The 144,179-nt window shown below is 36.3% G+C and overlaps 7 protein-coding genes across 7 annotated transcripts; 5 read left to right on the forward strand and 2 right to left on the reverse strand.

Moving 5' to 3' along the window:
• Positions 1 to 43,334: 43,334 nt before the first annotated feature.
• Positions 43,335 to 45,650, forward strand: LOC149823364 (actin-depolymerizing factor 7-like). The gene is made up of 3 exons (XM_090018791.1): positions 43,335 to 43,573; positions 44,674 to 44,939; positions 45,099 to 45,650. The coding sequence occupies exons 1-3, from the start codon at positions 43,571 to 43,573 to the stop codon at positions 45,247 to 45,249; spliced, it is 420 nt and encodes a 139-aa protein (XP_089874917.1). The 5' UTR covers positions 43,335 to 43,570; the 3' UTR covers positions 45,250 to 45,650.
• Positions 45,651 to 50,576: 4,926 nt separating this feature from the next.
• On the reverse strand, positions 50,577 to 51,281 carry LOC149823365 (histone H2B-like). The gene has a single exon (XM_090020036.1). The coding sequence runs from the start codon at positions 51,190 to 51,192 to the stop codon at positions 50,731 to 50,733; it is 462 nt and encodes a 153-aa protein (XP_089876162.1). The 5' UTR covers positions 51,193 to 51,281; the 3' UTR covers positions 50,577 to 50,730.
• A 6,252-nt stretch (positions 51,282 to 57,533) lies between these two features.
• On the forward strand, positions 57,534 to 60,311 carry LOC149823366 (uncharacterized). Its single transcript, XM_090019931.1, has one exon. The coding sequence runs from the start codon at positions 57,534 to 57,536 to the stop codon at positions 60,309 to 60,311; it is 2,778 nt and encodes a 925-aa protein (XP_089876057.1).
• A 5,700-nt stretch (positions 60,312 to 66,011) lies between these two features.
• Positions 66,012 to 68,786, reverse strand: LOC149823367 (uncharacterized). Its single transcript, XM_090018792.1, has one exon. It carries the CDS (start codon positions 68,371 to 68,373, stop codon positions 66,058 to 66,060), a length of 2,316 nt encoding a protein of 771 aa, XP_089874918.1. The 5' UTR covers positions 68,374 to 68,786; the 3' UTR covers positions 66,012 to 66,057.
• Positions 68,787 to 77,617: 8,831 nt separating this feature from the next.
• On the forward strand, positions 77,618 to 94,272 carry LOC149823368 (large ribosomal subunit protein uL29-like). Its single transcript, XM_090018804.1, has 4 exons — positions 77,618 to 77,635; positions 77,785 to 77,920; positions 78,107 to 78,263; positions 94,198 to 94,272. Exons 1-4 carry the CDS (start codon positions 77,632 to 77,634, stop codon positions 94,270 to 94,272), a joined length of 372 nt encoding a protein of 123 aa, XP_089874930.1. The 5' UTR covers positions 77,618 to 77,631.
• Positions 94,273 to 113,992: 19,720 nt separating this feature from the next.
• Positions 113,993 to 117,382, forward strand: LOC149823369 (sugar transport protein MST4-like). The gene is made up of 4 exons (XM_090019932.1): positions 113,993 to 114,131; positions 114,241 to 114,560; positions 115,537 to 116,163; positions 116,927 to 117,382. Exons 1-4 carry the CDS (start codon positions 113,993 to 113,995, stop codon positions 117,380 to 117,382), a joined length of 1,542 nt encoding a protein of 513 aa, XP_089876058.1.
• Positions 117,383 to 138,568: 21,186 nt separating this feature from the next.
• On the forward strand, positions 138,569 to 141,956 carry LOC149823370 (sugar transport protein MST4-like). Its single transcript, XM_090019933.1, has 4 exons — positions 138,569 to 138,707; positions 138,817 to 139,136; positions 140,111 to 140,737; positions 141,501 to 141,956. Exons 1-4 carry the CDS (start codon positions 138,569 to 138,571, stop codon positions 141,954 to 141,956), a joined length of 1,542 nt encoding a protein of 513 aa, XP_089876059.1.
• Positions 141,957 to 144,179: the final 2,223 nt, after the last annotated feature.

Genomic DNA, 144,179 nt, shown 5'->3' on the forward strand with positions numbered 1-144,179 from the left:
TTATATTCAAAACTTCAAATTTCTAACTCAATTCAAAATTCAACTTCAAAGTTCAATTTAACTTTGAAGTTTCTAATTCATCTTCTGATTCAAAATCCAGTTTTTCTTCAAAGTTTAAATCAAAGTTGGTATTGACTTTGAATCTCAAAATCCAAACCTTCTCAAGTTCAATCTGGATTTTCAAAACCCAGATCATCTTTAAAGGTCCTATTTGGACTTTTTCCAAAGTCAAATCCTAGTCTCAACTTCGATCCAGATTTCCAAGTATAAACTCCATTCCACTTTGGATCTCCAATTACAGATCCAAATTCCATTTAGGGTCTAAGTCCTTATTCCACTTTGGATCTCCAATTACATATCCAAACTCCATCTAAGATCCAGATCCTCATTCCCCTTTTGGATCTCAGATTACAAGTCCAAATTCTATTTAGGATCCAAATCCTCATTCCATTTTGGATCTCCAATTACAGATCCAAATTCCATTTAGGATCCAGATCCTCATTCTACCTTTGGATCTCATATTCAGATCCAAATTCCAATTCTTAGGATCCAGAACTCAATTCACTTTGGATCTTAGACTTTAGATCCAAATCCGTCTTAGGATCCAGAATCCAATTCTACCTTGGATCTCAGACTTCAGATTTAATTCCATCTTAGGGTCCAGAGTTCAGCTCTATCTTGGATCTCAGATTTCAGGTCCAAAATTCCATCTTGGATCCCAAATCTTGGATCCAATTCCATTCAAAATTTCAGATCAAATCCATTCTAGGATCCAGAACCCAATTCTACATTTGGATCTCAGACTTCAGATCCACTCTATTTTAGGATCCAGAACCCAAGTCCATCTCGGATTCCAAATCTCGGATCCCTTTCTGTTTAGGATCCGGAATCAAATTCCAATTTTAGATTCTAAATCCATTTCTATTCTTAAATACCATTTGATTATCTCAGATCCATTCCAAATTTAAAAATCCAAATTCAATTCCATCTCAAGTATTCTAAATTCAAATCCAAATTTAAAGTCGATTTTGACTTTGAAACTTCATTTCCTTTCATTTCAAAGCTTCAAGTCATTCTTTCTCATTTATTCTTCCAAATCCTGATTTACTTCAAAAGCTTAGAACTTCTCTGATTTATCTCAAGCTCTAAGTTAAAATTCAATCATTTTTTCATTTCTTTACCAAGTTCATCTCAGAATACTTGGAAATTTTCAAAACATCTTTCAAAAGGAGCATACATTCTTGCATTGCACAAGCATGATTCTTTGTGCATTTAGAATTAGAATAAATTCTTAGATTATATTTAGGCAAAGCAAAAGGCATAGATTCGATCCTTGGTTCGATTACCTCTGGTAAAGGCGCCAGGAACGGTCGAACCTCGTACCGACGAGTGAATCCCGTCTCTCCATTTTCCCATAATATTTTTAAAAAAAATGGAGGCGAGTTAAATTTCTAAATGTTTTCAAATTAAGGTCAAGTGAGACCCGCAAAAGAATTCCTCTTCTCTCCTTTTTCTTCTTTTTTTCTTCTCTCTTTCTTTCTGTCTTTTATCTTTCTCCCTTCAAAAAGGAGGAAAATAAGAGGTTGGAAAGGAAAAGAGAAGGAAGAGAGAGAATATTACAGAGAGGAAAAATTTTGCGATGATCACAGGTTTGGCGACCGTGATGGGACTCGTCTCCGTCCGGTCGAATTTTATGCCTTTTCTTCTTTGCTTTGATATTATTTAAGTCTTTATTCTTCAAATGTCAGCTATATTTTCATGCAAACCTTAGGAAGCCTAGATTTTGTCCAAAACTGACATCATTGCATATAGGATTTAAGTATGGTTTGGTAGGACCATATTGAGGAGATTATTCCATATTCACATTAGACTTAGGTTTGAAATACAACTCTCCTCAATTCTAGGGATTGAATGCAAAACAATGTATGCAAGTGTATGCTTCTTTTCATTTTAAAACTATCTCTTTAGGACTTGCATTAGAGCCATCTGATTTCTTGCATGTTGAGCATATTTTGAAAACCTCCCTACCTATATTGTCCCGGTCTTCACGTTGCTGGGATGTCTCACTGAACCATAGTTCGGGAGAGAGCCTCACAACTGGACCACTTATTTGGGTTTGCGCCCCCCTACCACGTACCTAAGGGCCATAGTCCGAGGTATATCGGTAGGTGCTCAAGGATGTTGGGAAACCATTACCTTAGAACCGGATAAATATTTTTATGCCACGTACTTCGAGCTTCGGCTTGGGTATATCGGCGTATCTTGATTGGAATCAGATGATCTGAACCCTAGAGTTAGGATTAAGGTCCTACAAGCCATTACAAATATTGCATTTAGAGTCAACCTCTAGGGAGTGCTATTTGTGCATCCTTGTTTGTCTATTTGTAAATTGTGTAATGTTTTATATTTCCCCTATATATATTTTTCTAACCCTGGGTATATATTATTCAAAATTTCCTCTTTATTTTAAAACTCAGGTGTATTTTCCTTTTCTTCTCTTGATTTCTTCTAATTCTTTTTTTATTCTGCCTGCAATTCTTTTCTATATTCTATTCCCTACCTTCATTTACAATAAAACATCTTTTTGTCAGGATATGTCCTTTTCAAAATTTATCTTTATTCACATTTTACTTGTTTATCCTTTTCCAGAAAAACAATGCGGTTGTCGCAAATTTTGGTGACAACCCAATCCCTCGTAATGGGATGTTTTCATATTCAAATTATGATTTCCTCATTTATTAAAATTTCTTCCTAGATCTTTTCTAAAAAGGCCCGTTTATGCTCTACAGAGAGCATCAACGCTATCAGTTGAGTCAGGCAAAACTCAGGAGATTACACTGCTCTAACATCCCAGTTATAAGCGGAAAGAGTAAGGAATGGATTCTCAAAAGTTTGTCAAAAGAGGGGTTCAGGACAGCAAAAGTGAGATCGATCCCGCGATATACCAATTATTCAAAAAGATGATGGTTGAGATCTTGTCGGAACAAGCTGAAGCCAATTGCGGAAAAGTTCTCACAGAAGGAAAGGCGCCTGTCACCTTCCCAATGACTGAACACAGCCACATCCGCGCAGAAAGCTCTAAAGCCAACAGGGGTAGCAATCAAAGCAACTATGGCAATAACTTGGGAGAACATAAAGGCCAGATTGGGAAGCGTTGCAAAAACAATGATAAACGTCTTCAATACAGTCTTCAGCAAAAAGGCAAGAAGCAAGAAGAACCAAAGCGTAAGGATTGGAGCAAGGATCGAGATTTCACTCCTTTAAATGAACCGCTCGACAAAGTCCTCGAATACATGTTGTCTAGCGGATTACTCAGGCTCCCAAAAGCCGCCAGCCCTTCCACAATCATGGGAAAATATACAGACCAATTCTGTGGGTACCACCGAGCAATAGGGCATAACACTGAGCATTGCTTCATCTTCAAGAATATAGTTCAAGACTGCCTTGATAAGAATCTCTTTATCAAAATCGAAGAAGAAATGCGTTCAGATCTCCTAAACATGCAAGCTCAGTCCAGCTACCAGGTAGGGGTCAGCACTCGGCAGAAGTCAAACAAGCCGAAGAAAGCAAAGCATGAAGGTTGGGGTCATGATCGTCAGCTTACCCCTCTAGGTCGCCGATCAAAGAAGTTCTCCAATACCTGCTTGAAAAAGGCATGATCTAACTCCCAAGAAAGGTTGATCCTCCTGTCATTATGGGAAAATGGAAAGATTGCTTCTGCAAGTTTCATCGAGCAAGGGGGCATGACACAGAGCGCTGCTTCGTCCTCCAAAACTTTGTGCAAGACTACATTGATAAAGAGCTTCTGGTACCAGAAGAAGGAGAAGAGCAACCTGCAGTTTCAACTGGACCTTTTCCAGACCAATCAGAGAATTGAGAATGCCAAGAGTTTTCGCTTTCATTCCCTTTCTGTTAGTCGTTTTGTAGGGGCAAGTCAGCCCAGTTTTTGTGACTCTTTTAGTTATAATACTTGTAAATATTCGGCTTTGTTATCAACTTTTGCTTATCAATGAAATGTCGATTTTCTTTATATCTTTGATATTCAATACTTCCTTCTTCTTGCTATATTGGGGCATTAAATTCCTTTTTCTTTTTCAAAAATATGGGACAATCCTGACATCATTCATGAGAGAAATGATATTACCTATGAGGGTCTTCAAAAACCATGAAAATCTTAGTTCAAATATTTCATTACAACCTTTTTCAAAGATCAACCCTTGTGTTGATCATATTTTTCTACAAATTGATTTTGAATCATTGCATTTCAAAGATCAACCCTTGTGTTGATCATATTGATTTCGAATTATTGCATTTCAAAAATCGACCTTTGTGTTGATCATATTTTCTAAAAATTTGGTTTTCAAATCATTACATTCAAAGATCAATCCCTGGCGTTGATCATATTTTCCAAAAAATTGACTTCAAATCATTACATTCAAAGATCAATCCCTTGTGTTGATCTCATTTCCCAAAAATTTGATTTCATTACATTCAAAGATCAACCCTTGTGTTGATCTCATTTCCCAAAAATTTGATTTCATTACATTCAAAGATCAACCCTCGTGTTGATCATATTTTTCTACAAATCGATTTCGAATCATTGCATTTCAAAGATCAACCCTTGTGTTGATCTCATTTTCCAAAAATTGATTTCATTACATTCAAACATCAACTCTTGTGTTGATCATATTTGCTAAAAAAAAAAATGGATTTCGAATCATTGCATTCAAAGATCAATCCTGGTGTTGATTATGTTTTCTAAAAATTGACTTCAAATCATTGCATTCAAAGATCAACCCTTGCGTTGATCATATTTTCTAAAAAATTGATTTTGAATCATTGTATTCAAATATCAACCCTCGTGTTGATCATATTTTCTGCAAAATGATTTTCAAATCATTGCTTCAAAAAATTAACCCTCATGATGATCTCTCATGAATGATCCCCTTTCAAAGATTAGCTCTCGTGGTTAATCCTTCTTTTCAAAAATGATTTTCTCATCTTCTTCTCTCATTTTAAAGATCCCACATGCAGGCAGGATCAAACTCTTTTTCTCAACTTTTATCAACCTTTTGTTTATCCAACTTTATCAGTTTTATCAATTTTTATTTTTTTTTTATTCATCCATTTTTTCTTCTTGATTCTTATTTTCAAAGAATATCCCCATTCAGGATAAGGGATAATCCTGAAACTCCTCATAGGAGCAACAATGCTACCTGTGAGAATTATTTCCATAAAATTTCCTTGATTCTTCTCTTTTGTCAAATCTTCCATCAATTTCTATCTCTTCTCATCAGTTCTTTCTCAAGATTTTATTTCCTCTCCAGTTAAGATAAAGGAGCAATCATATATATGCAAATAAATTCAGTCCTCTAAATGGTCATTTTCAATCCCAGGTCTGGTCCTCGCACTGACAAATTTTCAAAAATTAATCCATTGATTAAAACTTTTTGTCAAAAAACCTGAGTTTCCACTCGGACTCTTCCCTTTATTCTTTCGTTTGAAGTTCCGAGTTCCGACTCGGACTTCCTTCTGAATCCAATCCTCGCATTGGAAAACCATCATTTCTTTATAAATTTGAGTTTTTCAAAACTCGGGTTTCTCTTTATCTTTTATCCGAGTTCCAGCTCGGGTTTTTCATTTATTATTTTTGTTTGAAGTTCTGAGTTCCGACTCGGACTTCCTTCTGAATCCAATCCTCGCATTGGAAAACAATCATTTTTTTTATAAATTCGAGTTTTTCAAAACTCGGGTTTCTCTTTATCTTTTATCTGAGTTCCAACTCAGGTTTTTTTCATTTATTATTTTCGTTTGAAGTTCCGAGTTCCGACTCAGACTTCCTTCTGAATCCAATCCTTGCATTGAAAATTAGTCATTTCTTTAGAAATTCGAGTTTTCAAAACTCGGGTTTCTCCTTATCTTTTAGCCGAGTTCCAGCTCGGGTTTTTTTTTCATTTATTATTTTCGTTTGAAGTTCCGAGTTCTGACTCGGACTTCCTTCTGAATCCAATCCTTGCATTGGAAATTAGTCATTTCTTTAGAAATTTGAGTTTTCAAAACTCGGGTTTCTCCTTATCTTTTATCCGAGTTCGAGCTTGGGTTTTTCCTCTATTATTTCCGTTTGAAGTTTCGAGTTTCGACTCGGACTTCCTTTTGAATCCAATCCTCGCATTGGAAAACAATCTTTAGAAATTCAAGTTTTTAAAACTCGGGTTTCTCTTTATCCTTTATTTTCTGAAAATTCGAGTCCCAACTCAAATTCTCTTCTTTTTCAAAAAAAAACCCAACTGCCAGGCGGGACCTTCTTCCAAAATCTAGCCTTTCGGCTAGTCCATTTCCAAAATTCAAAGATTCAGGTTTATTCTCTTTAAAAATCCTTCCCACCCTTTCAGGTTAAGGGATAAACCTGATGCCTCCTTTCAATGAAGTATTCTTTCTATTATTTCTCCCGTTCAGGATAAGGGGATAAATCCTGAATTATCTTCTAAAAACTCATTTTGAAAATCTAGCTCATCTTCAAAACCCAGTTCTCGCACTGGTTATTTCTCAAACTTTTCAATCATATATTGAGCTCATTTGAAAAACTCGGTCTTCACACCGGTAACCTTTTAAAATCAGTCTTCTGACCAAAGACCTTTTCTCCTTCTAAATTCAAGTTTTGACTTAAATCTCCCAAAACTTCATGTATTTCCAAAGGATCGAGCATCTCGCTGGTCATGTATTTCCAAAAGAGCCAGCGTCCCGTTGGTCATGTATTTCCAAAGGATCCAGCATCTCGCTGGTCATGTATTTCCAAAAGATCCAGCATCTCGCTGGTCATGTATTTCCAAAGGATCCAGCATCTCGCTGGTCATGTATTTCTAAAAGATCCAGCATCTCGCTGGTCATGTATTTCCAAAAGATCCAGCTCCAGCTGGTCATGTATTCCACAAGATCAAACCCTTAGGGTGCGACTTTTCAATCTTATCATTTCCAAAACCTTCAAGTTTCTCCAATCTCACAATTCTATCAGTTTCCCAACCTCTGGTTGTAATATCCTCAAAATCTTATCATTTTCTCAACCCTCGGGTTATAATCTCCCAAATTCAATCACTTTCAAATCATCAGATTAAATCCTTCATTTTCAAAATCCAGTTTTCATAACTGGTCGGGATTTAAAATCCAGTTTTTATAACTGGTTGGGATTTGAAATCCAGTATTTTTCACTGGTCGGGATTTGAAATTCAATTTTTATAACTGGTCAAGATTTGAAATCCAGTATTTTTCACTGGTCGGGATTTGAAATCCAGTTTTTATAACTGGTCGGGATTTGAAATCCAGTATTTTTCACTGGTCGGGATTTGAAATCCAGTATCTTTCACTGGTCAAGATTTGAAATCCAGTATTTTTCACTGGTCGAGATTTGAAATCCAGTATTTTTCACTGGTCGGGATTTGAAATCCAGTTTTTATAACTGGTCGGGATTTGAAATCCAGATGTCACAACTGGTTGGGATTTGAAATCCAGTATTTTTCATTGGTCGAGATTTGAAATCTAGTATCTTTCACTGGTCGGGATTTGAAATCCAGTATCTTTCACTGGTCGGGATTTGAAATCCAGTATTTTTCACTGGTCGGGATTTGAAATCCAGTATTTTTCACTGGTCGGGATTTGAAATCGAATATTTTTCACTGGTCGGGATTTGAAATCCAGTTGTCACAACTGGTCGGGATTTGAAATCCAGTATTTTTCACTGGTCGGGATTTGAAATCCAGTATTTTTCACTGGTCGGGATTTGAAATCCAGTATCTTTCACTGGTCGGGATTTGAAATCCAGTTATCACAACTGGTCGGGATTTGAGATCCAATATTTTTCACTGGTCGGGATTTGAAATCCAGTATTTTTCACTGGTCGGGATTTGAAATCCAGTATTTTTCACTGGTCGGGATTTGAAATCAAGTATTTTTCACTGGTTGGGATTTGAAATCCAGTGTTTATAACTGGTCGGGATTTGACATCCAGTTGTCATAACTGGTCAGGATTTGAAATCCAGTATTTTTCACTGGTCGGGATTTGAAATCCAGTATTTTTCACTGGTCGGGATTTGAAATCTAGTATTTTTCACTGGTCGGGATTTGAAATCCAGTATTTTTCACTGGTCAGGATTTGAAATCCAATACTTTTCACTGGTCAGGATTTGAAATCCAGTTGTCACAACTGGTCGGGATTTGAAATCCAGTATTTTTCACTGGTCGGGATTTGAAATCCAGTATCTTTCACTGGTCGGGATTTGAAATCCAGTTGTCACAACTAGTCGAGATTTGAAATCCAGTATTTTTCACTGGTCGGGATTTGAAATTCAGTATTTTTCACTGGTCGGGATTTGAAATCCAGTATTTTTCACTGGTCGGGATTTGAAATCGAGTATTTTTCACTGGTCGGGATTTGAAATCCAGTTTTTATAACTGGTCGGGATTTGAAATCCAGTTTTTATAACTGGTCGGGATTTGAAATCCAGTATTTTTCACTGGTCGGGATTTGAAATCTAGTATTTTTCACTAGTCGAGATTTGAAATCCAGTGTTTTCACTGGTCGGGATTATCAAAAATCCAGTTTTCATAACTGGTCGGGATTTGAAATCCAGTTGTCATAACTGGTCGGGATTTGAAATCCAGTATTTTTTTCACTGGTCGGGATTTGAAATCCAGTTGTCATAACTGGTCGGGATTTGAAATCCAGTATTTTTCACTAGTTGGGATTTAAAATCCAGTGTTTTCACTGGTCGAGATTATCAAAAATCCAGTTTTCATAACTGGTCGGGATTTGAAATCCAGTTTTCATAACTGGTGGGGATTTGAAATCCAGTTTTTATAACTGGTCGGGATTTGAAATCCAGTTGTCACAACTGGTCGGGATTTAAAATACAGTATTTTTCACTAGTCGGGATTTGAAATGCAGTGTTTTCACTAGTCGGGATTATCAAAAATCCAGTTTTCATAACTGGTCGGGATTTGAAATCCAGTTTTTATAACTGGTCGGGATTTGAAATCCATTTGTCACAACTGGTCGGGATTTGAAATCCAGTATTTTTCACTGGTCAGGATTTAAAATCCAGTGTTTTCACTGGTCGGGATTATCAAAAATCCAGTTTCTCATAAACTGGTCGGGATTTCCAAAACCTAATATATTTCATCAGTCCAGTTTTCTAAAGTCTGATTTCTTGCACCATTTCTTTAAATTACAGCTAAATGTCTCATCAAAATCTATATTGAGTGATTATTTCACAAGAAATTCGTGAAAACTTTGCCAATTTGCTAAAAGCATTAGTTGATTCTAAAAGTCTGACTGCACGAAAAGAATTTTCTCAGATTACCTCCTCTATTTCCTTTCAAAAAGGTGAAACTTTTTGCGAAAAGAGGTAAAATTCAAATCTTTCCCTGTTGATCAACCAAAAGGATGTAAGAAATGTCCTCGATATGATCAATAAAAGAAATCTTCAATGATGTTGAAAAGCCAGAAGAGAATTGATATTTATCTTGGCTATGGTGCGTATTTTAAAATGACTTTCTGACAATCAGGCAGTGGAAATATCTTGAGCTATAAAAAGAATCCACTTAACCCATATCTTCTCATTTCATTTAAAAGTTGCAATCAAATATCCGCAAAAGGGATCTCTCAATTGTCGTCAAGATGAAGGCGAATTAAGCGAGTGGACCCCCGGGGCCAAAGAAGATTGGAAACATCTCCAAGATGACGGAGTTTGTGACGGATTCTTCCAGGGAAAGTTCAGATCACCGTCAAGATGAAGGCGAGTGCGATGAACCTACCGACAAACCCTAAAAGATATTTGATTTCTGCTATCATCTAAAGACCTTTTGAGCCAATATCATATATAATCCCTGAGAGAAAGAAGGATCGAAGCATCTCCAAGATGAAGGAGCTTGTGACGTACCCTTCTCTGAAAAAGAGAGAAAAGTCAGGACATCCAAATGAAGGATGATGTGAAAACCCGAGAAAGCCTAATGACTCAAAAGAGTGCAAAAAGATCATCGTGGGAAAACACCCAGATATCAAACTGCCGAAGTTGCCAGAAGTCATCTTTTCTCATGCAAAATTCTTTTATCAATATCTCTTCATTTCCTGCTTTTATGAAATTAAGAATATTTCTTTTATTCTCATATCAGGGAAATGGATAGCTTCCTTGAAGAAAATCATCAGTGCTAAAATTTTGAATTTGACTCTTAGAACTGAGGAGTTAACCTCATTTGGGGAAAATACTCTAGGTAAAAGAAAGAATATCTTTTGCACATACGTGCACATTTCCAAGCGTTTGAATCTACTATGATTTTATCTTATTGGCAAAATTTTCTAGCTATTCCAAAAATAAAATAAACATTCAATATTCATTTTGATGCAACCTAGCGTTGTTTATATTTCCCAAAAAGAGTTGCTTCAGAGGAATTATCTCTTTCTGTCCCATTACGATTTTCTCACTTAAGAATTCCGTATGGACGACCCACTCAGGATAAGGGTCAAACCTGAACCATTTGCGAAAGATTCTTTGATTTCAAAAGCTATTTCAGTCCCAGCAACAAGACACCCCATTTTTTCCCCTTTTCGAAGCTTTAGGAACCCTATATTTCCTCCTTTCGCAAAAACCCCTTCTTGGATTTGTTCGTCCAAATTCCGAAGGTCCCATCATGCTTTCTCCATTTTTGAGAAACCCGTATGGTAGATTTTCTATCCAGATTAAGAGTTAACCTAGAACCTCGCTTCGCGAGGTATCTTCCTTGTAGGTTTGGGCTAAACCTGAGTCACATTCCAATGAGATTCCGCGATTTGACGAGATGTTTTCTTCCAGTCCCATCATGGTTCTTCCCATCAAGGAACCCATGCTTTGTATATCCATCCAGGATAGGATTCCACTTGAGCTTCATTTCACAAGACATTTTCCAAAAATGTCCCATCAAGACCCTCGTGTATTCCTTTCCTCATTTCAAATTCATCTCGATATATTTTCGTCCCATCCAAGTTAAGGGCTAAAACCTGAATCATTCCGATAAGAGTATCTTGTCTCACCCACGAGACCAGATCAAAATTCTCATTTCCCACCATTTCAGAATTTTCATCTGAAGTCCCATCACGATTTCCTCATCTTTTACTCAATCATATCATTTCGAGGATTTTGTCTCCCCAAAATCATTCAGGATAAGGTTCTAAGCCTCAAAAACCATATTTTCAAAATAATTCTTCCACACCCAGTTCAGACCTGCTGACTGGGGCATTTTCAAAATTTGGAGTGTTGTCTTTGCCACTAAGCTCGGCTCTCAACCGGCTTAGTAGCAAAGAGGGGCATCTGTGAACATCCCAAATTTTTCAAAGTTTTGTAAAAATAACCCTTTTTGCCCCTAACCCCATTTTCTAAGAAAATCAAGTCATTTCTTCAGATTTTCTGAATTAAAATCCATATTGATATATTCAAAATCAACTTCGGATCCGAATCCATCACTTTAAGTCCATATTTCCTCAAAATCCGGATCAAAACCCATTTCTGAAGAAATTTTCTCAAAATGGCTTTTAAAATTCTCAGAAAAATTCCCTTTTGTAAATATTTTTTGCAAAAATACAAAAAAAATGGTTTTAACCTTTGTTTTCTCACAAACTTTAGGATTTTATTCTAAAAATACAAAAAAAATGAAAAATAACACAAAAACCAAAAAAAAATGGAAAATTTCAAGAAAAATGAATAAGTTTAAGCTTTTTAAAATCAATTTTGCTAAAAAAATCAATTTAAAACCGTTTTATGAAAAATCTTTTCACACGGAGTCTCTTTTTGGAAAAACCAACAATTTTTACAAAAGAAACCTTCTTAGGGTTTCTCTTGGGGAAAACTTCGGAGAGAGGATGGCCGCGCTCTCTTCCTCGCCCCTCTCTCTTTCTCTCTCCTCCATCGCCCATCGCACCTCCTTCATCCTTCCATCACCAGTGGCCGTCACCTGAGCCCTTCATCCTCAACTACCTACCCTTCCCGAACCATCGTCCCCTCTCCTTAAGAAGGGGACGATGAGCAAACCCTATAGCCATCGCCTTCACCCCTCCACCCTTCTGGCTCTGCCTTCTTCCTCTCTTCTTTGATTCCCCTTTCTGACTAATCACATTTTTTTCATTTGCTCCCTTCTTTCCTTTTTCCTCCGATCTCCTTTATATCAATTTCTTTCCGCTGATTCCCTTCTCCGCCAATTGGAAGAAGCAACTTCTGCAGCAAGGCTACAGAGCGAACCTACTGGGAAGGGTCATCTGGCTCATGCAGTCCCCACAGAAGGAGAGACATATCATGGATCGGCCCTCATCAAGCGATGTCTGGGTTTGCTGAAAGGTCCTAACTTAGATTTGTAACTTCCTGCATAGCCATAACCCTCAGTACCAACTACATTGGTGTGAAGCCGCTGTGCAATAGAAATACCAGAAGAATCAAGAAAATCACCTTGTCTCTGTGCAAAACTCTGGTACTCACTCAGCACATGCTCCTCCTCCGTACCTGTTCATACCTCGCATTAATCAGAGAAGTAAATTGGATAATAGGTGTCACCATTCTCCAGTAAGGTATGTTTTTTTTTTCCAGCTATCATTGAATATTTTCATATTTATGCTAAATATTGCAGTGGCTATTTACTGTATTTTACATCCAAGCTTTGTATTTAAGCATTATTGTTTCCCTTTTAATCAAATTTCGTTATGCTCTTTTGAATTTCATTACTGTATTTTTCTTCTTTTTTTTTTTTAATACTATTGAGAATCTTAGAAAATAAGAACTGAGTGATCTAACTGAAATTTTCATCACTAATTTTCAGCAAATAGTTACTCTCCAACTAAATATTATTGATTGACTGGAGTTTTCATATTCACTTAATGTTAGTTTTTAGCACTCATAATATGTCATTGCATTATCGTGCAGTTCAAACCATCCTAAATCGGATTCCAGGTTGTAGTTACCTAGGCCTACTATATAATTTTCCCATTTTTAGTTAAGGTCCTGTCACATTTAAATGCTCATAGTGTAATCTCACTGTAAACTGTGAATTTGTCACGATTTTACAGTAAAACTCTACTGTAAATCATTGTTGTATGAAAGTCCGTTGGTTATATATCTAGAATTAGCAGGACTTGGATTATAGATATACTGTGCCTACACCGGTACCAACGTACTGGTGTGCTCCTTTTTTTTTTTGGTATCCACAGCAATGGCCCAATGTTGTTGTAACTCTCACAAATCCTCAACAAAATTTTGTTGTGACTTTATCTTGGCATCTACAGCAGGTGCCAGCACTGTGGTGGCTGACCATTTTCTCTATATATCACCTATTGTACAGCCCTTATTCCATTCTCCATTTGTCTCCTACATAATATAGTTCTCCAGTCATGATGGTCCTTCCTCCCGATGCCCACATGGTGCATCAGCATCCTTATTGATCACTTGTAATTAGTCTCACATAGGCTTGATTATGTATGGTTTTTTTTTAACACATGTATTAACTCATGTAGGCGTCCTCACGTGCATAACACATGGGTATATATATATAAATCCTCTCATCATTTATATTCACCATGATATTCTAAAAAAATTCCGTCCACAAAACTTCTTTTGTATTGTGCTAATTAAATGTTGCGGGAAATATATGGAAAGTGCAATTCTCTTCTTAGCTTAGAAATTCTTTATTTGATTCAATATTGTGATAGTTAGACCATAACGAGAATTCTATATTTCAAGTATTAGAATAGAATGAATGAGCATTGTAAATATCATTGAATTACTTGTTTTTCATGCATTTTGCCTTTACTTTTCAAAATTGTCACAAATGGGAACACGAATGGCACGTGCATCATTTCGTAAGAGATAATAAATACTAAGTTGATGATCCACATCAATGGCCATAGTCAGAGTGTGGACAAAACTTAGTATTTTTATCTTTTATAAAATAATACTGGATCCATACTGGATCCATTCTTTAAAATTCATCATATTTTTCTTAAATATTTTCTTCTTTTATCAGAATTTAACTTAAAATTAACTCAAAATATATGCCAATGGCATAGTCAGGGTATATTGAGAGTTAATTTCATTTTAAATTCTATAAAAGCACCAAAAATGTATTTTATTCTTCACTTGAATTTAAATGTGATTATTATATAATATATCCAATGACCATAGTCAGGATATATTATATATTCAATCTCATTCTTAATTCATTTAAAAAATGGAATATCTTTTCAAAATCCAATTTCAAACTCTTTAAATTCATTCATCATATAGGATAGAATTGCATCATATTTTCAAAATTTACTCTTCAAAATTCCAAATGATTCTTCTTATTCAAATCTAATTCTATCTCATTTCAAGAATCCAAAATTCAATTTCAAAGTCCAATTCGACTTTGAAATTCCAAAATCATTTTATATTCAAAACTTCAAATTTTTAACTCAATTCAAAATTCAACTTCAAAGTTCAATTTAACTTTGAAGTTTCTAATTCATCTTCTGATTCAAAATCCAGTTTTTCTTCAAAGTTTAAATCAAAGTTGGGATTGACTTTGAATCTCAAAATCCAAACCTTCTTAATTTCAATCTGGATTTTCAAAACCAAGATCATCTTTAAAGGTCCTATTTGGACTTTTTCCAAAGTCAAATCCTAGTCTCAACTTGGATCCAGATTTCCAAGTATAAACTCCATTCCACTTTGGATCTCCAATTACAGATCCAAATTCCATTTAGGGTCTAAGTCCTTATTCCACTTTGGATCTCCAATTACAGATCCAAACTCCATCTAAGATCCAGATCCTCATTCCCCTTTTGGATCTCAGATTACAGGTCCAAATTCTATTTAGGATCCAGATCCTTATTCCATTTTGGATCTCCAATTACAGATCCAAAATCCATTTAGGATCCAGATCCTCATTCTACCTTTGGATCTCAGATTCAGATCCAAATTCCAATTCTTAGGATCCAGAACCCAATTTACTTTGGATCTTAGACTTTAGATCCAAATCCGTCTTAGGATCCAGAATCCAAATCTACAATGGATCTCAGACTTCAGATCCAATTCCATCTTAGGGTCCAGAGTTCAGCTCTATCTTGGATCTCAGATTTCAGGTCCAAAATTCCATCTTGGATCCCAAATCTTGGATCCAATTCCATTCAAAATTTCAGATCAAATCCATTCTAGGATCCAGAACCCAATTCTACATTTGGATCTCAGACTTCAGATCCACTCCATTTTAGGATCAAGAACCCAAGTCCATCTCGGATTCCAAATCTCGGATCCCTTTCTGTTTAGGATTCAGAATCCAATTCCAATTTTAGATTCTAAATCCATTTTCGGACCTAATCTGAATCCCTTAAATCCATTTCTATTCTTAAATACCATTTGATTATCTCAGATCCATTCCAAATTTAAAAATCCAAATTCAATTCCATCTCAAGTATTCTAAATTCAAATCCAAATTCAAAGTCGATTTTGACTTTGAAACTTCATTTCCTTTCATTTCAAAGCTTCAAGTCATTCTTTCTCATTTATTCTTCCAAATCCTGATTTACTTCAAAAGCTTAGAACTTCTCTGATCTATCTCAAGCTCTAAGTTAAAATTCAATCATTTCTTCATTCCTTTACCAAGTTCATCTCAGAATACTTGGAAATTTTCAAAACATCTTTCAAAAGGACCATACATTCTTGCATTGCACAAGCATGATTCTTTGTGCATTTAGAGTTAGAATAAATTCTTAGATTATATTTAGGCAAAGCAAAAGGCATAGATTCGATCCTTGGTTCGATTACCCCTGGTAAAGGCGCTAGGAACGGTCGAACCTCGTACCGACGAACGAATCCCGTCTCTCCATTTTCCCGCAATATTTTCAAAAAAAACGGAGGCGAGTTAAAGTTCTAAATGTTTTCAAATTAAGGTCAAGTGAGACCCGCAAAAGAATTCCTCTTCTCTCCTTTTTCTTCTTTTTTCTCTTCTCTCTTTCTTTCTGTCTTTTATCTTTCTCCTTTCAAAAAGGAGGAAAATAAGAGGTTGGAAAGGAAAAGAGAAGGAAGAGAGAAAATATTACAGAGAGGAAAAATTTTGCGATGATCACAAAAATGAATCTATATCGGACATGGTAACTAGAATGACCGATATAACTAACACTTTGAAATCCCTTGGAAAAGAATATTCACAAGTGGATTTAGTCAGAAAGATTTTAAGGTGTTTAACTCCTGAATGGGAGAGAAAAACCACTGCTATTGAAGAAGCAAATGATTTCAATACTCTCACTCTTGAAGACTTAGTTGGTAACCTAATGACATATGAGGTCCAACTTCAAGACAGACAAGAAGAAGAGCCTAAGAAGAAATCTCTTGCTTTTAAGGCTACTTCTGACTCATAAAATTCAGAAGAAGATGAAGATATTGCCCTCATCACAAGGCAATTCAGAAGATTCATCAAAAAGGGAAGATTTCAAAGAAAGGTAAAGAAAGCAGATTCTTCCATTCCCAATGAAGTCAAGTGCTTTAACTGCAAAAAAGGCAGGACATATCAAGAAAGATTGTCCTCTTCTCAAAATCAAGCCAAAGGACCAATTCAAGAAGAAAAAGGCATTTCAAGCATGTTGGGATGATAGTGACTCCTCTTCCAATGAAGAATCAAATGAAGAAGTTGCCAACATGTGTTTTGTAGCACAAGAAGATTCGGTAAGTCAATTTGACTATGATGAGTTATTTGAAGCATTTAATGATTTATATGCTAAATTTAAGAGTCTTAGTTCTAAAAATAAAGAGTTAAAAACTGAAAATTTAACTCTTGACTCTCAAAATAAAGTGTTACTTCAAGAAATAGAAGATCTCAAGAAGAAAAATTCTTGCCAAGCACTTGAGATAAAAGAAATTGGAGTTAGAACCAATCTCTTACAAAAATAAATATCTAGTCTTAAAGAAAAGTCAAATGATCTTCTTTCTATAGTGACCAAATTCACAAATGGTCAAGAGAATCTAGAAAAACTTCTTGGTTCTCAAAGATGCTTGGTTAATAAAACTGGATTGGTATATAGCTTCTTTGATACTCAAAATAGACCAAACTATGTGGTGAAAAATCAAAGACATTATTCTCAACCTTTTGTTCATAAAACTAAACTTTCTAGTTCTAATAGAAATGCATCTAGATATGATTATTCTAGACATGTTTATTCTAAATCTTTTTATAGAAAGAATATTTATTATCAAAGGAAACCAAAATCCAAATGGATATGGGTTCCTAAGACTAACTCTCATGGACCCGAAAATAGAAAGGGGTCAAATGCTCTGTTTTCTGATTTTGTTGTAGGTACACAACATAAGGAGCAAATGAATATTGGACAGCGGCTGTTCCAAACATATGACTGGAAGGCCGGAGTTATTTTCCACCCTCCAAAATAAGGATGGAGGAACCGTCACCTTTGGTAACAATAACAAGGGAAAAGTGATAGGTATTGGTAATATTGGTAATCCAAAATTTCCCTTGATAGAAAATGTTCTTTTAGTAGATGGTTTAGTGCATAATTTAATATCTATTAGTCAATTATGTGATAAAGGTTTTCATGTGTCTTTTGAAAATGATTTATGCTTAATTTCTGATTTTCAATCTAAAAAGATCATTTTTGAAGGTAAAAGAAGAAACAATGTGTATGAACTATATCTAGATGAATTACCCTCTTTTAATGAAAAATGTCTTATTGTTTCAAATGAAATTCAATGGTTATGGCACAAGAGACTTGGACATGTTAACTTTAAAATTATTTCAAAGTTATCCAAGAATGATCTTGTAAGAGGCCTACCTAGAATACCATATAAAAAGGATCACTTATGTGATGCTTGTCAAAGGGGTAAACAAATCAAGAGTTCTTTTAAAGCAAAAGATATAGTTTCAACAAAACGTCCTCTTGAACTTTTATATTTAGATCTATTTGGACCATCTACAATTCAAAGTTTGAATGGTAGCAAGTATGCTTTTGTTATAGTTGATGATTATTCTCGGTTTACATGAGTGATTTTTCTAAAAAGCAAAAATGATGCTTTTTCAGAATTTTCTAAACTTTGTAGAAGAATTACAAATGAAAAATCTACATCTATTATTAAAATTCGTAGTGATCATGGTGGTGAATTTCAAAATGAATCTTTTCTAAAGTTTTGTGATTTACATGGTATATCTCACAACTTTGCTTTTCCTAGAGCGGCTCCACAAAATGGAGTTGTTGAAAGAAAGAATAGAACTTTGCAAGAATGTGCCAGAACCATGCTTCAAGATAAAAATTTACCAAAATACTTTTGGGCTGAAGCAATTAATACAGCATGTTATGTCTTAAATCGTGTTCTTATTCGACCAATTTTACATAAAACATGTTTTGAATTGTATTATGATCGTATACCAAAGATCTCATATTTCAAAATTTTTGGTAGTAAATGTTTCTTGTTAAATACCAAAGATAATCTTGATAAGTTTGATTCAAAATCAGATGAATCAATATTTCTTGGATATTCTTCTAGAAGTAAAGCATATCGTATTTTCAATAAAAGAACATCTTGTATTGAAGAATCTTTACATGTTGCATTTGATGAGAATTGTGAGCAGGTTATACCTCTAAGCGAAGGAGAAGAAGTAATACTTCAAGAAGAACCCCTGATAGAGAGTACTTCTCAAGAAAATATTCCTCTATAACCGGTTTGGAAAGAAGTTCTTAATCATCCACATGAACAAGTTATTGGTGAAATAAAGAGTGGTGTCCAAACTAGAAGGCAGTTAGAAAAATATATTGCAAATGTTGCTTTCATATCTAAATTAGAACCAAAGAATATCAATGAGGCTTGTGTTGATGAATTTTGGCTTTTGGTCATGTCTGAAGAACTTAACCAATTTACTAGGAATGATGTTTGGGATCTAGTTGATAGACCAAAGGATCATCCGGTAATTGGAAAAAGATGGGTCTTCCGAAATAAGCTGAATGAAAATGGTGAAGTCATTCGTAACAAAGCAAGGCTAGTGGCACAAGGCTATAATTAAGAAGAAGGCATAGATTTTGATGAAACCTATGCACCAGTGGCTCGATTAGAGTCAATTCGAATGATGCTTGCTTTTGCTAGTTACATGAACTTCAAGTTATATCAAATTGATGTTAAGAGTGCATTCTTAAATGGACACATCAATGAAGAAGTTTATGTAGAGCAACCTCCAGGCTTTGAAAATGAGAAATATCCAGAAAAAATCTACAAATTGAAAAGAGCTTTGTATGGACTCAAACAAGCACCAAGAGCGTGGTATGAAAGACTACGAAATTTTCTAGAACAATCTGGTTTTTCCATTGGTCGGGTAGACTCCACTTTATTTATTAAAAATCTAAATTCAGATATTCTTATTATGCAAATTTATGTTGATGACATAATATTTGGTTCTACTAATGATTCTCTCAGTAAAGAATTTGCTAAAGCTATGCAGGAAGAGTTTGAAATGAGCTTGATGGGCGAATTAAACTACTTCCTTGGACTTCAAATAAAGCAAACTGAAGAAGGAATCTTCATCAATCAGGCTAAGTATACAAAAGAACTTCTCAAGAGATTTGGGATGGACTCATCGAAATCAAGAAGGAATCCTATGAGTACAACTACTTCTCTTGATAAAGATGAAAATGGTAAAAGTGTAGATACTAAGCTCTACAGATGTATGATCGGATCTCTATTATACTTAACTGCTAGTCGACCTGATATTATGTTTAGTGTTTGTATGTGTGCAAGATTTCAAGCTAATCCAAAGGAATCTCATTTAACTACAGTAAAACAAATTCTTCGTTATTTGAAAGATACTTCAGATTTCGGTTTGTTTTACCCAAAATCATCTTCCTTTGATTTGGTTTCATATAGTGATGCAGATTTTGCAGGAAGTAAATCTGATCGCAAGAGTACTAGTGGAACTTGTCATTTCTTAGGAAATTCCTTAGTCTCTTGGTTTAGTAAAAAGCAAAATTCAGTATCACTCTCAACTATTGAAGCAGAATATATAGCGGCTAGTTTAGCATGTTCACAAGTACTATGGATGAAACAAACCTTAAAAGATTTCGGTTTGAATTACTCCACAATAACTATTTATTGTGATAACACTAGTGCTATAAATCTTTCGAAAAATCCTATTCAGCACTCAAGAACTAAGCATATTGAAGTGAGACATCATTTTTTAAGAGATCATGTGTTAAAAGGAGATATTTCGTTAAATTTTATTTCCACTAAAGAACAACATGTTGATATCTTCACTAAACCTCTTAAAAATGAAGATTTTGTGAAGATTAGAAGAGAACTAGGTATTTGCTCATTTTTGGATTTATAAAAATACTGATTTTTGAACAAAATCTCAAAATCGCACTATATTAGTCGGCCGATAAAATTCTAGTCGACTGGTGTTTTAAATTTTGGAATGTATCGCACCATATTAGTCGGCCGATATATTTCTAGTCGACTGATGATATTTTTAGAATGAGACACACATTCTTAGTCGACCGATAAAGATTTAGTCGACTAAAATTTTAAAAAAAAATTAAATGAAGGGACCCGATACCCCTTGGATTTTTAAAACACCCGTTCTTTTTAAAATAAGCATCGTTTCACTTCATTTTCGTATCTTTTCATTTTTCTTAAAACGGAACCCTTAAAAATGAAAACCCTCTTTCTCTTTTGCCTCTCTTTCTTCCGAAAAACCCTCGGAGTGTCGTTCGATCCCATTTTCGCTGGGATTTTCTTACCATAACAAGGAGACGCCAGAATCTTCTGGTCGTGATCTTGAAACGCCAGAATCCTCTTGTAGTAACTGGCGCATCTTCAAAACACGTCGGAACCCTCTTGTGTGACAGTGCATTGCCGGAATCCCCTTGTGGCCGACTTCTCACTCGTCGTCAGCCATTGTATCCTCCTCTGGTTCTGTTTCACATCGCCGGACAGCATTCTACTTCTGCCGGAAATCATTTGGAAGCCGTCATTGTTTTTGGTAACTCTTTTTTTTTACCATGCCTCGTACGAAGTCTGCATCTGCAAAAGGTTTAGGTTCTCCTCCTCCTACACCTACTTCAAGACATGGTTTTTCACTAAGATTACTTCGCAATCCTCTTCTCTATGATACTTTTGGATCAATTTCTGCACTACCTATTTTACCAGGCCGAAATGTTCTATTTCACTTATTTTCTCGTTACAATATAAGAGAATTATTTCCTGGTATTTCACATCTTTTTAATGCTTGTGCAGATACCCTTCACTATCCTTTTCTTATTCACTTGTTTTACACGAATTTACAAATGGATCATGAAACTGGAGTTTTGTCCTCTCTTGTTCGTCATGTTGAAATCGAGTTTGATTCGAAATTACTTAGAGAAATTCTTGAAATTCCACCTTCAGACACTCTTTTCAATACTATTGAATTGAATGATGAAAGAGTTTTTGAACAAATTCTTCTTCCAGGAGCACCTCACTGCCCTCCTTTCAAAAATACTGATCTTCAAACTCGTGCACGCATTGCTGGATGAATCCTTGCCCATAATGTTCTACCCAAAATTGGTTCTTTTGATTATTATTCCACAGATCTATCTACGGCTCTTTATGTTTTATTTGGAAATATTTCGGTCAACTGGGCCAATGTGTATTTTACAAACTTGTGGAAACAAAAACCATTTCTTCCTTATGGTTGTCTTTTAACCCGTATTTTTAGACATTTCAAAGTTCCTTTAACAAATGAAAAATACATTAAGCAAAAAGAGTTCTTTGATCAAACAATTTTTAAAAGAATGAAAATTAAATATCTGTCTCCTTTAAATGTTGATCAAACTGAAGCATTTGATCCTAATGAACCATCAATTTCTGAACCTTCACCTTCTGCGACACCTTCATCTCATGCAAAAAGAAAGAAATTTTCGACAAGTCAAGACCATGATGAAGTTATGCAGAGACTGTAAGCTTTAGAGCTGCATCAACATACTTTTCGTGAAAATGTGACTCAACAACTATCTTCGATTTAGAAAGAGATTACTTCAATCAAGGATTTGCTCAACTCACTTTTCTAATCTTTGTTGTTTGAACTTTCATACTTTATGGGTTCTAATATTTTAAACTTGTATCTCTATTTTGCTTATGCTATTTCTGCCCTTACTCTTTTTTATTCTGACAAAGGGGGAGAAAAAGATGATAGCAATTACATTGCAGGAGATCTTGCATGAGAAATGCAAAATTAAGAGAAAAAAAAAGCTTTGAATGAATGTATTTCTAAATGCATGAAGAAATGATGAATGGAAATGCAAACCAATCAATATGTGATATATGTGCTTAATGATGAATGGAAATGCAAACCAATCAATATGTGATATATGTGCTTTAAATGTGCTAACTTTTAATGTTTTGCAGCATATTGATAAGGGGAGTAAAATCTCCATCTATGCATCTAAATGCTTCATCTTTGATTAAGTTTGTCATCATCAAAAAAGGGGAGATTGTTACGACAATGAAGCCATACATGATACTTCAAGTACAAGTTTTTGATGATGAGCAAGTGGAATCAACTGTATTTTAGCTAAGGCTATGAAGAAATTGAAGAATTCAGTGAAGAATCTTTGAAGACTAGTGTGCAAATGTTTAATTCATTAAAAGTCTTAGATTCTTGTAAGAGCCTTACTTAGAGTGCATATTTAGGTTGCATTTCACCTTAAAAGTCTTTAGAAAAACTTTTCTAAAAAGAACCCTCATGAAAATCTTTTTAGAAAACTCTTTTCTTACATTTTCATGTTTATTAGTCGACCAATAGACTTACCAGTCGACTAATCCTTTCGCACCATATTTTCTAAAAAGTTATTTTTGTCAAATTAGTCGACCGAAGGTTTTATCAGTCGACTTGACAGAATGTCTGTTTTCTGGAAAATTAGCAGCAGTCGACTAATGGTTTTATCAGTCGACTGAACAGAACATGTGTTTTTCTGAAAATTTAGCAACAGTCGACTAATGCTTTTTATCAGTCGACCGAACAAAATGTTTATTTTTCAGAAGATTTTAGCAGCTGTCGACTAAAAAGTTTTTCAGTCTACTGATGATATTATCAGTCGACTAACTTTTCTCAAGTCGACTAAGTTTCAAAAGTTCAGATTTTCAAACGGCTCGATTAACAGATCAGTCGACCGACGATAACGGTCAGTCTACTAATAACTAACTATTAGTTGACTAACTGATGTTTCAGTCGACTAATTTTGTCGTTTTCCTGAAACTTCAAAAAGGCGTGTCTTTTCATTTTTCAAACATTTTGATCGTTCGAAATGAACAGTTTTGATACCCTTTCATACCCTCAACGTATGAAAAACTTTAACTATAAATATGAGTGCATTGTACACTAAAAAACAACAAGAATTCAATCGATTTGAATCATTTACTTATTGCTTTTCACTCCTATTCATTCAAGTATTTGTTTTCTCACTCACGTGATATTTTTACTTCAGTTTTTCACTCAAATCACTTTGAGAGATAGTGAATTCGTGAGTAGAGTATTTCAACAACCTCAAAAGCCAATAGCATCTCATTTGCATTCAAAAGGAAGGCTCATAGGTTGTTTTGTAAGTTGTTACTTATTTTCTGTAAAAAGAAGGACTCATTGGTGTAAAAAAGTTGTTTGCTTTCAGTAGGGTTGTTACTGAAAGTGGGACCAGTTATGGTCTGTGTAATCTTATAGTTTACAAGGTTGATAGTGGAAATCTCAAGCGGGTTTTGCTTGGGGACTGGATGTAGGTCGGGTTAGACCGAACCAGGATAAAATCTTGTGTTCTTTGTGTGTTTGCTTTGAGATTTGCAAAATCATTAAATATTTCGCAGACAATTTTTTAAAAGCACTATTCACCCCCCTTCTAGTGCTCGTTGCCTAGATCCTAGTGCACTTTCACAAAAGTCTTTCAGAGAATACGAAAAAGCCCTCGCTTATGACTCCTTGCGTACCAGACTTAATAGTTACAAACGTCTTTCGTTGCTTGATTTGTCTTTGGTGGGCTATATATTTGTTCTACCAACATTTTCATTAGGAAAATTCTGTTATTGCTAATTTGTATTAAGAAACAAAACAAATATTAATAGAAATGACAATAATAAATTTTTAATTAAAATAAAGAAATACTAGATTAATATTTACATGTGGCCTCGATAGATGGCTTTGAAGCTGTTGTGGCCTGTGATGTGTGGGGGTCACCTCTTCCTCGTTTGAAGTATCACTCACCTGTAATATGAAGTTGATCCCATATAGGTGGTCACCTTGGCTAGCGGGTGGTGAACCGATCATGAAGAAGGAAGAACGTTGACATACCCTCACAATGAATATGTCGATATCTATAGCAAATAATATTAGATCAGACTACACTATACAAAATTGAATTATACAAGAATATTCATTATCATACAAGAACAACGTTAAATTTGATATATTAAGATAACACACAATTATGAAATATAAATAAGGGCTATATACATTTTTGAATTCGTTTTCATGAAAAAAAAAGAACACAAAGGCAGAAAATAGAGTAATAATACATGCACTTACATTATAGTTTTTTTATGACCCTAGGTGATTGTCAACTCTTCAATAGGTAGATGTTCAATAGCACTTATATCAATTTCTAGGTCCAGTCATGAGTCCTCAAATAAATTAAGACTCTCTGGCAACACAATGTCTTCCTTCTCCACTTATGATGGAGACATGATGCAGTATTTATGAAACCTAAAACAACACACTTGACCTACTAAGGCCCACATATCAAAAGATCAACTAGATTTATGACCAAAATCATGATTTCATAGAAGTCTATATGGATAATATCTTGGTCAAGTCTAGGATTAGGGTAGATCACTTGGATTCATTGAGAAGAGTTTTTGAAAGCCTAAGAAAATATAAACCCAGAATGAAACCCCAAAAGTATCTTCAATGTTGACTTGGGTAAACTTTTTGGCTTCATTGTTAGCAAACGTGACATTGAAATAGATCCTATCAAGATTAAGGTTATCATGGACATGCCTCCACCCACCAATCTAAAGCAATTGAGGGGCCTCCAAGAAAAATCTAGACTATTAGGAAATTCATCTTTAACCTGGCCATTGAGTTATAGTATGGAAAATTTTTCTGCTCACACACTCACTTAGTTATGGATATCTTGGATATCTAGGACCATTATGATTATAGTTTGGAGATCATGTTGAGCATGATTTGAATGCATGAGGATAAAAGTGATCTTATTTTTTTAGTTCATATATCATGCAAGTCATGATTGTAGTTGGTGGCATATGGATTGTGTTTGTTGCAGATACATGTTTTGAATATGCATTGTGTGAAATGTATGTGCATAAATTGATCTGTTTGACATGATCATATTAAATGCTTGTGTAAATTAATAACTAAGTGAAGCATATTATGTATGTGAAAAATGTATCATGAGTGCATATCTTAAAATGAATGTATCAGGGGTGTGAATATGAATACATGTTAGGGCATATCCTATTTGTGTGCTAATTATGATGTGACATGTATTATGCATAAAAAATTGAATCATCTATGACATGTTCATGCATAGTAACACATGTGGAAGAATCATGCATAAGGCGTATTAAAAATGAATCATATATGAAAGCATGTTAGAAATGAATCATGCAAGAGAATATGTATAGAATAAATCATGACATAATAGGATCATGCATGAAAGTGAATATGATTATGTCATGTACATACATGAGGGCATGTGAGATTAAGTCGTGGATATGGCATGGAATATTTTAGTTATGTGAGAGGGCATGAATTATTGGTATCATGCATGAGGGCATGAGAGGGTTATCCTGTGAGATAATGATACTTGGCTATGATCTATGACTTAATAATAAAAATAACCCTTGACCATGGGTCCATTTGAGGCATCGGTGAAGCCGATCTCTCTGAGATAGTTGGGTTCGTTCCTATCTCTTATCCTCGCAGGAGAGAGAAGGGTGGTACAAGTCTCATGGGATATATTGAGTTTTCGAGGTCTGAAGGCGCCTCTTATCCCCATTCCACAGAGGTTAGGGTCAAGTCTATTAATGAATCTTAGGTTGTAGTACCACAACTCTGTAGAGTTAGGGATGCATGCCTAATTTTTTGCCAGCGATTTTGGTTTGGCGTAGGTCAAGACCTGGGACCATTGGTCCATTCTTACAACTGCCGCATTGCAGGGTTGAATCACTCAGGAAAGAACCAATTAAGCCATAAGAGGGTAATTAAAATACATACAATAATAAATACCCCTATGGTTGTTTTTAGATGCCTATCACGTCTTTTATACTAAATAAGTCTAAATAAATAAGAGAAACAATGAATTAGATTTTTTAGAATCATTGTTATTATATGCATAAACATATAGATATGAACATATAGAGACTACTAAGGTTTTTATAGTTACTACATATGAATTGTTATATATAAATGAAAAAGACATGTTTATGTTGGTCATGTGATTAACTTGTGGATGCAAGTCATAAGCTCAGTTATTGCACGTCAAGTGCTTGTGTGTGTGACACATGGGAAAGGTCAAATTAGGGCTTATTTTGTATGTATATATATATATACATGCAAAGGTATATAAAGGAAGTGAGTATACTCTTTTAAAGGTATATATAATTTAGATAATACATATCATAGTCATGAGTGGACATGAGTATACTCTTTTAAAGATAAAGGAAGTGAAAGTGTACATTTTCATGAACTGTTGTATTTTACTTCACTTCGAAGCATGTTATGAATTGTGAATTCTCGTTCATTTATGCGAACACATGTCATGGATATAAATGAATATGATATTTAATATCATAAATAAGAATCAATGTGAGTTTGAGTTTCATGCTTACAATTTACGCAATTATAAATGCTATGAAATAGATAATTATAATTGTGGTTGAATGTTAAGTGCATGTATTGTTGTGAATTCCCTTGACTCTCATTTTTAAAATGATGGGAATCATACTTTAATGGTATCATTACAACTTGATTTGTATTCTTCAAGTTTAGTTTTGGATTTCCTGCGGGCAAGTGGTTGATGTCCTACAATATTACATATAACCTCATGTATGACTGAAGCGAAGTGCAGGTTGCTACACGGCTGAAGACTTTACTCTTACTTATTACAATTCCTGGAGGACCCAAGCAAATTTTGATGGTTATAAACTTGTAATAATTTATTTTTTTGTCTGGATCTTTACGTTTTAAGAATTATAATATTTTGGAATGAGAAGATCTCTTAATTTTGTCCTTTCATTTCTGCAATGGTTATGCTTATGGTTTCAGAATTTTAAATATTTACGTAACTCTTTAATTGTCTTAAACCTTAAATAAATTTCAACTTTCGTATTTTTTTACGTGTGAGAATTTTTAAAGTAATGACCTCAATCGAGTTGTGTTTATGGATGATTTCGTACTGAATCTGATACTAGTAGACTAATATACACGTGTGCTTGCGCTCAGGTGGGTTGTATAGTATTTGAAACGATTGAAATGTGGTCATAGACGAACTTGTTGGCATATTACTTTATGGAATCATGCACTTTTTATATTAAGTAAAAAGTTTTAAATTTTTCTCAAAGTTTTGGGTTTGAAAAAGTTTTTAAAAGGTTGGATTTTTTAGTAACGCTACACAATTGTAGCCATTGGTTGGACAACCAGGATTGAATGTAGGATGAAACTCGTCATATGTTAAATCCAACAAACCACGCCCACCGTGGGGAATAGAGTGTATCAATGGGTCAGGTTTGACACATACCAACCCATATCAAACTCTATAGGGGCAATATTTGGTGATAAAGAATGAGGTCCAATTAAATTTCAGGTTGGACCTTAAGGGTGAGATTAGTATATGGAGTTGGGTATGGTTTGTGAAATTTCATATCAAACCCAGACTTGACCCAAGTTTTGATAAGGACCCATGATTTTTCAGTTTAAAAGGATAAAAAATAATATTTTACAGTGCATAGACCAAGTTTGGTTCATGTAATTCTTATAGGGTCCAAGTATGGTTTTTCATATGGTAGACCCAATAGAATATGATTTCAGACCCAATACCTGCACTTTTAGTCGGATCTAGGCTTGAACCCATCTAAGTCCGAACCAAATCTGACTCGTTGACACTTCTACTGGAGGCCCATTTTCTTGATGAAGAAAAGTAAGATGATATTGGTGCCTTTTAAAGCAAATATAGTTTTTTTTCTCTCTTTCACGTAACCAATAGATCACTTGCTTGACACTAGACATCCCACTTTGGCAATCCACTGCTTTGAGCCTTTGATTGATTGATTCACCTCTACTAGTCTCTATTTGGAAGATCAAGATGGGATGTGTGATCGTATTTAATTAGGGTTTAGTTAATACCACCTACCCTCACAAGTGTTTGGGAACGCTGTTTTGGGAGATGAGAATGGTGTTGAGAGTGGAGATGAGTCATTTTTAAGTGCATGCCGATAATGATGTAGTTCACAACTCCAACCTCATCTCTCATTTTCATCTTGACTCCTCTCCTTTCCAACACTTGCTCTGGCCTCAATGTCTTTTTTATTGAAATTTAAAAAAAAAAAAGAATTCGCTTATTTAAAAAAGGATAAACAACAAAAACCCACCCAAATGATTAGATATGTTCAAAAAGCGATCTAACTTTTTGTTTATTACATTCAACCACCTACTCTATCTAAATGCATTTTAGATCATGCCTAAAATATAAATGGTGACCAACTAATGTTGTTTTGTTAAACAAATCAATATTGAGACGTTTCACTCATTCTATTTATTAGTTAACTAATCAAAGGTCAACTAAATGATTTTAGGCCCAACTGCATCTTTGAAATAGGTGACTAAATGCAATATCAAAAAGTTCAACGACTAGTTACAAATATCTTATGAGTTGGAGTAATGTAGTGAACTACCATCTGGAGAATCTAACAAATCATTTATACACGTTTGGTAGATTTCACTTTCACATATGAAAGAAAATCATATATGAAAATGAATCACACCATTTGAAATCCTATGTATTAGTTGCTTATGGTTGTTTTGATCTATATAAATTAATATACAACCAAAAAAACCTCTCACTTCAGTGGATTCCACACCTTTATGAATGTGAGTTTCAAAGCACCTACACAGTTCTAAATGCAGTCATATAAGCTTTTCTCATGCCAGCCAGAAACAAGACCTGTAGGATGTAATTGAAGTCGAGGTTCGAAAGCCAAAAAGCAAATAGGGTGTATGAAGCCTTTTAACTGGTTCCAGTCCAGTTTTCATGTACTAGTCCAAATGCTTTCTCGGAACAAACTATTGGGAAGAATTAAAAAAAAGAATAGCTAGTGGGAAGGCAAAATAACTAATCCACCTCGAGAAATAGCAATAGAGCTTTTGATGATATAATTCGTAGTCTAATCATACATCCTGTTTTTAACATAGCGCTTGCTAAAAGTCAAATTCGGAAAAAAAATTAGCCACATCTGCTATTAGGTAGGGGGTGAGTGGGAAAGACATCAAGGAGCATCCTATGTTGCTAAAATAGAGCACCTACTTTGCATAGATTAGGCATACAAGTGTTCCAACCTTTTCTTAATAGTGGAAGAACATTTTATTTATTTACATCCATTGGTTTGTAAGGGATTCATTGCAGACTTTGATGGAGATCAAATGACTTTTCATGTACCTTTCTCTTTAGAAGCTCAAGCAAAAGCTCGTTTACTTATGTTTTCTCATATGAATCTCTTGTCTCTAGCCATTAGGGGTCTCATTTCCATACCAACTCAAGATATGCTCATAGGGCTCTATATATTAAGAATGGGAAATCATAGAGGTATTTGTGCAAATAGGTATAATCCATGTAACCCAAAAACTACCAAAATGTATAAGACCAAAGGAAACTTACTTCATTCAAGTTCTTTCTTGCCTTTAGGTTTGCTTGCCTCACTCACTTAACTAAGTTGGGACGGGAGCTAGAGTTCCTTAAATGAAGACTTGTAAACACCCCAAATTTTTCTCATCCATTCTCAGACACTCCCTCTCTTGTAGATGCCAACCCTGGTAGGTCAGCATAGGAGTCCAACCCCAAGTTTGTCTCAGTGTATGCGTCATTTTACCCATCTTCACTAGGAAAATTATTATTTTAACCCTAGGTCATCCTAGATCCTAGTCAGTCAGAGTCGACCAAGCTCATTCTTAAAGCTCAGAATAGTTAGAATGTCAATCATTTCTAGCTCATCTGAGCTCACAATGAGCAGACCATGTTCATTTCTGATCATTCCTGCCAGAATGGGTTCATTTCCTTAGAAATGAGCTCATTTTTCACTCGAATCCAAGCCAATTGTCTTTGAGTCAGTCATTCCTAGTCAATCCCATTTCTCTGAGTCTAGCTTGAGCTCACCAGAAGTTCAAGTGCTATAGTTTCAGTTCAAATCAATTTCTCATTGTTTAGGAGCTCATTTCAGTTCATTTTAACTGAAATTGAGCTAAGTCTAGTCAGTTGAGTTAGTGTTTGAGCTTCAGTTTTAGTTCATTTCAGTATTACTGATCTTTGTTTCAGCTCAAACCCAGCTCTTGTCTGTAACTCACTTCACTCCAGTGGTCATTTCTCACCATTTCTCTGAAAACAACATCATTTCTTGACAATTCAGTTTAGGAGATTAGTTGAGTCAGTGTCTTGTCAGTTCATTTGAGTTCTGAAATCCTAGAACTCAGTTTAAACCAGTTAAAACCCTAATTTTCAGTGTCACTCTTGGTTCGGTAGAGACCAGAAACCATTTCTTGAACCATTTTACCCATTTTTGTCAAAATTATCACTTTTTAAAACTTGTACAACTGTCGATCAGGGTCCAATACCTAAAATTCTTCATCCAAGGTTTGCATTTTACATGACATTTCATGACATTTCTCACCATTTTCCATCATTTCATTACATTTCATCTCATTTTTGAGATCCAGAACTCCAATTTTGAAAAATCCAATCCAGATTCGAATTTTAAAGCTTTTCGAAATCAATTTCAAACCCTGGGTTTTCAATATTGACATTTTTTCCCCCAAGACTCTAAATTTTAAAACATTTTCTCGAGAAAACAATTTGGATTACTTGTAAAACTTGATTTCCAAATTTTCAAACTGGATTTACTCTGCAAAGAAGATGGAATTTCAAATTCTGAATTTTATTTCAAAAATGCAAAAACTTTTCTGAAAAACCATGTGGGTCCCACCCCAAGGTGGCGCCACACATTCCTTTTTATCACTTTATTATTTTCAAAATAATGTGTGGGCTCATCCCAAGGTGGCGCCCCACTCAAAAATTTTCAAAAAAATTCTTTTAAAAAGAATTTCTTTTCTTTTCCTTTTTTTATTATTTATTTACCTAGCCTAGCTAGGAGAAGTGGGGCCCACAAGGGGTCGACCCCCTCTCTCTTTCCTTCCTTTCCTTTCTTCCCCCTTTTCTCTTTCTTTCCTTTCTTTCATTGTCCCTCTCTTTTTCTCTTCCTTTTCTCTTTCTCCTTTCTTTCCTTCTTCCATTTCTTCTTACCTTATTCTTCTTCTTTCTTTCCTTCTTCTTTTTCCCCCCTTTCCTTCTCCCTTCTCCCTTTTTTCTTGCCACCAGCCTCTTCTCCTTCTTTTCTTCCCTTCCTCTTCTTTCTTTCCTTTCTTCTTCCTCCTTTTCTTTCCTTCTTTCTTTCCCTTCTTCCTTCCTTTCCCTCCTTGGTCCAACCCACCTTATAACTCCCCCTCTCCTTTCCAATTCCTAAGTAACACATCACACAGCTGGGCACTTGGCCCTCTCTCACATTCACGCCTAGGCCTCTCTTTTCTCTTCCACTCCCTCATTCCCTCTCTATCTTCCCTCCAGCTCTCCTTCTCTCTCATGCTCAAGCAACCCCACGACTGCTACCTCTCCCTTTAGCCATTGCAGCAACTTCCTTGGTGACGCCCAGCCTTCCTCCAGCCACAACAAGCTCCACCTTCAGCTTCCCTTCAACTGGTGTATCAAACCTCTAAGGTAGCCTCCTTCAGCAGCTGCAACCTCCTCCATCACGACTCCTTCAACCTTCAATTGTTGCAGCCACAATAGCCGTCCTCCATTGCAGCCGTTCTAGCCATCTACAAATGTCAGTCCAAGGTAAAATCCCTTACCCTCTAGGGCGCTTTTCCTTTTCCCTGTGTTGTTGTCATGGATCTAACGTGAATCCACATGTTGTGGTATTTTCTTATTTGATAGGTCTATCATATTAGTGCTATACGAGTAAGGTGATCCATCTGATAGATGGATCGGGTCCCCTATCACCAATAGCCAATATCAAATATAGTCGTACCCCTGATCATTTTTTTTTAGTTGCATCATTAGATTCATGTAGATTTCATGTTTTGAATATTGCATTTAGTTTTACGTCATCGTTTTATACTTATTTCATTTATTTAGTTTAGCACATTGAGATCTCATTAATTGTTCTAGGTTTTGATTTTATAAGCATAGTCTAGTCGTTATTTTATGCAGAAAATTTTATTAAAAAAATTTGAAAATTTTATCGTGAATACCTTTGCTTGTTCCTGATTCCCTACAAAAAACCCAAACCCTTTTGAGATTTGCAGCCCTTGTAAAAAGATAAAACACCGAACCAGGATTCCAATCCTGTGAAAACAATGAATATACCTGTAGCAGAGTCGTTAATCTGAGATCTCCCTCATGGGAGATCTGATTTGCGATCTGTAAAATATAGTAGATTCACAGAGAAATCTAGTAATTTACTAAATTTTATTGGATTTTATTTATAAACATTGTTAGCTTTCAAAAATTGGTTTTCATGAACCATTCTGTAACACCTGTTACAGGTTTGTTAGGGTCTAGATCGACTTAAATCGATCGTGGCTCTCTGACCTGTAAGTCGGATGATTTGTCTATCCAAATAGGACTTGTTCCTCATGATATCCTCTGTCATTTCCCAGAATTTCAAGATTTTAGGATTTAAAATTCTATTTTTCCTAGATTTTAAAAGTTCACCTGCGATTTCCTATTTTTTCAATTTCAATAGATCTAGGGGTCTAATAACCTAGTTTGTCCTCTACAACCATAGGTCCAATGTCAAAACTGTAAAAAGAGGATACGCTCCTCTGTTTGTCTGCAACATTCTCTTGAAATTTCATAGACTTTGGTTGCTTTTTACTATTTTCCCCTATTTTTTATGAAAGCCTGTCAGTTTGCCTGGGATTTCAAGGTTGTCGGATTCCGACCTAGGTTGTCAGAGTTGTAGCTCTCTGACCATAGGTTGAATCCCAATTCTGCTAAAAATAAAAATCATTGTCTATCTGTCCACTACCACTCTGCAAAATTTGGTGAGTTTCCATGGTAAGTCAGTACCCGAAATTAGATTGTCATTAGGATAGGTGTGGGCTAAAAGGCAAAAATCATGCATTTTAGGACTTTTCATTAATTTTCATATCAAATAATGCCAAAAAATTGATTTTCGTATTCCATTGCATTTCTAGAATTAACATAGGTGTCCATGCCAAATTTGGTTTGATTCTGAGTTCAATTGATGTATGTTTTAGTCAAACTGTCAAAAGAAATGTGAAATTCATGCAAAATTCAAGCGAAATTCGATATTTTGGAGATATCTTTGCTTTTTTAAGGTTTTAGCATGCATATAATCATATCATATCATCTTATGTTTGATTTTTTCTTCATTTGCATTCATTTGAATTTCAAAACTCTCATTTTTATAAAATTTCTTTCTGAAAACCTTGATTTCAAGGCCATAGTCTTGTTATCAGGGGCATTTTGGTCATTTTCTCCACAATTTCGAATATTCAAACTTTTATTTTAGATTTTTTATGTGTTGGCATAATTTATTTCTCATGTTTACATCAGGGATGTATGAATTGGGTTTATATCTGGATAAAATTTGATGATTTCTTGATATTTTTGGATAAATCTAGAAAAACCTACATATTTGTGCTAACTCATTTTCTAGTTTTGCAGGGATATTCAAAATAAAGATTTTATTTATTTTTCTTTTATTTCATTGATGTAAAAGCAAATGTAATATTGGAATAAGAGTTACATTTTTGCATAGAATAGGGTGCATTGCATATAATTTGCTTTCGTAAATTCTGATATCTGATGTATGACAATTTATTACAAATTTTTCAAATCCACTATGGTTGACACGAATGGTACATGCATAAGCTTTTAGGGAGTTGACAAACTTGGTGGAATTCGTATTTATGGCCATAGTCAGAATACGAACGAGACTCAGATTTGTCATCTTCGTATAAGTCACATTCAGCCTACACTCTTAGGCTATTTTAAAATCCACTGCAATTCTCAAATTTCTCAGAAAATATTCTTTGAAGTGACATTCATTCATTTCACATTGGCAAATTCGCATCATGAAATCATTTTAAAGGACCAAATCCTCTTTTATTGAATTGTTTCAATAAGAAATCAATTTTCTCAAAAAGGATATTCAAATTATTTCAGAAATCGATTTTCTCAAACTTTCAATTGTCCTGAGAATCAATTTTCCATTCCAAAAGATAGTCTTTAATGTGATCTATTATTTCCAAGAATCTCATTTCCAAGTATTTCCAAAATATCAGAAGCAAACATCATCTTTTTAAAATGTGCATTTTTCAAGAATTTCTAGCACATGCCTGATTCTCTGCGCATTTAGGAAATAGAGTATAATTTAGATATTTGAGCCTAGCTAAGAACACTTTTGATCCTTGATTCAATTACTTCTGGTAAAGGCGCCAGGAACGGTTGAACCTCGTACCGACAGGCGAGTCTCATTCTACGAAATTTTTCTGCAAATTTCAAAAATGGAGGCGAGTAATTTTCAAAAACAATTTTCAAAACTTTGGTCGAGTTTGACTCGCAGAATCGTTTTTCTATCTCTCGCAGAGGGAGGAAATTTTTTTGCGATGATAACAAGACTGACTAACTCGATAACAGACTACCTGCTCACTCACTCGCCCTAAGGCAGGAGTTCACTTTGTCATGTTTGATTTATGCCTTAATAAATTGGTCCAACAATTCAAAATATGCATTTAATGCTTAAAATATATAGTAGCCAATAAATGCCAGACTTATCATGAAAAAAGACAGATTCAGTCAATTTTCAAAACAATTGGTGGACTTATTAGACTTTGAATCGACTCATGCAATTTTATTCTGACAGTGTTTCTCCAAATCACAATTTTAGGAGTTTTCTCACAAAAAAAACCATAAAATATTATGACAAGGCTTTTTGATGAAAATGGTTGACTCTATAAGAACAGTGAAGGTTTTTTATTAAAATAACTCATTCCACCCTAGGTCACTCAAGTGGCAGTGGGCCTGGGAAAAGGGTGATGACCCCTTTGTCCCAAGTTTGAGTGTGTGTGCAGGTGCCTTTAACTGGCGAGCTCCGTAATGGCTTGAGTGTCGATGACACCACTCGAGGTTTACCTTGCAGAGGGGCGGCCAATTATACGACCTAGCTTTCAGTGAAGGTTCTCATAAAAAAAGATTTTTTCCACCCTTATTCAATAAAAAATCGTGAAGAAAATAATGCCAAGAGGCTACTCAGCCCCAAACTGGGAGATTGTACAAAACTGGATGTCCTTGTAAAGGTAAAAGTGATCCATTGCCTTTTTTTATCAGCAAGTTGGGGAGAAGTGTTCTATTGATTGGATGAAAGGAGACGAATATATGTTTGCTAAGGGGGAACCATCTTTGGGCCACTAAAATAGGAGTACTGAGGTTGATGCCCTTGTTTGACTCAAAGGAGGAGATATCAGGTGTGATCACATTACTACTTTGTTGCTAGCACGTGTTTGATTTAGAGTGCGAGATCCAAAAACATTAAGGCTATAGCCTTGCAATGGGATGGAAACATGATTTCAGTGTGTTGCCAAAATATGACAGTATGGCAGGAACCACAACATAACTGCCTATTCAAGGCTCCCAAACATAGCCGGTGTTGGAAGCAGAGATGAGGATTCCTAAGATCCTCGCCTTGGCTTCACTAATTATTTTAGAGTAGTTGAGAAGGGAGAGGATTTTGGAGTGTGTTGGGAACTCATTGTTCTTGGCAAAGTTCAACAATATCCTTTTGAGGACGTGAACTCTGCTCACTTCCATCTCTGCTCCCATCTCCATTCTCGTCTCCATCTCAATTTTGGCTCCCAAACAGAGCCTAAGGGCATGTTTGAAAGAAAGAAACTCTCATAAGAAAAGAAAGTTTTGCCTATGAGAGTTTTTGATATGAGAAGTTTTAAAAAAAAATGGTTTTCGCTTGTTTGTGTAGCATGAAAAAAATAGAGTGGGAATGTAAAACCTGACCAAGTTGGTCGAGTGGGCATGAGCCCACCCTGCCCAGCTAGGTCAGAAAAAGGGATGCCACATTTTTTTATGGAGGGAAGTGGGAAGGCCCCAATTTAATGGGTTTAAGGGAGCCTCTCCCTCTTTCCCCACATGCAAGAAGTGGTGGCAAGGTGGAGAGGCCCCCTCATCAATGGAGGGGATGGGGGGTTATGAGGCAACCTCTATAAAGAGGCACACAAGCCCTCCTTTCCCCTCCATTTTTATGTGAAAAAGAAAAAATAGAGGGAGAGGATGAATATGGACTGGCAAAGGTAATTTGTCTCCTCCCATCTACAATTTGTTTTTAAAAAAAAATTGTGTCGCGAGCAATCACTGGGTTGCCAGCATCACGCGATAGGGAAAGGAAAAGGGCAGGTGGAAAGAGAAGATGACATTTTGTTCCCGCCGCCCACCATGAATGGAAAAAAGGGCGGAGACAAGGCGTTCTTGTCTCTGCATGACCTGAACCGCCGGCAACCTGGTGGTTTCCAGTGACATATAGGCAAGAGAAAGGGATAAGGTATCGACTCGATTTGGGCGATCTCAGACCGAGTCTGGTCAAAATATGGGGTCTCAACCATAATAAAAGACCAACTCGATCTGAGCATGCCCAAACCAAGTCAAGTCGAAAAGGGAGCGAGATAGAGAGAGACTCAATCTGGGCACGCCAAACTGATTTAGGTTAGAAAGCAGAAGAGATAGCGAGTTTCACTCTCAGTCTCGGCTAGGAAACAAACCTAATCCGGTTTGGGATCACTCGGACTGAGTTAGGTCAAAGAAAAATAAGTGGTTAGAAATAAGACAAACTTGGTTTGGGCACCCAGACCGAGTCAGGTTTAAAGACGAGCAAGACAAACAATTTTTTGGCTCTATGTCTTGGCTTAATAGCAAACTGACTCAGTCTAGGTTCACCCACATCGAGTCGGGTCATGTAGAGTGGTGAAACAGAGAGTTTTTGGCCCTTTGTCTTGGCCCATTAATAGACTGACTCAGTCTGGGTTCATCAGACCAAGCCGGGTCACATGAAAGCGACAAAACACAGAGCCAAGCTCTCTATCTCTGAGCTGCTGAGAAGACAAACTTGATCTGGTCTATAAATGGGGTAAGACAAAGAGCAGTGCTTTTTGTCTCAGTTTATATGAAGACCTGAACCAACTTGGTTTGGGTTTAAACTGAACCGAGTAGGCCAAGACCTAGGTTTGGGTGCAACCCAAACTGAGTCGGGTGGGTTTGCACCCAGACCAGTTCGGTTTGGGTGAGACTCAAACCTAGTATGGGTTAAAATAAATATATATATATCGAAAAATCGAGATGGTGGTTGTCTCGGTTTTCTATCATGAATCGGATATGGGTTTGGGTTTAGTTGGACCAAATCTAGAATGGATCAAGTACTGAATTCAGTTGGACCAAACCCAGAATAGAGCAGGCTTGGGCCTAGTTTGAACCTAACCTAAATTGGATCAGGTTTGGGTCCAATTGGTACCATACCTGATATGAACCGGGTCTGAATCAATCATACCAGATCTGGATCAAGTATGAGACAAAGATTGGATGTCTGTTCAGTTTGGAATCCAAACTAGAAAAGATTGGATCTGGATCTAGTATTGGAAATAGAGAATGAATCTCTGTTTCAGGACTAGTATGGACCCAAACAAGACCAAACTGGATCTAGATCTAGTCTACCTAATCTGAGAGAAACTTAACCCATTTAGGTTCAGTAGGGATTGAACCCATATCATGTTACATTTGATGTGAGGTTAATGGGAATGTTTATAAAAGAGTGAGGGTTAGGATTTGAATCTGCAACCTCTCATAAGAAGGGAACTACCCTGAACCAGTAGGTCAACCAAGTTTAGTTGGATAGAAGTAGCAAACTTATTGTATATATACTTTGATCTCGATATATGTATAGGATTCATATCTGGGTTGGATCTGATCCAGAATTGAGAATCAGACTTAGAAGATCGGTTGGATCCATCGCAAGTGTTGTTATCTAGATTCAAGCCCACCTAAGAGGTTAAATAACTATTTTGCCCTTGTTCTACCTGTATCGGTAAAACAAGAACAACCTTTCATTCCGAACTCAAAATCGGATGAGGTTTAGTGCATTAGAATTGGGACTCAAAAAAGAATATTCTTGTTATGTTCTCATGGTCAAACACATAGCATGAGAAATGAGGTCTGAGAGACTATCTTCGAAAAAGGTAGTTTGGTAATTTTGCAAATTTAAAGGAAATGTTGATATGTTAAATGAGTCTTTATATAATAAAGAGATCTGACGACTGTGAGATAATTGACTACTTGGTGAAGTAACCATTCTTGCTTTTGAGGTAAGGGGATATTCATAAATAACTCTCTAGATAATAAAATATAATTTTTTTGTGTAAATGCATCTTGTTACAGATTGATGTTATGATTTTTTGTACTCTTGTAATGTGTATACGGATTATTTTATGCATGTAAATAGATTTATTGAATGCATGTTAAGAAATCTATATGTGAGGCTTTTGGAAAGATGCATGTGAACTATGGTACATATTACATGTTTATCTTAGCACTTTATCATTTTGTAAAAATGTTGGTATATGGCATGGTAAATGTCATGAAGGTGCTTGGTCATGGAAAACTAGGTAAATGGTTTGGTATATGTAATATAGAAAAAAAAAGAATGTTGGGCATTGAGGTTATATGGTAGAGTTTTAAATTTCTAAGAACAAATATTGTTATGGGAATGACGTGCTTGTACCTTGGGAGGGGTCATCATGTTGTGTCATGAATTATCATGATGTGTCTTTGTGATGGATTGTTATCTCTAGAATTGTTATTGTATCCATGTGATTATATGGTAAACAATAGTTAGTATATGTACATTTAAAAATTATATAATATACTAACACTAAAAAAAAATTATTAATAATGCACCTAAGGTAACAACGCAGAGAGCCAATTAGGAACTCTACCAAGAAGGACATGGTTAAGGATTGTGTTAGAGGTATGTGTATCTCACTAGTACCTGAGATCTTGAAAAATCATTAGGTAACCCGGATGGATTAAGGCACAGTCTATTAGATACATGTAAGAAGTAGCATGAACCACAAACATTGGGGGCAGGTATAGCCTTCAAGGTTCTTCGGCTAACTACTGATGTGTATATTGCGCTCTCCAGCTTGCAATCGGTGAGCAAAGCTGCAGTGATTGGAAGTCTATAATCTGGACCGATTTAGATTATGTAATGTATGAGTAGTTCATATATATTCAATATTGTAGAATCTAAAGTTGTCTACATGGGTTGCCACACTCTATGAGACTATTTTCGAAATAGTCACTTAGTGTAGAGGATGATATTGGAAAATGTCTACTCTTAAGATAATGAATGGTTTCTGGAAGGGTAATAAATCAAAAAAATAGAGATAAAATATGTAAACAACATGCTTAGTTAGAGAATTAAATTAAGAATATGAGTTTAGAGCTCACTATAATTATAAGTCATGTTGTGAATGAAATTTTACTGAGTTTTAAACTCACCCTTACTTGGTTACAATTGTAAGATTAGAAAGCTTAGCGAAAAAGAGGACTTGACTCTTGGACATGAACTTGACTACTAGTGATTTGAAGTATTGTGGAGTATTTTACTTTCTAGTTTTGATTCAGATTATTTAATATGAACCTTCTGTTTTATTGATAATGGATTATTAGTATTAGTTTTAAATGGGTGAGACCATATTATGACAGGTGTATAAAAAAATGGCTTGATTTTTTAGATTGTTTTAACGTCCACAAACCCAGGTTTGAGACATCTCGGTTTGGTTCGTTACAAGAAAAATATGAAAAAATGAGAGAGAAGACGGGGGTAATGGTGAGTGGTGAGATGGATGGCGGTGGTGATTGTGAGATATTGGTGGTGGGGGTGTAAAAATAAATTTTCTTTGTAAGAAACATTCTTTCACCCATGCTCCATGAAGGAATGTTTTCTATCAAAACTTGCACTTTTTAGAAAAAACTCTCTCAACGAAAAAAAAGTCTCTCTTGTTTGGAATGGTCAAAAAATTCTAACAAATTTTCTATTTTACATCACTTTTCATATATCTTTCTCACTTCCAAACCTGCCCTAAGTGATTTTAATATGTAGGAACTCAAAACAAGTATAGTGATTTCATTTTTGGGTGTGGTATGATTGAGCCTGATGTTGAGGGAACTTGAAGAGCAAGTTTGAGTGATGGGCTCTTTAACACTTTGGGCGCAACCACTCATAAGGGTGCATTCATGGGGGGTTTCTTACGCACAACTTAATGAGAGCAATAGGCTTTTGTTGGTATCAAAATAAGCAACCAAATATAATAAAAAATCTTAATTCTCTCTTTCTCTCTCTATATATATCGGTTTCTCTTGTTAGTCTTAGGCACGCTACATGCTACATTATGAGTAATAATGAATTGTCCCCCACACCTCATTAATCCCTATTCAATAACAGACGCCATGCTACTATGAATGTACTTTTCTTAAGAAAGTGTGCCCTATCTCATCATCTATCGTACAATACTAGAAGCCCATAAATACCTTTATTTTGGATTATTTTATTTTATTTTATTATAATAAAAAAATCTGCCCCACCACCACCACACATTTGATGTGGGACATGGGGCCCACCAAGCATTCATCCCGGCAGGGACAAGTGTATCCCGCCATACAATCACAACAACAATAGTGAACCATGCTGTCGATGGGTGGATCATGTACCAGATCCAACAGGTCCTAAGGTAAGTTTGACTTTGAGGTGCTGGTACTGGGTCTTGGTCAAGGTCTGATGGAACCTAGATTAGGCAGAACCAGCTCAAGTTTTGATACAAATAGCATAAACCAAACCCCATAAAATATCTCTCTTTTTTCATAAACAAGTAAAATCTCTTTTTATTTATAGAATCTTAATTAAAACTTAAGACAGACTCAAGTCTTATTTAAAATTTTATAAACCAAATCTGGGTCAATATATTGCTAAGATCATATCATAAGAACCCACTAGGTAGTTAGATGATATCATTAAGCCCAAACGTACCAACTAGGGTAGTGTTTGTGAGACTTGACCATTGATTAGCCCTCTACTTATGTCTATAAATTTTCCTCTAAGTTTTCTCAATATCTTAAAAAAAAAACACTTATCAAAAGAAGGGTTAACATTTGGTGCTATTGAAGGGACAAAACTATTGAGTATAAATCACTTTTTTTAACATTTTTTAATTGATTTTTAGATCGAACCTTATGGATGGATGTGATCTAAAAGTTTTGTTTAGTAGAAAAAGAGTCTCGAATCTTGTGATTGTGACATATAAAGAGGTTCGTGATTATAGTGGCGTGTTTGGTTGGACACAGTTGACAATCATTCTATTCTAATAAAATGGCAACATGTACTCTTGTGTCGTCTTAAAGGTGTGTTTGATAGTGTGCCTAGTTGCCATCAAACAAGATAGGGGTTAAAAAAATATATTGGACAGGGTGAGGGTAATTAATACCTTGATTTGAAAGGAAGGGCAAGGGTGTGGGATTCATTTTTCTTGCATATTTGTGTTTGGATTTAGGGCTATCATGTATGACCAGGTTCGTTTATAAATGAATGAATGTATGTATGAGTTATTTACAGTGTAAAAAAAAATTTTGAATATAAGAAACACAAATTTTTGTCTAATCAAAACAAACGATGGATGAAGTATAATTATTATAGAATAGACATAACATGTGTTCTGTCTATTTTGTTTACTGTTCCGTCCAATCTTGGACAAGCAGTCAAACACGCTAAGAAGTAACAACAAGTCCGAATGCAATATATATATATATATATATTTTAAGATGGATGTTTAGAGTTACCAAAAAAGAAAAAGAATAGAAATTAACATATCAAAAACCATTTAAAACTTCTGTTAATAAATAAAAAAGATTTTGATAATTCCATTTAAAATGGTTCGAGCACTTTGTACAAATACCTTTGTAACACCAGTGAAAAAGTTGGCACAAATGCAAATGAAAGGAATTAGGAAAAGAAGAAAACCATTGAAAACTTAAAAGGAGGCATTGTGAGGTAATGTGAAGGATCGTAAGGTAATTAAATTTGTAACTCTAGATAAAATAATAATAAAATAAAATAAAAATTGTAAAAATCACAAAATAAGGTAACAGGTTGCAATCCAAGATTCAATGGAACTGGATCTGCTTGTAACTAGGGTTGATGAACAAGTTGAATGCAAGCAGAACACTTGGACTATTTATTTTCTACTATAATATGTCTTACAAACTATACTTGTAATTTATCTATCATTACTTAATGAGTCTATATGAGCCTAATCAAGCCAAACACTTTTTTTTCATTTTCCACTTGCCGAACAAACACTGACACGTATAAATAATATTTTATTTTTATTTTATTTTTACTGTTTTAAAATTTTATTTCAATAAAAAGCATACTTTTAACAATAAAATATCAAAAAAATGTTTTTTATTGATTCAAAATTTAAAAAAAATTGCGTCCCCGTGCCATAGTGACATGTTTTTATCCGCAAAATCTTGTTTTTCAAAAACTCGCAAGAAATTGAAAATTTTTCATAAATCTTGCATTTTTTGGCAAAATCTCAGCAATAAGAAAATAATTTAATTTTTATAAGAAAATATTATTAAAAATTATTTAAAAATAAAAATACATGGGTTTTTTTTCGATAAAGAGCCATTTAAAATGTAAATATCAGGTTTAAATCGCGGTATTTATGTTTTTTTCATAAATCTTGCGATATTTTGAAATTCTCACAAGAAATTGCCGTTTTAAACTCTCAGGCAATTTCTCGCGATATTTCATAAAAAATCGAACCTGCATCACGCGTACTAGTGTCGACGTATCTCTGTGACAAATGTTTTTTAATTAAGAACCCCAGTCTATGCCGTGGCAGTTTCTCAGTATTAAGGGGATGAACTGGGCCGCATCGTAAAGTCAGGTGAGAGAGAGAGTGTCTGCGGGAACGAGCGTCCCTCCGAGCCCTAGATTTTCTAGGGTTTGCTGGCTCGGTGGTGATATTAATCCCGTCTTCCGAGCCCTAGATTTTCTGCGGGAACGCGCGGCCCTCCTATTTAATCTCCTCCGGAAGACCCCCGATCTTTCTTCCCTTGTGACCATCTGAAGGAGTGACAGCAGAGATGGTGAGACTTCCACACTGTCGGACTCTTCTAGTGCTCCGATTTCGTTTCTGCCATCGGATTTCTCTCTCCCTTCTTTTGTTCCCCCGTTTCGTGTGTCTCTCTGTGTGGTTCTTCGATCTGTGAACAGTTTCGTTTATGAGCTCGGGGAGATCGGATCCGTACGATCTATCTATCGTGTAGCTTTCCTTGCTGTGCGGTTATATTTCAATCTGATGCGAACGTGTTGTTTCTGCTGTGATGTTTGGGGTTTATCTTGAGAGTCTTTCGCTTTTTTGTTTTGTTGGTGTTTTTTATTGGTTCTTCATGTTTGAGATCGACTCATGCCTTGATGTTTTAGGATCGATCATCGAATTTGGGGTTTCTCGCTCGTGAACTGTTTTCTAGGGCTAGGATGGTGCGATAATGAAGGATTTATTTTCGTTGTTTGTTATATCGATCGTGATTGAAGGATTGGGTTGCTTTTCCCCGATCTAGTTGTCCCGGATCTTGTTTTGTTGAAATTGAGATGGTTTTGTTTTCTCTTTGCATGTTCGGTTGATCTGATTCTTGGTTCTCGATTATTTGGAGGGTATTTGTTTAGGATGCTCTTTAGTTTTTTCCGATGATGTTGCAAATTTATTTCTTTTGCTGTTTCTATCCGTGTTGTGTGTGTGACCCATAATTGGCCGTGTTGTGTATGTGAGCAATAATTGGATCAAATTGTTATTCATGGTCATATGGGAAGGTAGGGAAATCTCGCTGCCGTGTAAAAGTTCAATGATTATGAGTTGGTTTTGTTATTAGTTGATAGTCTAGTAGTTTCAATTAATTGTGGTAACTCATGGTATATCAACATCCTGCGAAAGTTTGTTGATGCGCCATATGTGCCCATCGGATGACTCAGGCTGTGTCGTGGTGCCACCCCAAGGTTGAACAGCAGATTCCCATGTGTAATTTGTAGAAGAGTGTGGTTGTTTGTCCTTGTGGACGCTTTTGTATGTGTGTGCATGGGGTGTGCGTGCATGCATGTGCTTGTGTGTGTGTGTGTGTTTTAATTTGGCAATTTTTCTTCCTGTAAACATCATTTATCTTAATGTTGAATATATATTTTCACATTTTAGGCCAATGCAGCGTCGGGAATGGCAGTCAATGACGACTGCAAACTGAAATTCTTGGAGTTGAAGGCCAAAAGAACCTACCGTTTCATTGTTTTCAAGATTGAGGAGAAGCAAAAGCAGGTTATTGTTGAAAAGCTTGGAGCGCCAGGTGAAAGCTATGAGGATTTTGCCGCAAGCCTCCCAACAAATGAATGCCGATATGCTGTTTATGATTATGACTTTGTAACTGAAGAGAATTGCCAGAAGAGCAAGATTTTCTTCATCGCGTGGTAATGATATGCACTTTTCTGCCAATTCAAGTGCAATGTGATTAGCTATTATCATTTTTATATTGAATAATTTGGTCATCATAGTTAGTATGTTGTATGCTGAACATTGAATGTTATGATTTGTTGATTTGTCACATGGTTTACCTGTTCCTTTCGCAGGTCTCCTGATACATCAAGAGTAAGGAGTAAGATGCTTTATGCTAGCTCAAAGGACAGATTCAAGAGAGAACTAGATGGCTTCCAAGTTGAATTGCAGGCAACAGATCCTACTGAGATGGGCCTTGATGTTTTGAGAGGCCGTGCCAATTAGAGCTTTTCACTGCGGCTTCTGAGTATGTACTGTAGGCCATGCAGTGAAGATTCCATTCATGCAGTTTGGATGCTTTCGGTGTAGTGTTAATAGTTTTGTGGGACATGGTTCGATCAATATTCTATTTTCTTGTTGATTCGGATTTGCAGTACAGGACTTGTGTATGTTTTTAAACTACACTTTTCATACATTTTATGATCTCAATATTTGTGGAACGTACATGAAAGTGGGCCTCCCTTGTGGGTTGCTGCTTGTGCTTGATTGTGGCACACTGGCAATTTGATAGGCTGTAGCTGCTTGTGGACTTGGACACACCTATAGATTGTTTTGATGGTGCTAAAAATGATGTTTTATCAATTTATTCTTCTTTTATTTGAAATGTGGATTGGGAGATCAGATATGTTGATGCATATAGATTGTCTGGATTGCCCCAATGATGGATCCTGATTTAGTTTGTGGTTCCTCTAAGACACATCTCTTCTACCTTATAGTTAACTCCTGCATAAAAACTACCGTGATGTAGGATTTCTACATACCATATACTTTGCACAGCGGGAATGGAAAAATCTTCTCTTTGTAGTGTTTCTTAGTTTGGTGTGATTTGATCCACTGGATTTTTGAGCTGTCTAAGTGAAATATATCCTTGTAGAGATTCTTGACATTGGATCAATGATGCCCTCTTTTTCTCTCTTTTTGTGTACATTTCCTGCTAAATTGGTTGATAGATTTATTTCTCACTATGATTTGAACAACGCATGAAACATCGTCAGCCAGTCATGACATGGCCGATTAATTCAACATCTATCTGTATGAAGCTTTCATGTAAACAATATAAAGACAAGAACTGACTACAATCATTGATGGAGTGACGATTTCTTCACCTCTCACCTGGGATCATGTAGCTTTTGTTTTTTGAAAACCCAAGCTCTGGTTTGGTTTGGTTTGATCTGTTCAAGTCACTGCATTTTTCACAGTTTCCACATTACTTGTTCTCAGTCTCAATTGATTGAGCCCCAACTGTACCTATGAACTTTGGTATAGCTAATTGATCAAGCCACCCATGAAACCTAGAAAAGCTAATCAGTCTCAATTGATTGAGCCCTCCATGATGCCTACAAAATTATCTTGGGTCTCCGGTGGTGGGTGGTCTGCCCCCTACCCAACCTTTTCTCGTCTTCCCCCTTTTTTGTGCTTTGCAAAATATTTCAATAATGTCAAGAATTCGAAATATGCAGAATTTCATAGTTGTCTTATAGTCAAGGTATATCACATTCTGGAAACAATCAAAATGATCAAGCAGACCTAGGGATGCTTCAACATTCAAGTGGAGGTTGAAATAATCACTTTAAATCATTTTGTGCATGTGCCTTTACAATGAAAAGCTTGTTAACATGTGAGATATAGAGTGTGGTTCAGGTGCATCATCCTAGCTTGCATTTGTAATGGACCTAACAAAGCTCTTGTGAATACCTTTGGTGTTTTATACACCTTCATGTTTCTATACTGTTGATTTTGCAATCGTTTTGCTCTTGTGGTGTACTTGTTTGTATGTTGTGGAGTATTCTTTCACATATGTAGGAATTTGAATAGGGTTCTTTTTGCATCAATTTCAAAAAAATTGCATTTTTGTCCATTAGGTTCTCTTGTCACTGTGTCTTCATATTTGCAACTGCATCCTGATCTATATCCGGGCACTCCTCGGAGTAGCTGTCCACCTTCAATTAAGGTATTGTCATCCCGGATGATACTAGTGAAAAAGGGAAATTTTACACTTTAGAGAACTACTCTATGGCTTGAGCAGCACTCCTCTAGCTGGCCATCTGATAAGCTATGCCAGTGCAAGCATCTGATTACTAGCCGAGGCTCCTATTTCCATCTCAAGTTCATATTCTCTTTTATGAGCCCCATAGTTGCTCCATAACACAGGTGACTTGGCTTATGTAGACCTAACGGGAGAGAAACCAACTGCTTTCTTAGAGCTTGGTAAGCTTTTGAATGGTGACATGCAGGACTTTTAGCTGTAGGGTTCCCTATTCTTTTCATATTTGTTCAGATGATTTCTATGAACACGAGACTATAGTCGTAGGAGTGGATGATGTTTGGACCAATACATGTCTGAATTGAAGTTTTCTCCATTTTCCAAAATCAGATGACTGCCGTTGAGTTTATACAAATAGCTTATGAATTCTTAGTGTGGACCTTCTGCAGGTTGTCTTCATAAGATGAACTCCACAGATTGATCTGAATGAAATAGTTGCACAAATTTAATGACCATGGGAGTGTAAACTATTTTGGCCGGGCACCTAATTGAATCTTTTTTGTAAAATGTAACTAGTTGGTGAAACAACATTTTTGTAAAATGTAGCATAGTTGTGTGTGCGTGCATGCACCCATACCAACGCGACATAGCTTTCTGTTGGTTTGGATTCTTAGTTTCACATTCCCATAAGGACTTTTTAGCAGGCTGGAGGCTTTGTTCTCTGTCAATCATAGATATAATTAAATTTGTTGTTTTTTTCAAGCCTAGACCGGATATTTTTACTTCACTGTGATAACAATTTTTAGGTCCTTAGCATATATGTCCTCGGAGCATCTACCCATACTAGATATAGGGGTGTTATCCGGTCGATCTTGGTCTAATTGGATTCACCATAAGAGAAATCATACCTGGACCCAATACGAACTACATGAACCAGACCCAGGTCATACCCAGTAAGATATTATTTTATTATTATTTTTACATTGAAAATTTATGGGTCTTAATCGGAACTCAGGTCAGGCCCGGGCCTGATATAAAATTTGATAAACTATACCCGGATACATGTATTAATCGGACCTGGGCCTTAATCCTGTCCTTTTATTTATCACCATACCCTGACCCTATAGAGTTTGGTATGGTCGGGTCTGGGTAAACCCGACCCGTTGACACCCCTAACTAGATATAGCAGAGAGATGCTTGTTCAGAATGGGTGGTTTGCCATTTGTGCATGTGGATAAGATATGTGGGTTTTGGCAGCAAATAGCCTTCAATGCTCTCAAAGTGCTAAATCTTTGGGTTTTCTTTGGTGGGGAGAGGTGAGGTTGGAGGTGTTGTCATGTTGCAACTATTCGATAGTACAAGCAGGCATGTTGCAGTATCCATCTTCAAGCTGAACTTGATCACAGTAGTGAAAACCATGGAACTGGGTTTTTTTGTAGAAACAGCATTTAAAATTTGGTTTCAGTCTCGAGTGGAATGCTGTTGATTTCTGAATGAGTTTGATAATAGGCTCAGTGGGTCTTTTTTAAATTTACATCTTACATAAAACCAAGGTCAGAGGTTTTTTTAGGCTAGTCAGATTGGTTTTGCCCACTGATATGGATGTAGCTGGAGGCTAATCTTGGCTTCCTCATGCAATCTTTTTTTGTAATGAGGTGATGGTTTTAGCTCATTACTGTTTGGAGGAATTTGTATAGCATGCTTCAAACATTCCGTCACTCTAATTGTTGGTTAACACTCCATAGTTAATAGAGGTCTAGACACGTTTACCCTTTACTTTTTTTTTCAAATTTTATAAGCTACCACATCTCTTGCTTATCAAGTTCGGATAGGGTGCAATCACATGGCACAAAATTTGTGCATTAAGCACATGATCGTCCTACATCAAGCCTTGGGGCCTCACAACTGACAGGCCCTGTCCTCAAGATGGATGGAGGGTTTGTGCAGTCATATTGCACCTGATCTTTTCAATCTTTCATCGAGGACTATGCTGTTTGAGTAAACAAGGGTCGCGACAAACTCATCAGCATCCTTGAAATCACTGGCAACATAGCACCTCTCTTGGAGCTGTGCAGCTTTATGCACAATCGCTGGATTCCATCAAATGCTGCCAATACATCAACCACAAGTCCTCTGTAGAAGAAGATACTCTATTCCAACAACCAAATCTCTCTAGGGCATTTCATCAAACAGTTGGCCCTTATCCTCCACACGCAATTCATGCAGTCAGTTTTATGAATTATTTTTTAATTTTTGCATATCGAGAACTATAACTTTGATCACTTTATAATCCTTCATACCGCTTCTGGCTGCCTCTTTCCAAATCTTTAATGATCTCTCTTTTTCTAATTTTCCAAGCAATTATGTCCAAACTATCTTAAACAACACTAAGCAACAAAGTATCAAACTAATCCAGACTTCATAACCAGGAGGATGCCGTGCATTTCTCCACAGAGATGGCGAGTGGATCTCACCAAATTTACCAAATCCGAAGATAAGTTTGGAACGTCAACAAAGGTGGTGCCTTGATCATGTAGGCAAGGCATTGATTGAACTGTGAGATGGATATGAATGAGTCAATGTTGTAGATCGAAGTTGAGCTTTTGGAAAAAGACTGAAGGTGGAACAGAATGTGTAAGTATCAGCAATGGTGGTTATGGCTGAAATTGTATTTTTGCAATCCCCTTGGCGATTTCTGGTCGAAATCTAGCGGGCAGTTTGAGGAATTTTACCGAGGGTCTAGAAGCCATGTTAAAATTTTGAATTATCAGGTGGGATATTGTAAATTCTATATAGGGATGTAAACAGCTCAGATTTCTCAAATTTTATATGATTAATATTCATCAAAAAAAAAAAAGTAATTTAGAGGTTGTATTTTACATATAAAATTTTACACGGATGTAGTGACAGATACAACAGAAGATGTCCAACTGAATCCCAAGCCTAAATTCAAAAAGAACAAGACCATATCAGCATATCAATGGATCTAACAAATTGCCTTTTTTTGTCATTACAACAAATATGTTTAGTTTACCATCAAAATCATCATCATCATCATCAAGCTTTATCCGAATTATATGAGGTTGCCCTCACTTGATAGTATGCATAATTGTTGAGAGAAATATATTGTTGTTGAACCAGGAATTTTGAGTTCACACCAACAAGATTAAAGTCAATGGGAAATTATCCATGTTGGGTGGAGGGGCATGCTTGTGAAGTTTCACATTGCAGACACTGAAACAAGACTAGATCAAAGAGGTACCTCTCAATTCTTTCCTTAAGTTAAACAATGCATTCAATCACGAATGACAACTAAACAAAATCAAGATTTTCTAACGAATACATCAAATCACTCCACCCGTCTCGCAACAAATCTTGCTTCTAATTAATAGCACACAGGCGAGTCTCCACTACATATTAAAATCGAGGAAACAGTTTGATGTTTGAACAGAGCCAAAAACCATATATTTTCCAATTAAAAACCACCCGACTCGAGATAGAGACAAGCAAAGAAACGAGATCAAGAAAAACAGGGGCATTCAACACAAGAACATCAATTCAGAACGGAAAAAAACAAAAGGCAGAGTTCCTTTACATTCCAGAAGGTCAGAAAACAAGGAGAAAGCAAAAAAGATGGAAAAAAGAAAAAAAAAACATCAGATTTTCAAACCAACTACGGGTCTGATTCAAAAACATATAAAACCATAATATCTAAAAAAAACCTAAGAACTCGTGAACTTGGTAACCGCCTTGGTCCCTTCAGATACAGCGTGCTTGGCAAGCTCACCAGGGAGGACGAGCCGGACGGAAGTCTGGATCTCCCGGGAGGTGATTGTGGGCTTCTTGTTGTAGCGGGCAAGCCGGGATGCCTCCTGGGCAAGCTTCTCGAATATGTCGTTGATGAAGGAATTCATGATGCCCATGGCCTTGCTCGAGATCCCGATGTCGGGGTGCACTTGCTTCAGCACCTTGAATATGTAGATCTTGTACGTCTCAATGCTCTTCTTCTTCATCTTCTTCTTCTTCTTGTCACCAGCGCCGGCACCGCCTTCTTTCGGCAGCCGCTTCTCCGCCTTCGGCTTCTTCTCCGCAGGGGCCTTCTCCGCCACCGTCTTCTTCTCCTCCGCCGGCTTGTCCGCCGCCGGCTTCTTCTCTGCCGGCTTCTTCTCGCCCTTTGGTGCCATCGCTACGGTAGGATCAAAGAGATAGAGGAACAAATGGAGTAAACAGAAACCCTAGATAGGGGAAGAAAGAGCGAAAGATAAAGAGTATTTGGTGGGTTGGGGAAGGAGTTCTGAAATGTATAAATAGAGGTGAGGGAACGGATCTTATTGGCGAATTGGAGTTTGGCGCGGATGGATGACGTGGTGTCACGGTGGCGGTTGATTAAGGCAGAGATAAGTAATGATATCGACGGTTGCGGATTCTGCCAACGTCATGGATCCGCGGGCAGGACGCAGAAAAGATCAAACTTGGTAAACTGAGAAACTACGGAACTGCTATTGGGGATATTACGGTGTTGCCACTGTGAAATGGGTCGGATTCGAGCTGATCTCAGATCCCGGATATGAGCCATTGTTTTAGGAAGGTAGAACCTGGATTGGTTCTGAGATTCGGATCCGAATATAACTTATATATATATATATATATATATATATATATCAAGGTTGTTAAATGCGATGAGGGGAAGCCAGGAGTTGAGCCTGCCTCTCACAACATGAGACTCTCAAGTATCCGTGGTATATCTAAAATATCGTAAAAATATGTGGCATTTTTGTATATATATATATATATATATGGTATGGCTTATTGTGCTTGGGCTCAGGTTCTAGACAATATTTTTATGTTGGATTTGTATTCAGATCCAAATTAAATCCAATTTATTTGTATATCGTGCATGATGGGCCTTAAAGTAGATCCAAGTATCGCGGCCCGATGCAGTCTGTTGAGGAGATGGACTTGACCGGACCAACTTGGCCCATCGATAAGCGGGTCAGCCCATCTGAAAAACAACTCCAAGTTGGGTCATGTTGGTTTGTTGTTACGTTGTCCCTGTCTGATGCATGAGATCCAAGCTGTCTAGGACTCAAGCCGCCTAGGCATATAGGGTCGAGCCCAACTCTTAGGGGTTTGAAAATGTCATTTGTGGAGCTTGACCATGGATCCATTCTTGGGTTGCAAATCCATGCACTTAAACTAGTCAATTTTAAATGCCCCAATGGGGGTTGGCGTATTGGGGTGGGCCTTAGCTACTAGACGAGCAGTCAAGGTTTGATTTTCATGGGTGTCGTCCCTTTGAGTTTTACTATACCGGCATGACAACCGTAGGTATGGTAGTCTTAGACAACGCGACCAGGTCTTCGTGTCTGGTGCAGTTTCTTCGAGTTATAAATTCAAAAACAAAAATGCACCAAATGTTATCGAATTTATAAACATGGTTTTGCATCGAAAAAGCAGGATCCAAGGGTTGACCCAACTAAATCAACTATGTTGAATGCATATTCAAGGTGAGATTGAGTCAAAACGATGTGCATTGTAGGTGCAATCAATTGTAGCAAACATATATCTTCTGTCTATACCAAAAATGACCTAATTGGGATTATAACGATCAATTGTAGCAAAATGTTATCATACCCAAATTAAGACTCAATGTAGAAGACCCCTCAATTTCTACCTATCCAAATTGAGATTGGTCTCTACCTTTGATGCATCATTTGTTTTATCAAATAAAGTATGGAGCTACCCAATCTAACTAAAATTTAGCAGTTTGGATGTTTATTTGGACTCAATCTAATTAATTTGAACTCTAAATTAAATTAAGAATGAGTAACATGTAGTAAGTATATATAGGCACCTGAAATTTGTTATATAAAAACTAATTCGTTGACCAAATTCATTGGCATAAATTTTCATGCCACCCTTAGCCATTAGGGAATATACCCAGCTTCAAGCTCACTTGAGGAACCAGACCTGGCCCCAATCTTAGGGTTTGGTATCAGGTCTGGACCTGGGTCTAATCGGATCCACCATAAGAAAAAGCATACTCGGAAAGAATTATATGAACCAGGCCCAGGCCATACCCAGTTAAATAATGCTTTTAATCGGAACTTGGGTCAGGCCCAGGTCTGGTATAAAATTTCACAAAGTATACCCAACTCTATGTATTAATCAAACATTTGGGTCCAAACCCTGGTCTTAATGGGGTCATCTTATTTATCACCATACCCAAACCCTATAAGGTTTGGTAAGGGTCAGGTCCAGGTAAACCCAAACGGTTGACACCCCTACTTCAAACAACACACTCTCATGAGTTTCAAACACATAATGTTATATTAAAAAAATACATGTGAAATTCATGAGTCGCTTCTACCAAATGACCAAATCCCTCTTGGGGATAAAACGGTAGGTTTAGTAAGAGTATTGTTAGTGGGATTAGTGTTCCATGATGACCTACAAATGGTGGGCTTTACAATAAATTATTACACACCTAATTAGGGATGGCAGTGGGGCGGGGGACAAGGTCTCCACCCCAGCCCCGCCTCAAGATTTTATCCTCCACCCCCGCCTCCATCCCCCGCGGGGAATAGATTTTATCCTCCATCCCCGCCTTCATCCTTGTTTCATGTCCTCCATCCCTGGTTCAAACGGGGATGAGGCGGGGTGGGGCGGGGATATTGCGGGGAAAAGTGGTCGGGGCGGGGATGAGGTGGGGACAGGGCGGGGCGGGAAAAAGTGCACGTCCATCTCTGCCTCCACCCCTGGACGGGGATGGATTTTAACCTTCGTCCCCGCCTCCATCCCCGGTCCAAACGGGGCGAGGCGGGCCCCGCTTTCCCCGGTACACTGCCATCCCTACACCTAATTGATTTTTGTTTTTGGATAGACCAAGTGAAAAAAAAAACTCATCACTGAATGCACATTTACTGGCCTCAAGTTGGTAAAACCCTAGACTGAGGAGTATACCCATCTTTGACCTTGCGGCAAGGGACACTACTTTCGAACTTGGGACGTTCGCATTCACAAGTCACCCCTACCACATGAGCAGAGCCCATGTGGGCAAAATAAATTTTTTATATGATTATAAAAAGGCAATTTATTGTATATAGTGTTAGACAACAAATATTATAAGAGAATAATATATGTACAAAAAGCCCTGTTTGCTGCAATTGATTTATCCAACACCATTTTTTTAATTGAACCTTATAAATGTGATCTAGATGCTCTTTTTAGCATGAACTGGTTTTTGGATCGTTTGGATCTAACTTGTGTACGTACTTTTCCAGTAATGAAAAAACAATGAGGTCTACGATTTTTTGGAGTCACTCTAACCTTTTTCTATACAACAAGATTAGTGATGTTTCTTAAAATAATTTAGTGCCTCTCGACACTAATAAAACCACATTCATAATGATATGATTCTAACTGTGGCATCATTTAAGCTTTAACTGGTTTCAACAATAGGTATACGTACATCAAAGGCTAATGTTTCCCATTTTACCTACAATCAACTTGCCCAAACCCTTTTTTCAAATTTTACACTAAATTGAACTTCATAGATGTGATATACATGTTCCTTTTAGTAAAGGTCATTTTTCGGATATACAAAATCCAATATGTGCATAGGTTTTTCTAGCAATACCAAAAATGACAACATTACAACAACAACTACGCCTTTATCCCAAAACAATTGGGGTCGGCGATATGAACCAAAAAAATAAAAATCATTTTGGGTCTTCCACATGAATCCTTCTCCTCCAATCATTTCTATCCAATGTCATGTCCTCAGTGAGGTTCAAAACATTCATATTCTTTTCTATCATCTTCATTCAAGTCTTCTTAGGCCTACCCCGACCTCTTTTAACTAATATATTTTTTCATTTCTCCATCCTTCTAACTGAAGCATCATTAGGCCTTCACCGAATATGTCCAAACCACCGTAAACGATTCTCTCTCATCTTATTTTCAATGGATGCAACGCCTACCTTCTTACGTATCTTTTCGTTTTGAATCTTATCTTTTATCATGTTTTCATACATTCATCTAAGCATACGCATCTCCGCTATACTCATTTTTTGAATATGATGTCTCTTGTCAACCCGACATTTCGTACCATATAGTAAAGCGGGCCTAATTGTCGTCCTATAAAACTTTCTCTTCAATCACAATGACATTCTACGATCGCACACCACTCCAATTGCACTTTTTCATTTCATCCACCCAACCTTTATCCTATGATTTACATATCCATCAATTTCTTCATACTTTTGAATGATAGATCCTAAATATTTGAAACAGTCATCCATCGGTATTTCTTGCTCACCAAGCTTCACTACACTCACATCACTACTTCATTGCTTACTAAACCAACATTTCATATATTCTATCTTACTCTTACTCAACTTAAAATATTTTGCTTCCAATGCATGTCTCCATAATTCTAACTTAGCATTAACCACATCTCTAGACTCATCGATCAAAATAATATCATCAGCAAACAACATACACCACAATACATTTTCTTGAATTGATCTCGTAAGCTCATCCATCGCTATAGCAAATAGGAAAAGGCTTAATGCAAATCCTTGATGTAACCCAACCGTTATAGGAAAATTAGTTGTCACCCCTCCACAAGTGCAGACATTGGTTACTACTCCTTCGTACATATCTTTAATTATAGTAATATGCTTGAGAGAAACACCTTTCTTCATCATTGTCCACCAGAGAACATCCCTAGGTACTCTATTGTATGTCTTCTCAAAATCAATAAAAATCATATACAAATATTTGTTCCTCTCTTTATATCTCTCAATAAGTTGTCTAAAAAGCTGTATAGCAAATGACAACATTAAATACATTAATTTTGTTTTATAGTACATTCATTTTTGTTGTATAATACTGTTATTTTTTAAATTTGAAAATGATGGAATTAATAACATGCCATTTTATTGGACTTGGTCTACTTGTGAAAAAGAAGGTTATTGGGTGGTATTTTGAGTTTCCTCTTGCACATGTATTCCATTATATGGAAAGTAGTGATGGGTATTCTATTTTTTGTGGGGTTCATGGGGTTATGTCATTTGCTTGATCCTTCTTTCTCCTTGGGCTATCTCTTTCTAGCTCATTGGTTCTACCTTCTTTGAGCTTGGGATTAGCCCATTAGGGTTCTTCCTCGGTGAGAATTCCCCTTCTCTCTTTTATTTCTCTCATCTCTACAATTCTCTTCCACCCAACCCATCTTCCCCGTGATCAATGTAACAAGTCACTGTTAGAATTTGTTGGGTAAGATGAAATCTTGTCATAAATCAAAATAATTTTTAAAGAATAATCTTCACAAAATATTGGCCTATACAAACAAATACATGTACAAAAATGTCAAAGAATTGTGACACAATTCAATCAACTCTGATAATCTGACTCATACTAGATTATGACAAAATGTGACCTTTTTTTTTTCTGAACCTCGGATTTGGATGTATATTAGGGGTGTCAATGGGTCGGGTTTTCCCAGTCCCTACTTGAACCAAACTCTACAGGGTCCAGGTATGGTAACAAATAATAAGACCTGATTAAGACTCGGGTCTGGACCCGAAGGTCCGATAAATCCATAAACCTGAGTATAGTTTGTGAAATTTTATACTAGACCCAGACCCGACCCAAGTTCTGATTAAAACCCGCAAATTTTAGATGAAAAAATGATAAAAAATATGGTTTTACTGGGTCTGGTTTATGTAGTTCTTATTGGATCTGAGTATAGTTTTTTTATAGTGAGCCCAATTAGACCCGAAACTGGACCCAATACCATACCCAAAAACTGGGTCCAAGTCTGCTTCCACCTGGATCCAATCCAAACCGACCAGTTGACACCCCTAATGTATAGCACCCGGATCCAATAATATGTATTGATCAATTTCTTATCGGGTTGGAGCCCGACTGATTTGCACCCTGCATCTGCCTCATCATATTCAAATGTGAACATTGTTCAAAACCCTCCCGCCCCGACTCAAAATTGTTTTTAATTTTCTATTGTGTGTGACAAATATTGCTAGATTTCTAAAAAAAACATTGCAAAATATATCATAATATTTTGTCACCCATCTCAAATGATCAAAATATTCTTTGAAAATAACGCATGGGCTATGTCTTGCAGCCATAGTGACAAAAGTTAAAAATGGCAAAATATCGGCAGCCAAAAGCTCGTGAGAAGTTTTTTTTTAAATCTCGCATTTTTTGGGCAAAATCTTGACAATAAAAAATAAATTTAAAATTATTTTTTATAAGGAAATATAAACAATATTTTAAAATAAAATTCACAGTGTTTTCACAATAAATATAAAATTCGATATTTATGTTTTTGATGGAAAAACTCACGAGAAATTGAAAATATAATGAGAAATTACCGTTTTAACTTTCGGGTGATAGAGAGAGTAGAGAAGGCGAAGGGATGGAGATAACCCGCCGCACTCCACCCACAGTCGCCGGACTCCGGCGAGGAGGACCCCATCAAAAAAGATAACCTCGCCGTCCAATGCCGACGGATTTCCGGCTTCTGCGTTTCCCGACGACCTCGATCGGCGTTCTCCTCGGGGCTGAGATCCTTTCCGCGAGAAGGATCGGCCGGGACCATCCCTTCCTCGCCGGCCGGAGGCGTCTCTGCTCCTCGGCGGCCGAAGAGGAGAGGGAGCGAGGGTTACTCTCCGTCCTCCGAGCCATCGTCCGAGGTGACCGGCGGAACTGGGCCCTCTCGCTCGACAACCCCTTCGTCTCGCAGAATCTGAAGCCGCACCACGTCGAGGACGTGCTCGTCGAAACCATAGACGACGCGAAGCTATCCCTAGGGTTCTTCAATTTCCTGGCGCTTCACCGGAAGTTCGATCACTCGACGCTCTCGTTCTGCATCCTGATCGTTTCCCTGCTCGATTCCGACCTCTTCTGGCCGGCGTCCACGGTTCTTCAGGCGCTGCTCCTCCGATCGTTGCCGTCGACGGAGGTTTGCGAGTCGCTGATGGCCGCGAGGAAAAGATGCGGTCTTTCGTCGAGTTCCGGCTTCGATCTGTTGATTTGGGCGTACGTCCAGAACCGGAGGGTTTTGCGCGCGGTTAGGGTTTTAGGGTTTATGAGGAGCCTTGGATTGTTGCCCAGCGTTCGTGCGTTCTGCGAGGTTGTGAACGGTTTGGTGAGAATTAGGCGATTCGATCTGGCGGAGAAGGTATACGGAGAGCTCGTCGAAGCCGGTCTCTGCCCGGATGGTTTCGTGTATACTGTGATGGTTCGGTGTTTTTGCGAGAGAAGGGAGGTTGATAGAGCTAGGATTTTGGTGGCTGAAGCAGAGGAGAAGGGTGTGAATTGCAGCATTGTTATGTACAATATGTTGATCCATGGGTTGTGCAAGATGGGGAGAGTTGCAGAGGCCATCGAGATCAAGAGATCGCTGGTGACGAAGGGATTGAATGCTGATGTTGTTACTTATTGCACCATTGTTCTTGGCCTGTGTAAGGTTGAGAATGTTGATGGCGCGGCGGAATTGATCGAGGAGATGGTTGGAATCGGAATTCTTCCCAGCGAAGCCTCTTGCTCTCGCGTTATCGATGGATTGAGAATCAAAGGGGAGACCGAGAAAGCATTTGAAATTGTTGGTGTTCTTGGGAAACATGGGATCATACCCAATCTGTTTGCATACAATGCGTTGCTTAATTCGTTATGTAAGATAGGGAAGTTGAATAATGCAGAGGATCTTTTCCATCAGATGGAGAAGAAAGGTCTAATGGCTAATGATATTACGTACTCGATTCTGATTGATTCTTACTGCAAGAATGGGAGATTGGATGACGGGCTTCTTCTCTTCGATCAGATGGTGAGGAAAGGGATTAAAATGACAGTTTATCCCTACAATTCTCTGATTCATGCACACTGTAAGTTAGGCAAGATGAATGAGGCGGAGCGCCTGTTCATGGAGATGATCGATACCGGACTGTCACCAAGTGTAGTTACTTACACATCGATGTTAAGCGGATACTGTGCAGTGGGGGATTTTGAGAATGCACTTAAGCTCCGGTATGAAATGCCTGATCATGGTGTACTACCGAATACTTACACTTTCACTGCACTAATTAGCGGTCTTTGCCGAGCAAATATGATGGTCGAAGCTCACAAACTGTTTGATGAAATGTTGGAACTGAAAATGAAGCCAAATGAGATTACCTACAATGTTCTGATAGATGGATATTGTAGAGGAGGGGACACCATAAGAGCTTTCAAGCTGTTAGAGGAAATGGTACAGAAGGGTCTTCAACCTGACTCATATACTTACCGGCCTCTAATTAGTGCTCTGTGTATGTCTGGCAGAGTTTCAGAGGCAAAACAATTCGTTGATGATATCTATACAGAAAATTATAAAGGACTAAATGCAGTGTGTTATAGTGCTCTCCTCCATGGATATTGTGGGGAAGGAAGAGTAAAGGATGCCTATACTATCTGTAAAGAGATGGAAGACAGAGGAGTTCAACTGGACCTAGTCTGCTATGGTGTGCTTGTTTCTGGATTTTGCAAGAATAATGAAATGCAAGAATTGTCTAAGGTTTTAAAAGACATGGAGAAAAGAGGAATGATACCTGATGAGACAATCTATACAATGATCATTGATGCTTACTGCAAACAGGGAAGCATCATGGAAGCTTTTAAGGTGTGGGAGAAGATGGTCATCCATGGATGCGTGCCCAATGTGATAACTTATACTGTTATGATACATGGCTTGTGTAAGGCAGGGTATGTGAATAAAGCAGAGCTACTCTGCAAGGAGATGTTGGTCACAGGTTACCGTCCAAATAAGGTGACTTTTGGATGTTTTCTTGATCTATATGCTAGGGAAGGAAAAATGACAGATGCCCTGAATCTGCACAAAAGAATGTGTCATGCATACCAAGCAAATACAGTCACCTATAATATATTAGTAATGGGATTCTGCAGATCAGGTAGAATTAAAGAAGCAGTTGGGCTTCTTGCAGAGATGATGGAAAATGGAGTGCCCTCTGATTGCATTACATATTCAATTCTTATTCATGAGTATTGCAAGATGGGTGACTTGCAGGAGGCTTTTAGGTTGTGGAAAGAAATGATTGATAAAGGTTTGAATCCTGATACAGTGGCATATAATATTTTGATACATGGGTGCTGTGCAAATGGGTATCTGCGAAACGCCTTTGAGCTGCAGGATGATATGATGAGAAGGGGCCTTATGCCAAACAGAGTTACATATAACACTCTTGTTCAAGGAATCTGCAAGATTGGGAATATAGAGAATGGTTAAACTGTATAGCGATTTGAATTGGCTACTTTTTCATGCATCCGCTCCTCTATTCTATTCGTGTCAACTACGTGATTCCCATACTTCTTTGAGAAATGCGTACCTGATATACTCCGATGAAGTGATAGAGGCTGGAGCTAACTTGCTGTACCATGGGAAGCCAGGTCCTGAGAGAATTTTAACAAATTGCCCAAGGGTCCACTTGAGGCAGTGTCCTGGCAAGCAGCCAAGAAGTGGGCCATGTGTTCATGAGGTGTGGAATATGCACATGTTTATGGGAAGGGGTTTCTCTTCTGATGAACAAGTTAGAAATGGATTGCCACCGAAAAATGAGCTCCCTTTATTATCATTGTGATCAACAGCATCTGGCTGCTGAGATTTTTTTTAATTATCAGCTCCTGTGCCGAGAGTTGTTCCTCGGTGTAGAGAAATGATTGGCACAAAGATGCCTTATTCTTTTACTAGTTTTGAAGGTCTTTTCTGAGGCCATTGAAGTGAGCCAAATTTTTGGGGGCAAAATTTGTGTTGTAGATTTTGGATGTGCAAGGAGTTGCATTGTCAAAGTCGCACTCCACACAAGGTTTCATTGGAGGCATCCAATTGTTGTAACACATCCATTGTATCATATATTCATTCATTTATTCTGAAGTGGAAAAACATCACATGCTGATTTTACTGATTTTCCTGTTTTCGTTGAAGTAGCAAGCAGTGTAACTTTTGAAACCACCGAACAATGTAATCCTGCTCGAAGAAGTAAATCAGTAATTCAATGGTGCAGCTGGCTTTCAAGTTTCTTGGTGCTCAACTGCAGCCATAGTTGCAAGTATCAGTGAGAAATTGAACTTCTTGCGATTGAATAGTGATAAATTCACAGAAAATTTGTTTAAAAATGCGAACTTGACTTGTTAACAGGAACAAGCAAAATCACAGCATTTATTTCAAGTCTCTTTTCTTGGTGCTCAACTGCAGCCATAGTTGCAAGTACCAGTGAGAAATTGAACTTCTTGCGATTGAATAGTGATAAATTCACAGAAAAATCGTTTGAAAATGCGAACTTGACTTGTTAACAGGAACAAGCAAAACCACAACATTTATTCGAAGTCTCTTTACTGTCCCTGCAATTCATGGGTTCTGCAACACTCAAATTTTGATTTTTCAGTAGCATTATCTAAAGAACAGCGTTAGGGTGTCCCTCAAAAGAATCTAAAAATCAACTCAGCATCATGGTGCTGTTATGAGTGCAAAGAGAGGGATACTAAAGTGATTAACAGAAGATTTGACATTTCATAAAAAGAGATTTCCATATTCACTAGTGGCAGTAGTTATAGGGGCAATTTTTCTTTCTAGACGACTTTCAATCATGTAATCGTTAGCTCAAACTTGAAATCTAATACACTAGCATAGGTGACAGTAATGCACACATGTTTTAGCAGTGTGCAAGATCACCGAGAGGCCTGATTTCTCATAATTCCTAGCATTTAAGCTAAAAATTGGGAAATTTGATCAGGTCGTATGTCAGGCATCTAAGATGCTTAATCATGATATCAAAATATCATTTTGGAGGTTAGGAAACCTCCATTTGGAAGACTAGCCTGAGCCTAGACGATATTTAGTTTTTTTAATGCACTCATTCGATAGAGATACTGATAGACTTACACAGGAAATATTACTCCAGAGCAAATATTAGACATAAACAGATATCCTGTAGGCTGTCCATATGAAGAATTTCAAGAAATCAGAAACATTTATGTTATATGTACCAGTTCACAAATTCCAAATCATGAAGAGCTTAAAGTACCTAATTGAAGGATGTCCATGAAGAAGAAAAGAAAGCCTTTATATCAGGCACTCACTGTGATGCTTGCTTGCAGAATGCAACTGGATGTCCGTGTGAACACTTTCTGAAAACTGAACACTGACCTAAAAATCATACGGAAACCATCACATGGTACATCCTTAGAATCCACAAATTGCTTTTCCATGAATGCAGATTGATTTGCAAGAATACTGAGGTAGTGATCACAAGTGGTTGCATGTTTGTCTTTTGGGTCTTTGCACTTCAGAGCTTGCTTGTTGACCACCATTTTTCCACTGTTCTGAAGATGCAGTCCTAAAATATCGTAGCTTGCATCAACAGCAAACTTAACAGTCTTGGATGCTCAATTCTGCCTCCATGAGAGAAACTAATCTGTTGATTATAGAAGAATCATCATCAAATCATAAAGAATAGAAAAAGTAGGTCAGTCCCAAAAGCATTTATCATTGGATGGATCGGTTTTCTTTGGCAACAAGTAATAGATGCTCCCAGTCCCTGCTTCAACTAGCATGTGGATTTGGTTCAGATGAAGGGAGAGCAAATATAAAGCAAAATGCACCAAGAAAAAAGGTAGAGGATTATGAACATAGGAAAAGAGGGTAGCTTTTAAGATTTTAATGATGGAGAAAGTTTATTTGATCATTCTTTTTGGTGAAGGCCACAGATTTCTGAAGGCCGACAAATCAAATCTCAATTTTTAGTGTCAATAAGAAGGCTGTACTATGGGACTTAAATATAAAGCTTCAGCCTATAATAACATATTTCAAGGACTAACATCCACTGATAGACAGAAGAAATTGCATATTAGCTACTTGAGCCGTGGCACATCTGGAGACTGCGTATTCATCATCCGTATATTGGATTCTGGTTGATTATAAACGTGTCCTGCCTATGTGTAGTGTGTCCGCAAGTAGGTCCTTCCATTTGAGCCACACCAATATTCACGGTAAGAATGAAGTGGACAAACTTGATCTTCAAGCTTGAACTACATTGGTTAGAGCATTAACATTTGAGCTGTCGACAAAGCTCAACAGGAATTTCAAATTTGAAAAATGACAAAAGTGAGAAAGAAACTATGCAGACTGGTCACTGTTTGCCTTCTTTTCTTGCTTTTGTTTTATGAAGAAAAGGGAGGGAGACCCAAACGCCTTTCTCACAGACACACTAATGAACAGGTATAAGAATCATTGGAGCCACAGAGTAGACTGGATCTCTTGAAAAAGGAGAAAATATTGACTCTTCAGAAGGGTGTTTTGGCTAGAGTAAGAATTCTTTCATGCAAGAACAAATATAACTACCTATGACAGAATTGATGCCTTACAAGCTAAAGCAAAGTAACTAGATCATGTGAGGCAGGAGGATAATAAGTCAGAGGGTTCACCTTGTAAAAGATACCTCTGCAATGAACTTATGGGGCTTGTCAGAGGAATAAAGCAAGTTGATAAACTAGAAAAAGCTACCATCTTAATGAAGATTGAAGACCCTACTGATGAAGGTTTTTCCTATTTTTAAAACAAGATAATACCTGGGAACCAGATAGATTTTGGTAGGATTCTTGGTTGTATATTGATTCTTGGTGGAGAGAAAGATATGCCACTAAGGGTTGTCTTCCGTGATTAAGCTCTACATTTTGAAATGCATTTCCAAAGTATCATCCATCAAGCACACAGGAAGTTTTTTCCAGTAAATTTATTTAAATGTAGTCTACAATTTGTGGAGGAAGATCATGCTTATTCAGTGAAGAAAATAATATTAGGGAACGTCTCCCTAACCACCCATCTTCTTGGAAGGTCATGCACTACAGGAAGACCTATGATTAATGGGTTTGGTACCACAACACTAAGGAAGAACAGACGAGAACTGATTTCCAGCAATGACGGATTCAAAGCTATGCCATTATTTATGCACCTATGACATGGGAACTGGCCAAGTTAGAAGTATCTTGAGCTTGGTCAAAGATTATCTTTAAATCTTAGGTTATATGATGAGAAAAATATGATCAGCAGCAGAAGGATGCCCTGCAGCTCTCAGCTATTTACATATCTATTCATCTTGCTAATGATATTACGAATATCAGTGGCGAAGGACTCTGCTTATGTGGGGATTGGACCTTCTAAATGGCTACATAATGGTAGCTTTAAGTGTGGAAGAAAAAGAAAAATCAAAAGCAGCAGTTCTGCATTTCATGAAGATGCCTTATTCTTTTACCAGCTTTGTGGAACCGATGCATCTCTGTGAATCTTAGGGTGTGTTTGAATGCCTTGGTATTCAGTCAGAACTAGTCTTCCTTGACACCCATGGTCTGAGATTCGCGTATCTCTGGCTTGACCCTGCATGTCGGGGCCAGAAAATCGGGATTTGCTATGGTAATGGGGATTTCAGATCAGGGATTTGAGGTCCTCTGTTTGAGTGAAAGTCAGAACTGGTGTGGGCCTCACACCAGATCTGTCATTCAAACACACCCTTATGTAATCCAAATCTCATTTGCAGCCATAAGATTTAATATACGAGCAACTAAAATAATTTAAAGATGCAAGAAAATCAGTGTTCTTTCCATAAACACCAGTCAGTTGTATCAAGATGAACATAAATGAACCAATAAAGAAGATTCATCAGATCTGGTGGCTTTGGCATGTTTCCCACTTGGCTAGGCCATGATGAAGCAGAATGAATATTTCCTACTGCCTTCAGGGTTTCAGACCGGGGATGCATCTTTAGAGACCATATGCACCAGATGCTAGGTGAGTTTGTCAGCAAGTTGTGGATGCATTCAAGTTTTACTTCAAAGTGTAAGATGTTAGTGCTCGACATGGCTTTTCTGTGTTGATCTAGCAATGACTAATAATAGAATGAGTTGAAATGGACTTTGTCACTTGAATTTTGCACAAATCCAACAGGTAAACATCTTAGAAAAAATTGTAATTAGCATATATACAGGAACAAGAAATTGACAACTGATGCACTAACAAAACTGGGATCATCCATGGAGACAGACGTATTCTCAATTGTTCATCCAATCCAGAGGAAGTGCAGATTGTGTTAGTCTTAATTCTTTTTGTAGATCTTTGATATGCATGTCACAAAGGCTCCCTTTGATAAATTGCTGCAACATTTTCTCAGTTTCATCATCCCCCAATTCCCATGACAACCATTTCAAGTAAGAAAAAGGAAATAATAATTAGGCAAGGATGGTTGGGGCATTGTGAATTTCTTTCCTCATTTTGCTCTTTGAGAGTTTTAGTGGTGATATTCCTTGAGGAGGCACGTGTTCTCAAGGATAAACAACTAACATTTTTTCCTATAATATTTACTCAAAGAATGCTTCAGGATACAAATTACTAGTGATTGAAGCATGACTATGAGCATGGACATGAAACCATGATACTTGTACATTTTGCTATTAATTATGTGATTGGGGCATCAATGTGAGTATGGGCATGAAACTACAATACTCGTGTGCATTTTGCTAAGTATTTTGTGATGTGACAACCTTTATAAATTTAATGGCAATTGATATATATTTTCATGTGAATCAAATCAATACAGGAACACCCGAGTTTTTCAACAGCAAAGATCATTTTGCAAGATTTCAATGATAACAGCATTAAGCCTGGAGGTATTGGGAATGTTTACCTCTGAAACTGATGATAATTTCATCCAATGAGGCAAATAAATCCCCATATCTTCTCTCCAGTTGCAGCAGAAAGTGGAAGAATACTTGGAAAAGGATAAAAAACTTCTCTAGAATATGATACATAATAGCACATTCGTTTCAGCTGGTTTCTTCCCATTGATGCTCTTTGGGTTGTTGTTCCCACACAAAAATAAGAAGTTTAATCTACTCAATGCAGAAGGATAAAAAAAAAAGGAAAAGCGAAGCTTCGTCTGAATAAGCGAGCTAGCTACCAAAAATTCTTCCTGATACACTTACTGTTATGATCTTTCTCTAGTTTTATGGCTCTTCAAGACACGACCTACAGCTGCCATTGCATCATGCAGCTTACAAATCTTAAGGAAACCCCTTACAATAGAAATATCACTAGTAGAGAAATTAGCCTTTTCCATAACCAGATCAATGAGCTCATACAGTGTGTCCTCCATTGATAGAGCACAGAGGCCTTCAGCTAGCATGGAAAATGCAGAATATTCTGGTAAAAAACCTTTGTCCATCATCTCCTTAAGAAAATCAACAGCTTCACCAATGGGCCCTCCTCCACAACATATACCTCGAAACACAATCTTGTATGTGATAGCATTGGGAGGTCCAGCCTTCTCCACCATCTCTTTAAAGAGTCTCATGGCTTCTCTTGTCTTTTGTTGCTTATACAGTGATTGAATTACTGGGTTGTAAGTCTGTGGAGTTGGAACCATCCCCTTCATCATAATTGTTCTCAGTAGCTTGTTAGCAAGCTGTACTCTTCCTCCCTTACACAGACCACCAATTAGGGTTCCGTAAGTTACAGTATCTGGTTCACAACCATTTGAAGTCATTGTTTGAACAATGTCAGTTGCCTTTTTTATATTTCCAGCTCTGCAGAAGAATGAGAGTAATGAATTATATGTAAACTTGTCTGGCTTCAATCCTTCCATTATCATCTGATCCATTAGCTCGGCAGCTTCTTCAACTCTTCCACTCTTGCAGAGACCATCAATTAGACTGTTGTAAGTCACGACATTCTTTGAAATTCCTTGAAGCTCCATCTGATCAAATATTTCCTCTGCTTCTTCAACTCTCTGGTTCTTACATAGCCCATCAATCAAGGTATTGTATGTAACCACACTTCGGGCACAATCTTTGGACTCCATTTCTCTCAACAATGCAAGGGCTTGCTCAAGTTTTCCTTTAGAACAGAGGGTGCTGATCAACATATTGTAAGTAAATCCATCTGGTGGGCACCCACTCTCCTGCATCTCCTGAAACAGGTCCATGGAAATCCCGAGCTTGCCGACTTTACAGAGGCCATGAATCAGAGAATTGAATGTGCAAACATCCGGTAAAAGGCCTTTGGCTGATAAACCGCGTGCAAGTTCAGTAGCTTCTTCGATCCTATCCTCCTTACACATAGCACTTATCAGAGTGTTATATGTCACCACGTTAGGAAAACAATTGTGCGACACCATCTCCTTCAGGACATCCATGGCCTCTTGGATATGCCCAGATTTACAAAGCCCGGATATCAACGTGTTATACGTGAAAATATCAGGTTCAAACCCTTCTTGAAGCATTGCATCCAATATTTCAAGACCATGTTTAACATGCCCAGCTCTACACAGCCCATTCACAAGAGTGTTGAAAGTGAACTTGTCAGGATAGAATCCATCCCTGGTCATTTCCTCTATAAAATTGAGAGATTCATCTACTCTCCCTTGTTTGCAGAACCCGTGAAGCAAGACGTTAACGGTAACGTTGGTAAGTTTACATCCAGATTTTGTCATTCTTTCCTTGATTTCCATTGCACCATCTAGATTTCCCTCTTCAATATATCCCTGCATGAGGGTGGTGAAGGTTTTCTCATCTGGAACCAAACCATAGTCGGACATTTCCTCCACCATAGAAATTGCAGTCTTAATTTGATGGGCCTTACACAATCCTTTGATCAAAATGTTAAAAGTAGAAACATCTGGGTCAATCCCTCTCCTACCCATATCAGAATACACAGACTCAACCATCTTTAGCTGGTTTTCATCAACAAGAAAATTCAATAGGTTGTTGTAAATGAAGATATCGGGTTCGATCCCGAATTGTTCCATTTCACTAAGCACGCCAACCGCTTCATCTATCAGATGCAGTTTCTCATAACTTTCTACGAAGATCAAGAACATACCTGGGGTGATATTGCACCCGGATAGATTCAACTCGTTCAAAAGACCCTTCATTCGATCAAAAGACGCCTCGTTTCCCAGTTGTCGCAAAGTTGCCTCGACTAGCGAAGCTTCGGGCACATAATCTGGCTGCGTCAATGCCCAATTGAAGACGTCGATGGCGGTTCCACCATCATTGAGCCTGTGGATGATGCTGATAAGGTCTTTGGAGGTGAAATTTGGAGGAATTTGGTGAATTGCAGAGGGGAGAGTACTAGATGGATTTGTGTTGGAGGATGGGGGTATGGTAAGCTCTGCCTGTTGTGGGGTGGATGAAAAAAAGATGGGTTTGGAGTGGTTTTTAGTGTAAAACCACGGTGGTTTGCGGGTGGACAAGTTATGAGGAAGATAGAGTGTGGGAGGTTGTAGAACTGGAGAGACATACATTTTGGGCCAAAGTCAGAGGAAATGCAAACTCTGAATGTTTCTTGTTGCAGTGGAAGGAAGTGTGTTGGTAAAGGAATTTGCCGGAGGCATGAGAGAGAGAGAGAGAGAGAGAGAGAGAGAGAGAGAGAGAGAGAGAGAGAGAGAGATTGCAGTCTTATGATTGGGGTGTTAGAAAGAAGCTAGAGAGAGAAGATTTTGTTGGTCGTGGTTGTTGATACTCAAGCTTGGATGTGGAAATTGATTAGAAAATAGAAAGTGGGATTATCTAAGAGTGGTGCCAACAGCTAAGGATAAGGAAAACATGATGATTTTAGAGGGTATCTGAAGGATTAGCAGTCTAGCAGTGCACGTTTCAGCTTATACCAGAGAGAGAGAGAGAGAGAGAGCAGGGGGGATATTTTTATCTGTGAGGTTCGTCCGTCTGGATAAATGGTCGAGAAGCATTTCAGAAACCGGATCGGACTTTCAAGACGAACAGTGAACCCACTAATCCGATCCAGTTTAATTTTATTTTTATTTTTTATTTTGTCAACACACCAATGGTATTTCCATCTCAATACAAGCCTTCCAAACATGTCCTGTTTTTTTGTTATGTTCAATTCCCTCCATGTATCACTTAAATGAACTTTAACTACAACATTATTGTGAACAAAGGTTGTAATTGGAAAATGATAAATAAAATTTATGAAAAATATAGGGGTTTTTTATATAGAAAATGTGCATGCATCACTTAAATGAACTTTAACTACAACATTATTGTGAACGAAAGGTTGTAATTGGGAAATGATAAATAAAAATTATGAAAAATATAGGGGTCTTTTATATAGAAAATGTGCACCTGGGCCCATGAGGTAAAACTGGGTTCAAGCCTGGGTTTAGGTAGGTTGGTTGAGTTGGAAATAGAGTTTGGTCCTATTGGTTTCTGATAGGGTTCAGGAAAAAATTAAGAACTCTTAATTTACAATAGATAAAATGCTGAAATTTTATGGGGAGGTTTCAGATACCTAGGGCTAACTCGGGTTAAAATCTCAGGGTTGTAGGGTTTGTATTATAAAAGATACAGTCCGGTCAAATTGTGGGTTTTCTACTTGCAGGGTTGGAGACTGAATTTTGTCACACCTTGAGATAAATATTACTTCTCTTAAAATACTATACAAAAAATTATGAGAATTTTGTACAAGTCTCACCACAGGTAGAAGAATGCTTTTGTAAAATTTGAAGGTCTGACTCATCAGTGTTTGAGAGATAAAAATATGAGGACAGAAAAAATGAGTTTGGGTTTGGGTATGAGATTTGACAATAACCGGTCTGGGTATCAGGTTTATTTTTTCTTATTGGGATTAAGGAAAAAACTGATTTTTTGGTGGGTTAGTTAAGGAGAGTGAGTTGACTTAGGGTTAAATTTGAACTAGGTCTGGTTGGAGAGAGATGATTAGGGCAAGTTGGGTCAAATTCTGCACTTACATACCTTGTCGAGTGGGTAAGGTAGGTGTGAGCTCTCATTGTTACTTATGATTAATCATTGTATTGGATCATTTGTTAGTTTAATGCGACTTATGATATGCCAGTCCTAGTAGTCTCTTTTCAATATTTAAAGTAATATATTTATTCATTGATGAAAATTCCTAATGTAACTTGGATCTATCCTCTAAATTCAAATAAAGTTTTATGAAAGATTTATGGTTTTCACATAATGGTTCAAATATAAATTGAAAAGAAAATCAATATGCTCCAAATAGATGAAAGCAATGAATTTAATAGTAAGACGCTTGCATAATACATAAAGAATAGTGGTATTCAACAATTTAAAGCATGTCTAAAGCATAATCATAAATCTCATTACTGTGAGTTTTCTCAACAAAGGAAAATCTTACAATAAATTAAACAAATTCTTGGGAAGAACTTAGAAAAAATACAGTACATTTAAATTTAAAAAATATATAGGAACATATATACAAATATCAACATATAAAATCAGAAAAAAATGCTCTAATATATGGAACAATGCAAATCATGTCTATTGAAGCCCCTTTTTTTAGAGTTCCATATGTCTTCGGCTTTGATTTGTTATGCTCAACAGCTCCAACAAACACTAAAGTTTCTTGCCACTGAAAATTCTTTCAAGATAGTGTTGCTTCAGTTTAGTCCAGTTGAAAGAGGATCGATATTGACTGGGCAAGCTGTGTGAAACCCAAAGATACTTGAATAGGAGGTTTGGAGCAAGCAACAAACAATTAAAACTATAAGGACTTAGCAAGTCCCAAACCTATATTTGGTGAAGGTTTACCGAATAATAGAGAATGTGCTCGAAGGTGGAGTTGAACCTCCAACCTTGTGAAGCCACACACTCTAACTGATTGAGCAATTCTAGTTCATCTCTAAGTGTGGGTTTTTCACAATCCTCAGAAAGATTGCTCTTTATCCTTTCCTGCCATGTCCATGGCTTTATATAGGCAACCATGGAGGATTTGATTAATCACCATGTATGTTATATATGTAGCTATTAAAATAAGATTATTATTTACGTTAATCTTACTTAATAGGCCTAATTATAATCCTTAATGAGTCACCATCCATGTAGCTCTTGGGGTTCTATCTGTGAGACCCTATGGTCACATTGAATATGGTACTTGGATCCAACATCTCCCACTTGGCCATATGGGGTAAGCTTTAGCATTATAAGGATTTCTCATACATCAAGTGAATTATTTATTCATGTTTATTTATACTTAATCCTATTTGACTTATATGTCTTGCAAAGACATCTTCACAAACTACCTTTATCAATGGATCAAAAGGTAAATAATCAAATATAATTTATCCTTAGCATACATAGCTAAACATCAACCAAATAAACTTGCACATTTCTAAAAGTTATATCATATTTTTAGTCATGAGAATTTTCACACATGTTATAGATAATTTATTACATAATTATGTAGATTGTTCTATCATACTAGAACCCATCATTTCATGCGTGAAACAAAATGATCATAACATCTTAAGAATGTTGTATTAATCAAGATTTATAAATTTATCAAGTTACCATGCATATATGATGTGACCATGAGATTTATTCACATATACTATGCTTTATTCATGACATCGTGAGGTATATTGCGTGCAATCTTACTCATGATTTATATCACAAAACTATCTTCCATATCGATATAAATTATTCATCATGCCAAGATTTCATTCATAACCCTTAATGTGCAATTTCATATGCATACTTTCAATTCACATTTACTACAATAATAATTATACAGTCTATAGTTCTAGAGCAAACAAATATGTATCACGATGATAAATTATTTTGCATATGTATCGTTTAGGTTGCCTTACTTACAACTCATTGTAACATATAAGTCTCATATTCTTAGTTAGTCATGGGGTCTCTTATAACCCTTCCATGATTATAGGACATCATTGCCAATTATTTTGCACATAGTCCATATTCACACTAATGGGGTAACATGAATTTTCATCAACTCTTGAATCCATAAACAATTCTGATTTGTCAAACTTGACAAGTACTCTCACATTTGAGTTTTCATCATAGATTGTACTTTCACTAATCATGTACATTATACTCAACATCTCATGCAACATGCTTTAGTTTTATCAGGTTAACTACCACCTGATCATGTTTTGGTCGATATTATTCCGATCTAAACAATCATAAAAAAATGAATACAATCATGCTGCATACCATGCATAAAAATTATAAAGCATGAAAATATCCCTTTATGCATTCATACAAGAAAACCATACAATGTATAATTTATGATGATTTATTTATCATTATATGCAAACAAATATTCACACATGTGTAAAATTATAATACAACTAATTTAGCCCCCACTTTTATAATGCATTGCATTATGCAATATGTGCTCACTATAAGCAATATGTACTAGGATTAAAGTTTAAGTCCTTAAATTCACTAGATCCACATCTAATAAGAGTTGTTTATTCTTTCTCATTGCCATTTTGATGTGTCAAACATTATAAGCTCATTCATAAGCAATTAAACCATAAGCCTATGTACATATGTGTTTAGATCCATCATTGGATCCAATCAAGAGACCATATCCAAATTCATTAGAGTTCATATCCAAAACTTGACTTGAGATGTTATCATCAAATTCAACATGATCCGAAGTGAAAAATATATCTTCATGCAAGTTTAAATAGCTTATAACAACAAACATTGATCACATAGGGTTTGACTATAGTCAAAACCTGTCATTAGGTTCCAAATTCAAAGGGATCATTACCACTTATTCAATATTATATTTTTTTGGATCCAACAAATGATTCATTAAATAAGGAGACCCAATAAGAAGCTATCCAAACCATGTATGCATCAAACATGTATTGTCTCACACAACCAAGTTAAATAAACTTGAATGTCATTATTCTAATTTGGAACCACAATAGATCCATATAATTAGGACTAAATAAGGAGTAACTATAAGCACATGCAATAAAGTAATATGACAAACATTCTTAGATCTCATAGTGCTAATATGGATCCAACTCTCTCGTATCACGAACATATTTCATTCATGTTTAAGCAGATCCAATATAGTTTTATTGGATCCCACCAAGTCTATTAGAATTTGGCTTATTCCAAGCATCATATCCAATAGTATATGATCCAATCCAACTTCGTTCATCATAAAGTTGGACTAATACAAGGTCATCCCGAATCCATATATTAATAAAAACTGAATATGAACAAAATACAAAGCATATAAAAACAATATGTGATACACAAAGCATTTCAAGATCCAATATAGATTCGTGCATGTTTAGATTGCTCAAACAAAACTATGGGTTATATAGGATTTGACTATAGTCAAAATCCATTAGATTCATTGATCCATAATATTTCACTATATAGACCCATCAACTAAGAAAGGACATTGGATTCATAACATTAACCATTTACAAAGCATATCCAACAAGATACTCTAGGATCTCATGGTGTTGTTATTAAATAAAATAACAAAATTAAAACATTCAAAATAAACCCAATTGCAAGTACAAAATTTATATCATGAGCCTATTATTTATTTGGATTGATGTAATATTACATGTTTAAACTAATTATTTATCAAGTTTATTCTCATGTACATTCATGGGTCACTTGGACTTGACTATAGTCCAAATCCACACTCTTAGGATCCAAAGTTTAATGAATCTATACATCATAGAATTAGATATGAACATATCAAGTATTATGTTGTCCGAACAGAGAATTAAAACTAGACCAATACCAGGTCTATACCGTAAAGGCATCCAATTGGAACACCCATTAAGATATTTATAGTCACCCAAACTAAATAATCTTGGATCCACATAATGCTAATTTGAATCAAAACACACTTAAAACATGTGATGATCCAATTCAAACTATAACTGAATTCAAAGTATATGTAGAGTTTTGTGTCAATAAATCTAAAGTTGGATCTTAATATTTAGATATGTTATTGGGTTATCAAACCCCAAAACAACACACAAAACTCATAAGTTTGACCCATTCACATATGATAATTAACCTAAACCCAAATCATCAAATAAATAAAGGTTGATGACTTACCGATATATCATGCAAGCATTAGTCCATTATATCTGTCCATAGACCCCATATTTGGTAATTGGTCCCGATTTAGTTTTGGTTTCACTGGAACAACCGATTTTAAATAGGTCCAATTTTTTTTATTGAATCCCATCAAGTTCAATTGCATGCTTATTTACTAGCACTTGGATCTGATATGATATGACCGGGTCCAAACATATTCAAGTGGATCTATTTAGGTATTTAGGTCATAATCAAGTGGACCTAAATTGCATAAAGTCAATCCAAAAGCTCAACCCACTCTAATTATGTTTGATCTATATCAATGGGTCCGATCCATTATAATCTAAACTAGACCAACCTACTCCATTTAAGTTTTATAGATCCATACTACAGATCCATTATGGTTTGTGTAAATAGATATGATTCAAAACAATCTTGGTCCATACGACCAATTTGAAGAGCATGCCCAATTGGGTCTTTTTTTTTAATCTTTTCCTTTTTACACTGTTTTTTCCCAAAGAAGGGGAGCCCGATTAAGGTTTTCCCCATTTTTACGCAAAAACGAAGCTTGAGGAAGAAGAAGGGAGCGAGTGCGCTACCGCCGCTGATGGACGGGACTCCTCTGTCTGCCGCTGACCAGTTGGCTTCAACCACCAGCGGACATCGACTTCTTGGCTCGCCGGAGCGAGTACACTCACTGTCACTGGCCGATGGGCCTCCTTTGCCTACCGCTAACCAGCGGGCTTCAACGCCAACAACCGTCGACTGCTCGGCTCATCGGTGATCGACAAACCCCACCCTCTGCATTGTCTTTACCTGAACGTAGAAGGAGAAGAGGAACCCAACAGAGCCTGAGCTGTGCCCACCGCCCTAATGCTTGACCAACCACAATGGCATATCCAACATCGAGCATGGTCATTTGTTGGGCTGATCGGCAGACAAATCCTCTACCGCCTCTTTCCTCTTTCTTCTGACCTCCACCACCTTGATCAAAACTGGGATATCGCTTGTGTTGCCGCTACCAGGGAAACACTTTCCAATGGCCATAACCCCTACACCGTCGTCACATAATACATGGCCCTGCGTTCCCTTGCGTTAGATTGAGAGGCTGGATAACCCCATCATGTCCGAACGCTGCCTCAACGCCATCTTTGGTAGGTGAGCCTAAGGATTGTGCACATTGTATTCTTCTTTATTGTGACCCTCCTTGTCCAAAGCTCTCAGGCGAGGGCTCCAACCTCCCCTGTGCTTATGATATGGTCCTTGTTCCCGTCGTAGAGCAAGAGGTTCCCGAGAGCCGTGATGCCGACAATGATCCCCCTAGGACGATCAAGATCGACATAGATCATTTCTCTCTCTCATCTTGGGGTTAACCATTTTTTCTCGATCGACCACAATCTTGTGCAGGGTCAGATCTTAAATCAGTGGATCTGTGTCTATGCTAACAGATCTGTCCTCATGCATGGACGAATTGTGTATATGTCAGACTGATTCTCATGGCCCTCTTCTCATTCAGAGGAGGAGTTTTCATAATAGAAGTCATTTTTTTTACGTCCATGAACCAAATCTGACCTCTGTTTTGTAGATCAAAGGCTGGCCAGATCTGTCTTCTTTTTGACATATTAGTGTATATACTGGTTGAATCTGCCCTCTGTTAGACAGATCCGACCCTTTGTTGCATTTCTGCCACCTTCTGGAAAGCATTGTGTGCTGCAGTGTGATTCAATTTCATTCTGACTTTTCTGAGCAGGGCAACTAGTGTTATCCTCTACAACCTTGTGTGTCTGAATACATGAATGGCCTCGACCCCTAGCCTGAGTCCCTCGTAGTTGGGAGTGTACCCAAGGGTGCACATCTAAAACTCCATTGTTCGGGTCCGCTCTCACCATCACGGCAACTGCATCCTCTAGAACACTAGTCTAATGCTTCACCACATTTCCCTCCACCACACATGCCCTAAACCGACCTCATTCCATGGCTTTGATACTATTCCAGCGCTTTGATACCAATGTAAGAACTTAACCTGGCTTTGATACCATTCCATCGCTTTGATACCAATGTAAGAACTTAACCGGTCCCAAACTTAAATTTGGTAAAGGTTCATCGGATAATAGGGTAAGATGAATGAGAATCCTAAGAAGGTAGGCGTTGCATACATTGAAAATAAGATGAGTGAGAATCGTTTACGATGATTTGAGCATATTCGGCGAAGGCTTAAGGATGCTCCAATTAGAAGGATGGAGAAATAAGAAAATATATTAGCTAAAAGAAATCGGGGTAGGCTTAAGAAGACTTGGATGGAGATGATAAGAAAGGATATGAATGCTTTGAACCTCACCGAAGACGAACATTGGATAGAAATGATTGGAGGAGAAGAATTCATGTGAAGGACCCAAAATGATTTTCTTTTTGGTTTATATCGCCGACCCCAATTCTTTGGAATGAAGGCGTTGTTGTTGCTGTTCATTGGATAATAGGAGTTCAACTCACACGCTCTTCTACCTGATTGAGCTATTTTAGCTCATCTATAAGTGTTGGTTTGTCACAATCCTCAAAAAGAGGTGAAAGATTGCTCTCTATCGGTCTTATTTATGACAACCATGGAGGATTGGTTTAATATCACCATTAACTTAGAGATAATGCTCCATTATTCACAATAACCCTCTCCATAATCATCATGTAGGTTATATATGTAGTCATTAAACTATGATCAATATTTACATTAATCCTACTTAATAGTTTTAATTACAACCTTTAATATGTGGCTCTTGGGGTTCCATCTGTTAGACCCTATGGCCATAATGAATCCCTTACTAGGATCCAACATCAAGATATTTTGAAAGCATATTTGGGAGTTTTGAAAAATAGCCCACCAAACTATCTCTGAACTCAAACTCAACAAATGCTATTTCAAGCCCTAAAAAAAAATGGCCATTTCATGAACATCTACAACAATTCTGGCCATGAAATCACTTGAAAGTTATTTCACAAGCTACCAGAATGCTTATGGCTTACAATTTTCGATTGTAGGCATTTTTCTTATGTTCAAAATTATGCTAAAAACAAGACCAAACCTAGTTCATTTCCTAATGTGTTTTTTTGAATGGCTATTATTTTAATATCTTAAACATTTAATAAAAAGTATTATTAAATATTAAAAGCTAAACATAAAACAATAGTTTATTATTGATTAAAAAGTTCCAAATCCCAGGTCTTCATTTATGTTTTTTTGAAAAAAAAAGAGATTTTTTTTTTGAGGATCTAGTTGGGGGAATAAGGCCTCCCACTCCTTTCCACTAGACAAGCCCAAATGGTGGCTATACAACCAGGCAGTTATTCAACCATCCAATACCAGTGTGGTTGGAGCTTGCAACGTCCCATCACATGGTCACTTGCACAAACTGCTATACCAAAATCCGATTTTTTTGTTTTTAATATTGGCATATAATCCCAAATAGGGTTCGGATCCGCTTCTTCAAGAGCTCAATCCGCATCCCTGTCATGCATGATCCGGATCCAGATCCAACCCACTTGCATTACGTTGTAAATAATTCATAGTTTGAAGGGTATAAGAGTAAATGATCTTAAAAAAAACCCTAACGTACAAAATTTAACCCGACTCTTCCTCACTCGCCTTCCTCCTCTGCCCTCCGTCGTTGTCACTAACCATGGGTGAGAATCGGCGTCTTTCCATGGAATCAAAATCCCAGATTTCTGTTTCCCGCCTCTTCCCCCCTCATTTCCTTGTTTGTTTCACCTCATTTTCTCCGCATTTCTCACCTAAGATTTTTCCCGGTGTTTCTTTTCCCTTTTCCCTGTAGCGAGAATCATGGTTCACGAGCTCAGGACGAAGACGAAGATGGAGCTTCTGAACCAACTGAAGGATCTGAAGGCCGAGCTCGCTCTGCTCCGCGTCGCCAAGGTCACCGGCGGCGCCCCGAACAAGCTCTCCAAGATATAATTCCACTTTATTTTTCGTCATGCTTCTTTTCTAGTGTTTATTTTTCCGTCTTCGGCTACATTTGCCATGCCGATCCCGCCGTTTGCTGCTCAATTTCGGGTTTCCGGTTTGCTTTGGTTCCGTTCGCGATCTGCCTGAGTTTTTGAGAGAGAGTTTGAGGGTTTTCTTGTTCGAATACGCGGAAAGGTGGTGAGGTTATCGATCGCGCAGGTGCTGACAGTCATCTCGCAGAAGCAGAAGGCCGCTCTGAGGGAGGCGTGCAAGAAGAAGAGTTATCTACCGCTCGATCTGAGGCCCAAGAAGACCCGTGCCATCCGCCGGTCCGTCACCAAGCATCAGGTACGACTCTGTGTTGTGGCGATGTAAATACACTACAATTAGTGACATTTGTGGTCCTTTTTTTCGTTTTTCTTTTTCAATGTGCGATTCTTCGCGGATTTTGGTTATCTTAGGGCGTGGTTGTTTTGAAGCAATAGGAATGCAGAAGAGCGCTGGTTTATGTTGAAAGAACTCTTTTCATTTTGAAACACTTTTAAGGGGATGCTTGTTTTTATCGGATGAGAATCATTCTCACCCCAAATGAAAGAACGATTCTCGTTGGCTCCATTCCCTCACATCAAAGCAAACGTGATAGAATGACTCTCACGTGCAGTGGAAAATGAGAGTTGTTTTCTCGTTTGTGCGTGATTTGGAATTACAGGGTGCCCCTTGCGATTCCAAATCTCATTTGACTTCGAATTGTCTCTGGTGGGGCAAAGCCAAACGCCCCCTAAACATGCTGCACTTTAGGGTCTGTTGGTATATTAGTGCGATGAAATGATCTAAATGAAGCTGTTTATCTAGCCGTAGTTATGATAATGTGGTGCATGTGTTCTCGAAATTGTTATAGATTTTCAGTCATCTCCTTTTAGATAAGGAGTAAGATGCGAGGGTAGTTTGGGCTTGTGTAGAAGCTGCAATTGCTGCTGGAGAAATTGCCACAATTAGTTTCAGATTGGTATGAATGGTGTTGTCATCAGATATTAAACAGTTTAGTAGGAAAGTTAACTGAAAACATGTTGGAAAAATATGCTAAAGTTAACTAAAAAGCCTAGGCGGTGGCCCTGATTGTAGCCCGCCTAGGTAGAGCCTAGGCACAACTTTTGACAACTAAGCTTACAAGAGGCAATCTCACAAGAAAATTTTTAGAAGACATTGTGGAAAATGAGGTTAAAACCTATAAGAAAAATTATCCATAATGGAAACCCAACAACCTAATATGGTTTGAACCAAGTCCAATGGTTCAATGAGAAGAACAACTTATTGAGTGATTGGATGAAATATAAAAAATTAACTTAAATACAAAAAAAAAAGACCAAAAAGATACTTGCAGTCAATCATGTATTTCAGGGTGAAGATAGGAGAGAATAAGTGAGAAGAGGGGAGAAGAGATGCTCTGATGAAAGGGAAGAATTTTATTCACAATAATTGAGGCAAATAATTAAAAGAAAAGGCGATAAAGCATAAAGCATAAAGCATAAAGCATAAAGCATAAAGCATAAAGCATAAAGCATAAAGCATAAAGCATAAAGCATAAAGCATAAAGCAAAAAGCAAAAAGCAAAAAGCAAAAAGCAAAAAGCAAAAAGCAAAAAGCAAAAAGCAAAAAGCAAAAAGCAAAAAGCAAAAGTATAATAATTACATCTAAACAAAAGTACTTTAATAAAGTAAACGATAAAAAAGGAATCTAGGACACGTCAGGTGCGGCATGTGGGCCCCATCGACACATTTTTTGTCCTTATTACTTTTTACTTTATAAAAGTAGTTTCATTTGTTGTTTTGTCAATAATTATATATTTCTATTAGATTGATTTTTTATGGTTTTCTGCCATCATGCTGGTGAAAGCCGTGATGTCAAGTGATTTTAATGACAGACTGATGTCATGTTGGTGCCATTTTTTAAGATCGCAAATGCACATAATTTTTGTTGATATATTGATGAGGAACTTCATATATTGATGACCTATAATGCCCAATATAAGAACTTCATATATTGATGAGGAAGTTCGCATATGTCTATTGCATATGTTTTTTATCTTCACAAATATGATATTTGCGAGCCTTCAGTTCTTCTTGAGGATTTCAATCATAGAGTCCCAAAGATCCGTGGCTGTGGATTTGACTTTCACATCACTGTCAGGGTTCTAGGATTCTCCTGCAAGGGCTATATAGCAATTTTCGCTACATTATCCATCAGAGTCTGATTTTGATTTTTGTTGTTTCTTATATTAAATTCCATATGGAATTTGATTTTTTTCTTAATTTTATTTCTTTTATTATTTCTGATTCATCTAATTGAGACGTAGATGCTCTAGATGTTAGTGTTTGATTTGTATCTCTGTAAGACTGCAAAGATCTATGTGAACTAGTCCTAAATATGCTAGGTAGTTTAATACTCCTTGTAGACTCAAATCTGATTTCTACACCACCTTCTGCCATTTTCACTATTTGATCTATGTTACCATGAACTATAGGTTTTGGAGGAATTTCCCTTGACAAATCCCATGTATTAGGAAATTTAACTTCAATAAGTAATAGTGATAATAATAATTATGAAGATGAGTTAATAAAAAATGCTCAACTTATTGAGTTTCCAAAATACTTAGAATCTTTAAACAAATCTCTATATAGCCCTTGCACGAGAATCCCAGAACCACGATAATGATGTGGAAGTCAACCCCACATTCACAAATCTTTGAGACTCTATTATTGAAATCCAAGGACTGAAGGCTCACCAATATCATATTTGCGAAGGTCAAAAACATATTCAATATGAATATGTGAACTTTATCATCAATATGCGAAGTTTCTGTAGATATCAATAAAAATCTGTATATTTGCGATCTTCAAAAATGGCGCCAGCATGACATCATTCAACCATCAAAATCACATTACGACAAGACTTTCGTCAGCATGACTACAAAAAACCATTAAAATTCAATTTAATGAAAAAGTGAATTATTGACAAAACGACAAAGGAATCTACTTTTATAAAGTAAAAAGTAATAAGGACAAAAGACACGTGTTGATGAGGCCCACATGTTGCACCCGAACTGTCCTAGATTCCTTTTTTATAGTTTGCTTTATTAAAGTACTTTTGTCGAGATATAATTATTGTACTTTTTGTTTTTTGCTTTTTTCTTTTACTTTGTCGTCCACCACCTTTCCTTTTAACTATTCGCCTCAATTATTGTACTTCAGACTTCAAAAATATTTTGAAATTCGTTAACTTGTAACTCTATATAAGGAAGCTTGAGTTTATTTGCAACTCATATCTTCCTCAATTGAATAAAATCCTTCCCTTCTTACGAAACGTCTCTCCTCCTCTCTTCCCACTTATTGTCTTCTATCTTCTGCCTGAAATACCAGACTGACTGTAAGTAGCCTTTCGATCTTTTTTACTTGTGTTGAAGTTAATTTTTGGTATTAGAGCACTTGCAAAATATAAAGATAGGGAGTAGTATTATTATCACCTAAGTCACACGGAATCGGCTAAAAGGTCGACGCACTAGTGTCGATACGCCTCGACACACGTGCGGACACGGGGCAGACACAGTCAACTAAGCGTCGGACTCGTTCAACGCACCGAGGCCGAGTCCATCCACATTTTGGACTCGACCAACTTTGGCTGAGTCTATTTTTGTCCATTTATTAAAATTAATTTTGGACTCAGTCAACTTTTACTGAGTCTATTTTTGTCCATTTATGATTGTTATATATATATATATTTATTGTTATATATATATTTTGTCAACTTTGATCGGTCAACTTATTGCTTTAAAATTTACAATCTTATTATTGTTATATATATATATATATATATATATATATATATATATATATATATATATATATATATATATATATATATATATATATATATATATATATATATATAGCCGTGTCCCCGTGTCCAAAATTTTTGAAATTGCTCAACACCCGTGTCGTACCCGCGGGTGCGGCCGCACCCACGGCCGCACCCATGTGACATAGATTATCACGTTCCTCTTGTCAAATGCTCAAAACCCATGAGTTAAAAGGTTGAGTTAATTGAACTTTTAATGAGATTAGTTCCTATGACTAAGGTGTTCAAACATGTTTATTACCTTTGATGGAGACTTAGGCTTACTTTAGAGCACTAATGAATTTGGATGCTGCACATGGCCCTTAATATATATCTTTTAGAGATGAGTATGTACCAAAGTTACTGGAAGCTTCTTAGGTAGGTGGGAAGCTCACTTCCCGAAAACTCGCTTTGGAAGCGCGATACTCCTCGCTTTCGAAACTTCATGGGAAGCTCGATTCCCCCATGCTTTTTCTATGCTTCTCATGCACATGGTCTATGCATACTATATGTTTTTCTCACGTTTCTTTTCATATTTTTCATGTATTTTCTCTCATGCTTTCACTCACTTTCCATGTACTTTCTTTAAATTGGTAACCATCATTGTTAGATTTTAACAAAAATTTAACTCTTTTATAGAAAAATCATGAAATATAAGAATAATCAATTTTATTTTAGTTTTTATTTATTTCTTGTTTGATTCCATATTGCTTCATTTTTTATTCAAATTTCGCTTTTAAATTGAAACCTCGCTTCCCGCTTCATATAAAATTTAAAATGCCTCACTTCTTGCTTCCGCTTCCCGTGTCGTTTCCCGCTTTCGCTTCCTAGTTTGACAACCCTGGTATGTACACTACAATCATCTGAAGTGAAATTATGTTATTGTGTTTGAAAAGTTAATTAAATATTTTAGTTCAAAGCCTAGCTATAGAGATCCTTAACTTATGACCAAGTACACATGATCATATTTCTCTCTCCTTTTCATCGTGCTAATACTAATACTAATATAAAGGTTCAAACCCAAAAAGTGCCTTCTTTTATATATTGGATTTTCATGAATAACTTTATGTTCTTCCTTCTTTGTCATAATTTTGATCCACATGGGAGAATGTCTCTGTCTTGTTTTATATTTATAAAATGCTTCATATTCACCTTTTTAACCTAAGTTTTAGAAATTTAGCTTTTCACGAGGAAGCATCACCTTCTTAAAAATTCTTTAATCACATATTGCTCATAGAGTATGACCTCTATAAGGGTTTATATTGTCTAAGTCACCTTAGAGGGCAAGGCCTTTTGAAAGTTTATCAATTGAACTTTGGACATTCACATTGTCTTCAATGTACATGAGCTCTTCATCATCTACCTCCAGCGCTCCTTCCACGTTGATCCATTGAATGTCCTCTTCATTCAAAATGTTTTTTTCTTTTTGAACCCATGCATCCAATACATCAAAAATTTCTAAACTAATGAGATCAAATTGCTCTATGTGCCTCCTTGATGATAACTTTTCTAGTTGCTTCAAAAGTAAAAAGATGACATGAAAAAATTAAAATTAGTTGGGTTTTCTATGATATAAAAAAGCTTTAAATAAACACATGAAAATAACAAAAACATTTTATAAATCTATATACCTTTGCCTCAACCATAAGTTGTAGTGATCGTAGACGAGGTCATTGAGCCTTTTGTGCTCCAATTTATTTCTTCGTTTTGTATGTATTTGCTCAAAGTCACTTCAGTTTCTTTTTCATCTACTTGCACTAAACGTTTGACTAAGAATGCCAAAATTTCTCAAATTTGGAACTTCACTTTCAAACCCAGTCCACCACATATTTGAAAAAAAGAACAAAACGCGAAATCAATAAAACAATAATATATACAATCATACAAAACATCATAATTAAATAACAATACAAAATTTCACACTGCACACTGAAATAGACAAAATAAATTACATGGACGTATCTTGGCACAGTTTCACACTGCTGCAGGTCTCATATCATACAATGTATTATCATAAATTTTTATTTCTTTATGAATTTGTTGCTAGGTCGTCGCTCACACCGGCGCCCGGGTGTGGTGTCAAATAGGCAAGGGTTCCCTCACTTTGTTGGACGGGTGGGGGTAAAGAAGTTAGTCCAAGACCATAAAATTAGGTTAGCCACTTGGAACATAGGGTCTTTAACTGGTGAGTTGGTAGAGTTAGTAGATGTTATGTGTAGGAGAAAGATTGATATTTTATGTCTTCAAGAGACCAAATGGGTAGGTGAGAAAGCAAAAGTGATAGAACCTTGGGGATATAAGATTTGGTATACAGGAATAAATAGGAATAGGAATGGAGTAGGGATTGTTATGAGTCGTCAGTTTATAGATTATGTAGTTGAGGTCCGTAGGAAGGGTGATAGAATTTTACTTATTAAATTAGTATTAGGTACGAATATTATTAATATTATTAGTGTTTATGCACCTCAAGTAGGTTTAGATGATTCCATTAAGCATCAATTTTGGGAAGATTTAGATGGAGTAGTACAAGGGATATCTTATGGAGAAAAGCTTTTCATCGGCGGTGACCTTAATGGACATGTAGGCATTAGTAAGGATGGATTTGAGAGTATCCATGGAGGCTATGGTATAGGAGAAAGAAATGAAAGTGGAGAAAGGATTTTAGATTTTTGTTTGTCCTATGATATGATCTTAGCAAACACTTGGTTTAGGAAGAGGGAGTCTCACCTAGTAACATTTAAAAGTGGGGTTAATACGAGTCAGATAGATTTTTTCCTACTTAGAAAGAGAGATAGGGGTTGTTGCATCGATTGTAAAGTTATACCGGGAGAAAGTGTAGCTACACAACATAGTCTTAATTTTAGATCTTAGAATTAGACAATGCCGCAAAAGAGATAGACATAGGATAGATCCTAGAATTAAGTGGTGGGCACTGAAAGGAGCTAAACAAGGAATGTTTGTAGAGCAGGTAGTTAAAGAAGTTGATTGGTGTCTCGAGGAGGATTTAGAATCAATGTGGAATAAGATAGCGGGTGGCATGAGAAAAGTGGCTAAGGAGGTATTGGGTGAGTCTAAAGGCGGTGCACCACTAGGTAAGGATACATCATGGTGGAACGAGGATGTCAAATTAGCTATTAAGGTTAAAAGAGAGTGTTATAGAAATCTAAGTAAGAGTCGTGATAATGAGAATTTGGAGAAGTATATGATAGCAAAGAAGGAAGCTAAAAAAGTTGTTCGAAACGCGAGGGCTAAGGTATATAAGGAGGTTTATGACAAGTTGGATACCAAAGAAGGCAAGAAGGATATTTATAGGCTTGCAAAGATGAGAGATAGAAAATCGAAGGATTTGGGTATGGTTAGATGTATCAAAGATGAAACGCAAAGGGTTTTAGTCAAAGATGAGGATATTAAGGAGAGATGGAAAGATTATTTTGATAAGCTTTTTAATGATAGTCATGCTCAAGATCTTGGAGACTTCTCCATTCCTTTTCATGGGATAAATCGTGACTTCATGCGCAATATTCAAAAGAAAGAAATTGCAGAGGCTTTGAAGAAAATGAAATCAAGAAGGGCAGTTGGCCCAGATGGTATACCTATCGAGGCTTGGAAATGCTTGGGAGAGAAAGGTTTAGAATGGTTGACAAATCTTTTTAACTTGATTTGGCGAACAAATAAGATGCCTAATGAGTGAAGGAAGAGTACTTTGGTGCCTTTATATAAGAATAAGGGTGATATACAAGATTGCACAAACTATCGTGGTATAAAACTCATGAGTCATACTATGAAACTTTGGGAGAGGGTGATTGAGTCTAGGTTGAGGAAGGTTGTCATGATATCGGAGAATCAGTTTGGTTTTATGCCTGGAAGATCAACTATGGAAGCTATACATCTTCTTAGACAACTTATTGAAAGATATAGAGAGAGAATAAAAAATTTGCATATGGTTTTTATTGATTTAGAGAAGGCATACGATAGAGTACCTAGGGATGTTCTCTGGTGGACAATGTTGAAAAAAGGTGTTTCTCTCAAGTACATTAGTATAATTAAAGATATGTATGAAGGAGTAGTAACCAATGTCCGCACTTGTGGAGGAGTGACAACCAATTTTCCGATAACGGTTGGGTTACATCAAGGATCTGCTTTAAGCTCTTTCCTATTTGCGATAGTGATGGATGAGCTTACGAGATCAATTCAAGAAAATGTACCGTGGTGTATGGTGTTTGCTGATGATATTGTTTTGATTGATGAGTCTAGAGCTGGGGTTAATGCTAAGTTAGAATTATGGAGACAGACATTGGAAGCTAGAGGTTTTAAGTTGAGTAAGAGTAAGACTGAATATATGGAATGTCGGTTTAGTAAGCAACGAAGTAGTGATGGGAGTGTAGTGAAGCTTGGTGAGCAAGAAATACCGGTGAATGATTATTTCAAATATTTGGGATCCATCATTCAAAAGTATGGAGAAATTGATGGAGATGTAAATCATAGGATAAAGGTTGGGTGGATGAAATGGAAAAGTGCAACTGGAGTGCTGTGCGATCGTAGAATGCCATTGCGGTTGAAGGGAAAGTTTTATAGGACGACTATTAGACCCGCTTTACTATATGGTACGGAATGTTGGGCTGCCAAGAGACATCATATTCAAAAAATGAGTGTAGCTGAGATGCGGATGCTTAGATGGATGTGCGGAAATACAATAAAAGATAAGATTCGGAACAAGGAGATACGTAAGAAGGTAGGTGTTGCACCCATTGAAAATAAGATGCGAGAGAATCGTTTACGGTGGTTTGGACATATTCGGCGAAGGCCTAATGATGCTCCAGTTAGAAGGTTGGAGAAATGGGAAAATATATTAGTTAAAAGAGGTCAGGGTAGGCCTAGGAAGACTTGGATGGAGATGATAGGAAAGGATATGAATGCTTTGAACCTCACCGAGGACATGACATTGGATAGAAATGATTGGAGGAAAATGATTCATGTGGAAGACCCAAAATGAATTTCTTTTTTGGTTCGCTGACCCCAATTGTTTTGGGATGAAGGCGTAGTAGTTGTTGTTGTTGTAGAATTAGACAATGCTGCAAAAGGGATAGACATAGGATAAATCCTAGAATTAGGTGGTGGGCACTGAAAGGAGCTAAACAAGGAATGTTTGTAGAGCAGGTAGTTAAGGAAGCTGATTGGTGTCTCGAGGAGGATTCAGAATCAATGTGGAATAAGATAGCGGGTGGCATGAGAAAAGTGACTAAGGAGGTATTGGGTAAGTCTAAAGGCGGTGCACCACTAGGTAAGGATACATCATGGTGGAACGAGGATGTCAAATTAGCTATTAAGGTTAAAAGAGAGTGTTATAGAAATCTAAGTAAGAGTCGTGATAATGAGAATTTGGAGAAGTATATGTTAGCAAAGAAGGAAGTTAAAAAAGTTATTCGAAACGCGAGGGCTAAGGTATATAAGGAGGTTTATGACAAGTTGGATACCAAAGAAGGCGAGAAGGATATTTATAGGCTTGCAAAGATGAGAGATAGGAAATCGAAGGATTTGGGTATGGTTAGATGTATCAAAGATGAAACACAAAGGGTTTTAGTCAAAGATGAGGAGATTAAGGAGAGATGGAAAGATTATTTTGATAAGCTATTTAATGATAGTCATGCTCAAGATCTTGGAGACTTCTCCATTCCTTTTCATGAGATAAATCGTGACTTCATGCGCAAGATTCAAAACAAAGAAATTGCAGAGGCTTTGAAGAAAATGAAATCAAGAAGGGCAGTTGGCCCAGACGGTATACCTATCGAGGCTTGGAAATGCTTGGGAGAGAAAGGTTTAGAATGGTTGACAAATCTTTTTAACTTGATTTGGCGAACAAATAAGATGCCTAATGAGTGGAGGAAAAGTACTTTGGTGCCTTTATATAAGAATAAGGGTGATATACAAGATTGCACAAACTATCGTGGTATAAAACTCATGAGTCATACTATGAAACTGTGGGAGAGGGTGATTGAGTCTAGGTTGAGGAAGGTTGTCATGATATCGGAGAATCAATTTGGTTTTATGCCTGGAAGATCAACTATGAAAGCTATACATCTTCTTAGACAACTTATTGAAAGATATAGAGAGAGAATAAAAAATTTGCATATGGTTTTTATTGATTTAGAGAAGGCATACGATAGAGTACCTAGGGATGTTCTCTGGTGGACAATGTTGAAAAAAGGTGTTTCTCTCAAGTACATTAGTATAATTAAAGATATGTATGAAGGAGTAGTAACCAATGTCCGCACTTGTGGAGGAGTGACAACCAATTTTCCGATAACGGTTGGGTTACATCAAGGATCTGCTTTAAGCTCTTTCCTATTTGCGATAGTGATGGATGAGCTTACGAGATCAATTCAAGAAAATGTACCGTGGTGTATGGTGTTTGCTGATGATATTGTTTTGATTGATGAGTCTAGAGCTGGGGTTAATGCTAAGTTAGAATTATGGAGACAGACATTGGAAGCTAGAGGTTTTAAGTTGAGTAAGAGTAAGACTGAATATATGGAATGTCGGTTTAGTAAGCAACAAAGTAGTGATGGGAGTGTAGTGAAGCTTGGTGAGCAAGAAATACCGGTGAATGATTATTTCAAATATTTGGGATCCATTATTCAAAAGTATGGAGAAATTGATGGAGATGTAAATCATATATCTTTTGTCTATTTGCAAAATTCTTCATCTTATTTTCCCCGTGCATACCTTGATTATTACAATGGAAATTGTTTACCCACTTGCCTTCTCCTTATTCTAAATCCGTTTGCGGATTGTTTTTCCAAGAAATATCTTTTTCCTTCAAAATGGTGTTTTCCTCGTGGTCGACGACCTCGCTTAGGTAATAAGGCAAATTTTTCGTTGTTTATTTCCCATGCAAAAGGATGACAACACAATTGTCATAATCCTTATGACGACTCAATCCCTAGTAATGGCTCTTCCAATGGTCTACCATATTTTCCTCCAAAAATCCAAAATTTTTCCTCAAAATTTGATCCTGTCTTTGCCCTGCAGAGTCCTGTAGAGAGCCTTCTTTAAATTTTATTCCCTATTCCCAGTTACACTGGGGCATCTTTTGAAATTTTGTTTTCAAACATTCTGTATGCTGGCGGGATAAACCAATCTCTCATTTTGCATGTATATGCACCCACTTGCATTAATTTTGCATTCATTTACATTTTATTTTTCGTTAATTCCGCATCCATTTCCTTCCCCTTCAGGTTAAGGGATAAACCTGAATCATTTTCCATAATTCTTCAATTTCGACCTCCGGGTCACCAAATTTCCAATTTTTAAATTACCAAAATTTCGACCACCAGGTCATCCAATTTCTATTCCCCGTTCAGGATAAGGAGATAATCCTGAAACCATTCATAGAAGCGATCTAACTCTCTATAATGGTTCCCGTTCTTCATTGAACTGATAGTGTTCCAAGTGAACTGATAGTCGTTCTTCATTGAACTGATAGTGTTCCAAGTGAACTGATAGTTGTTCTTCATTGAACTGATAGTGTTCCAAGTGAACTGATAGTCGTTCTTCATCGAACTGATAGTGTTCCAAGTGAACTGATAGTCGTTCTTCATCCATTTTCAGATATTTTTTGCTATATAATAAGTTTCCTAGTTACTTTTATATGTTAATCTCATATTTTTTAGTATTTATTTGAGATTATTGAAGAAGTTATATTTTTCAGTTATATAATTAGTTTTTATATATTTTCAGTTATATAATTAGTTTTCCGATATTTTGTTTCTTAGTTAATTTTATATGTTATTCTCATATTTTTAGTATTTATTTGATATTTTCTATTTTTTATTGGTTGTTGCTTCATCAATAAAGCATTTTTTTATTTATTTGTATTTTTAGATATTTTTCTAGGTTTTCAAAAAAAAATTTAAGGCTTACGCTTTACGCCTTGAGGCTTACTCCTTGCCTCAGTTTTTGGTGGAGCGTCTCGCTATGCCTCAATGCTTTTCATAACACTAGTCCCGGTTAAATGTTCACCGAGAGATACCACCCGAAAAAATAGTATGACAATAGTTGCACTCAATTTTCAATTGGTTTTCACTCATTACTTGAGTGCCTCATTGCCATGCTAGATCATTTGATGCTGTCTTCATTGAGTGAAAAAATAATGAAAATACACTTACTAGAGAACCTCAAAAGCCTTCTCCTTCGCGCATGGATTGACCCCCAAATTGTTCTCGTGACTCTTATGGTATATGGATACCCCTCCAATGACCTCTATACAAATGAAAGAGTCGACCTTCAATAGGTCTTTAACCCCCCCCCCCCCCCCCCAAAAAAAAAAAAAAAAAAAAATTATGATTCAACGCTTTTTAAAGTGCACCGAATGTGTATTCTACGATATGGGTACAATACATTGCTATATCGTACGATACATATAATATATATACAATATACTCGTATCACGATAAGTATCGTACTGTATCGTACAATGCAACATTGAACCCAAAATCCTATGCTCAAATTGCACTTTGGCTCACATGATTTCTCTTTACAATACAAATTCCAAGGTCTAAAGTCAAGTCTAATGTTCAAAGTTCAAAATTTAAAGTTCAATTGTCAAGTCCCCTTTATGGTGAACCTAGGTAATATAAACCCTATCGTGGTTCTACTCCATGATCAATATGGGAATAAAAACTTTTAAAAGAGTTGGTGTTTTCCTCCAAGAAATTAGATTCGTAAAATGTAGGTAAAAAGGTGGTTGATGAGGTCTAGTAGAATAAGTTTTATACCCTTAATTTTGAGACAGAATTTGGTGGTGTTCATTGCTATGTCCCACTAGTGCGCCAGGGAGGCCAACATACCTGTGTCGGGTGCGGCAGGTACCGCTCATGCATCAGGTGCATCCTGGGCTGGGTAGGTTCCGGACCCGCCCATGCTGACTTGAAAAAAATATATAAACACACACACACACACACACACATATATATATATATATATATATATATATATACCGTCACCTTAGATTGAAGTAGAAGAGGAGGAACAGGAGGAGGAGGGGAGAAGAAGAGGAAGAAAGAAGAAAAAGGAGGAAGAGAGGCAAGAAGAGCAAAAAGTGGGGGAAGAGGAGGAAGGGGAGGAAGGGAAGCATGAAGAAGAAGAAGAAGAAGAAGAAGAAGAAGAAGAAGAAGAAAGGGTGATGGGGAAGAGAGAGATAGAGAGGCACACTTTCTTCTTCATTTCAGCGGAGGAGGAGGTACTGCCATAAACAACTTCATAGATGCATGCATGGCAAGTAGGCACAAAAGAGAGGAAAACTAGAATCTTCATTAAGCCAAAAAATGAAGTTACAACAACTATGTCACATGGGTGCAGGTGCGGGTGCGGGGGTGTGGCAAAAAAATTATATATATATATATAGTTCAAAAGTTGGACATAAATGACCCTAGGTGCGGTCAACACACCCAGGGTCAGGTTGACCACACCGGGTGCCGCACGCATGCACACACGCGTCGCGTCGACGCGGGTGCAGCACCCAGTTGGCCGAGTCTCTATGACATAGTACAACAATATAGATGAGTCGATCTCTGTACCTCACTAGAAGATAAAAACCAGCACTACACCTATGTCATGGGCTTGAGGGCGCAAGATTCAGATTCAACTCGAAAGTTCATTTTTTAAAAAAGTGGGACACGAGCACGAGGACACAAATTTTTAATCAATAAAAAACCATTTTTTGAATATTTTAATATTAAAAATGGTTTCCTTATTGAAATCAAATTAAATGTAATAAATAGTATTTAAAAAATGTACATGTCGGTGCCCGAGCATGTTTGCTCATGTCACTAGGACACGCAGCCAAAATGGCGTGTCCCTATAACATAGCTCTACACCTACCTAGGGTTAGAAAGCAAGCCAAACAATTTGGCCCGCGAGCTGAGCCATGAGCACCCTGTTAACAAAAAACGAGTTGAGTGCGTACAAAGGGTGCTTGGATCGGTTTGACTCATGTAAGCTCTTAAGATTATAAGATATACAATTTATGTTCAACATTTATTATAAAAAGTAGTTTTGTACAGTTGGTTGTACCACAAGGCATGTGAAAGAGAGGTTGAGGTTCAAATCCCATCGTTGACAACATCTTTCATATTAATTATTTTACACGAGCCAGCTCGTGGCTCAACACAGCTGACTCGAACTTGGCCTGGGATCAAGCTTGGCTCGTCTACCTACGAGCATGAGCCGAGCCCAAACACGGTGAGCTCGACTCGTTTACGAGCCCTACATCTACCTCACTAGAAGACAAAAACTGTTAACTCTACACCAAACTATTGAAAAGAACAAGAATACCCCTATAAAGAATAAAATGTACATATACATAAGGGGTAGCACACAAAACAGTAATACATATATTACATCAATCTCAACCGTAAGATGCACTTTATATTAGGATGTATCATAAGATGCATATTAATATCCTATGATACATAGGGCACACATGCAATATCCCCCTGAAACTAGTTTCAGGAGCGTATTGTGTCGGTTTTTGCCTGAAATAGTGTTGTTTCATATCATATTGTACAATATGTTGTGACTTTTACAAGCCTGCCCTCATGGGAAATGGGGGAATGACAATCACCATCTCTGTAATAGAAGTTGAATGAGTGATCCTATTTCGTATTAAAATCAAAGAAAAAAAGAAAAATAAAGATCAAACCTGTCTTTGTGGCTCACAACACAAACTTGCACTCATGAGTGAGAGAGAGAAAGGTGGCTTTGGCTGGGTTGAAGGGCCGATTCTTTGATCTGAGCAAATGCTAGGTGGCTCAAACACCTTGATTTTGGCTGGTTGAAGGGAGAAGACTTTGACTAGACCAAATGTTGGGTGGTCCTTGTGATAAATTTCTTTCCCAGATGAGACTGAAAGAAGTAAAATAGGAAGAAGAAGAAGGGAATGCAATGGAGTTGCAGCTCTAAACAGGTCATCCAAATGGAGGTCTTTTGAGTGTTGCAAACAAAGAAAGGGGGAATAGCTGGAAAGGCCAAGGGTTTTTAAAAAAATGATATATCAAACTCTTTGAGTCTATAGAAAACTTGGGCAAGTGTAATTTAAAAGAGTTACACTGATTTTTTGACTCTGCAAGGATCCGGTCCGTGGTGACATAGCCGACTCACGAGTTGAGTCATCGAGTTTCCAGACCATGCCTATAGCAGTTGAGTTCTTTGATACAAATGGTGAATGATGCCTCTCCCATGAAATGGAGGTTGCACTATGTTAGACAGTGGGTATTTTTGGCGAAATGTAACAGAAGTTATTGGACTGATGTTGTTATGCTGAATTGGTCTACTGCTAATATTAATTATGCAAATAAAGCCAGAAGGATCTCTGTGTAAAAGATGCTACTTTTTATTCTAAAACTTAAAGATATTCTTTTCATATTCAGTCATTTATCTCTGAATGGTCTACTACGTGCTACTGCACATTCACAGGCCTACGGGTAATGCTAAATTAACTAATATTTTCATAATGTATATTGCAGTTGTTTTCCGGTAGTGTGGAATACATAAACAAGTAAATAACTTTACCAGCTTATTGTATATTGCAGTTGTTTTCCTGTAGTGTTTCTAATTTTCATGATTTTATCTGCAATGCTGTTCAATTTTCGTGTAGTTTAATTTGCTGTGGTTGTGCGCTGAAATCCATATACCAATACCTTAAAATAATTTGTGCATGCATGAACTAAAAAAAAAGGTGCATCTGGAATCGTGTGTTAACAAATTGTAACTTCTACATGCAGCATCAGTTATAACTTATAAGCAAAATCATTTCTGTGTTTTGACCTTATTGGCCTTATGAAGCCCTCTAACATAAGAATAATGTTTATATATATGTATATCTTTTTCATTCTCTAGGTGCACCTACACTCACCTAGTAGTAATCACAAATTTTCATAATTTTTAAGTATTTTTGGTTCATATGTACATACATTAGTGGCAGCAAGTTTTGGATTATGTGACGTATGTAGGTTTTTTATGGTCTTCAAAATTAACCTCACAATGCACCAAATTTTTGTTTTTTCAGAATTTGTAAATTTTATGTTAGAAAAACATGATTGAAGGTATGGTTCCTATCAAATAAACTATGTTGAATACATCTATGAGGTCTGATTGAGTAGATGCAGCCTATACCCAAGGTTTCTACTAGATGATTGTAGGTGGTCCGGGAGCACCCCCATCCCTATAATTACTAATTTGTGTGTGTGTGTGTGTGTGTGTGTGTGTGTGTGTGTGTGGGAGCGTGCTTTCGTGTGCATCCATGTGTGTGCTCGACATGCTTTCTCACATAACCCTTAACTATGGTGCTCTTTTTGTTGGTTAAATTCATTTGAATACGGCTTTACACGTGCAGGCATCCTTGAAGACAGAGCATGAGAAGAAAAGGGAGAAGTACTTCCCAAAGAGTAAGTTTGCGATCAAGGTGTAGTAGAAATATGAACTTTAGAGCTGTCATTTGCTTTTAGCTAACAAACTAAATGTCTCAGTTTTGTGGAAAATTGGTTTTGTGGTTCATTGAAATGCATCTCAGTATTCTTGCCCCTCAGGCTTATAGCAACTGGAGCTTGTATGCAATTATTCCTTTCTTTAATTCATTATTTTACGGTATCTGGCATGGGTTTTAGCTGTCTGCCAATCTCACAGTAATCCTTTTGCACCCAAACTTGGGAGTTTATACTAACAGGCTGGTCTAGGGTTAGGGAGCTCTCAGCAGTCGAGGAAATTAGGAGTACCACTTTAACTAAATAAGTAGATTGGACCTTTCTCAAAGCAACTCATCACCTTTTAGGTATTGAATTATTCATAAGTCTCTTAAAAAGATGATGAACAAGTATTCTCACTGGAAAAGGATTGTCATTCATATGTGATGGATGGTTTCTTGGAGGCGGTAGTTATGATGCAGTGGTATTCTGACAATTTGGAGCTGTCAAGGGGTCACATCATGTTCGACCATCTGCCCAATTATGTGATGTCTCATTTGAATTAGGTGGGCATTGTTGAGTCAAACATATGACGGCCCATATCCAGCTATATATTTTTATTTTGAACTTCGAACCCATTATTTTATGGGTAAATATGACAAAACGTATCAGGTATTCACTAGATAGCAGTGCTACCATAGCCTACCAAAGAGAAGTTGCTGTCAGTGTTGCTTTCAACTAGAAGACCCAAGTTCAAGTCTCAACATTGACATTTTTATTTCAATGATGATATGGGTCGATATCTGACTGGTGCTTATCTAAACCCCAAATATGAACCCATACACGGTTGGATTTGAAACTACCACATTCTTCTTTTACTTTTTCATTTCCCTTGTTTAATTCCATATCTTCTTAGTCCTTCCTAAATCTGATTTGTATCCTGGTTGTTTATTTGTTCACAACCTGTTTGAACAAAGTCATAATCACATGGTAAACCTGTGGAAAATGTGAGACCCTATTTATTTTCTAGTATTCTGTAGATGAAAGGGTATATTTGGAACTTAAAAGGATAATGGGCTTTGCTTGCTCTAATTAGGAATTAATGGTTTGAGCAGTGACTTGAGTTGGAAGCTTTTTGTGAGCCTTCACAATAAGAGATCCCCTTATAATTGTCCAAAAAACAGAGATCCCATTGTTAGGGATCATTGTAGGGCATGGTTTTTGCTGCATATGAGATTGTGGTTTTTGCCTATTGTTAGATGCTTTCTATGGGTTTTTGTTCCTCCATATGAGCCTGTGTAGCCTATATGAACAGCCTAATGCGTGAAGTGTTGATTTCGATACTTGTTAGTGGAACTCACATGGTGTTGATTTCGATACTTGTTAGCGGAACTCACATGACATGCTATGTATACTACAATTTTGCTGGTCTGTTCTATAAAAAAGAAATTTTTAGTGAAGGATGTAAGCATTATGTATACTACAATTTTGGGAGTTCTGAATATCTTAAGCAATTGCTACATACAAAAAAAAAGAATATGCAATGGTGACTGTTAGTGAGAGCATTCATGACTTATAGGAAGTGATCGTTTTTTAGTAAGGGCAGAAACTATTAAACCATTTGTTTCTGCAATTTGTGATAGTGATAGGCTGATAGCACAAGCAACAAAAGAAAGGGGTGAACAGGGTTGTATTGAATCCTTTCTTTCAGTAAAGGATGGTGCAAAAAAAATTACGAGTTAAAAGGAAAAAAACGAATGAAGAAATCAACAGTTTCCTGTACAACTTTTTAAGAGTGGTTGACTCAGCCTCATTAGCTATATATATGGGATAAGCTGAGATTTTGATCCACAATGCAATAAATCCCAACTCACTCGAGCTTTCCAAATGAGGAAGTCACATCCTTGTACCCCTTAATTGCTGACCTAGCCATGCACGGACAGACTCTCTCTCTCTCTCTCTCACACACACACACACACACACATACACACACAGACACAGCGTGTGCGCGCATGTCTGAGAACAGCCACAAATTGATCAAATCTGTTGGGTTTAATGGACCCAACAAGATTCAGTTGGATAATATCCATGCTGAAGGGCTTCCAAACTCCAAAATAAGCTAATAAAAGGAAACCAGAAAGCTGAATTGATCCTTTTAGAATGAGATTCGGTAAAGCTAAATCCAGTTAGGTCTGATAGAATCATCAGTCAATCTGAACCAATTCTGACCTATTTACAGTTGCAGATCATGGCTGCAAGACTTGGCTTTGACCTATAACGACCTGTTCGACCAGCAAGAACCAGATCCCAGTGACAGTCATCTAGACCTGACCCTGTTCCAAATTCACTCGTTTCCGTGCTACATAATCATGCCAAGCTCGCTTATATCAAAAAATGTCTAGCACGGGTCGAGCTGTTAGAATGGATACTTCGCATGGAGGAGATAGTTCGTACAAATATCACCTTAAGTTAGTATATAGGCCCATACCATTACATCATCAGTATTACAGTATAAATCCACCCATCCAACTATAATCTTATATCAATTCTAATTTCAGTGGTTGTTAAGCCAAGCTGACCATTTCATCTATGCCATACACATTCTTCTTGCATACGCATAGCGAACTTTATCCAAAAGCTCAGACCAAGAAGATTCAGTTTAATGACAGCCTTTTTCCCATGTTAGCTTTTTGTGCGTAAAAAATGAAAAATGCCGGTACTGTCCTTGTAAAATGTTGTGATTCCGATGAAATTCACATAAAGTATTTGTGAACATGCCTTGAATCCCTCTCAACACAGGAGATTTACATATGAAATGCATGGATCTTCTGAAATTCGAAAGCCCGATGCGAAACTTTAAAATTTAAAAGTTCGAGCTTGACATATTCATTTCATACATTTGTGGCAGTCCTAACATTTGTGCATATGTCATGCAAACATTCTTTAACTAAACACTCACATAGTCTGGACATACATCTGCAAATGTGTGTATGGCATTCACAAATATATGTTGCAAAGCTCCTGTTAATGCAATGCCAATCTATTTTAAAGTGCAAATGTCAAATTGCGAATGTTCTTACCTTCACATGGTTTCTAATTAATATACAAAGTTATTGGCGGTTCTTTTTTTTTTCTTGTTAGAACCAACCATTTTTCTTTTAGAACACTAACCTCCTTTCTCTTATAACCCCAATCCTTTTTCCTATCTCATTGCAGCGATTCCTAGGCATTTCATCTTGTAGCATTCCAGTGAGGTTTCAACAACTTTTTACTCAACCTTTTCAGTCTTTCGACCTCCAAAAACTTAGGACAAAATATGAGTCTCATAAGTTTTCTTGCTAAATTAAGTTTTTTTTTTTACAAAAAATGATCATATTGTCCATGCAAATTTGCACATTTTTTGAAATGCCTACCAATTTGATGCATATCCAAAATTTTGATTCCTGGCTTTTACTAAGAAAAAATTGCATAAGCGGCACAAGCATGTGGACATTCACAAATCATGTCTGCGAATGTCCCAAAAATGTTCAAACATCCTTTTACTAAAACTAGCTAAGGGGCATAAGCAAGAGGACATTCGCTAATTTTGGACAAAATGTGATCGAACACGCTCAAAATTGAACTTCGAACTCCTCAAACCTGGCACAAGCTTGACCTTTGCATTCGAGTTCAATGGTTGATTTTTTTCGAACATGTGTTTTCCTCAAGCTTGCTCAGATGCACCGCATCAAAAGCATTGCTTCAAATGATTGAAGAACGTGTATTTATCTTAAGCAATATTTGTTAAGAAAAATCATGTGGCAAACATCAAACTCTCCCAAACAATTGACAATATGAATGTTCGTAACATGCACGTTGTTTCAAAATTTGTTCATCACCGATAAGATGTGGCATGCAATGATGTGCATGTCTCGGTGGTGTCTATGGTGATGCACACCTTGATAAGTGGAAAACCCATGCCAATGGCTGTCATACAGTGGTGACATGAGGCAACACAATACTTTTGATAGCGTCTCACCAAATAAGTGTTGGTGTGCATCGTCTATCTCAAGCGCATCTGCTCAACTCCATGCTCCATGTCTTGGTGTGGTATTCAACCACCCGCGACCTTGTGCAATGCTTGAGGGGCATCTTAGGCCACCTGCGGCTCAACTCAACTTCACACTCGCAATTAGAGGCCTTTCAAGTAGAATTCACTATACATCATTTGATATTTCCTTAATCATATATGGAGAATACACCCATGAAGTCAGAATGCAAAAAGGAGCAATTTCATGTGCCCTTCTTAAATTTTAGACCCTCACTCCTCCCTGCACATTGAGAATTTCTTGCCTGAGATCGAAAACTTGCTATCACATTTATATATGAGAAAATCTATGGCGTGGTCAGTTCGTTGAAATATGATACTTCATTCGAACATACTTTCGAGAATTTGGCTAAGTAAAAATTTATGATTCCCCATGTGTTTTTCGTGTTCCTCCTTTTAGTGAGGGGTCATATCTTAAAACACATATATAGGGACCCTTTCTCTTGTCTTGCATTGGTATGCCTACCATGCAGTCTAGATGAGACAACCCCTATATCTCATGAGTAGCACATTGGTGTGTATGAGATGCCCATGAGCAACATGAGTGAGACCCTTTATAGCCCTCCACATTGCTGCCAAACCTCACACCTTTGTGAGGGGCTCGACGAGTGCATGTCAAGCGACAATGATTCCTCTTGGCTAGAAAGTTTCACCAAGTCATTCTAACAACTGACTCCGGTTAAGGGTTGCAAGACCTTCTTTGCCACGATGGGAGGTTTGCCATGAGACCTATTATATGCCCCATAGGTCTTAAGATTCAATATATGCCCCGTTTGTTGCCTCTTTAGAGCTCAATGCTCTCTTATACCTGTAATGCTTATTCGAACACATTGTTGGCGATTCAACCCCAAACTACTCGTGCACTCATCATAAGAAGGCGACACACATCTCTCGTTGGTAAGGTTGCTTTTACACCAAAGTCATTGACATTGTTAAGCTTTCGACTCTCTCAGCTTGGCATATTCAAGATTTCTGCTGTGCTAAGTGTGGATGAGATATGCATGACCTCAAATTCATTTTCACACTATCTAAGGTTTACATATCTCGTCACTCAAAGCTTTTTCATATCTTCTAAAGCGAGTTGTGTGCTGATTATGCTGCAAAGAGTTCGCCAAGCACCATCTCTGCGCAATGAAAGGAAGGGTAACTTTTTTCCTGTGACAACTTATATCATAGCCTACTTGCCAATTTTGGTCATCGTCATTACTGCCCAAAACTGACATCAGAGCTTGCTCACCAATTTTGATCTTCGTCATTGCCACCCAAAATTGGTATAAGAACATACACCATCTTAGTTGGCGCATTCTTTGCCTTTTGATTTAGTCTCCAAGATTACAACCAATTGGGTTGTCTATCTCACTGCCTCCCAACTTGGTGCCACCTACAAAACACATGCATTTATCTAAACAACATATTAAAACATTCATGGTATGAGAAGCGTTTGTTGTTGTTGGTTGTGATGTAGATCTTTTTTGCCTCCTGGGGTTGATCATCCTTGGCTACTTCAACTTAGTGATTTCATTCTTTATGTTGGTCGCTTTAGCTTGTTTTGTCTCGATTGATCATCTCTCCTGATATCTTTAGCCTGAAGACATCAAGTTCTCTGCATTGTTCCTCACCAGTCAATCCATGATAAACTGATTGAGACATGACATACTTCAAGTGTGAGTTGTGGTGAAGTTTATTACAATCAAGCTCTTCTTCTACATCAAGGGTGTATGCAATAATTGTTGCTTAATTGAGTTTCATTGTTATAATAGTGCTTTCTTCCTCCACTCCCTATTGCCTAGAGTCACAAGGGAGTGACTCGTGCCTAATACTTTTCCTCTTTTCCTATCAACATATGTTGCTACCTAGTTCAATGAGGCAGTATGATACGTTTCACAAGACTTTGTGGTGGTGTTCATTGTTCTAGTTGCTATCTTTCGCAAGACTTTGTTGTGTTGTTCATTTCGCAAGACTTTGTGGTTTGATGACCCTTCTCTCTTCAACAATATTAAAGGGATGTGTTCTACTTTAGCTAGATGATTTCTTGGGCAAGTCTTGCAAGTGGAGCTTGCTCACTTTTATTGCTCGCATCACAATGCAGTAAGGAGACCGCGTAGCTTCCACATCCTTTGCATTGATCTTCTAATCATGTACACTATCAATTGTTCATAGAAGTTCTTTATTGCATACATGTCGAACATCTATATTCCTAATTGGTTATGGCAACTATATGCCCTCCGTGTACGTGTGCATGTTAAGAACATCAATGCCACCCAATGTTTGGGACAATTGGATGTTCATCAAAGGACTGAACTCAATAGATGAAGCTAAAGCAACTTCTCCTTATTTGACTTTGCGAGCATCTAAGTAAATATTACCAATAAATAACATCGATTCTATATCATCATCATCCAAAATATCTATTCATATTTGTTGGCTATATGCATTTGGAGAAGAACTATACCAGATGCTTAATAACTCTTCCATATATCTGGTTTTATGAGACATCAAAGTCATAAATTTCATAAAGCTATCATTTTTGAAGACCAATATAGATGTAACAATTATGGTGAACAATGCTACGGTAGTGTGCATTAACCCTTTCAAGAGCCATCATTAACTGCCTACACCAATCACACAACATATCATTTATCTAATAAAAATAATATGACAAAAAGACCATTCATATATCCTTCATGCATTCAATTAACACAATTACCTACAAAAACGACTCTCAAAACCAACTATCTATAAAAACCCTAACCTTTTATTGAATGCTTGTGCAAAGTCAACCACAACACTATCACACTAATTGAATATTTGTGTATAGTCAACTTTAAACCCATTACTCCAAGACAAAACCATCACATATTTAATAAAAAACAAGAAAATAATCATAAATTATATATATATATATATATATATATATATATATATATATATACTACTCTAAACATAGTAAATCCTAAACGAAAAATCTAGTGTTAAATATTGAATAAAACACAACCAAACAAACTTAAACCATCCACGACAACAACAAAACAAAAATACTACCAGGTCATATTAAATATATATCTAAAAAAACTTAAGAATGCAAATAAATAATATATATAACTCATTTTTTGACCAAACCGAAAGATGATAAAGTTGACAAAAAGGATGACACAACCTCGTCTAAATGCTTCAAGATGATTTCATAGGAGTCGCCAAAAAAGAGAGAAAAAGGGTTAGCGTTCTAGAGAGAAAAGGAACATGGTTCTAACGAGAAACAAAAAATGGAAAAAAGATCACAATAGCTTTATATATGAATTAACAAACATGCAAAGGTACACCATTCACATGTATTTGTTAATGCCAATAGTCATTTGTGTACATACGTGAGGAGTATTTAGTTAAATAAGGTTCACAGTTTTTTCTTCGTGAATGTCATACTACATTTGTGGAGGCCATATTGTATTTGCAAAGGTCTAATCAGAGTGCAAAATATTGGGGACATTAGTAATAGGTGATTGTGAATGTCAACACACATTGCGAATGTCAGGCACACATTGCGAATGTCAAACACACATTTGTACATCTAGAGTTTATGCAAGTTTTTAGTTAAAAGAGGTTCATATAATATTTGTGCAAAGATCATAACACCCGTAATTGTGTGATGCGAATATGCAATTAGAAAACATGTGAAGGTAAGAACATTCACAACACATACTTAGGAATGTGAGACATATGTACTTTTAGTCTTTATGCAAGTTTTTAGTTAAAGGAGGTTCACATGATATTTGTAAGAAGGTTGTGACATACTAAAATATTTGACACAAACTTATAATAAGAAAACAAGAGAAGGTAAGGACATTCACAATAGACATTTGCAAAGGTCGAGCATACATTTGCGGACATACGTCCTAACTTTATGTGAGTTTTTAGTTAAAGGAAGATGGTATGATGTATGCATGAATGCCAGGACTGCTGCAAATATATGGAGCGAACCTGTCGAGCTCAATCTTTTAAATTTTAGAATATTTATCAGGCTTGTGAATATAAGAGGATCTGCACATTTCAGATGCAAATCTCTTGTGTTAGGATTCAAGTTAGGATGCTCGCAAATACTTTATGTGAGTTTCATCATGTCTGTGAAGTTTTTATGCAAATCTCCTTTTCATTGAAATGTTGAGACCTTCAGATAGTGTACATATCTATTGCACCAACGTCAACAAGTTTACTTGTGTGAAGGATAAAATACCTTAAAAAAGTGAAGAATATGAAATTTGGGCATGGGAAGGATTTTAGTAAATTGTGAGGCATTTAAAAAAAAACCATACTATATACAAATCTGATATTTTAATCATATCCACAACCAACTTAGAGGGTGAATCATGTTGGTGACATTTATACCCAATTTGTGTGCTGATTTTAAAACTCGGTACACTAAAAGAGTGGGTGAGAAAAAAAAAATGGACCCAACTCAATCAACGACTTACAACCCCATTCTTGGGACCATTATTGGCAAATGGAGCCATTAAAAACAAATGGGGAGCCACATCAAATGAAAAAAAAGCCTTCACTAACTCCAAACGGCTATATTTTTATAGGAAAGAACTTATATATATATATATATATATATATATATATATATATATATATATAGAGAGAGAGAGAGAGAGAGAGAGAGAGAGAGAGAGAGAGAGAGAGGACAACCGTTCATCATTTACACACACACACACACACACACACACACACACACACACACACACACACACACACACACACACACACACACATATATATATATATATATATATATATATATAAAGAGAGAGAGAGAGAGAGAGAGAGAGAGGACAACCATTCATCATTCACATGTACACTCCAAGATTTTTTTTTGATGACCAAAGAAGAAGAAAAAATCACTTACAATCCAATCGACATAACCAGAAAAGTAACTAATCAACACACTAATGACCAACTTCAAACATGAACTCACGACATGTCGAATGCTCCATAAGTTTTACTTAACCTTTGTCCACATGAAATTGCAAATATTTCATGATTATGACTAGAAATATATCAATTACTACCTAAATAATACCTACTCATGAATAGGTTCCCAATCTTAAAAAATAATTCCACCCCTTTATGTTCTTTTTAAAAAGGCAAAAAAAAAAACCCAACAAATAACCTCGCACGTTGGGCAAGGAGTAAGCCTGCACAGTTTTATGCTGTCAGGACACTAATCATAAGTATGGCAGCCAGAGTCAGTGCGGGGGTTAGGTCTCTAAACGGTTTCTCCTTGTAAATATAAAAAAAATGATCAGATCCCTTAGATTGTGATCTATTTGAAGTTCATATTTTTTGGTCACTCGGATCATACCCGACCCAAAAATGCCCTCTTGCCAGAAAGGGTTAATATCATCATCATTTTGGCCCTAAGGAGTAAACTCTTCTGCTTTAACAGGAGCCCCTCACAATATGTCTCCCTAAACATTCCAGATCACCCTTTGACGATGCACCATCTGCTGTAACAGGAGCCTCGATTGACGATGCACCCTTTATCGTCGTCTGCCGTCACCAGAGCACCCTTTGTCGTTGTCTACTGTCGTCGGAGAACCCTTTGCCGTCGTCTGCTTTTGCTGGAGCATTTTTTCGTCGTTGTCATCTATTATCGTTGGAGTACCCTTTGTCGTCGTCTGTTCATGAGAAATAGTTGAACAACAAGAAAAATCAGCATTCTGTTTATTGTTCAACATGACACCAGGGTGCAAGCGTCGAACTGAGTAGACAGAGAATAACGATTTACAACAAGGATAATGGTGACAACGTCAAACTGAGTAGAGTAACGATTTACAATAGAAATTAGATAAGAGAGTAACAATTTATAATTGAAATCAGATCAGAGAGTAGCGATTTACAGTATAAATTAAATCAGAGAGTAGCGATTTACAGTATAAATTAAATCAGAGAGTAGCGATTTACAGTAAAAATCAGATTTGAGAGTAGCAATTTACAATAGAAATCAGATAAGAGAGTAGCGATTTATAACAAAAATCAAATCAAAATGTAGCAATTTTCAATAGAAATCAGATCAGAGAGTAGCGATTTACAGTAGAAATCAGATCAGAGAGTAGCGATTTACAAAGAAAATTAGATCAGAGAGTAGCGATTTACAGTAAAAATCAGATCAAAGAGTAGCGATTTACAATAGAAATCAGATCAGAGATTAACGATTTACAGTAGAAATCAAATCAGAGAGTAGCGATTTATAGTACAAATCAGATGGTCATTCGATTTGCAACATCCTTCAGCAAATCGTTGTTCGATTTGCAGTGTCTTTCAGCTTTAATTTATTTGACTTGCTACTTTCTTTAGCAAATCACTATTTTGATTTGTGGTGTTCTTCGACAAATCACCATTGCGATTGGTAGTCTTCTTTAGCAAATCGTTATTCAATTTGTGACATTCTTCAATAAATCGCAATTACGATTTATAATTTTCTTTAGTAAATCGCAATTGCGATTTACAGTGTTTTTTACCAAATTGTTGTGCAATTTACAATTGTCTTCAGTAAATCGCAATAGCGATTTACAATGTCTTCAATAAATCGCTATTGCGATTTATGGTATTATTTAGCAAATCGGTATTCAAATTAGGGCCAACTTGCCGGAGGCGTATCTCCTTAACCGAAGATCATATTTTTGATCCGTAAAAAATAGTGTCTTTGAATCTAGTTTATTTTTGCCAATTTTCAGTAATTTTATGGTCATTTCATGCCTTATTTAGATTAAAAACCAAACCCCTATCATTCTGCATTATTTATATTGCACAAATTTTAGTCCATTTTCCCAGTCATATCTCATCATTTTCCAGATCTGTAAAAAAATTTGTCTTCCTTTATGTGTCTAGTTTATTTTTGCCAATTTTTATAAATTTTTATATCTATTTGTTATTTTAATTCTGTTAAAAATCAAAACTGGTTACAGAACTTCAGGTTCTGTAATAGGTTTATTTCTTGAAACAGAATGGTGACTTCCCGAAGTCACCATTTCTAAACCAGAACTAATTTTCTCATTCTGTAACTTGAGAAAGTTTTCTAATCATGTTAGAAAACTTCTCGCACAAATTTGGTACAATTTGAATTTGTATGGCCTCTAAAACATCTAAATTACAGAAGTCTATTCACTTTTTCTCAAATTCATATTTTTGACAAAAAGCTTTCAATTTTGAATTTTCCTTCCATGATTTCTAAAAAATCTTCAATCTTAAATGGTTTTAAGGTAAGTTCAGAGTTTTCATAACGATTATGAGTATTTTGATACAACATTTATTTCATTCTGCTTAATCTTCCTTATTTTGAAGCTTGAAAGGCCTATTTTGGATGATTTCTTTCAATTTTCCAATATTGAAGGAATATCCGACTAAGCCTACATTTATTACTAATATGTTTGCTCAATTTTGTAGGTATTTTATTTTTTTTGTTATTTTCTTTTTCAATTATTGTATTCAATTCGAGGGTTATAATTAAATACTCAATGAGAATTTTTACTTTATGCTTAATTTAGGAATGAATGACCATTTAGTTTAAGCTTAATTTCATGATTACCTTGTTCAATTTTTTATTTTATTTTATTTTATTTCAAATACATAATAGAAAAACACAAATGACACATGTACCATTCTAATAAGAGGTAAATAACCCTAAGTGAACGATTCACATTTATGACCATAGTAAAAATGTGAACAATACTTAGGATTTTTATCTTTCATGGGATAAAATTTGACCTCCACTTCAGGTCCCTTTTTGAAAATCATCATACTTCTCTAAAATAAATTTCCTTTTCTTCCTCTAGCAGAATTTAAGATATAAATTAATTTGAGATATATTTGTGGTCATAGTCATAAATATATTGAAAATTAATTTTGTTTTAAATCCTATAAAGGCCCAAAAATTTATTTTATTCTTTGTTAGAAGTCAAATGAAGATTAGACTAGAATATATTTGTGACCATAGTCATAAATATATTGAAATTTAATCTTTGTTTTTAATTCTATTAAAGTATAAAATTTGCTTTTAATTCCAATTTCAAATAAATTCTTTTAATGCATTCATCAATTAAGATAGAATTGCATCATTATTTTCCATCCTTTTCAAATTATTTCAAGTAATTTTCAAATTTCCAAGTGATTTTCGAAATAAGTTTTCAAAAATAATTTTCATTTCTAAATTCAAAGTCATTTTTTATTTTCAATTATAAATTTAAATTTATTTTTTATTTTTCAATTTCATTGAATTTTAAATCCTATTTCAAATAGCTATTTTTTAATTTCCAAAATTTTGACTTTAATTCTAAATTTCTGATTTTTCAAATTTCATATTCCAATTTTGAATTTCATTTCTAATATTAAATTCAAGTCTTTATTTCTTTCAAAATTCTAAATTCTGAATTCTATTTTCATTTCAAATCCAATTTTAAAATTTCAAACTTAAATTCTGAATTTAATTCTAAAATTCAATTTCGAATTTCACTTTGAATTTCAAATTCCAAATTCAATATCATTTTCGAATCTCAATTTCTATTTTTGATTCCCAATTTAATTTTCAAAGTTTAATTCCATTTTGAATTCTAAATTTTTATTTCAAATTCATGTTTCAATTTCAAAAATTCATTTCAATTTCCAAAATTCAGATTTCAATTCCAAATTCCATTTAATTCTTTATTTTAGATTCTAAACTTTAATTTTCAAAACAATTTCAAAATTCAAAATAAAAATCGAATTCAATTCAGTATTAAATTCCATTTTCAATTCTAAATTTCAAATTCGATTTTCAAATTTCAATTCTGATTTCAAGTCAATTTCAACTTTGATTTCAAGTTTCAAATTGAGTTCTGATTTTTAAAATTGAAGATTTCCATCCTAAATTCAAAATTTAAACTTCGAATTCTAAGTTTGAAGTTTAAGTTCAATTTCACGTTTCAAATCCAATTCTGATTTTCAACTTTAAAATCGTAAAAATTTCAAATACAATTTCAAAATTTCAAGTCATATTTCTGAATTCAATTCTTAACTAAACTCCAATTTCGACTTTTCCTCTTTCAAATCAATTCAGATTTCAAAATTCCAAAACTTAACTTTGAATTCAATTTCAAAATCTTCAATTTCAAATGTTCAACTCAAATTCATTTCAAGTTTTGATTTTTCAAATCAAAATCGATTTCTGAAGTCATTTCCTAAAAAGGTATTTTCAAATCCATTTCAGAATCACTTGGAAAACTCTAAATTTCTGAAGCATTTCCAAAAGCATACATATTTTTAAGTTCAAAATCATAGCACAAGCTTGATTCAATATGCATTTAGGACTTAGAATAATCACTTAGATAAATTTAGGCAAAGCAAAGGCATGAATTCGATCCTTGGTTCAATTACCTTTGGTAAAGGCGCCAAGAACGGTTGAGCCTCGTACCGATGAGCGAATCTCGTCTTTCTATTTTTTCTGCAAAATTTCAAAACAGAGGCGAGTAATTTCAAAAGATCTTTTTCAAAAGGTCAAGTGAGACCTTGCAAAAATTTTCTCTTCTCTTTTCTGCCTTTTCCCCTAAAAAGGAAAGGGAAGAAAGGGAAAAGAGAAAATTTTTACAACGATCACAACCTCATCCATGTTAGGGTGGTAAACTCGTACTGGGAGAACCCTAACAGACCGGTTCAGATGCATCCTCTACTTGCAGTAGTTGGGTTCAATCCTTAGATTTTAAGGATAATCACGACCTCAAACCCCTTGAGTGACCGAGGTCCCATTGAACTCTGTCAGGTTTATAATCAAATACATGTCACTCGGGCTGTGCCATCACCGTCTGCCATGATGAGCGTTAGTCTTGAAGGATTCTGTCGGTCTAACCATTACTTGTCGAATATGTTCTTGCCATTCGAACAAGCCAGTGTATCCCACACTGAGGATATATGTACCCGACCCCATTCAGTAATCCCCCCTAACATGGGCACCAACCATGGGATTCATGTGACATTTAAGTCTGATTCATATGCATGCTTAACTAAGCTCTCAACACTACGACCATCACGAGCACCTCACCTCCTTTGGGTAGACAACGTACTCTGACACGACGGCCTTTACGAGTTTAGTTGTATGACAGTATCCATGAGCATGCATACGACTCAATCTCAACAGATCAGATGCTTGGCGTGAATCATCGCAATAAGCAGTTGACCTATTAATGGCACAACAACTACTCTGGCTCTGCGACCCTTACGAGTAGTGGCCTAGTCAAGGCGCAACAACTACTCTGGCTCTGAGGCTCTTATGAATAAAGTGCCCTTATAGGCGAAACATGGAAACGGGCCATTCTGGCAGTTTTCCAAGAACATGGCATCATCAAAACATTCAACTGGTTTCGACAGCTCTTCTGCCAACCATTTTGACAATATTTCCTCTGCTTCGACGGCAGGAGTGAGTCAAACCTTTCTACATTGTAGAAAGTACTTGACGAAATATGGGCAACACCTCCTCTACATGATGGAGTAACATGCTACACTCTTTCTGAGTTTGGTTGAGCTTCATCAAATTTTTTTACAGCACTGCCTCTCTTTATTCGAAGAAGCGTGCGTTTCCTTTAAGCTCGGTGAGCATCTTTTTAGAATTCTAGCAGCACTTCTCCTCATGGACGGGGAAATCGCTCCGCTTTAACTCGGGAATGGATGCGCACCATTATGTGTACTTTGCACCCATCAAGATTTGATAGAACCTTGGGCTATATTCAGGCCATGCACAAGTGAATTAATTCTTACAAAAAAAGAGTTTTGTGGAAAGGCGAAGCCTTTCCAATAGAAGCTTCAAATTGAATGAAATTGAAAAATGAAATAAAAAGATAATTTTGAATTTATAATTGAAAATAAAAAATGACTTTGAATTTAGAAATGAAATTTGTTTTTGAAAACTTATTTTAAAAATCACTTGGAAATTTGAAAATAACTTAAAATAATTTAAAAAAGATGGAAAATAATGATGCAATTCTATCTTAATTGATGAATGCATTAAAAGAATTTATTTGAAATTAGAATTAAAAGCAAATTTTATTCTTTAATAGAATTAAAAACAAAGATTAAATTTCAATATATTCATGACTATGGTCACAAATATATTCTAGTCTAATCTTCATTTGAATTCTAACAAAGAATAAACTAAGTTTTTGGGCCTTTATAGGATTTAAAACAAAATTAATTTTGAATATATTCATGACTATGGCCACAAATATATCTCAAATTAATTTATATCTTAAATTCTGATAGAGGAAGAAAAGAAAATTTATTTTAGATAAGTATGATGATTTTCAAAAGGGACCAGAAGTAGAGGTCAAATTTTATCCCATGACATAAAAATCTTAAGTATTGTTCACATTTTGACTATGGCCATAAATGTGAATCATTTACTTAAGGTTATTTACCTCTTATTAGAATGATGCACATGCCATTCATGTTTTTCCATTGTGTATTTAAAATAAAATAAAAAGAAATAGAACAAGGTAATCATGAAATTAAGCTTAAACTAAATGCTCATTCATTCCTAAATTAAGAATAAATTAAAAATTCTCATTGATTATTTAATTACAATCCTTGAATAGAATACAAAAACTGGAAAAAAAAATAACAAAAAAAAATAAAATACCTGCAAAATTGAGCAAACATATTAGTAATAAATGTAGGCTTAGTCGAATTTTCCTTCAATATTGGAAAATTCAAGGAAATCATCCAAAATAAACCTTTCAAGCTCCAAAATAAGAAAAATTAAGCAAAATAAAATAAATGATGTATCAAAATGCTCATAATCGTTATGAACACTCTGGAGTTATCTAAAAACCATTTAAGATTGAAGATTTTTGAGAAATCATGGAAGGAAAATTCGAAATTGAGGGCCTTTTGTCAAAAACAAGAATTTGAGAAAAAGTGAACAGACTTCTGTAATTATAATGTTTTAGAGATCATACGAATTCAAATTGTATCAAATTTATGGAAGAGTTTTCCTAACATAATTAAGAAACTTTCTCAAGTTATAGAATGGGAAAATCAGTTCTGGTTTAGAAATGGTGACTTCGGGAAGTCACCGTTCAGTTTCAGGAAATGAACCTATTACAGAACCTGAAGTTCTCTAACCAGTTTTGATTTTTAACACAATTACAATAACAAATAGAAATAAAAATTTATAAAATTTGGTAGGAATAAACTAGACACATAAAGGAAGACAACCTTTTTTATAGATCTGGAAAATGATCTCCCATTGGGGAGATATGACTCTAGGAAAATGGACTGAAATCTGTGCAATATAAATAATGCAGAATGATAGGGGTCTAATTTTTAATCAAAATGGGGCATGAAATAACCTTATAAATCACTAAAAATTGATAGAAATAAACTAGATTCAATCACAAAGACACCTCTATTTACGGATCAGAAATACAATATCCGATTAGGGAGATACACCTCCGACAAATTGGCCGTGATATGAATAGCGATTTGCTGAATAACACTATAAATCACAATAGCAATTTGCTGAAGACACTATAAATCGCAATAGCGATTTATTTAAGACACTGTAAATTGCAATAACGATTTATAAGATATTTGTATTATGATTTTAAAACATTTGCGGGTGGAATTTACATTATTGCGCACTTGCGGTGGCGATTTGCGTATTCAAATCGCTGCTTATTTAGCGATTTCTATTGAAATCACTTTACAATGTCGTAGATATAATTAAATCGCTGTCACGCGAATCACTATCATCAACACACATATACGCTAAATCGTTTATTTTATTGACATGGTAAATAACTCTATGCATAGTATAAAAAACATAACAAATCGCTCTTGCTTTTATACTGTGATTCATTTAATCATTTCTTTGACTTGCTTAACTAATCAATATTCGTTGTTATATGCATTTTGAATAAATTGAAGTAACCATATGCACTGAATAATACAAATTGATGTCTTGTTTATGACAGTGGCGAGCTTATCATTTAGTTGTAGTAAAGATGATGTATCTCAATCATTGGAAAGTTATGGAGAAGTGAACATCTCTACTAATGACGCACCTCCAGAAGTGAACCATAATCATCCGCAATCATTGCCACCATAACGAAGCAAGCACATATATTTTGCATAATAGACAAGGAGTGATGCTGATGACCATCTATTTGATCTATTCCTACCGCCAGACCCTCCATTGTTTGCAAACCATCGTTCACAGTTGAAAAAATATCTCCCTAATCTTTGATATACTTCATGACAAATATGTTACAATCGTGCGGGTCCATCAACTCTGCCTGTAGAAACATATCGATGATGATGAGATCCCATACATTTTGCAGCTTCGTCAGCTCTGCCTCGAAGCTTTCTGCACTAGCAGGCTAGATTTCATGCGCACCTGAAATGCATTCGAAGCATATCACTATTTGGACGTGGGGGTGATGTTGATGATGATGTCTGTTTTATTCGATCTCGATTTGTACTTTACTAAGTCTAAACATCATGTCGATTTATTTATTGTTTTTCTTTTCTGCCTTTTATGAATCAATTATTGTGTAAATCGTGATAGAACTTATCGTTCATATAGACAAAGCTCGTAAAAGAAAATCACGATAGGACAAATCATTCTTGCTTTATGTCCGTGGCTGTATAAATCATGATAGAACACTTCTTCTATAAAAAATAAATCGCGATTTGTTATAGAAAGAATTATATAATTATAGAATGTTACGTTACAACAAAGAATCATAACTGATTGCAAGCCAATCGATATCAAGCAAATAGCAATAGGACATGGCCTTCATACGTACAAATCGCGATAGGAAGACAAAGCTCTTGAAAGCAAATCATAATTTACAAAGTACACAATGCTAAATACTTCTTCTGTTTTTATTTATGAAGGCCGAACATTACAACGATTTATTCAACGGCACTTGGTTTAGTGAAACTCATATATCTTAAAAAATCAAATTCTTTCTATTTTATTTAGAAAATCCGATTTTATGGCATGTTTCGGGTCAAGATTCAACACTTCTAGATCAGATCCCTTAGATTGGGATCCATTTGAAGTTCAAATTTTTGGTAACTCGGATCATACCATGAGGAGCAACTATCACATTTTTTGAGTTTTTTTTTCCGTGGTTGATCCTGTGTGTGTTCATGGGCTGGGGATTCGTCTGACAAGGCATTCAACTTTGCTCTCATCTCTCTCTCTCTCTATATATATATATAAATTACTTTTTTTCAGCCTTTAATATTGAAAGCACTGTGGGACGCTGCAATGTGCAATGTTTTTTATATACTTTTTTATGCGTAAACAAATTTGCCACTTAATCTAAGGAGGACGGAGCACCTCCTGGTGGTTCAAGGGCCAGATGTCAAACCCTGTCTTTCAAAAGAATTTTGGGAGACTTGGCGATCCCAGGATAAAATCACTATCATTTGATCCAAAACCGCAAGGATGGCAGTCGGTCGTGAGTGGAATGTTTCATCGAAAGAAATCCTTGAGTGGTACTAATCCAACATGTTTACCAGAACCGGCCGATGCATACCGTTTTGGCAAAAAATCGATAGGGTACTGACCTGAATCGGCTATTTTTGAATAAATGAAAATATATAAATTTATTTTTTAATATTATTGTAATACTATTTTAATGGTTTTAACACAAAATAAATTTTTTTTTCTGTTTTTTAACTGATTCAGAATGACTCACTCAAGAATCCGTATCGGCCGATTCACCTGAATAGTTGGCCAAGCTATTCAGATTCGATACCAATACTAACATGATCGGATATGAATTTCCCTTGGTTCCCGAAGGCACACAGAGCACATCTGGTCGCATGTTGATTGGACAATCTTTACAGGTGGTACCAGAAAGCTACCTATCAGTCGACAAAATCACTTACTAAAGATACCAATGTATCAAATTTTATTCAATATCCAACCGATCTACTCTCTTTAGTTAGATTTGTAGTGCGAATTTTGCTACCGAATCTGACAGATATCTAGATTTTGAGGGACATCCATATCCACTTATTACATGTAAACATTGGGATATATTATGAGCCTTCAAATATTAATCAGACTTTGACTCCGATTAGCCTATATTTGGTAATTAGTAGGATATCATAATCACCATATCCAGTCCAAGTCTGAACTATATACGTCCCTAACACCGAATGACATTGTCATTCAAATCAAATTACCGAAAAACTAAAAAAGTGCAGCACAGATAAAGGATAAGACAAACCAACAATAGTTACAAGTGGGTATTGAAAACACTGTAAAGTCTGTACTATCAAACCTTTAGATTGGTGGTGTTCTGGATAAATTATTGATGCTTGGGGTTGGATCTTCATTGACCTCTCTTGTTTATGAAACTAATGAATCTATTATTGGCAAAGTGACAGCAAATGGCAAGATTCATCCAGAAAAAACATCACATTGACACTATTAATAGAGTCCCAGTTGGTAATCCCAATCCTATATTATCTATATAATGATAAGAGTAATCTCCACCGCCATTATGATATAATATTGAGCCATTCTTACTTCTGCCTTTGTCTTCTTCCTCATTCTCTTCTTTTTTCCAACCTCTCTCTCTCAAGAAAAGTAAAAGTAAGAAATGCCTGCAATAATAATAGACGGGCCAGGATCTGGCGGGTCAGTTGAGTTTGAGGCCAAGTTTACCTTCTATGTCTTCATATGCGGAATCATGTCAGCCTTTGGAGGTCTCATGTTTGGTTATGATATCGGAATTTCAGGTACCAACAAGTTTTTTTTTTTGACATAAGTTCTTGTTTTTCAATCGCCAACGGCTTGGATAATCATGAAAAGACAGGATTGAGATCCTTCCATTTCTTGGTTTTGTAGGTGGGGTGACATCCATGGATGATTTCTTGATCAATTTTTTCCCAAAGGTCTATACCAGGAAGCATGAAGCAAAGGAGAACAACTACTGCAAATATGATAATCAATACCTTCAACTCTTCACGTCCTCCCTGTACGTGGCCGCCTTGGTCTCTACGTTCTTTGCTTCCTACATCTGCAGGAAGTATGGAAGGAGGCCCACCATGAGAGCAGCTTCATTCTTCTTCTTGGTTGGGGTTGTTCTCGATGCAGCTGCCATGAATCTCCCCGTGCTCATCATTGGAAGGATTTTTCTTGGAATTGGAGTTGGCTTTGCTAACAATGTACGTTGTTCATGCCCCCATTACTTTCCTTCGTGCCCATGTTTGTTCTTCTTATTATTGGTTATAATGGTTTTCTGCAAGTTGCCAACTAGTTGTCACCATTGTCACTTGAATTTTAGATTGGTCCATTAAGAGAGAGAGAGAGAGAGAGAGAGAGAGAGAGAGAGAGAGAGAGAGGATTTAATCACACGTATTTAGTTTCTTCTTGCACGAGCATAATCTTAGGCTGTTTGTGTTTGACTCATTAAGGATAAACCCCTGATCAAGCTCAGCTAGTGAGATCATCATGAGTTGACCTGAGCCTGAGCTCATTATGAGCTGATCAAGAGTTGGTTCGTTTCATAAATAAAAAGTTTGTTTTCTCAAGTCTTTTCTAAAAATTGATAATACATGTATAAAACATACAAAAGTTGTGTATGTATACATGTACGTATGTGTATAACATATAAATTATATAATATACAAAATGAGCCTACACGAGATGAGCCGAACTTCGCCTGCACATAGTAGAGTTGGATACCTGGATACCTAAAGAAGCTATCTTATAGCACAGCTCGCCGAGTCCAGTTCCTGAGCTGAGCTGACCTAAAAAGTGAGTTGCTAATCTTGTTTTCTAGCTCCATCACCTACTAATCTGGAAAAGACAACATAAGATTGTCTTTCCTATCCACTATGGAATACCTACATTTAGGTTTTCTTTTTAACCTTCTGTTTCCTTCTATGTTTTCTTCTGTTGATCATCTTCTCATACGGTTCGTTTGTTGTTTATATTTTTCTAACCTTTTTCCTTTTCTAAATTTTCACCACAAAATTTGTTGACTCTGTCAATTTTTATTACTCTGCCGTCTCTGTATTTGAGACAATTCTTTCTACCGTTGATCTGAATATATATATATATATATATATATATATATTACTTTACCTTGAAAAAAAAAAAAAAACTTAAACCATGTCTGCCTTGGAAAAACAAAAACAGGCCGTGCCACTCTTTCTATCAGAGATTGCGCCAACCAGGATTCGTGGGGCCCTCAACATCCTCTTCCAGCTCATGATCACCATCGGTATCCTCATCGCCAACCTTGTCAACTACCGCACCACCACCATCCACCCTTGGGGCTGGCGCCTCTCTCTCGGTGGCGCCGGCATCCCCGCCATCCTCCTCGGTTTGGGCTCCCTCTTCATCGCCGAGACCCCCACCAGCCTCATCCAAAGGGGCCACTTTGATGAGGGCAAAGCCACTCTCGCCAAGATCAGGGGCACCGTCAACGTCGACGCCGAGTTCGCAGAGATCTGCCGCGCCTGCGAGGCCGCCAACCTCGTCAAGCATCCCTTCAGGAAGCTGGCCAACAGAAACAACAGGCCTCCTCTCGTGATAGCGATTCTGCTGCAGGTCTTCCAACAGTTCACCGGGATCAATGCCATCATGTTCTACGCGCCTGTCCTCTTCCAGACCATCGGCTTCAAGAATGATGCATCCTTGCTGTCGTCTGTCATTATTGGAACCATCAACGTTCTCTGCACGATGGTCTCAGTTATCTCGGTTGACAAGGTTGGCAGGAGGGGTTTGCTCCTAGAATCCATTGTTCAGATGCTAATCTCCCAGGTATGTAAACATGTGCTGCAATAATAACAATTAAAAACTTCACAAATGTGCACAACATACAAAAAAAACTTTTAAAGTACACATGAACAATGCCTATTTTTGGACAATATACAAAAAACTTGACAGCTAAAAAAGTAACGTTCTTATGTTGGAGAAACATGATATCAAATAAACCTTTTTCAAACACATCTACACGGTCAGATTGAGCCCACATATAGTTTGTACCTGTGATTTTCAGCTCATTACCTTCATTAGTGCCAAATACTTACCCTTCACAGACTTCTTTTTTCTTGTTTCATACTAATTTTTTTTCTAAAGCCCCTTTAGATGCACTTCATTATTAAATACCTGTGGGTTTGCTTGTTCTATAATGGAGGAGGGAGGACCAGGTGAAATGAGTTTGCAGCCGCACCTAATCACCCACCATCTTTGGGATACAGCATGTCAGCTGTGGGGCCCAACAACAAATGGTGGTTCATCAGGTGCAGCCGCACACTTAAAGTGTGCAATGTGACATTGCACCTGATCTCAATTCATGACCTTGGAGCTACATAGGATGATGTCATGTTTTGCTTTTCTTTTTTTTTAAAGATTTTCTAGATAAAAGAGTTCTCACACAACCAATCCAATAAATGAAGATCTACCATCGATCAAAATTGTGTATGTCCTTGGAAAGAATAAAAAAAAAACTCTCTATGCCAATTTTCTCATGCCAAAGACTCTCAATTTTTGTTCTTGAACCATACATGTTTCTGCCTTGCAGGGTGCAATAGGGACCATCCTTTGGATCAATCTCAAGTCTACAAACTCCCTAGACCACAATGTAGCAATTGCTGTGGTCTTTCTAGTATGCCTCTTTGTGTCCTGCTTTGCTTGGTCATGGGGCCCACTAGGTTGGCTCATACCCAGCGAGACCTTCCCACTGGAAACAAGAGCAGCAGGTTACTCCTTTGCAGTGAGCTCCAACATGCTCTTCACATTCATTATAGCTCAGGCCTTCCTTTCCATGATGTGCCACATGCGTGCTGGGATATTCTTCTTCTTCGCTGCTTGGATCATCGTCATGGGCCTCTTTGTGTTGTTCTTTTTGCCGGAGACTAAAGGCATCCCTATCGATGAGATGACTGAAAAGGTATGGAAACAACATTGGTATTGGAAGAGATACATGGATGATGAGGATGCCAACTCTAAAGCGCACGTAAAAGCTACTCACCTTTGATGAGAGGAATACATAAAAAGATACTTGCATGGAAGGCACCGCGAACAAGCTTTTCTGTTGCGTCTCTACTCACCAGAGATACCGTTGCTGTAACAAAACAGAAAGATAAAGCTGATCAACACGATGATAGTTTAACAGTGGTGGGTGGTGGAGGGGGGCGGGGGGTGATGTTGATCAAGAGCAAGAACGGTGGTGTTGGGAGGAGACGATGGGAGTGACAATTGTTGATGATACAAGATGATGATGTAATTGTAATGTATATGATGATGATAAAAGGATGGGCGATTTACAACTTGACACCTAAGTTTTCTACACCATTTAAAATGTCCTACATTTTGAATTGTTTTTTTAATACGCCTATGTTTTGAATTGCTACTAAATGCATTAAAGCTTTATTATAATTAACGCGGGCAGGTTATATGTTCCCCCCAAAAACACGCGTACAATGCGTGTTTTAGAGTCCCCACTGAGCATTGTGTGGCGCTCAGTGGGGTGTACAGCAGAGCTGTACACCACCGTACATCCTGCATGCTGATGTACGGTGGTGTACAATGCCCCCGTACAGCCCACTAAGCGCCACGCGACGCTCAGTGTGGGAACTCCGGAACATGCACCGTAGCTACAGTGCGTGTATCGGGGGTGCACCCGCAACACCCTCTCCCAAAAAAGCATCAAGTACAGTTTTGGCATTAAATTTATAACGAAATCGTTTACATTGTATTCTTTTGACATGGAACCCTCGTGGAGACCAACATCGTTTAATGAGTCTGCCCGCTGTTGTGGTAAACCCTGGGCAACACCCAAGCTCTTATGGAGCCCACCAGTTAAAGGCACCTGCATGCCCGGTCGGAATCGAACCAAGGATGATGGGGTCATCACCTTCACCCTAAGCCCGGTGTCGCACGAGCGACCCAAGTGGGTGTTATTACAAAATCTCAAATATGACAATATGATTGCAAAGATTTTATTAGCCACTTTTTTTTGTTCTCATTCAAACTTTTTTTTTTGGATTGACAAGTTAGGTTTAGGCTGCTTCCAACAACATTACAAATTGCATATTATAATTACATTTCAAATCTTATTTCATAAAGGAAACCAGTATGAAGGTTTATCCTTTCAAGCCTTATCAATGCCCAAAACCCCTAATTTAGTTTGTTGCCTTGGAACACAGTTACATTCTTTAAGGATCCATTTGCAACAAAATTTATCTAGCTTAAAGAAAAGTTTCACTGAATTAAAATTAACCATATCCGACCAATATGAACAACATCATGTCTCATGGACTCCACAACCACCTTTTGCTAAACGGAATCTATCAACTATTGACACCACTGAACCCCTGGTTGAAAACTGGCTCATTCAAATGGATTCAATTCAAAATCGGAATTGGCTGATTCCATGAATCATTTTGAAAATCGATGCAAGGCCAATCGTGGTATAGAAAACAATGATTTGGATAGAGGGCTATGCAGGAATGCCTGAAGTTATGACATTACAAAAACACCCTTGCATTTGTTTTGGGATCTTCAAAGAATTGCTATAGTTTCAAGATGGATTCACATCGTCTTGGGCTCTAAATACTGGAATCAAAACCACAACCACCTCAACATCGTGTTTCAGAATTCAGAAATGTTTTGATTGGGTGGCTTTTTTTTTTTCTTCTTCTTCCTCGACCTAATAAAGATCATTTAATGCAAATTTGTAAATGAGAATAAAAAATGCGAAGGTAAGGACATTCACATCAGACATTTGTGAAGGCCGGCCATACATTTACGGACATACATACTAACTTTATAAGTTTTTAGTTAAAGAAAGATTGTGCGTGGTGGTAATCCTAATTCAAGAAATTCCTGGTCTCGCAACTTTTTTGCCTATATATTTATTTAAATATGCGCAATCTAACCAAAAAATGTGTTCAATGCAATCTATTTGCTAGGAATTGACTTTTAGAATTTTTTTTTTGAATAACCTTGATGGTAATTACTTTTGGCACCATTCCTTATTTTGTCCGAAACTACAAAAATACGTCCAACATGGCCAATTCTTTAATCAAAATATGCCAAACATGACTGCTTAATTTTTTTCTAACAGTTACCATCTTATCGCCAAACAAATTAGATGCCTTGGTTATGTAATTATTGCCTGAAAAAATCAAGCACAAGGTAATTTTTGCCCCAAAAAATAAGGCACCATGTCAGTTGTCACCAGGAGAAATCAGGAACCAAGTTGTCTAAAAAATCAAATGCCTAAAATTTTGAGTGACAAAGGAAAAAAATATCAAGTAAACAGTAAATTGGTTATGTTCATTATATTTTTTAACTTTTTGTTAGCAATGGTATTTCAAATAAAAATGAAGGTCATCAACATCATTTCCCATTTTTTTAATGAAAATTATGATTTTATGAGTTTTAACGTTATTAAACTTTTAAACCATTGATTTTTTAGGCCTTATAAAAAACCTGTTCACATGTCACAATCAGATAATTCAAAACCCTATTTCTACTAAACAGACCAACAAGGTCACCTTTATAAGATGAATTAAAAAAAAAAGTACCAAAAGGTTGAAAATTAATGTTGTCCACACCTTTCTACCATTAGGAGGAACTATCACATTTTTTGAGAATTTTTTTTAGTGGCTGATCATGTGTGAAATTCATTGCCGGGGATTCGTCTCACAAGGCATTCAACATTACTGTCATCTCTCTCTTTATCAATCCAATAAATGAAGATCTACCATTGATCAAAATTGTGTATGTCCTTGGAAAGAACAAAAAAAAACTCTCTATGCCAAATTTCACATGCCAAAAACAATTTTTGGCTTTGAACCATACATGTTTCTACGTTTCAGGGTGCAATAGGGACCATCCTTTGGATCAATATCAAGTCCACAAACTCCCTAGACCACAATGTAGCAATTGTTGCGGTCTTTCTAGTATGCCTCTTTGTGTCCTGCTTTGCTTGGTCTTGAGGCCCACTAGGTTGGCTCGTACCCAATGAGCCCTTTCCCCCGAAAACAAGAGCAGCAGGTGACACCTTTGCAGTGAGCTCCAACATGCTCTTCACATTCATTATAGCCCTGGCCTTCCTTTCCATGATATGACAGATGCGTGCTGGGATATTCTACTTCTTTGCTGCTTGGATCATCGTCGTGGGCCTCTTTGTGCTATTGTTTTAGCCAGAGACTAAAAGGTTTCCTATCGATGAGATGACTGAAAAGGTATGGAAACAACAGTGGTATTGGAAGAGATACATGGTTGATGCGGATGTCAACTCTAAAGTGCACATAAAAGCTACTCACCTATGATGAGCGGAACACATAACAAGATACTTCAAAGGCACCGTGAACAAGTTTTTTGGTTGCATCTCTACTATTAGTATTTTAGTACTTGAGATATTGTTGGTGGAATTAAAAAGAAAGATATGATAGTGCCACAATGGTGGTGATTTTGGTGGTGAGGAGAGAGTGTTGTGTCTTCACCCCCGAACACAAATTCGTGTGTTCGGGTGTGTATGCGAGAATATCTTGGGACCCACGATAATTCATATGCCAATGTTACCCATGATGATTTTATAATAAAATAACATATAAAAAAGATAAATTACATATAAAAAAGATAGATATGCGTTTGACAAAAATGTCTTCTCGTAATATAGATATGCATTCGATAGAAATGTCCTCCCATAAATAGCTTTGCACATTCCCGCGAGTCCAGGTTCTCGCCTTGGTTTTTAGCTTGTGTTACAACACATTGCCGCCTTCTCGTTCCTGCCTTGTGTTACAAAACATTCCCGGTTTCATTCCTACCTCATGGAGATAATTATAACTTGATCGACTGGTTCGATCATTGGTGGGCATCATAGGGGGATTTGTCGGCCATCTCTTTTTACAGTCTTCTCTTCTTCATTTTTGTTTGGCAGTATGAAAAAAAGCAATGAAGCACAAACATTCCAACAAGTGCCATTAGGGCATCGTGAGTAAATTTTCATGTCATCATGCTGTTATTGAAGAACGTATGTCATCGTGAGTGCCATTAAGACGTTGTATTGTTATTGGAGGTGGATGTTGGCTTTTCGAGGGTTGGAAAATTGAAGATATTTGTAAGATGCTGGGACTTGTTGATAAGAATGCTTGGTTACAGATGCAAGAGAGGGCCTCTATCCCATTCGGCATCGTCCATTCACTCAGTATATACAATATAACGTAAATCGTGGTTGTAGTAACATGTTACCGATTTGTGAGATATTGTTTTGTTTATTAATATCGATTTGTAAGCTATTATGCTGAATTGTCATATTGACTTGTAATATATTATACAATATTTATATCGATTTGCAAGATATTTTGTGTTTTCTAGTATTGATTTATAAGATAATTGTAGCATTATTTTAAAACGTCTGCATGTGGAATTCACATTATTGCGCACTTGCGGTGGCGATTTGTGTATTCAAATCGCTGCTCATTTAACGATTTCTTTTGAAATCACTTTACAACGTCGTAGATACAATCAAATTGCTATCACGCGAATCACTATCATCAATACACATATACGCTAAATCGTTTCTTTTATTGGCATGGTAAATAACTCTATGCATAGTATAAAAAAATAACAAATCGCTGTTGCTTTTATACTATGATTCATTTAATCGTTTCTTTGACTTGCTTAACTAATCAATATTCGTTGTTATATGCACTTTGAATAAATCATAGTAACCACGTGCGCTGGATAATAACAATTGATGTCTTGTTTATGACAGTGGTGAGCTTTTCATTTAGTTGTAGTAAAGATGATGCATCTCAATCATTGGAAAGTTATGGAGAAGTCAACATCTGTACTAATGATGCACCTATAGAAGTGAACCATAATCATCTATAATCATTTGCACCATACCGAAGCAAGCACATATATTTTGCATCATAGACAAGGAGTGATGCTGATGACCATCTATTTGATCTATTCCTACCGCCAGACCCTCCATCGTTTGCAAACCATCTTTCGCAGTTGAAAAAATATCTCCCTAATCTTCGATATACTTCATGACAAATATGTTTCAGTCGTGCGGGTCCATCAACTCTGCCTGTAGAAACATATCGATGATGATGAGATCCCATACATTCTGCAGCTTCATCAGCTCTGCTTCGAAGCTTTCTGAACTAGCAAGCTAGATTTCATGCGCACCTGAAATGCATTCAAAGCACATCACTATTTGGACGTGGGGGTGATGTTGATGATGATGTTTGTTTTCTTTGATGATGATCGTCATGTATTGTATCTAAGCCAAACCATTTGTCAGGATGTATTGTAACTAAATACCCATATTTTTTGTAAATGAATATGGTTGTAAATCACGTCGATTTGTATTTATAAAGTTATCGCGATAACGATATGTCTTTATTTGTCTTTGTGAACAATATCGATATGTAATATCGCGATTTACTTATATCGATTTGCAACTGTTACTAAAATATTGTTTTAGTATAAAACTTAAATCAGTATTAAGTTGTAAAAGGATTTATATTTATGAAGTTACCTCGATTTGTACTTTACTAAGTCTAAACATCATGTCGATTTATTTATTGTTTTTTTTTTTCTGCCTTTTATGGATCAATTATTGTGTAAATCGTGATAGAACTTATCGTTCATATAGACAAAGCTCGTAAAAGAAAATCGCGATAGGACAAATCATTCTTGCTTTATGTCCGTGGCTGTATAAATCATGATAGAACACTTCTTCTATAAAAAATAAATCGCGATTTGTTATAGAAAGAATTATATAATTATAGAATGTTACGTTACAACAAAGAATTATAACTGATTGCAAGCCAATCGATATCAAGCAAATAGCAATAGGACATGGCCTTCATACGTACAAATCGCGATAGGAAGACAAAGCTCTTGAAAGCAAATCATAATTTACAAAGTACACAACGCTAAATACTTCTTCAGTTTTTATTTATGAAGGCCGAACATTACAACGATTTATTCAATGGCACTTGGTTTAGTGAAACTCATATATCTTAAAAAATCAAATTCTTTCTATTTTATTTAGAAAATCCGATTTTATGGCATGTTTCGGGTCAAGATTCAACACTTCTAGATAAGATCCCTTAGATTGGGATCCATTTGAAGTTCAAATTTTTGGTCACTCGAATCATACCATGAGGAGCAACTATCACATTTTTTGAGTGTTTTTTTTGTGGTTGATCCTGTGTGTGTTCATGGGCTGGGGATTCGTCTGACAAGGCATTCAACTTTGCTCTCATCTCTCTCTCTCTCTATATATATATATATAAATTACTTTTTTTCAGCCTTTAATATTGAAAGCACTGTGGGACGCTGCAATGTGCAATGTTTTTTATATACTTTTTTATGCGTAAACAAATTTGCCACTTAATCTAAGGAGGACGGAGCACCTCCTGGTGGTTCAAGGGCCAGATGTCAAACCCTGTCTTTCAAAAGAATTTTACACCAAAGTCATTGACATTGTTAAGCTTTCGACTCTCTCAGCTTGGCATATTCAAGATTTCTGCTGTGCTAAGTGTGGATGAGATATGCATGACCTCAAATTCATTTTCACACTATCTAAGGTTTACATATCTCGTCACTCAAAGCTTTTTCATATCTTCTAAAGCGAGTTGTGTGCTGATTATGCTGCAAAGAGTTCGCCAAGCACCATCTCTGCGCAATGAAAGGAAGGGTAACTTTTTTCCTGTGACAACTTATATCATAGCCTACTTGCCAATTTTGGTCATCGTCATTACTGCCCAAAACTGACATCAGAGCTTGCTCACCAATTTTGATCTTCGTCATTGCCACCCAAAATTGGTATAAGAACATACACCATCTTAGTTGGCGCATTCTTTGCCTTTTGATTTAGTCTCCAAGATTACAACCAATTGGGTTGTCTATCTCACTGCCTCCCAACTTGGTGCCACCTACAAAACACATGCATTTATCTAAACAACATATTAAAACATTCATGGTATGAGAAGCGTTTGTTGTTGTTGGTTGTGATGTAGATCTTTTTTGCCTCCTGGGGTTGATCATCCTTGGCTACTTCAACTTAGTGATTTCATTCTTTATGTTGGTCGCTTTAGCTTGTTTTGTCTCGATTGATCATCTCTCCTGATATCTTTAGCCTGAAGACATCAAGTTCTCTGCATTGTTCCTCACCAGTCAATCCATGATAAACTGATTGAGACATGACATACTTCAAGTGTGAGTTGTGGTGAAGTTTATTACAATCAAGCTCTTCTTCTACATCAAGGGTGTATGCAATAATTGTTGCTTAATTGAGTTTCATTGTTATAATAGTGCTTTCTTCCTCCACTCCCTATTGCCTAGAGTCACAAGGGAGTGACTCGTGCCTAATACTTTTCCTCTTTTCCTATCAACATATGTTGCTACCTAGTTCAATGAGGCAGTATGATACGTTTCACAAGACTTTGTGGTGGTGTTCATTGTTCTAGTTGCTATCTTTCGCAAGACTTTGTTGTGTTGTTCATTTCGCAAGACTTTGTGGTTTGATGACCCTTCTCTCTTCAACAATATTAAAGGGATGTGTTCTACTTTAGCTAGATGATTTCTTGGGCAAGTCTTGCAAGTGGAGCTTGCTCACTTTTATTGCTCGCATCACAATGCAGTAAGGAGACCGTGTAGCTTCCACATCCTTTGCATTGATCTTCTAATCATGTACACTATCAATTGTTCATAGAAGTTCTTTATTGCATACATGTCGAACATCTATATTCCTAATTGGTTATGGCAACTATATGCCCTCCGTGTACGTGTGCATGTTAAGAACATCAATGCCACCCAATGTTTGGGACAATTGGATGTTCATCAAAGGACTGAACTCAATAGATGAAGCTAAAGCAACTTCTCCTTATTTGACTTTGCGAGCATCTAAGTAAATATTACCAATAAATAACATCGATTCTATATCATCATCATCCAAAATATCTATTCATATTTGTTGGCTATATGCATTTGGAGAAGAACTATACCAGATGCTTAATAACTCTTCCATATATCTGGTTTTATGAGACATCAAAGTCATAAATTTCATAAAGCTATCATTTTTGAAGACCAATATAGATGTAACAATTATGGTGAACAATGCTACGGTAGTGTGCATTAACCCTTTCAAGAGCCATCATTAACTGCCTACACCAATCACACAACATATCATTTATCTAATAAAAATAATATGACAAAAAGACCATTCATATATCCTTCATGCATTCAATTAACACAATTACCTACAAAAACGACTCTCAAAACCAACTATCTATAAAAACCCTAACCTTTTATTGAATGCTTGTGCAAAGTCAACCACAACACTATCACACTAATTGAATATTTGTGTATAGTCAACTTTAAACCCATTACTCCAAGACAAAACCATCACATATTTAATAAAAAACAAGAAAATAATCATAAATTATATATATATATATATATATATATATATATATATATATATATATATATACTACTCTAAACATAGTAAATCCTAAACGAAAAATCTAGTGTTAAATATTGAATAAAACACAACCAAACAAACTTAAACCATCCACGACAACAACAAAACAAAAATACTACCAGGTCATATTAAATATATATCTAAAAAAACTTAAGAATGCAAATAAATAATATATATAACTCATTTTTTGACCAAACCGAAAGATGATAAAGTTGACAAAAAGGATGACACAACCTCGTCTAAATGCTTCAAGATGATTTCATAGGAGTCGCCAAAAAAGAGAGAAAAAGGGTTAGCGTTCTAGAGAGAAAAGGAACATGGTTCTAACGAGAAACAAAAAATGGAAAAAAGATCACAATAGCTTTATATATGAATTAACAAACATGCAAAGGTACACCATTCACATGTATTTGTTAATGCCAATAGTCATTTGTGTACATACGTGAGGAGTATTTAGTTAAATAAGGTTCACAGTTTTTTCTTCGTGAATGTCATACTACATTTGTGGAGGCCATATTGTATTTGCAAAGGTCTAATCAGAGTGCAAAATATTGGGGACATTAGTAATAGGTGATTGTGAATGTCAACACACATTGCGAATGTCAGGCACACATTGCGAATGTCAAACACACATTTGTACATCTAGAGTTTATGCAAGTTTTTAGTTAAAAGAGGTTCATATAATATTTGTGCAAAGATCATAACACCCGTAATTGTGTGATGCGAATATGCAATTAGAAAACATGTGAAGGTAAGAACATTCACAACACATACTTAGGAATGTGAGACATATGTACTTTTAGTCTTTATGCAAGTTTTTAGTTAAAGGAGGTTCACATGATATTTGTAAGAAGGTTGTGACATACTAAAATATTTGACACAAACTTATAATAAGAAAACAAGAGAAGGTAAGGACATTCACAATAGACATTTGCAAAGGTCGAGCATACATTTGCGGACATACGTCCTAACTTTATGTGAGTTTTTAGTTAAAGGAAGATGGTATGATGTATGCATGAATGCCAGGACTGCTGCAAATATATGGAGCGAACCTGTCGAGCTCAATCTTTTAAATTTTAGAATATTTATCAGGCTTGTGAATATAAGAGGATCTGCACATTTCAGATGCAAATCTCTTGTGTTAGGATTCAAGTTAGGATGCTCGCAAATACTTTATGTGAGTTTCATCATGTCTGTGAAGTTTTTATGCAAATCTCCTTTTCATTGAAATGTTGAGACCTTCAGATAGTGTACATATCTATTGCACCAACGTCAACAAGTTTACTTGTGTGAAGGATAAAATACCTTAAAAAAGTGAAGAATATGAAATTTGGGCATGGGAAGGATTTTAGTAAATTGTGAGGCATTTAAAAAAAAACCATACTATATACAAATCTGATATTTTAATCATATCCACAACCAACTTAGAGGGTGAATCATGTTGGTGACATTTATACCCAATTTGTGTGCTGATTTTAAAACTCGGTACACTAAAAGAGTGGGTGAGAAAAAAAAAATGGACCCAACTCAATCAACGACTTACAACCCCATTCTTGGGACCATTATTGGCAAATGGAGCCATTAAAAACAAATGGGGAGCCACATCAAATGAAAAAAAAGCCTTCACTAACTCCAAACGGCTATATTTTTATAGGAAAGAACTTATATATATATATATATATATATATATATATATATATATATATATAGAGAGAGAGAGAGAGAGAGAGAGAGAGAGAGAGGACAACCGTTCATCATTTACACACACACACACACACACACACACACACACACACACACACACACACACACACACACACACACACACACATATATATATATATATATATATATATATAAAGAGAGAGAGAGAGAGAGAGAGAGAGGACAACCATTCATCATTCACATGTACACTCCAAGATTTTTTTTTGATGACCAAAGAAGAAGAAAAAATCACTTACAATCCAATCGACATAACCAGAAAAGTAACTAATCAACACACTAATGACCAACTTCAAACATGAACTCACGACATGTCGAATGCTCCATAAGTTTTACTTAACCTTTGTCCACATGAAATTGCAAATATTTCATGATTATGACTAGAAATATATCAATTACTACCTAAATAATACCTACTCATGAATAGGTTCCCAATCTTAAAAAATAATTCCACCCCTTTATGTTCTTTTTAAAAAGGCAAAAAAAAAAACCCAACAAATAACCTCGCACGTTGGGCAAGGAGTAAGCCTGCACAGTTTTATGCTGTCAGGACACTAATCATAAGTATGGCAGCCAGAGTCAGTGCGGGGGTTAGGTCTCTAAACGGTTTCTCCTTGTAAATATAAAAAAAATGATCAGATCCCTTAGATTGTGATCTATTTGAAGTTCATATTTTTTGGTCACTCGGATCATACCCGACCCAAAAATGCCCTCTTGCCAGAAAGGGTTAATATCATCATCATTTTGGCCCTAAGGAGTAAACTCTTCTGCTTTAACAGGAGCCCCTCACAATATGTCTCCCTAAACATTCCAGATCACCCTTTGACGATGCACCATCTGCTGTAACAGGAGCCTCGATTGACGATGCACCCTTTATCGTCGTCTGCCGTCACCAGAGCACCCTTTGTCGTTGTCTACTGTCGTCGGAGAACCCTTTGCCGTCGTCTGCTTTTGCTGGAGCATTTTTTCGTCGTTGTCATCTATTATCGTTGGAGTACCCTTTGTCGTCGTCTGTTCATGAGAAATAGTTGAACAACAAGAAAAATCAGCATTCTGTTTATTGTTCAACATGACACCAGGGTGCAAGCGTCGAACTGAGTAGACAGAGAATAACGATTTACAACAAGGATAATGGTGACAACGTCAAACTGAGTAGAGTAACGATTTACAATAGAAATTAGATAAGAGAGTAACAATTTATAATTGAAATCAGATCAGAGAGTAGCGATTTACAGTATAAATTAAATCAGAGAGTAGCGATTTACAGTATAAATTAAATCAGAGAGTAGCGATTTACAGTAAAAATCAGATTTGAGAGTAGCAATTTACAATAGAAATCAGATAAGAGAGTAGCGATTTATAACAAAAATCAAATCAAAATGTAGCAATTTTCAATAGAAATCAGATCAGAGAGTAGCGATTTACAGTAGAAATCAGATCAGAGAGTAGCGATTTACAAAGAAAATTAGATCAGAGAGTAGCGATTTACAGTAAAAATCAGATCAAAGAGTAGCGATTTACAATAGAAATCAGATCAGAGATTAACGATTTACAGTAGAAATCAAATCAGAGAGTAGCGATTTATAGTACAAATCAGATGGTCATTCGATTTGCAACATCCTTCAGCAAATCGTTGTTCGATTTGCAGTGTCTTTCAGCTTTAATTTATTTGACTTGCTACTTTCTTTAGCAAATCACTATTTTGATTTGTGGTGTTCTTCGACAAATCACCATTGCGATTGGTAGTCTTCTTTAGCAAATCGTTATTCAATTTGTGACATTCTTCAATAAATCGCAATTACGATTTATAATTTTCTTTAGTAAATCGCAATTGCGATTTACAGTGTTTTTTACCAAATTGTTGTGCAATTTACAATTGTCTTCAGTAAATCGCAATAGCGATTTACAATGTCTTCAATAAATCGCTATTGCGATTTATGGTATTATTTAGCAAATCGGTATTCAAATTAGGGCCAACTTGCCGGAGGCGTATCTCCTTAACCGAAGATCATATTTTTGATCCGTAAAAAATAGTGTCTTTGAATCTAGTTTATTTTTGCCAATTTTCAGTAATTTTATGGTCATTTCATGCCTTATTTAGATTAAAAACCAAACCCCTATCATTCTGCATTATTTATATTGCACAAATTTTAGTCCATTTTCCCAGTCATATCTCATCATTTTCCAGATCTGTAAAAAAATTTGTCTTCCTTTATGTGTCTAGTTTATTTTTGCCAATTTTTATAAATTTTTATATCTATTTGTTATTTTAATTCTGTTAAAAATCAAAACTGGTTACAGAACTTCAGGTTCTGTAATAGGTTTATTTCTTGAAACAGAATGGTGACTTCCCGAAGTCACCATTTCTAAACCAGAACTAATTTTCTCATTCTGTAACTTGAGAAAGTTTTCTAATCATGTTAGAAAACTTCTCGCACAAATTTGGTACAATTTGAATTTGTATGGCCTCTAAAACATCTAAATTACAGAAGTCTATTCACTTTTTCTCAAATTCATATTTTTGACAAAAAGCTTTCAATTTTGAATTTTCCTTCCATGATTTCTAAAAAATCTTCAATCTTAAATGGTTTTAAGGTAAGTTCAGAGTTTTCATAACGATTATGAGTATTTTGATACAACATTTATTTCATTCTGCTTAATCTTCCTTATTTTGAAGCTTGAAAGGCCTATTTTGGATGATTTCTTTCAATTTTCCAATATTGAAGGAATATCCGACTAAGCCTACATTTATTACTAATATGTTTGCTCAATTTTGTAGGTATTTTATTTTTTTTGTTATTTTCTTTTTCAATTATTGTATTCAATTCGAGGGTTATAATTAAATACTCAATGAGAATTTTTACTTTATGCTTAATTTAGGAATGAATGACCATTTAGTTTAAGCTTAATTTCATGATTACCTTGTTCAATTTTTTATTTTATTTTATTTTATTTCAAATACATAATAGAAAAACACAAATGACACATGTACCATTCTAATAAGAGGTAAATAACCCTAAGTGAACGATTCACATTTATGACCATAGTAAAAATGTGAACAATACTTAGGATTTTTATCTTTCATGGGATAAAATTTGACCTCCACTTCAGGTCCCTTTTTGAAAATCATCATACTTCTCTAAAATAAATTTCCTTTTCTTCCTCTAGCAGAATTTAAGATATAAATTAATTTGAGATATATTTGTGGTCATAGTCATAAATATATTGAAAATTAATTTTGTTTTAAATCCTATAAAGGCCCAAAAATTTATTTTATTCTTTGTTAGAAGTCAAATGAAGATTAGACTAGAATATATTTGTGACCATAGTCATAAATATATTGAAATTTAATCTTTGTTTTTAATTCTATTAAAGTATAAAATTTGCTTTTAATTCCAATTTCAAATAAATTCTTTTAATGCATTCATCAATTAAGATAGAATTGCATCATTATTTTCCATCCTTTTCAAATTATTTCAAGTAATTTTCAAATTTCCAAGTGATTTTCGAAATAAGTTTTCAAAAATAATTTTCATTTCTAAATTCAAAGTCATTTTTTATTTTCAATTATAAATTTAAATTTATTTTTTATTTTTCAATTTCATTGAATTTTAAATCCTATTTCAAATAGCTATTTTTTAATTTCCAAAATTTTGACTTTAATTCTAAATTTCTGATTTTTCAAATTTCATATTCCAATTTTGAATTTCATTTCTAATATTAAATTCAAGTCTTTATTTCTTTCAAAATTCTAAATTCTGAATTCTATTTTCATTTCAAATCCAATTTTAAAATTTCAAACTTAAATTCTGAATTTAATTCTAAAATTCAATTTCGAATTTCACTTTGAATTTCAAATTCCAAATTCAATATCATTTTCGAATCTCAATTTCTATTTTTGATTCCCAATTTAATTTTCAAAGTTTAATTCCATTTTGAATTCTAAATTTTTATTTCAAATTCATGTTTCAATTTCAAAAATTCATTTCAATTTCCAAAATTCAGATTTCAATTCCAAATTCCATTTAATTCTTTATTTTAGATTCTAAACTTTAATTTTCAAAACAATTTCAAAATTCAAAATAAAAATCGAATTCAATTCAGTATTAAATTCCATTTTCAATTCTAAATTTCAAATTCGATTTTCAAATTTCAATTCTGATTTCAAGTCAATTTCAACTTTGATTTCAAGTTTCAAATTGAGTTCTGATTTTTAAAATTGAAGATTTCCATCCTAAATTCAAAATTTAAACTTCGAATTCTAAGTTTGAAGTTTAAGTTCAATTTCACGTTTCAAATCCAATTCTGATTTTCAACTTTAAAATCGTAAAAATTTCAAATACAATTTCAAAATTTCAAGTCATATTTCTGAATTCAATTCTTAACTAAACTCCAATTTCGACTTTTCCTCTTTCAAATCAATTCAGATTTCAAAATTCCAAAACTTAACTTTGAATTCAATTTCAAAATCTTCAATTTCAAATGTTCAACTCAAATTCATTTCAAGTTTTGATTTTTCAAATCAAAATCGATTTCTGAAGTCATTTCCTAAAAAGGTATTTTCAAATCCATTTCAGAATCACTTGGAAAACTCTAAATTTCTGAAGCATTTCCAAAAGCATACATATTTTTAAGTTCAAAATCATAGCACAAGCTTGATTCAATATGCATTTAGGACTTAGAATAATCACTTAGATAAATTTAGGCAAAGCAAAGGCATGAATTCGATCCTTGGTTCAATTACCTTTGGTAAAGGCGCCAAGAACGGTTGAGCCTCGTACCGATGAGCGAATCTCGTCTTTCTATTTTTTCTGCAAAATTTCAAAACAGAGGCGAGTAATTTCAAAAGATCTTTTTCAAAAGGTCAAGTGAGACCTTGCAAAAATTTTCTCTTCTCTTTTCTGCCTTTTCCCCTAAAAAGGAAAGGGAAGAAAGGGAAAAGAGAAAATTTTTACAACGATCACAACCTCATCCATGTTAGGGTGGTAAACTCGTACTGGGAGAACCCTAACAGACCGGTTCAGATGCATCCTCTACTTGCAGTAGTTGGGTTCAATCCTTAGATTTTAAGGATAATCACGACCTCAAACCCCTTGAGTGACCGAGGTCCCATTGAACTCTGTCAGGTTTATAATCAAATACATGTCACTCGGGCTGTGCCATCACCGTCTGCCATGATGAGCGTTAGTCTTGAAGGATTCTGTCGGTCTAACCATTACTTGTCGAATATGTTCTTGCCATTCGAACAAGCCAGTGTATCCCACACTGAGGATATATGTACCCGACCCCATTCAGTAATCCCCCCTAACATGGGCACCAACCATGGGATTCATGTGACATTTAAGTCTGATTCATATGCATGCTTAACTAAGCTCTCAACACTACGACCATCACGAGCACCTCACCTCCTTTGGGTAGACAACGTACTCTGACACGACGGCCTTTACGAGTTTAGTTGTATGACAGTATCCATGAGCATGCATACGACTCAATCTCAACAGATCAGATGCTTGGCGTGAATCATCGCAATAAGCAGTTGACCTATTAATGGCACAACAACTACTCTGGCTCTGCGACCCTTACGAGTAGTGGCCTAGTCAAGGCGCAACAACTACTCTGGCTCTGAGGCTCTTATGAATAAAGTGCCCTTATAGGCGAAACATGGAAACGGGCCATTCTGGCAGTTTTCCAAGAACATGGCATCATCAAAACATTCAACTGGTTTCGACAGCTCTTCTGCCAACCATTTTGACAATATTTCCTCTGCTTCGACGGCAGGAGTGAGTCAAACCTTTCTACATTGTAGAAAGTACTTGACGAAATATGGGCAACACCTCCTCTACATGATGGAGTAACATGCTACACTCTTTCTGAGTTTGGTTGAGCTTCATCAAATTTTTTTACAGCACTGCCTCTCTTTATTCGAAGAAGCGTGCGTTTCCTTTAAGCTCGGTGAGCATCTTTTTAGAATTCTAGCAGCACTTCTCCTCATGGACGGGGAAATCGCTCCGCTTTAACTCGGGAATGGATGCGCACCATTATGTGTACTTTGCACCCATCAAGATTTGATAGAACCTTGGGCTATATTCAGGCCATGCACAAGTGAATTAATTCTTACAAAAAAAGAGTTTTGTGGAAAGGCGAAGCCTTTCCAATAGAAGCTTCAAATTGAATGAAATTGAAAAATGAAATAAAAAGATAATTTTGAATTTATAATTGAAAATAAAAAATGACTTTGAATTTAGAAATGAAATTTGTTTTTGAAAACTTATTTTAAAAATCACTTGGAAATTTGAAAATAACTTAAAATAATTTAAAAAAGATGGAAAATAATGATGCAATTCTATCTTAATTGATGAATGCATTAAAAGAATTTATTTGAAATTAGAATTAAAAGCAAATTTTATTCTTTAATAGAATTAAAAACAAAGATTAAATTTCAATATATTCATGACTATGGTCACAAATATATTCTAGTCTAATCTTCATTTGAATTCTAACAAAGAATAAACTAAGTTTTTGGGCCTTTATAGGATTTAAAACAAAATTAATTTTGAATATATTCATGACTATGGCCACAAATATATCTCAAATTAATTTATATCTTAAATTCTGATAGAGGAAGAAAAGAAAATTTATTTTAGATAAGTATGATGATTTTCAAAAGGGACCAGAAGTAGAGGTCAAATTTTATCCCATGACATAAAAATCTTAAGTATTGTTCACATTTTGACTATGGCCATAAATGTGAATCATTTACTTAAGGTTATTTACCTCTTATTAGAATGATGCACATGCCATTCATGTTTTTCCATTGTGTATTTAAAATAAAATAAAAAGAAATAGAACAAGGTAATCATGAAATTAAGCTTAAACTAAATGCTCATTCATTCCTAAATTAAGAATAAATTAAAAATTCTCATTGATTATTTAATTACAATCCTTGAATAGAATACAAAAACTGGAAAAAAAAATAACAAAAAAAAATAAAATACCTGCAAAATTGAGCAAACATATTAGTAATAAATGTAGGCTTAGTCGAATTTTCCTTCAATATTGGAAAATTCAAGGAAATCATCCAAAATAAACCTTTCAAGCTCCAAAATAAGAAAAATTAAGCAAAATAAAATAAATGATGTATCAAAATGCTCATAATCGTTATGAACACTCTGGAGTTATCTAAAAACCATTTAAGATTGAAGATTTTTGAGAAATCATGGAAGGAAAATTCGAAATTGAGGGCCTTTTGTCAAAAACAAGAATTTGAGAAAAAGTGAACAGACTTCTGTAATTATAATGTTTTAGAGATCATACGAATTCAAATTGTATCAAATTTATGGAAGAGTTTTCCTAACATAATTAAGAAACTTTCTCAAGTTATAGAATGGGAAAATCAGTTCTGGTTTAGAAATGGTGACTTCGGGAAGTCACCGTTCAGTTTCAGGAAATGAACCTATTACAGAACCTGAAGTTCTCTAACCAGTTTTGATTTTTAACACAATTACAATAACAAATAGAAATAAAAATTTATAAAATTTGGTAGGAATAAACTAGACACATAAAGGAAGACAACCTTTTTTATAGATCTGGAAAATGATCTCCCATTGGGGAGATATGACTCTAGGAAAATGGACTGAAATCTGTGCAATATAAATAATGCAGAATGATAGGGGTCTAATTTTTAATCAAAATGGGGCATGAAATAACCTTATAAATCACTAAAAATTGATAGAAATAAACTAGATTCAATCACAAAGACACCTCTATTTACGGATCAGAAATACAATATCCGATTAGGGAGATACACCTCCGACAAATTGGCCGTGATATGAATAGCGATTTGCTGAATAACACTATAAATCACAATAGCAATTTGCTGAAGACACTATAAATCGCAATAGCGATTTATTTAAGACACTGTAAATTGCAATAACGATTTATAAGATATTTGTATTATGATTTTAAAACATTTGCGGGTGGAATTTACATTATTGCGCACTTGCGGTGGCGATTTGCGTATTCAAATCGCTGCTTATTTAGCGATTTCTATTGAAATCACTTTACAATGTCGTAGATATAATTAAATCGCTGTCACGCGAATCACTATCATCAACACACATATACGCTAAATCGTTTATTTTATTGACATGGTAAATAACTCTATGCATAGTATAAAAAACATAACAAATCGCTCTTGCTTTTATACTGTGATTCATTTAATCATTTCTTTGACTTGCTTAACTAATCAATATTCGTTGTTATATGCATTTTGAATAAATTGAAGTAACCATATGCACTGAATAATACAAATTGATGTCTTGTTTATGACAGTGGCGAGCTTATCATTTAGTTGTAGTAAAGATGATGTATCTCAATCATTGGAAAGTTATGGAGAAGTGAACATCTCTACTAATGACGCACCTCCAGAAGTGAACCATAATCATCCGCAATCATTGCCACCATAACGAAGCAAGCACATATATTTTGCATAATAGACAAGGAGTGATGCTGATGACCATCTATTTGATCTATTCCTACCGCCAGACCCTCCATTGTTTGCAAACCATCGTTCACAGTTGAAAAAATATCTCCCTAATCTTTGATATACTTCATGACAAATATGTTACAATCGTGCGGGTCCATCAACTCTGCCTGTAGAAACATATCGATGATGATGAGATCCCATACATTTTGCAGCTTCGTCAGCTCTGCCTCGAAGCTTTCTGCACTAGCAGGCTAGATTTCATGCGCACCTGAAATGCATTCGAAGCATATCACTATTTGGACGTGGGGGTGATGTTGATGATGATGTCTGTTTTATTCGATCTCGATTTGTACTTTACTAAGTCTAAACATCATGTCGATTTATTTATTGTTTTTCTTTTCTGCCTTTTATGAATCAATTATTGTGTAAATCGTGATAGAACTTATCGTTCATATAGACAAAGCTCGTAAAAGAAAATCACGATAGGACAAATCATTCTTGCTTTATGTCCGTGGCTGTATAAATCATGATAGAACACTTCTTCTATAAAAAATAAATCGCGATTTGTTATAGAAAGAATTATATAATTATAGAATGTTACGTTACAACAAAGAATCATAACTGATTGCAAGCCAATCGATATCAAGCAAATAGCAATAGGACATGGCCTTCATACGTACAAATCGCGATAGGAAGACAAAGCTCTTGAAAGCAAATCATAATTTACAAAGTACACAATGCTAAATACTTCTTCTGTTTTTATTTATGAAGGCCGAACATTACAACGATTTATTCAACGGCACTTGGTTTAGTGAAACTCATATATCTTAAAAAATCAAATTCTTTCTATTTTATTTAGAAAATCCGATTTTATGGCATGTTTCGGGTCAAGATTCAACACTTCTAGATCAGATCCCTTAGATTGGGATCCATTTGAAGTTCAAATTTTTGGTAACTCGGATCATACCATGAGGAGCAACTATCACATTTTTTGAGTTTTTTTTTCCGTGGTTGATCCTGTGTGTGTTCATGGGCTGGGGATTCGTCTGACAAGGCATTCAACTTTGCTCTCATCTCTCTCTCTCTCTATATATATATATAAATTACTTTTTTTCAGCCTTTAATATTGAAAGCACTGTGGGACGCTGCAATGTGCAATGTTTTTTATATACTTTTTTATGCGTAAACAAATTTGCCACTTAATCTAAGGAGGACGGAGCACCTCCTGGTGGTTCAAGGGCCAGATGTCAAACCCTGTCTTTCAAAAGAATTTTGGGAGACTTGGCGATCCCAGGATAAAATCACTATCATTTGATCCAAAACCGCAAGGATGGCAGTCGGTCGTGAGTGGAATGTTTCATCGAAAGAAATCCTTGAGTGGTACTAATCCAACATGTTTACCAGAACCGGCCGATGCATACCGTTTTGGCAAAAAATCGATAGGGTACTGACCTGAATCGGCTATTTTTGAATAAATGAAAATATATAAATTTATTTTTTAATATTATTGTAATACTATTTTAATGGTTTTAACACAAAATAAATTTTTTTTTCTGTTTTTTAACTGATTCAGAATGACTCACTCAAGAATCCGTATCGGCCGATTCACCTGAATAGTTGGCCAAGCTATTCAGATTCGATACCAATACTAACATGATCGGATATGAATTTCCCTTGGTTCCCGAAGGCACACAGAGCACATCTGGTCGCATGTTGATTGGACAATCTTTACAGGTGGTACCAGAAAGCTACCTATCAGTCGACAAAATCACTTACTAAAGATACCAATGTATCAAATTTTATTCAATATCCAACCGATCTACTCTCTTTAGTTAGATTTGTAGTGCGAATTTTGCTACCGAATCTGACAGATATCTAGATTTTGAGGGACATCCATATCCACTTATTACATGTAAACATTGGGATATATTATGAGCCTTCAAATATTAATCAGACTTTGACTCCGATTAGCCTATATTTGGTAATTAGTAGGATATCATAATCACCATATCCAGTCCAAGTCTGAACTATATACGTCCCTAACACCGAATGACATTGTCATTCAAATCAAATTACCGAAAAACTAAAAAAGTGCAGCACAGATAAAGGATAAGACAAACCAACAATAGTTACAAGTGGGTATTGAAAACACTGTAAAGTCTGTACTATCAAACCTTTAGATTGGTGGTGTTCTGGATAAATTATTGATGCTTGGGGTTGGATCTTCATTGACCTCTCTTGTTTATGAAACTAATGAATCTATTATTGGCAAAGTGACAGCAAATGGCAAGATTCATCCAGAAAAAACATCACATTGACACTATTAATAGAGTCCCAGTTGGTAATCCCAATCCTATATTATCTATATAATGATAAGAGTAATCTCCACCGCCATTATGATATAATATTGAGCCATTCTTACTTCTGCCTTTGTCTTCTTCCTCATTCTCTTCTTTTTTCCAACCTCTCTCTCTCAAGAAAAGTAAAAGTAAGAAATGCCTGCAATAATAATAGACGGGCCAGGATCTGGCGGGTCAGTTGAGTTTGAGGCCAAGTTTACCTTCTATGTCTTCATATGCGGAATCATGTCAGCCTTTGGAGGTCTCATGTTTGGTTATGATATCGGAATTTCAGGTACCAACAAGTTTTTTTTTTTGACATAAGTTCTTGTTTTTCAATCGCCAACGGCTTGGATAATCATGAAAAGACAGGATTGAGATCCTTCCATTTCTTGGTTTTGTAGGTGGGGTGACATCCATGGATGATTTCTTGATCAATTTTTTCCCAAAGGTCTATACCAGGAAGCATGAAGCAAAGGAGAACAACTACTGCAAATATGATAATCAATACCTTCAACTCTTCACGTCCTCCCTGTACGTGGCCGCCTTGGTCTCTACGTTCTTTGCTTCCTACATCTGCAGGAAGTATGGAAGGAGGCCCACCATGAGAGCAGCTTCATTCTTCTTCTTGGTTGGGGTTGTTCTCGATGCAGCTGCCATGAATCTCCCCGTGCTCATCATTGGAAGGATTTTTCTTGGAATTGGAGTTGGCTTTGCTAACAATGTACGTTGTTCATGCCCCCATTACTTTCCTTCGTGCCCATGTTTGTTCTTCTTATTATTGGTTATAATGGTTTTCTGCAAGTTGCCAACTAGTTGTCACCATTGTCACTTGAATTTTAGATTGGTCCATTAAGAGAGAGAGAGAGAGAGAGAGAGAGAGAGAGAGAGAGAGAGAGAGGATTTAATCACACGTATTTAGTTTCTTCTTGCACGAGCATAATCTTAGGCTGTTTGTGTTTGACTCATTAAGGATAAACCCCTGATCAAGCTCAGCTAGTGAGATCATCATGAGTTGACCTGAGCCTGAGCTCATTATGAGCTGATCAAGAGTTGGTTCGTTTCATAAATAAAAAGTTTGTTTTCTCAAGTCTTTTCTAAAAATTGATAATACATGTATAAAACATACAAAAGTTGTGTATGTATACATGTACGTATGTGTATAACATATAAATTATATAATATACAAAATGAGCCTACACGAGATGAGCCGAACTTCGCCTGCACATAGTAGAGTTGGATACCTGGATACCTAAAGAAGCTATCTTATAGCACAGCTCGCCGAGTCCAGTTCCTGAGCTGAGCTGACCTAAAAAGTGAGTTGCTAATCTTGTTTTCTAGCTCCATCACCTACTAATCTGGAAAAGACAACATAAGATTGTCTTTCCTATCCACTATGGAATACCTACATTTAGGTTTTCTTTTTAACCTTCTGTTTCCTTCTATGTTTTCTTCTGTTGATCATCTTCTCATACGGTTCGTTTGTTGTTTATATTTTTCTAACCTTTTTCCTTTTCTAAATTTTCACCACAAAATTTGTTGACTCTGTCAATTTTTATTACTCTGCCGTCTCTGTATTTGAGACAATTCTTTCTACCGTTGATCTGAATATATATATATATATATATATATATATTACTTTACCTTGAAAAAAAAAAAAAAACTTAAACCATGTCTGCCTTGGAAAAACAAAAACAGGCCGTGCCACTCTTTCTATCAGAGATTGCGCCAACCAGGATTCGTGGGGCCCTCAACATCCTCTTCCAGCTCATGATCACCATCGGTATCCTCATCGCCAACCTTGTCAACTACCGCACCACCACCATCCACCCTTGGGGCTGGCGCCTCTCTCTCGGTGGCGCCGGCATCCCCGCCATCCTCCTCGGTTTGGGCTCCCTCTTCATCGCCGAGACCCCCACCAGCCTCATCCAAAGGGGCCACTTTGATGAGGGCAAAGCCACTCTCGCCAAGATCAGGGGCACCGTCAACGTCGACGCCGAGTTCGCAGAGATCTGCCGCGCCTGCGAGGCCGCCAACCTCGTCAAGCATCCCTTCAGGAAGCTGGCCAACAGAAACAACAGGCCTCCTCTCGTGATAGCGATTCTGCTGCAGGTCTTCCAACAGTTCACCGGGATCAATGCCATCATGTTCTACGCGCCTGTCCTCTTCCAGACCATCGGCTTCAAGAATGATGCATCCTTGCTGTCGTCTGTCATTATTGGAACCATCAACGTTCTCTGCACGATGGTCTCAGTTATCTCGGTTGACAAGGTTGGCAGGAGGGGTTTGCTCCTAGAATCCATTGTTCAGATGCTAATCTCCCAGGTATGTAAACATGTGCTGCAATAATAACAATTAAAAACTTCACAAATGTGCACAACATACAAAAAAAACTTTTAAAGTACACATGAACAATGCCTATTTTTGGACAATATACAAAAAACTTGACAGCTAAAAAAGTAACGTTCTTATGTTGGAGAAACATGATATCAAATAAACCTTTTTCAAACACATCTACACGGTCAGATTGAGCCCACATATAGTTTGTACCTGTGATTTTCAGCTCATTACCTTCATTAGTGCCAAATACTTACCCTTCACAGACTTCTTTTTTCTTGTTTCATACTAATTTTTTTTCTAAAGCCCCTTTAGATGCACTTCATTATTAAATACCTGTGGGTTTGCTTGTTCTATAATGGAGGAGGGAGGACCAGGTGAAATGCGTTTGCAGCCGCACCTAATCACCCACCATCTTTGGGATACAGCATGTCAGCTGTGGGGCCCAACAACAAATGGTGGTTCATCAGGTGCAGCCGCACACTTAAAGTGTGCAATGTGACATTGCACCTGATCTCAATTCATGACCTTGGAGCTACATAGGATGATGTCATGTTTTGCTTTTCTTTTTTTTTAAAGATTTTCTAGATAAAAGAGTTCTCACACAACCAATCCAATAAATGAAGATCTACCATCGATCAAAATTGTGTATGTCCTTGGAAAGAATAAAAAAAAAACTCTCTATGCCAATTTTCTCATGCCAAAGACTCTCAATTTTTGTTCTTGAACCATACATGTTTCTGCCTTGCAGGGTGCAATAGGGACCATCCTTTGGATCAATCTCAAGTCTACAAACTCCCTAGACCACAATGTAGCAATTGCTGTGGTCTTTCTAGTATGCCTCTTTGTGTCCTGCTTTGCTTGGTCATGGGGCCCACTAGGTTGGCTCATACCCAGCGAGACCTTCCCACTGGAAACAAGAGCAGCAGGTTACTCCTTTGCAGTGAGCTCCAACATGCTCTTCACATTCATTATAGCTCAGGCCTTCCTTTCCATGATGTGCCACATGCGTGCTGGGATATTCTTCTTCTTCGCTGCTTGGATCATCGTCATGGGCCTCTTTGTGTTGTTCTTTTTGCCGGAGACTAAAGGCATCCCTATCGATGAGATGACTGAAAAGGTATGGAAACAACATTGGTATTGGAAGAGATACATGGATGATGAGGATGCCAACTCTAAAGCGCACGTAAAAGCTACTCACCTTTGATGAGAGGAATACATAAAAAGATACTTGCATGGAAGGCACCGCGAACAAGCTTTTCTGTTGCGTCTCTACTCACCAGAGATACCGTTGCTGTAACAAAACAGAAAGATAAAGCTGATCAACACGATGATAGTTTAACAGTGGTGGGTGGTGGAGGGGGGCGGGGGGTGATGTTGATCAAGAGCAAGAACGGTGGTGTTGGGAGGAGACGATGGGAGTGACAATTGTTGATGATACAAGATGATGATGTAATTGTAATGTATATGATGATGATAAAAGGATGGGCGATTTACAACTTGACACCTAAGTTTTCTACACCATTTAAAATGTCCTACATTTTGAATTGTTTTTTTAATACGCCTATGTTTTGAATTGCTACTAAATGCATTAAAGCTTTATTATAATTAACGCGGGCAGGTTATATGTTCCCCCCAAAAACACGCGTACAATGCGTGTTTTAGAGTCCCCACTGAGCATTGTGTGGCGCTCAGTGGGGTGTACAGCAGAGCTGTACACCACCGTACATCCTGCATGCTGATGTACGGTGGTGTACAATGCCCCCGTACAGCCCACTAAGCGCCACGCGACGCTCAGTGTGGGAACTCCGGAACATGCACCGTAGCTACAGTGCGTGTATCGGGGGTGCACCCGCAACACCCTCTCCCAAAAAAGCATCAAGTACAGTTTTGGCATTAAATTTATAACGAAATCGTTTACATTGTATTCTTTTGACATGGAACCCTCGTGGAGACCAACATCGTTTAATGAGTCTGCCCGCTGTTGTGGTAAACCCTGGGCAACACCCAAGCTCTTATGGAGCCCACCAGTTAAAGGCACCTGCATGCCCGGTCGGAATCGAACCAAGGATGATGGGGTCATCACCTTCACCCTAAGCCCGGTGTCGCACGAGCGACCCAAGTGGGTGTTATTACAAAATCTCAAATATGACAATATGATTGCAAAGATTTTATTAGCCACTTTTTTTTGTTCTCATTCAAACTTTTTTTTTTGGATTGACAAGTTAGGTTTAGGCTGCTTCCAACAACATTACAAATTGCATATTATAATTACATTTCAAATCTTATTTCATAAAGGAAACCAGTATGAAGGTTTATCCTTTCAAGCCTTATCAATGCCCAAAACCCCTAATTTAGTTTGTTGCCTTGGAACACAGTTACATTCTTTAAGGATCCATTTGCAACAAAATTTATCTAGCTTAAAGAAAAGTTTCACTGAATTAAAATTAACCATATCCGACCAATATGAACAACATCATGTCTCATGGACTCCACAACCACCTTTTGCTAAACGGAATCTATCAACTATTGACACCACTGAACCCCTGGTTGAAAACTGGCTCATTCAAATGGATTCAATTCAAAATCGGAATTGGCTGATTCCATGAATCATTTTGAAAATCGATGCAAGGCCAATCGTGGTATAGAAAACAATGATTTGGATAGAGGGCTATGCAGGAATGCCTGAAGTTATGACATTACAAAAACACCCTTGCATTTGTTTTGGGATCTTCAAAGAATTGCTATAGTTTCAAGATGGATTCACATCGTCTTGGGCTCTAAATACTGGAATCAAAACCACAACCACCTCAACATCGTGTTTCAGAATTCAGAAATGTTTTGATTGGGTGGCTTTTTTTTTTTCTTCTTCTTCCTCGACCTAATAAAGATCATTTAATGCAAATTTGTAAATGAGAATAAAAAATGCGAAGGTAAGGACATTCACATCAGACATTTGTGAAGGCCGGCCATACATTTACGGACATACATACTAACTTTATAAGTTTTTAGTTAAAGAAAGATTGTGCGTGGTGGTAATCCTAATTCAAGAAATTCCTGGTCTCGCAACTTTTTTGCCTATATATTTATTTAAATATGCGCAATCTAACCAAAAAATGTGTTCAATGCAATCTATTTGCTAGGAATTGACTTTTAGAATTTTTTTTTTGAATAACCTTGATGGTAATTACTTTTGGCACCATTCCTTATTTTGTCCGAAACTACAAAAATACGTCCAACATGGCCAATTCTTTAATCAAAATATGCCAAACATGACTGCTTAATTTTTTTCTAACAGTTACCATCTTATCGCCAAACAAATTAGATGCCTTGGTTATGTAATTATTGCCTGAAAAAATCAAGCACAAGGTAATTTTTGCCCCAAAAAATAAGGCACCATGTCAGTTGTCACCAGGAGAAATCAGGAACC

The sequence above is a fragment of the Nuphar pumila genome, chromosome 10, assembly GCF_984573655.1.
Source record: "Nuphar pumila chromosome 10, dmNupPumi1.hap1.1, whole genome shotgun sequence".
NCBI classification, from domain to species: domain Eukaryota; kingdom Viridiplantae; phylum Streptophyta; class Magnoliopsida; order Nymphaeales; family Nymphaeaceae; genus Nuphar; species Nuphar pumila.

Excerpts from the sequence above, each read along its gene's own strand:
- LOC149823364 (XM_090018791.1), top strand. Across the intron at positions 44,940-45,098 it reads AAGATTTTCTTCATCGCGTG|GTCTCCTGATACATCAAGAG; the intron begins GTAATGATATGC and ends TTCCTTTCGCAG.
- LOC149823365 (XM_090020036.1), bottom strand. The coding sequence starts at position 51,192 with ATGGCACCAAAGGGCGAGAAGAAGCCGGCAGAGAAGAAGCCGGCGGCG.
- LOC149823368 (XM_090018804.1), top strand. Across the intron at positions 77,921-78,106 it reads CCGAACAAGCTCTCCAAGAT|AAAGGTGGTGAGGTTATCGA; the intron begins ATAATTCCACTT and ends TCGAATACGCGG. Across the intron at positions 78,264-94,197 it reads GGTCCGTCACCAAGCATCAG|GCATCCTTGAAGACAGAGCA; the intron begins GTACGACTCTGT and ends TTACACGTGCAG.
- LOC149823369 (XM_090019932.1), top strand. The coding sequence starts at position 113,993 with ATGCCTGCAATAATAATAGACGGGCCAGGATCTGGCGGGTCAGTTGAG. Across the intron at positions 114,132-114,240 it reads TTATGATATCGGAATTTCAG|GTGGGGTGACATCCATGGAT; the intron begins GTACCAACAAGT and ends TTGGTTTTGTAG. Across the intron at positions 114,561-115,536 it reads GAGTTGGCTTTGCTAACAAT|GCCGTGCCACTCTTTCTATC; the intron begins GTACGTTGTTCA and ends AAACAAAAACAG.
- LOC149823367 (XM_090018792.1), bottom strand. The coding sequence starts at position 68,373 with ATGTATGTCTCTCCAGTTCTACAACCTCCCACACTCTATCTTCCTCAT.
- LOC149823370 (XM_090019933.1), top strand. The coding sequence starts at position 138,569 with ATGCCTGCAATAATAATAGACGGGCCAGGATCTGGCGGGTCAGTTGAG. Across the intron at positions 138,708-138,816 it reads TTATGATATCGGAATTTCAG|GTGGGGTGACATCCATGGAT; the intron begins GTACCAACAAGT and ends TTGGTTTTGTAG. Across the intron at positions 139,137-140,110 it reads GAGTTGGCTTTGCTAACAAT|GCCGTGCCACTCTTTCTATC; the intron begins GTACGTTGTTCA and ends AAACAAAAACAG.
- LOC149823366 (XM_090019931.1), top strand. The coding sequence starts at position 57,534 with ATGCCGACGGATTTCCGGCTTCTGCGTTTCCCGACGACCTCGATCGGC.